Here is a 141,337-nt window from a genome sequence, read left to right as displayed (position 1 = left end):
AAGGAGAGGAGGAAAGGCTGAGTCGGGCCTCTGAGCTCCAGAATCTCATGGTTCCTATTGGACCTGGGGGCTGATGTTCCCCTCTGGAAGCTCTCAGGCCCCACACCCTTCCCTCATGAATCCGAGAGCCCTGCAAGGAAGAAAGGAAGGCAGAACTAGGCATGGGGCCAGGAGCAGCTGAGGGGGCAGGGTCCCCAGGTGGCACAGGAGGGAGTAGCGCTCCTTGTGGTAGCAGGAGGCGGCCACTCTTCTCAGCTGTTCCCATCCCAGGGATAAAAATACCAGCTTGCAAAATCAGCTGCTAATCTTGTTGCTAGGTAGAGTTCAGCTCCTGAATTGCCATTTTGTGCTAAGTTTGGCTGAACAGCTTTTCTTGGGAATCAAAGACTCTCTGCCTGCAGGCTCTGGGTCCCTGGAGGAAGCCCAGGGAGGCAGACATTCTGCTCATTGCCTTATTGGGTGAGGTGGGGGTAGCCTGGTTATTATTCCCCACCCCCATCCCACCCTTCAGCCAGCCAGCCATAAAAAACAGACAGGCACAAGTCCTACCTGAACTGTAGAGGGGCAGGTGTGGCCCCATGGAGAAGGCCTGTGTCCCAGGCTGGCCAGGCTGCTTTGACTCTCTGGGAAAGCCATGGCAGAGGTCCACACTTCACAGAGATTCGATGCAGACACAGCAAATAAGGTTGGGAGCTTCCTTCTGGGGAGGGACCAGGAACTGGCTGAGGTGGGCTGGGGCAGGGTGACATGGTGAACACCCTTATGTCTCTGGGGACTGCATATCCCAAGGATGTCAAAGAGGAACCCAAGGGATGGGGAGGCACCATTCTTGGGGTCAGGTCCTTAGGGGCCCTGCTGACATGGCCACAGATAGGGGCATCTTAATGACTATAAATAAAACCCTGAAGCAGGTCTGCAGTCAGTGATGGTTGCCAAATCCAGGCGAAGAGCTGCAAGTGCCTGAGATGGGGGGATGCAGAGCTTGCTTGGGCTAGGAGGGGCTGTATGTGCTTCAGCAACCTCCTGGGGGGTCATCATCCTTTTCCTTTGTGATTTTGCAGACCTCAGGAGTCCTGCACTTTGCTCCCTTGGCCCACCCTGGTGGGAAAGTACGAAGTCAGAGAGGTTTCAGGGCCTTGGGACCTTGGGAGAGGCCTGAGCTTTCCAGCAGCAGCCATACCGGGTCCACACAACAGTAGCACCAATCAGACTTCCCCCAGCCTTCAGCTCCACCCCAGAGTCTCATACACACCAAGGAGTCAGGGTGCCCCCTGGGGACCCATATGCAGATCTGCCAGCCACAATCTCCACCAGGGTCTGCTGTCTCCTCTTTTCTGGACCCTGTTATCAATGTCCCCTGCCCAGGAAGGCCAACAAGGTCCCCTCACCAGTGCCCCCGAGCAGTGCCTGCCAGAGGATGCTGACACCCCTGCCCCAAGCTCTTCCACCCTCCAAGTGCAGAAACATGGTAGGTTCCCTGCAGTTTTTGACATCCCAAAGCCATGCTGTTCTCTACAGAGACAGAACTTCTAATCCTTCCACCCTTCTAATACCCCCACCACCCCTCTCCATGAAGAGGCCTCTTGCAACCAGCCAATGAGATTTGGGCTCCTGAGGAGCTGTCCATGTGTCCAAATGTTCATATCCCAGTAGAAACTTAAGGTGAACCCATCAGCAAATGAGCCCCATGCCCAGCGCTAGTCTGGTCCAACCACAGGGGAGGTCAGAACAGCAAGTCACCTCGACAGCAGCTCCTCCTGTGCCAGGGGACAAGCTGAGTCCCACCACTCCCACCCTGGAGGAGACACCAGGGAGACCCCAGGCCAAATGTTGGTTCCTCATCCAGGATTTGTTGAGCTGCCAGTGCTCCTGCCCTTTCATCAGGGCTCCCATCTACTCTCAAGAGAAGTGGGTGTGAGAGCTGCCGTCTATGGCTTATTTCCCTCTTGTGATTGCCAGGATGAAGAGCCGGCAGCAACATCTGAACCTGAGCTGAAATTAGGGAAAAGTTCATGAAAGAAGACCCTTTATTATCTGAAACTTGGCACTGGGGAGGAGAAGGAATCCTGAGCTTGGGCTACTTGTTTAATTTAGAACATGACCCTGGCAGCGCAGGAGTCTGGCACACAGCCATGGCGGGTCCCTTTCCTAGAAGCAGGAGGTGAGGCTGCAAGGCCTGTCCCTCATCATAGAGCCTCCAGCTATTCTTTTTGTTTGTTTCAATAGCTTTATTGAGGCATAATTCACACAGCATAAAATTCACCTTTTCAAAGTGTACAATTTCAGCGGTTTTAGTATATTCACAGAGTTATGCAGACATCACTCTTTCTAAGTTTAGGACATTTTTATCACCCCCAAAGGAAACCTCATACCCATTAGCAGTCACTCCTCATTCCTGCTACACACCCCCAAGCCTAGTCAACCACTAATATACTTCCTGTCTTTATAGGTTTGCCTATTTCATGAAACAAAGTTGGATTCCTACCTCATACCATATACAAAAATTAACTCAAAAATTGATTAAAAACCTAGGCATAAGAGCTAAAATAACAAAACTCTTAGAGGAAAACATAGGGGTAAAATCTTCATGATTTTGGATTTGACGATGGCTTCTTAGATATGACACCAAGGCACAAACAACAAAAGAAAAAATAAAGTAAATGGACTTTATTAAAGTTAAAAACTTCAGTGCATCAAAAGACATTATCAAGAAAGTGAAAATACCCACCTACAGAGTAGAAAAAAAATTGCAAATAATATATCTAATAAAAGTTATCCAGAATACAGAAGGAGGACTCCTACAACTCAAACAACAAAAAGACAAACAGTCCAATCAAAATATGGGCAAAGGGTTCGAATAGACATTTACCTAAAGTAGATATACAAATTTCCAATAAGCACATAAAAATATACTTTGTATTGTTAGTTAATAGGAAATGCAAAAACCACAATGAGATACGCCTCTCACACAGTAGAATGGCTGTACTTGGGAAAGAAAAGAATGTAAGTATTGAGGAGGCCATGGAGAAACTGGAGACCTCATATGTCACTGCTGGGAATGTAAAATGGTGCGGCTGCTATGGAAAACAGTTTGGTGGTTCCTCAAAGGTTAAACATAGAATTACCACTCCTAGGTATATCCCCCAAAGAACTGAAAACAGGATTCAAACATATACTCGTGTGCCATTGTTCACTGCAGCATTATTTGCAATAGCCAAAAGTAGGAAAAAACCCCAATGTTCACCAGCTGATTAAGGAATAAACAAAATGTAATATTTACACAGACAATGGAATATCATTCAGCCGTTTAACAAGGCTTAAAGTTCTGATACATGCTACAATATGGAGGAACCTTGAAAACATTATGCTAAGAGAAATAAGCCAGACACAAAAGGACAAATAATGTCTGATTCCATTTATCTGAAATATCTAGAATAGTCCAGTTCATAGAAACAGAAAGAAAGGGGAGTTATTACTTAATGGCTATAGGTTATAGGGGATTATAGGGGAGTTATTACTTAATGGCTATAGAATATCTGGGATAATGAAGAAGTTTTGGAAATAGATAGTGGTGATGGTTGCACAACATTGTGTGAATGTACTTAATGCCACTGACTTGTACACTTAAAAATTGTTAAGATCATAAATCTCATTTTATATATGTATGTATACACACACATACACACAAACAATTCTCTGTGTATATATATATATATATATACACACACACACACACACGTATACACAATTTTTTTAAGTCAAAATTTTTTCTATGAATTTTGCCTCCAGGGGATAAAAAGATTGATTGGACAAGTTAATTAACCTCTTTAAGCCTCAGTTTCCACATCTGTAAAATGAGAATAGATATAGTACCTAGCCTATCAGCTTGCTGTAAAAATCAAATGACATAATACATGTAACCATTTAGCACAAAGTCTGGCACATAGTAAGAGCTCAATATGGGGGAGCTGTCATAATTATTTTCATGTGTTCACTTTACTCTGTCTAGAAACACATTCAATTTGGTGCCATCTATAAAATTACCCTTCCTTGAGTTTCCATTTCCAGCTATAATGGAGTGTTTGGAGCAGATCACTGACCCCATTGAGAACAACTAGAAAATCCAGATGAAAAAAACTGGTTTGAAGTATGCAACAATTTATAGAGGCTCTGGATTCCATTAACTTCCTCCAGAGACCATTCACCTTATCCTTGGGGCAGCACAGGACAGCTGCAGATAACCAAGGCTTAAGGAACCAAGTTTCCAAATAGAAGAGAATTGGAGAGAGATGAGCTGATATTCTGCACATCATTTACCCCTCCAGGTGATGACCAATTCTTAGAGAGGCTAGGAATCTGAGCATAGGAGTATTACTGCTAAGAGGCAGAGAAGCCAGCAGATCTTTTAGCAATTTCATGGCGAAGAGAATAAAAAATTAAATTATAGAGCTGACAGGATAGCCAGGACCCAAGAGGCTAGAAGCCCCAAACTCAGAGATTTCCCTTGAAGCATTTGCTCATACATTAAATACACATGGTGAGAAGCTAAGGAACTAATAAGAAAGTCAGTGAAAAGACGAAGTTTTTCAATGATCTCATGGTTATGAAGAGACAAAAATGGGAGTTCAGGATCCTAGCTGGGGTCTCAGGAGGGCAACACCCTGGGGGGTGGGAGGGCATGAGTCAAAGATAGAATGAGACGTAAAAGGGCTAGGCGCGGTGGCTCACGCCTGTAATCCCAGGACTTTGGGAGGCCTAGGCAGGCGGATCACGAGGTCAGGAGAGTGAGACCATCCTGGCTAACACGGTGAAACCCAGTCTGTACTAAAAATACAAAAAATTAGCTGAGCATCGTGGTGGGCGCCTGTAGTCCCAGCTACTAGGGAGGCTGAGGCAGGAGAATGGCGTGAACCCGGGTGGTGGAGCTTGCAGTGAGCCGAGATCGCACCACTGCACTCCAGCCTGGGCGACAGAGCGAGACTCTGCCTCAAAAAAAGAAAAAAAAAAAGGAGACTTAAAAGGACTGCAATCCTGCCTCATGCTGCTTTGAATGAAGGTAGTCTGCTCACACTCTAGCTGCCCCAAGGATAAGGTGAATGGTCTCTGGAGGAAGTTAATGGAATCCAGAGCCTCTATAAATTGTTGCACACTATGTCCAACATTCAATTAAAAATTAATAAGCATACCAAGAAAAAAATGGGCAAAATTCCCAGGTGATACAGATATTAGAGATATCAGACACAGACTTTAAAATAGCTATTAATATTTTAGAGAAAACAGATAATAAGAGAGTTTCACTAAAGAAAAAATATATAAATCTCAGAGTAGAAAACACAATAGCTGATATTTAGAATACAACAGATGGGGATAAGAATGGATGGAATACAACAGCAGAGAGGACTAATGGAAGTAGATTGGTAGGATTAGTAGAAGTAGAAGAGGATAGTAGAAGATAGGACAGCAGAAAATACAAGACTGGTACACAAAGATTTTTTAAAAGATGAAAAATAGGGAAATAGTATAAGAGATATGTGGAACATGTTGAAAAGTTCTAATATATGTACAACTGAAGACCCAGAAGGAGAAAAGAAAGGTGATGGAGCAGAAGCAATATTAGAGTATGATCATTTTAGAAACAAATTAATGCTGTCAACCCACAAACTGAAGATACCTCTCAGTAACCCCAACCAGGATAAATACAAAGACAATCTAAAATGTTAAAAGAAGCCAGAGGAAAATAGAGTAACCATAGGATTAACAATCAGACTGATGACGGATTTTTCAACACAAATTATTGGAGTCAGAAGGAAAGAAATAACATTTTTAGACTGCTGGAAAAAATCACTGCCAACCTGGAATTCTACAAAATTCTATAGCCACAATATTCTTCAAAAATAAAGATAAAATGAAGATATTTTTAGGGAAAAATTTTTTTAATGTGTACAGGTAGTTCTTCTGGAATCTTGTCATGAAGGATAACCCCTGAAATAATAAAATGATGTCAATAGTAAGTAATAACATAATAGTAAATAAATATATAACTAATAGAATGATAGGTGTGGAGAATGGAATAATAAAAAATATTTAATCCAAATAAAGGCAAAAAAGAAGAGGAAAAGGAATATAAGACAGGTGGGACAAAAAAAATTCACATAGTAGGTATAAACTAAAATATATCAGGAAATACATTTACATGTAAATGAACTAAATACTCCAAGTAAAAGACTAAGATAGACTGAATGAAAACAAAGTAAAACAAAAAAAAAATTAAACTATTTGTTGCTACAAGAGACACATCTTAAGTATAAGGATGCAGAAAAGTTGAAGGTAAAGGAATGAAGAAATGTAACCATGTGTATGTGGTGGGGCCACTCTCAGGCTTGACAACTCACTGGCCTCACAAGAGCTGTTATACTCATGATCACACAGTTGTTTTTTTTTGTTTTGTTTTGTTTTGTTTTTTGTTTTTTTTGAGGCAGAGTCTCGCTCTGTCGCCCAGGCTGGAGTGCAGTGGCGCGATCTCGGATCACTGCAACCTCCGCCTCCTGGGTTCAAGCAATTCTTCTGCCTCAGCTTCCCAAGTAGCTGGGACTACAGGCGCCCGCCACCACGCTCGGCTAATTTTTGTATTTTTAGTAGAGACAGGGTTTCACTATATTGGCCAGGCTGGTCTCGAACTCCTGACTTTGTGATCTGCCCACCTAGGCCTCTCAAAGTGCTGGGATTACAGGCATGAGCCACTGCACCTGGCCCACACAGTTTCTTAAAGCAGGAGGTTACAGATTAAAATCACCTAATGGAAAAGGGACATGAGCAAAGTCCAGGAGAAAGTGAGCACAAGCGTCCAAATATCCCCTCCTAGTGAAGCTGCCTGGAGTATGCTTAATTCTCCCAGCAACTATGTGCAATCACATATTAAGTACTGCCAATCAAGGTGGCTCATTTGAGCCTCGATGTCCAGAGTTTTTATGGAGTGTCAGTCACCTATGCAGGAATTGTCTGCATTACTGACCTTAGCTACTTAGCCCCTAAGAGGCCAAAGTGGTACAGCATAGCCCAGGACCTCAGACACACATCACAAAAGTCACATTGTTAGCATAAGCTATCTGGTTTTACTGGTTTCTAGTAAAACAAAACGCCAAAGACTGGGGGGCTTAAACAACAGGAATTTATTTTCTCACAGTTCTGGAGGCTGGAAGTCCAAGATCAAGTGCCAGCAGGGTTGGTTCCTCCTGAGGCCTCTCTCTTGGGTTGCAGGTGGCCGTCTTCTTGCTTTGTCTGCACGTGGTCTTTGCTCTGTGTGTCCTAGTCCCCTCTTCTTAGAAAGGACATCTGTCAGATTGGATTAAGGCTCACCCTAGGGCCTCATTTGACTTTACCTCTTTTTTTCTGAGACGGAGTCTTGCTCTGTCTCCCAGGCTGAGGTGCAATGGTGCCATCTTGGCTCACTGCAACCTCCACCTCTGAGGTTCAAGCAATTCTCCTGCCTCAGCCTCCAGAGTAGCTGGGATTACAGGCACCCACCACCATGCCCAGCTAATTTTTGTATTTTTAGTAGAGATGGGGTTTCACCTGTTGGTCAGGCTTGTCTCGAACTCCAGATCTCAGGGTGATCCACCCACCTTGGCCTCCCAAAGTGCTGGGGTTACAGGCATGATTAATTACCTGTGAGTTTTGGGGGAACAAAATTCAGTCTATAACACTGGTTTAATGGATACAGCATGGCCCAAGGTCTCAGGCAAACAAAAAGAAGCTTTCATGCAGGATATTCCAAGGGTTGCCTCTCTGGAGCCTACCAAGGGCAAGTCCATTCTTGGCATGTTCAGAGCTTGGACCAATCAAGCCTGATGAGTTAACCTTTTTCTGCACACCATGCAAGCACTAATAAAAAAAAAGTTAATGCAGCTGTACTATCACTAAATGAAATAGACATTAAGAAAATAGGACAACTATAGAGGAAGGGGGACATAAAGTGATAAGGTGGACTCACCAAAAATACACAATGTAAAATTCTGTATGAACTGCACATAACTTCATATTATATAAAGTAAAAACTGACAATGCTAAAAGGAGAAGGAAAAATTGGCAATCTCAGTGGAAGACTTTAACCCTCCTCCTATAATAAATAAGAGAACAAGCAGACAAAAAACTCAGCAAGTAGAATACCTGACTAACATGATGAACAAACTTGACATATTTGACAGCTGTAGAATGCCATACCCAATCATGACAGCACACGCACGCTTTTCTGATGCATATGGAACATTACAAGAATTGATCATATGGTTGAGCCATAAGTTTCAACACATTTTCAAAAGATTAGAATTATTCAGATCATGTCCTAGGAATAGAAGGGAGCTTTCTTATTCTGTTAAAAAGTATCTATAAAAAACCTTCTTAATGGTGAAATATTTAAAACCTTCCCCCTGAGATTTGGCATGAGCTGAGGATACCCACAATACTACTCGACATTATCCTGGAGGGCCCAGCAACCACAAAAGGCAAGGTGAGCAGACCTAAAGGGAGGAAAAGAAGACAGAAAAGTCATTATTTACAGATGACATCATTGTGTGCATCAAATATCCAAAAGAATTTCAGGCAACTTCTTATAATTAATACATGAAATTGGCAAGGTTGTTGGCTACAATGTTGCTGTGGATGGAATTGTGTCCTCCCAAAATTCCTATGTTGAAGCCCTAACCCACAATGTGATTCAGTTTGAAGATGGGGCCTTTAGGAAGTAATTGGGGTTAAATGAGGTCATACGGGTGGCATCCTAATCTGATAGGATTGGTGGCCTTCTAAGAAGAGGAAGAAAGATCTCTGTCTCCCCATACATAGACAATGGGTGGACATAGCCAGATGACAGCCCTCTGCAAGCCAGGAAGAGGGCCCTCGCCAGAACCCAACCATGTGGGCACACTGAACCTGAGCTTCCCGCCTCCAGAACTGTGAGAACACTAATCTCTGCTGTTTAAGCCACTCTGTCTGTGGTATTTTGTTACGGTAGCCCTAGCTGACTAGTACAATTGTCAATATTTTAAAAATTGTGCTTATATGTATCGGCAACAAACAATAAAAAAAATATAAAAAATTACCATTTATTAGCCAGTTGTGGTGGCTCATGCCTTTAATCCCAGCACTTTGGGAGGCCAAGGCAGGTGGAACGCCTGAGGTCAGGAGTTTAAAACCAGACTGGCCAGCATGGTGAAACGCCGTCTCTACTAAAAATACAAAAATTAGCCAGGCATGCTGGTGGGCACCTGTAATCCCAGCTACTTGGGAGGCTGAGGCACGAGAATCACTTGAACCTGGGAGGCAGAGGTTGCAGTGAGCTGAGATTGCGCCACTGCACTTCAGCCTGGGTGACAGAGCGAGACTCTGTCTCAAAAAAAAAAAAAAAAAAAAAAAAATCATTATAGTATCAAAACCAACAAATACCTAATAGTAAATCTAACAAAAGATATGCAAAACCTTTACACAGGAAATTATTTACTGAGATAAGTATATCTAAATAAGTGGAAGGATATATCCCATATTTGTGGATTGCAAGATGCAATATTAAATAATTTTGATTCTCTGGAATCTGAGCTACAGTTTTAGTGTACACACACCCCACCCCCAAATCCTAGAAGTGTTTTAATGGTGTGTGTGTGCACGCGCTTGTGTGCACGTGTGTGTATGTGTAAATGACATACTGATTCTAAAATTCACTTCAAATTGCAAAGAACCAAGAATAGGTAAGATAAATTTGAAGAAGGAGAAGGAAGAGGAGGTAAAGGAGGAGGAAGAGGACAAGGATGAGAAGGGGAGGAGGAGCAACATCAAAGCTGGAGGAATTATACTACCATGCATCTCGACTCAATGTAAAACTACAGGAATCATCCAGTGTGATCTTGGTCAAGGATAGACAAATAGAATAATGGAATGAATCAGAGTCCAGAAACACTTCATCATATAATGGGAAAATAATTTTTTATAACATTTTTCCTGGGTGAATTGAAAAACAAAATATATATATATATATAAAGAAAGAAAATCTTGATGCCTATTTTACAACACAAACACCCCCACTTAATTCATAAGGGTTGTGGAATTAAATCTAAGGAACAGACAATAAAGCTGTAGGAAAATAAACCACAGGTGATCGTCTTTATGACCTTGGAAGTAGATAGTAATTTCTTAAATGGGATATAAAAAGCACAAATGCCATGGAGCAAAAAAATTGATAAATTTGCTCAAATTGAAATTAAGAACTTATATTTGTCAAAAGACCCCACTAATAATGTGAAACAGTGAAAAGACAAGCCAGGCATAAAGATATTTGCAGTGCATGTATCTGATGAAGGAATCCTATCCAGAATATATAAAGAGCTTCCACAGGTTGGGTGTGATGGCTTATGCCTGTAATCCTAGCACTTTGGATGGCTGAGGTCTGAGGATCACTTGACCCCAGGAGCTTGAGACCAGCCTGGGCCACAGGGTAAGACCTCGTCTCTACAAAAAAAAAAAAAGAAAAGAAAAGAAAACCAGGAGTGGTGGTGCACACCTGTAGTCCCAGCTACTTGGGAGGCTGAGATGGGAGGATTGCTTGAGCCCAGGAGGTCGAGGTTGTAGTAAGCTGTGATGGCACCACTGCACCCTAGCCTGAGTGGCAGAATGAGACTGTCTCAAGAAAAAGAGAAAAGAAAGAAAGAAAGAAGAACTTCTACAAATCAATAAGGAAAAGACAATCCAATAGAAAAATATGTTAAAAACATGAACTACATTGTACAAAAAGGGATCTCCAGATGGTCCAAAAACCCATGAAAAGCCACTCACCCTCAAAAGCACCTCATGAGTCTTCAGGGAAATGAAAATTAAAAACCACAATGTAATACTCCCCCACCCCCATCACCACACTCACTGTAATGACTAAAAATCTTGCAATACCAGTTGTCTGCAAGCCTGTGGAGCAACCAGAACTCTCGTGTTGTGCTGGTGGGAATGTAAGTCAACAAACTTTGAAATCCTGTGGCAGTGTCCTTTTTTTTTTTTTTTTTTTTTATTGAGACGGAGTCTCGCTCTGTTGCCCAGGCTGGAGTGCAGTGGCCGGATCTCAGCTCACTGCAAGCTCCACCTCCCGGGTTTATGCCATTCTCCTGCCTCAGCCTGCGAGTAGCTGGGACTACAGGCGCCCGCCACCTCGCCCGGCTACGTTTTTTTTTTTTTTTTGTATTTTTTAGTAGAGACGGGGTTTCACCGTGTTAGCCAGGATGGTCTCGATCTCCTGACCTTGTGATCCGCCCGTCTCGGCCTCCCAAAGTGCTGGGATTACAGGCTTGAGCCACCGCGCCCGGCCGGCAGTGTCCATTAAAGCAAGCACACACATACCCAGTGAGCCAGAAATTCCATGCCTAGATATTTGCTGAACAGAAATGGATGCATTAAGTTCACCAGGACATGAACAAAGATGTTCATCATAGCTTTGTTCGTAACAGCTCAGAACTGAAAACCACCGTGGTGTTCATTATCAGTAGAATGGAGATTTAAATAATAAATGTATAATAGATAATAAATGTATAAATAGGCGTAAATAAATTCACACGATCGAGACTAGACAACAACAAAGAAGTTGCTATTGCTACATACAGAAACATGTTTGAATATCACAAACATAACATTTGGGGGTTTTCCCAGACACAAGAGAGGAACTACTTTATAATTCTACATATTTAAACCTCAAAACCAGGGCATACTAATCTGTGTCGGCAGAGGTTAAGATAGTAGCTACCACTGCGGGAGGGGAGAGGACACAAGGTATGCAGATATTGTTCCCTTTCTTAATTGAAGTGCTGAGTGAAGGTGGAAATTTACCGAATCTGTTTACGTGTAATCTGTGTACTTTTCTGTTTACGTTCCACCTCATTAAGAAACCATTATGGAAGTCATCTTCCTTCTGTACCCTTGCTCCATTCTGCTGCCCTCTTCCTTCTTCATGCCCTTATAGGGCTGCTGCTTTTTTGTTTGTTTTATTTTGAAGTAATCTTAAATTTACAGAAAAGCTGCAAAATATTAAAAAGAGCTCCTATACACTATTCAACCAAATTCTCCAGTTGTTAACACTTTACTACATTTGATTTATCAGTCTTTCTCTCTCTATATACTAATGTATTTTTTCCTGAATCATTTGATAACAAAATTGTAGATGTGATTCTTCATCATCCTGTTATGCCCTTGTGCAAAACAAGGGTCCTTTCCTATATGAACACAGTACAACCGTCAAAATCAGGAAATTGATCTTTATCTGATATTACCATTGAATCCACAGATCCATTCAAAGTTTGCTTATGACATTACTGCTTTAATAATGTCATCAACTGTGCAGAGGCAATGCTGTGTTCTTCCCACCGCATTTGTATCAGGGAGCTCACAATGCTGACTTGTCCCACTCTTGTATCGCATGGTTAAGATGGTGTCTGCTGGATCTCTCCATGTAGCACTCCTTAGTCACTCCTGTAGATCTGAGTTTCCATCTGGTATTATTTTCCTTGCCCTGGAGGATGTCCATAGCTTTGACTGTATTACAGGTCTTCTGTCAATGAATTCTCTCAGTCTTGTCTGTCTTCATTTCAACCTTGTTTTAAAAGGATATTTTTGCTAGATAAGTATCTTTTTGGTTGAAGATTTTTTGCTTTCAGCACTTTGATGATGCCATTCAGTTGTTTCTGCCTCCATTGTTCCTGGTGAGAAGTTGGTAATGATTCTTATACTTGTTCCCCTGTAAGTAATGTTATACCTCCCAGCAAACCCAGCTGCTTTCAGAATTTTCTTAGGTTTTCAGAACTGTGTGTCTGAGTGTTGTTATTCTTTCTGTTTATCATGATTTGAGTTGAGACTTCTGGATACATAAATTGATGTTTTTCATCAAATTTGGGATGTTTTGGCCATTATTGCTTCACATATTTGTTCTGCCTCAGTTTTACACCTTTTCATTTGAGACTCCGATTATGTATGTGTTAGATTATGTGATACCCACAAGGCTCTCAGGCTCTACTCACTTTCCTTCAGCCTTTTTTCCTTGTGATCTTCAGATAATGTTTATTGATCTGTCTTCATGTTTATCGACTCTTCTACTATCTCCAATCTGCTATTAAACCTTCCAGTGAATTTTTCATTTCAATTATTATACTTTTTAGTTTTAAAATTTGCATCTGGATACCATTTTGGGGCTGAGATTTCCTAGATACTCACTGATTAAGACTATTTCTTACTTTAATTATTTGGACATATTTATAATAGCTACATTAAAGTCTGCTAAACCCAACATCTGGGTCATTTTAGATTGAGTTACTGTTCTATAGTCTGCTTTGTTCTTGCCTGGGCATCACATTTTCCTATTTCCTTATATACCTGGTGATTTTTTTAAAAAATTGAATACTGGATTTTGTGGCTAATATATTGTGAAACTCAAAATTGTGTTAACTTCCTCTGAAGAATGTTGATTATTGTTTTAGTAGGCAATTTAATTATTGGCAGATGACTTTGAACTTCCTTACTTGGGGTTCATGTTTTGTTACTGCAGATGCACGGAACATCCAAAATGTTTCCTAAGCCTCTCTAATTTGGCATGACTCAGTTCTTCCCTATGACTGTGCAGCTTAGTTGTCAGCTGAGGACTTGCAGAGCTCCTGTGTGGGGTTCTGGGACCCCTGCGTGCACAGCTCCCTCTTCTCCGACGCTTGGCTCCACACATGCCCACTGCTCCCGCTGCTCCTCGCCATCATCTCCACCTCTTCAGCTCCACATGACCTCCATGCCCTGCCCAGAGTCCGGTGCTGTGTGCCACAGTCAGAAAACTCTGTCGGGGAGCACGGAGCAATTGTGGGGCTCACCTCCTAAGCATCCCTTCCCACAGGGATCTGAGTCTTGCACTCCCTGAAAACAGTTGCCTCATGTACTTTGTCCAGATTCATGGTTATTTCTGGTGGGAGGGCTAGTCTGGTAAAATGCCTAGAAGTGGAAGTCACAAGTGATTTTGGCTGGAGAAGGTGATGCTTGTTTCCACATCCAATTTGTCCACGCCCTCCTTGACCTACTCCAACCCAGCCTCTGGCGTTGCTCTGCCTGGAGACTTCTCGACCCAGCTTCCGTGACGCTCTTCTCTCCTGGATTTATCCCTGCCCCGTTACTTGCTTTTTCTTTGTCTCCTTAATCAACCCTTCCTCAAACCATCTCCTTGATGCCGCATCCCTCAGAGACTCCTTATGAGCCCTTGTCTCTCCTCCTGTGACACTCACTAGGCTGCAATTCAGTCCCTCCATCTACTGATCATTCTCCAGCCTGTGCCTTCAATTCTTCTCTTTTTCCTGGCCTCTAGGCCATATTTTCACTGATACTGCAGGTAGTGGATATTTAGGAGGCCCTTAAACATTACACTCCCTAATTGCAATTTAATATCTTTACCCCATACCTGTTACTCCTTTTCATTTTCCCTTTATCCTGCCACCTAAGCTAGAAAAGTAGGAGAGGCCCATGAAGCCCCAGCCCCTCCACACTCACTTCTCACTTGCAGTGGGCCACCAAGTCCTGATTCTGAAATATTATTCCAAATAGATCCCCTCTAGCCCCCAGCTAATACATGATAGCTCCTGTTAGCATGGATAGTGGCCACAAAGGTGAGGTTGCTACATACGGAGTTTCCAGGGTGTGGTAAAACAGTAGTTAGGCCTGGACCCCCAGCAATTTCTCTCTGGGGTCTGGGGGAAGTGTTAGGGAGGGGGAAGGTGAGGAGGGTTTAGAAGATCCCTTGGAGCTTGTGGAGGGGACCAGCACCTACCCAATTCCTGCAGAGGCCTACAGTCCTGGTAGGAGGCTCTGACGGAGAGCCACTGGGTAGAAACCTAACTGGGTGGGAGGCAGGAGCTGTCCATTGCCCTCCAGGCTCTAGGGGCTGTGGTAGCATGAGGGGCACCCCAGGCTGGAGGCTGACCCCATAATCAGGGCTACTTCAGGCTCTACCTGAGTCTGCTGGCTGTCATGCGGCTGGTCCCTGTGAGGGTCTGGGCCCACTGGCCAGCCTGCTGAGACCGCAGCCAACGTCCTCCCTCCAGGTGTGTGGCAGATGTCCTGGCCAGGCCAGAGACTGAGGGGGCATTTAGAGAGGGGCCACAGAAAAAAAAGACCAAGGCCACAGCCCAACCTGGCTGTGTTCACCTGAAGGGCACCATGTGCCCATACACTTCATGGGCCATTTGTCCTTGCCTCCCTGGGAGTCCCCTTTTGTGACCATTCTTTATCAGAGTCCCTAAGTCTCAGTGGCCTGCCAGGCTGGGGATGTGGAGGTGGGACATGGGGGCAGGGACTGGGAAAAGGAGTAGGAGGGCTGTGTTCATTGCGCCAAGCTTCTGTGGAGGCTACAGAGGAGGGCCAAGTGCAGGCAGGAGCCCAGTAGGGCAAACGTGCCCCCAGGCTGAGGCCCTGGCAGAAGCCTGGCCAGGCTGGGGCCACTCCACACTAGGGGCCTCAGGTTCTACCACCGTCCCCTCCTCCATCCACTGGCTTTCCAGGGTTACCAGGACTCCAGGAGCAAGGGAGCATCTAGCAACCAAGGGATGAGTGTCAGAGTGGGAGACTCTGCACTCCAGGCAGCTGGGGTCATCTCCGAGAAAGGGCCCCAAGGGCGGTGCCTGCTTCAGAGTCAACCAAGGGGAATCCCTGAAGGACAGAGGGAGTGCGTACGACACTCTCCAGGGGGAGAAAATGCAGCTTTAAGATGTGCTGCCTCCCACTCTTTTCTACCCACACCAACATTTCTGGTGGGGGAGGCAGTGGAACTCAGAGCGTAGGAGTCACCTCTCTGGGAGGAAGGCCCCATGAGCTGCAAGCGCTGTTTGCATCATCTTGACCCCTGTGCAATTAGAAGAGAGTTGCATTTGCAGGTGGTTTCTTGCCACCCCCAGGCCTGGCCAGAACCAGGGGTAGGGGGAGGCATGCTGGCATAGAGCTGGTGATAGCAGGCCTTGGATGCCAGCCAGCCTCCTACCTCCTTCCCTACTGCTGTTTGTCTTCAGGCAAGTTACTTAACCATTCAGGGCCCCAGTGTCCTCATTTGCAAAGTGCTGCTGGTAATAACATGTCTGGCATACAGGAAGCACTCAAGAAATGCTGGCTCTGACTGTAATCGCCCTGGCTATTTTCTGCTTGCTGTTGCCTGACACCTGTAAGTATGTCCATGCGTGTAGCTTTCCATAATTACGGTGGCTGTGTACAAACTGCATTATATTTGGCGTCCCCCACGCAGAAGGCTCTGTATCCACGGAGCTTTCTCCCTTCCCACTTGTCACGTGGCCCCACATCTCCATCCACTCGCTCCGTTGTTTCTGCCAGGCCAGTCCCCTGCGGGGGGCGATTTGGGTTGTTTCCAGTTTTCTCGGTTATAAATAGCACTGCTGTGCATATCTTTATTACAAATTCCTTCTTTCCTCTGAAACCCTGAATAACTGAGCCCACAGGGCATCCAGTACCCAGCGCAGGCTGTCTTACAAAACCCATGGCGCTTCCTGGCCTGCTCCACCGGCATTGCATTGGGTCCTGCAGATGTGCCTCGGGAGGGGAGAAATCTGAGTGGCCCTCGTTCTCCATTGCTCAGAGCTGCAGGGCAGCCTCAGCACTGGCCCTTCTTGAACCTGCACGGATGCTTGACATCATCTAAGTTCACAGACATGGGACAAAACTAAGCAAAAACAAAAGAGAAAAACACCCTACCAGTGTTTCTGAACTTGCTGTGCCTTTAAATGTAAAAAGATCTCCTTGGTATCTGGGGCCAGAGAGGCTGGGTCCCTGGGTGGCTGCAGAGCGGGCCCTGGCGGTGGAGAGGCCAAGCCTCATTTTCTTGTCAGGGTTTCCCCCTGCCGTTTTTGTTGTTGTTGTCGTCGTTGTTGTTGAGACGGAGTCTCATTCTGTCGCCCAGGCTGGAGTGGAGTGGCACCATCTCAGCTCACCGCAACCTCCGTCTCCCGGATTCAAACGATTCTCCTGCGTCAGCCTCCCGAGTAGCTGGGATTACAGGCGCCCACCACCATGCCTGACTAATTTTTGTATTTTTAGTAGAGACAGGGTTTCGCCATGTTGGCCAGGCTGGCCTCAAACACCTGACCTCAGGTGACCCACCCGCCTCGGCCTCCCAAAGTGCTGGGATTATAGGCGTGAACCACTGCGCCCGGCCAATCTTTATTTCTTTATTTTATGTTGCCTCTTTTATATCTATTTTTTGGCTTGTTTTTTATTGCTGACCAGACTTGTCAGGTTTGTCTATTTTACTCTCTAAAAATTTTTTTTAAAGATCTAGCGTTTGTACTACTGATTAGTTGTGGCACTGATGGTTTTTCTTTCATTAATTTCTGTTTGGCATTATCACACTCATCCCTTCACCTTTCTTGGGGTTGTTTTGCTCTTCATGTCTAGCTTCTTGAGTGGTAAGCTTTAGTTTATTTTCAGTCTTGTCTGCTTTGTGATAAGGGCACGATGGCCTGTGACATCTCCTCTGAGCGTGGCTTTGGCTAGGCTTGTAACACAGAGATCATGGCACTGCATTCCAGCCTGGGCCTGTTTGTTTCTAAGTTTCATTTCTGTAGTTCTCCACGTTCTGTCATGTAAATTTCCTTCTGAACGGATTTATTTGGCTTGCCTTTAGTTATTTCTTTTTAATTTTATTGCAGTGATTCCTGCTTTTGTAGAATTTTTTTTTTCCAATTTCCTTTGTCTCCTAGGTACTTGATCTATTGCTAAGGCTCTTCCATGTGACTGAAAAAAGTATATTCTCCATATGGCATATGAACATACATTTCATGTCATTTTAAAGTTGAGGTATACTTTGCATACATAATTACATGAAAGTTACATGTAAATTACATTTACATAAAACACACTGATTTTAAGGGAACAGTTTGCCAGGTTTTTGACAAATGTATACCCTTGTGTAGCCACAGAAAATATACAGAACATTTTAACATCCCAGAAAATTCCCTTGGGCTCCTCCAAGTCAATCCCGGCACCACCCCAACCCTCTGCCGAGACAGCCACTTTTCTGATTTCTAGAACCATAGATTAGTTCTAGAATGTGTAGAAATGGAATTATGCAGTGTGTATTCTTTGTGTCTGGCTTCTTTGGTTCAGCCTCATGTCTGAGCAATTCATCCATGTTGTTGAGTGTACTAGTAGTTATTCTTTTTAATTTATATATGCCAATTTGTTTACCTGCATTCCTGTTTATGGACATTAATACATTGCTTCCAGTTTCACCTACTGTGAATAAAGCTACTATAAATGCTCTTGTACAAGTTTCTTTCTTTGTTTTTCTTTTTTTTTGAGACAGAGTCTTGCTCTGTCACCCAGGCTGGAGTGCAGTGGTGCAATCTTGGTTCACTGCAACCTCTGCCTCCCAGGTTCAAGCGATTCTTGTGCCTTAGCGTCCTGGGTAGCTGAGATGACAGGTGTGTACCACCACACCAGGCTAATTTTTAAACTTTTAGTAGAGATGGGGTTTCACCATGTTGGCCAGGTTGGTCTTGAACACCTGACCTCAGGCGATCCGCCTGCCTCAGCCTCCCAAAGTGTTGAGATTACAGGCGTGAGCCACTGCACCCGGCCTCTTTTTCTTTTCCTGATGTGTGTTTTTACTTTTTTGGGGTAAAAGCCTAAGAGGAATTGCCGGGTCATAGGGAAGGTATTTGTTTAGCTTTATAATAACTGTCAAACAGTTCTCCAAAGTGGCTGTCCCATATTTATGCACATTCTCTTTTATAGTGTTTTGCATCTGTCAACAATAGTAACCTTAACAGCAGTTAGATATTAGCTCCTATCACAAGGCAGAACCCAGAAACAGCTGCCTTGTGCTCCCTGGACTTTGGTTCCTTAGCAGCGAGGGCCAGAGAATGAGTGAGGCACTGCATGGACGAGGCGGCAAAAACCACATTTTCCCCAGCGTCCTTCTCCACTTCTTCAGTCATAGACACCCCACAGCCCAGCCTCCCTTGCAGCTAAATGAAATCACGTGATTCAGCTGTCAGTGGGGTCATGTAGCAGAAAGTTGACCAGTGCGCACCATTCCCCCTCCCTTTCTCTATCCTGCTGCTGGGAACATGGATGTGACAGCTAAATCTCCATGTCAGAGCTCCAGGAAGAGGGCCAACGCCAGATGCAGGAGCAGAAAGCTGGAGGCAGCTTGGTTCCTGAGGGCTTTGTGATCACCCAAGGTGCCACCCCTGATGCTTAGGGGAAAGGCTGCCTTGCATTAGCCCTGGCTGGTGCACACAGACCTATGTCCATGCTGGGAACTCCAGGCTGGTAGCCAGGCTTCCTGCTTTAGCACAGCCTTTGTGCCTGCAGGTGGACACTACACAGGGTGGGATGGAAGGGGCCTGAGTGCAGAGTCTTCTGACACACGCTAGGAGGCCATTTCCATGATGACAAATCCCTGGTGTCCACTACAGGGAAGGAGGATCTGGGAGCCACTTACAGGCCATCTGGGACCTGCTTCTGTCAGCCTAACTACTCCTGGCTGCTAGATATACTTGGGGGCCTGGCTGGGCTGGGACAGTGCCTGGACTTCTGGCGCCTAGGGCCTGAGGCAACTCCAGGAGGATGGAGGTGACACCAATGAGAACAGCTAAGGTGGGGTCAGTCAGGAAGGGTTCACCTCACCTGGCAGCCAGAGAGTGCCAGGGGTGCTCCAGGGAACCCCAGCCAGCAGGAGGGTGGCCCAGAGCCTCAGCCTGGCAGCAGACTTAGCAGGGGTTGCTCTCGCTTCCCTCCCTTTGCCCAAGGGCACCGTATCTCCGGGACAGGTGTCGGTGTCCACCTTATGCTTGGATGCCTGGTGAAAAGGGAGGAAGTCTAGGGGGTTCTCACCCTGTGTTCTCGGGCTGTGCCTCTGAGCCAGGCCTGCAGACACTGCTTCCGGCCAGGGCCGCACTGGTTAGTTGGCTTTATCACTTTGCTTATTAGTCATCAAAGTGGTTCCAAATCCCTTGGAGGACTCAGGCGAATCTGCCAATAAGCCACTGACAAAATACCCTTGCTGGGTCTGACTGCTTCAGCCTCTTTCCCACCCTCTTCATTCCCTAAACACACCAGCTAGTGCCTGCCACAGGGCCTTTGCATGGCAGCCTGTTCTGCCAACACCCTGCCCTTTTCCTCTCAAGGGTAACCTCTCTGTGTCATTCAGACTTCAGCTTAGACATCACCTCCTCAGAAAGGTCTTCCGTGGACTTCCACTCTGAAGTTGCCACCCTATCACTCTGTAGCACACCACTTTGTTTTAATCTACATACAACATTAGTACTAGATCCATCCTTGTTGCTTGTTATCAAGCTTTGCAAAGGCAGAATCCTTGTCCTTCTCATTCCCTGATGTGACTGAGTGCCTGGGCAGAGACGGGCACACAGTAACCACACAAAGAAGGCTGGTGGACACCCTTGAGCAGAACACAGTGGTTAAAGGAACCAGCCACAAAGTCAGGCAGGTTGAGATGCCAATACTAAACTAGCTGTCTGACATGAGGCCAGTTAGAGTCTGTGTCTCGATTTCCTCATTTGTAAAAGGGAGGTAATGATAATGCTATGAAATTTATTCAAAATGGTGGATGTTGGACTTTTAGCATGGTTTCAGGCATGTGGTGAGTGAATTGTAAGTTGTAGCTATGGCCTTCATCATCACCATCACTATCACCACTGTCATCATTGTCACCAACACTATCATTATCACCACCACCATCACCATCCCCACCACCACCACCATCAGCATCACCATCACCACCACCACCATCATCGTCACCAACACCATCATTATCATTATTATCACCACCACCATTACCACCGCCATCGTCACCAACACCTTCATTATCATTACCATCACCACCACCCATTGACACCACCCCATTGACACCACAACTATCACCACCGCCATCACTACCAACCACCACCACCAGCACCATTACCATCATTATCATAACCACCACCACCATTGCCATCCCCACCACCATTACCATCATCACCATCACCACCACCATCATGGTCACCAACACCATCATTATCATTATCATCACCACCATCACCACCACCATTGACACCACCACCACTGACACCACAACTATCACCACCGCCATCACTACCAACCACCACCACCAGCACCATTACCATCATTATCATAACCACCACCACCATCGCCATCCCCACCACCATTACCATCAGCAGCAGCACCATTACCACCCTCCATTACCACCAGCACCATTACCACCACCACTACTATCAGCAGCACTACCATCACCACCACCACCATCATCACCACCACCACTATCACCACCACCATCACCAACACCATCATTATCATCACCACTATCACCACCACAACCACTGATACCACCATTGACACCACCACCATCATAATCACCACCACCACCACCATCACTATCATCATCACCACCATCACTACCACCACCACCATCATTACCATCATTATAATCACCATCACCACCATAGCCACGTATGTGCTTGCCACTGTGTCCTGTAAGGAGTGCCATGTCAAGGGCCAGATGATGGGAGATGGATGGACTAGGGTCTTCATGCTCTGGGAACCACAGCCTGCTCTCCCTGGTGGATGGCTGGGCCTGAGAGAGGAAGTGTGGTGACACCCTCCCACATGACAGCAGTCCCTGGAGGTGAAGGGGACAGGGAAGGCGTGGCTTTCTTTGGGATAATGAACCCCATGTGCAGCACTTTTGGCTCTGCAGATGTGATGCTTGTTGCCATGGTGACTGTCCTAACAATAACCTCCCAGAACTGATATTCCCCACACCCTCCCCAGCTGCCACCTGGGAGGGAGAGCCCTCCTCGCTTACGAAAGCAAGCTTGAAAGGACAAGGTGGGAGGCAGAGATGACACGGGGGTGGGGGTGAAAGTGGGCCCTTCCTGAAGGTAGGGGTGAGAAGAGGGGGAAGTCTGGGCCTCTCTGACCAGAGCCAAAACCAGATGAGAGGGCTTCTGGAGTCTGGGACCAGAGAGTCATGGCTGGAAGACTTTTCTCCCTTCTAGCCATTTCCCTCTGCTAGGGAGAAGCCCTCTGGGTCTGAGGGTGGGGAGTGGGCTGTTTTTTGAGTGTCTGTGTGGGGTCAAGCTGTCTGGGTAGGGACATTCTGGCTGTCTCTGATAGCCCAGTCCTTCCCCACTGTCTGGTGCCCAATCATGCCAACCTTCCTGTGCTCGCCAGGGTAGCTCCACTTCATACCTCTAATACTTCAGCTCGGAGGAGGGACTGCCTGGGGGTCCCAGGTGCTAACAGGTACAAAAGGCGGGGAGAAGTACAGGATACAATGAATCTCAAATTGCATCTCTTAGTGACCCCACATTCTTGTGTAACCCTGGTCCTGGGCAGCTTCTCAACTTTTGAAAGATGACCTCAGCCGGGTGCAGTGGCTCATGCCTGTAACCCCAGGACTCTGGGAGGCCGAGGTGGGTGGATCACCTGAGGTCAGGAATTTGAGACCAACCTGGCCCATACAGCAAAACCCCATCTCTACTAAAAATACAAAAATTAGGGTGGCGGGCGCCTGTAATCCCAGCTACTCGGGAGGCCGAGGCAGGAGAATTGCTTGAGCCTGGGAGATGGAGGTTGCAGTGAGCTGAGACTGTGCCACTGCACTCCAGCCTGGGCAACAGAGTGAGACTCCATGTCAAAAAACAAAACAAAAAACAAAAACCAAGAAAGATGACCTTATAAAAGACTACCGAGTGTGCTGCCGTGTCCACCACTCAGGGCTCCAGGAAGCCGTGTAAGTGTGGGTCTGTTTGTATGGATGTGTTTGTTGGTATGTGTGTGTTTGTGTGTGTATGTGTGTGTGGAAGGCAAAGAAGGTTTTATGGGACACTGGGGTTTGAGTCATAGTCATTCCATGGCTGTGTGACTGTGGGTAAATTACTGTACCTCTCTGTCTCTCCATTATCCCATCTAGTAAAATGGGGATAATAGTACATGCTTTATAGGATTGTTTCAGAATTAAATGAGATAGTACATGTAAACTGCACAATCAGTGTCAGCTGTCATTAGGATACCAGCACCATTTTATCATCTCCTGGACATGCCGGTAGGAGTGTGTGTGGTTTCACAGTAGCCTGGAAAGGGTCTGACTTACAGAGGGGTACAATTTTCTTGTGTTTGTCTTATTTGTATTCTTTTTTCTTGAGACAGGGTCTTGCTCTGTCACCCAGGCTGGAGTGCAGTGGCTTGATCTCCGCTAACTGCAACCTCTATCTCCCAGGTAGAAACGATTCTCATTTGGGATTATAGGCAATGGGCCACCACACCTGGCTAATTTTTGTATTTTTAGTAGAGACGGGGTTGCACCATGTTGGCCAGGCTGCTCTCAAACTCCTGACCTCAGGTGATCCACCCACCTTGGCCTCCCAAAGTGCTGGGATTACAGGCGTGAGCCACTGTGCTTGGCTTGTTATTTGTATTCTATTGTGTGGCCCTACCTCATCTTTCCAGAGCTCAGAAAGGGAAAGTGCGGATGCTTCCAGCAGGTGCTGGAAGAAACTCCTGTGGGGTTAAACACAATGCCAAGAACAAACCTCAGACTTGGCCTCCAGTCCTTTCCCGAGTCCATGCCAGTCTGTCTGTTAGGATGGCCCAGGGTTCTCTGAGTCCAAGTCTGACATGGATGGGGTCTCCCTTCCTGCTATGGTCCTGCTGAAGTACAAGGTCAGGATCCCTCTGCCTCCTCAGCTGGGGACTTCCCCAGGTGGCCCAGCATTTGCCTTTGGCCTGAGAGTTTCTCATCCTCTAGTGTCTTTTGGGTGCAGATGGGTCGATGGCAGGGACTTGTTGCCGTGTGGTCTACTAATTGCCCAGCAGTCCTATGCCAAATGCATCCTGGCCCAGAAGGGCCCTGGCTGCCGGCACTCAGAATCCCTTTATCCCCTCCCTTATCCACACAACATTTATTGTGGCTTCTGGGGCTTGCCCTGGGCTGGCCACGAGGTGAGAGGGATAAGCAGGATAGGCCCAGAATTGGTCCTTGGGGAGCAGTAAGGAGGTCATATCAGGGCAGCAGCATGACCCAAATCCAGAGCTGGCTGCTGGAAACCCCCTCCTCAGAGCCTACCCAGGATAGACTCTGTCAGAGGAGAGTGTGGGGATGCTGGAGCCCAGTGGTCTAAAGTCCTGGTTCTGGACAGCAGCCCTGGTGCCAGGCCTCAGGGAAGGTTGTTTTGTGGGAAACCGGGTCGGCCATGCCTCCTGCCTGCTTCCCTGCACTCTCCTCCTCCTTGGCCTCCAGGACTGCTTTCAAGAGGGGTTTGGGGTGTGTGGGCTCTCTTCCTCTAGGCAAAAGCAGGGGGCAGACAGGTGGACCGTGCTGGAAAAGGGGAGAATGTGTACTCTTACCTGAGCAGGGTGGCTATGAGCTCTCAGGCCCCCCAGATTGCTGATGGAGCAGCCACTGTTTCCCTGGCTCAGGGTCCCTTGGCCTGGACTCTGAATGTCGCCTCCTGGGACCTCCATTCCAGACACCCCAGCAACCGGTCTCTGGAGAAGTGAGGGGGAAGGGAGGGGTTGGGACCAAGGGGAGGGAGCAGGCCCCACCCCTTCACTTTCTCATGCTAGTGTCCCAGTGTGTATGTCCGGCCTTCTGGGCGGCTCCTCCTGGCCAGGCAGCCTTTGTGACATGTGTGGCTGATGGAGGCTGGGCAGGAGGGATCTGGCAGCATCTCTTCCTGAGGGTGTGAGGAATGAGTCCTGTGGAGGGCAGCACATGAGCCCTCGGCCTCCATGTGGGCCCCAGTCCCCTCCTGCTGTCAGGCTAGGTGGGCCTTCGAGGGAGAGAGGAGGCTGCGTTCATTATGTGCACTCTTCTGTGTTATGTGAGAGCGAGGGGTCGCCAGCAGCAAGTGGCCTGCGTGCGCGAGGTGCGGGCGTGGTGCGGGTACAGAATGAAGGCGTCAGTACAGGGCGCGGGTGTGTGTGCGGGGTGCGGGGGCGGGCGGAGGCGGGCGCGCTTGTGTGTGCAGGCGCAGGTGCAGGTGCAGGTGCAGGTGCGTTGCGTTGCGGGTGCGGGCCACGGGTGTGTGTGCAGGGCGCGTGTGCAGATGCAGGGCGCGGGTGCCGTGCGGGTGCGGGTGCAGGAGCAGCGTGTGCAGGGCGCGGGGAAGGCGCGTGCAGGGGGCGGCGGGCGGGCGGGGCGGGCGCGGCGGCTGCGGCGGTGACAGCGGCGCCCGCGCCTCCCCGCGCGTAGGTGTGCGGCGCGCTCCTGGCGAGGACGGAGCGAGCAGATCTCGCGTGCGCTCGCCGCCAGGCGCAGCCCAGCCCGGCCCCCGCCTGGCGCCGCGAGCCGAGGTGTCTCCCGCGCCCGCGCCCGTGTCGCCGCCGTGCCCGCGAGCGGGAGCCGGAGTCGCCGCCGCCCGAGCGCAGCCGAGCGCACGCCGAGCCCGTCCGCCGCCGCCATGGCCACCACGGTGACCTGCACCCGCTTCACCGACGAGTACCAGCTCTACGAGGATATTGGCAAGTAAGAGCCGCGGCACGCGCGGGCTGGGCCGGGGACCCCAGAGGGCCGGGACCTCCGGGACCCTCAGCGCCGCCGGTTCCGGGCGCACTGCGGCCCCGCGCGCTGCCGGCTTCTGTGGGCTCCGGGCCCAAGCGCACGGCCCCGCGTGGCCCCGACCCCCGAGCCCCAGGCCCCGGGCCCGGTCGCCGGACCTCAGCGCGCGCGGCCCTCTCCAGCTCTGCCCAGCGCAGCTGCCGGGCCGGGGCTCTGGGCTCGCGACTTGGCGCGGCGGGGGCGGCAGCAGGTGTCCCCGGAGCTCCCGGCAGACGTGACGCATTTGGCGGCGGGGAGGTCAGAGAGGAGGGGCGCGCGGGGGCGGCCGCCGGGCCTGGAGCGCCAGGAGGGGTCGGCTGCGGCCCCAGAGGGTCGTCCCCGACGCGGGCACACTGTCCCCACCCCCACCCAAGCGGCAGGCGACGGGGGTGGCGGGACCTGCTTGCGCCTGCTCCTGCGCGTGGCCCCATCCGCGCGGGGGGTGCCGGCGTGGGAGAGCCTCTGCTGTAGGTCTCCTGGGGAATCTGGGTTCTGGAGGATTTTCCCCCAGATTCTTCTGGAAACAGGAATTTGGAGGTGTGGGGAGGACGAGGTCAGGGAGCCTGAATCAGGTCATGGGGATAGGGGGGAGAGATTAAGATCCTGATTGGGTTGCAAATTTCAGGGTCATCGAGGTGGGTGGGGGCTGGATTTTGGACCATTGGCGGGGGCACTCTAAAGGGGAAGGGGCTTTGAAGGTTTGTTTGAAGTGGGACCTCACGGGGAACAGGTGCCGTGGCTCCCGTTCTCTGCTCAGCAGTATGAGCAGTGTGGGGCGAAGGTCTGGTTTGGGGTCCCCCAGACCCGGCTTTGCCCCTGGGGTCAGAGATGGGGAACGCCTCAGGGGCCTCCTGTCTGGCCTGGGGTCTCCCGTCTGAGAATCAAGGTGGCTGCACCTGGCATCCCCAGGGCTAGCTTCAGAACTCTCGAATCTCCAGCCTGACTGGGCCAGAGCCCCATCCTCCTCCGTCCTCCCCCATCCTCTTCCGTCCCTTCAGTGCAGGCGGTGGGGGCGCTGGCGGTGCTGGCGAGATTTCCTCTTACACATCCAGCACTGATCCTTTTTTTCCTTTACTAAATAAGTGTCTGGTGAAACCTTGTGGTGGGTGAGGGACGCTGATCATTGATAATTGTGGAGTGTGGAGCTGGAGGAGTGTGGGGGTGTGTTCATCCCCACTTCTCCCTGCACGTGTGGAGAGGATTTGGGTAGGGGGTGGGGATGTGGAGCTCAGCCCTGCACAAGAAGCCCATGCTGGATGGGTGGGGTGAGGGGCCAGGCCGGCTGGGGGACCCTTCCTTGGATGGGTCTGGAGAGCACCCCAGAGTGAGACCTCGAGGGAGGGGGCAGGCCCAGCCCCCCTCATGGGGATCCCTGAGGGGTGGCTGGCTCCCCCGTCTTCACCCCTCAAATGCACAGGTCTACCCCCACCTGTCCTCTTGGCCTCCAGAGGTGTCCTGGCCGCTGGAAGGGCAGGTGGGTGGCAGTTAATGTGCCTGGTTCTCCGAGGAAAAGAGCAGCAGTGGGAAGTCAGTCTTTCCTCAGGGGCCTTCTTGTCGTCTTCTCTGCTTGTGCCCAGAAGCACAGAGGCCCTCACAGCAGGTGTCCCTGGTCTTCCCCAAAGAAGCCACTTTCAAGACCTTCCCATGTACCCCAGTGTCCTCAGCCTGCAGCTCACTCTGGCTGTTCCTTCTCCCCTTTGCTGCGAGCCTCCCTGCATCCAGCGGCAGTGTCAGGGTGGCCAGCTCCCCACTGAGCCTCCAATTCCAGCACAGCTGGATGTCCTGGCCAGTGCCACCCACACTGGGGAGTGAAGGTCTTTGGGGCTGCCTGGGGGAGGTTGAGAGAGGTGGCTCCAGAGGTGGAGACCTAGGTGGGGCTAAGTCTGCTGGGCTTCGCTCTGAAGCCGGAGAATGAGCCGCTGCTGGAAGGGAGTGTGGCCTCCTGAGCGAAAGCACTGGGAGCCATGCAGTGCGAGGTGAGGAGTGGAGCCTGGCATCGAGGGGAACCCCGTGACCTGGGACAAGAGGAGATGCCCAAGCCAGGAGCTGGCAGCTCAGTGCAGTGCACCTTTGTGGAGCCCTGCTAGGCGCCGGGACTCTGGGGACGCCAAAGGCCTACCACTGCCCTGCTGTGGCGGCTCTGGGGTAGGGAAGGGACCGATTCCTAGGGTGTGCAGCCGTGCCATAGAGGTGGGTCAGGGAGCTGGGGAGGGCAGAGCAGGGCACCCAAGGGGGATGTCTGAGGCCAGGGCTCAGTTGTGGGCACTCAGCCCTTTTGCAGCGCTGGGGTCCCTTGGTTGATATGTTGGCTGGTTGTTGACAGTGCCTGCCCGGGGCACAGTTGGTGTTGCTTCCTGGCCTCAGGTGGACATGTCCAAGTTTATTTAAAGCTGCAGCCACTGGCACCCAGTCAGGTCTCACTGAGCTCCCTGCCCAAAGGAAGGACTTGGCCTCAGGCCCACAGCTGCTCATGTGTGACGAGGCCACTGGCCTTCCCCCTCCCTTGCCCCATCCTTTTCTGCTGTCTCTGCTCCCGAATCTTCCCCGGAGGCCTGGGCAGCAGGGTCAGCCAGCCAAGAGGAGCCACTTTCTGGCCCTGCCCTGCCTAGTTCTATAGGGAGTGTGTGCCCTTCCCTGCTCAGCCTGACACTTCTCACAGACACTAGCATGGTGGCCCATGTGGGAGCAGTTACAGAGCAAGGCAGGGAAGCCATCAGCCTGGCATGGCCCAGCCAACAGTGCAGTTTTAATTTTTTTATATTGGATAAACTTTAAAAATCCAGAAAAATCCCAGGAATAATAAAATGAACACAGTATCTCTCAGAATTGAAAATGGTTAATCTTTTGTCATTTTGGCTTTAAGTCCTTTTTTTAAAAAAATTATAAGAAGTATTACAAAGAAATATTAAGTAACCCATTTTCTTCCAACTACTGCTTTCGTATTTTTCCTCCCAGGCTCTTTTGGGTACATTTACACATGGATATAAGTATCCATAACTAATATAGAGGATTCTTTTGTGGGGGTGTTTTTCTTAACTTTACGTAAAAAACCTGGAACTTGTACTTTTCACTCAGCAGTCTTATTGACACCTGTGCTTGTCGATGTGTTTAATTGCGGGCTGCTGCGTGGCGACCTGTAGTGTGAACTCTGTCCTGCCTGCCCCTCTCCCAACGGAAATCTAGGTTGTCTCCTGTGTTCCACTGTCACCCAGCACACTGTGGCCAGCACCGTCACGGCCAGGGCCCTGAGTGCGTCTGGGGTGCAGGTGTGAGAGTTTCTTTAGGGTGTGTCCCTGGCAGTGGGGCTGCCGAGGAGGGTCCGCTTGTCTGTCTCTGTAGGTGCCGCCACTCTCCCTGCTGTGTCCACTCGCACAGCAGTGTGGGGGCCGCCCCTTCCGCTGGGTGCTGCCATTCCTAGGGTTGGTAGGTTGTCAGTGCTGACAGGTTGTGAGTGTTGACCGTTTGTTGGGTAGGAAGAGGTCTCACATTTTGTATTCATCCTCATGAATCTTCCATTTTTGGGGAGTTGTCTCTTTTCAAACATGGAGATCTCCCTAGAAGAAAGCATCTCCCACGAGGTTTTGGATATCATTTCAGGGGTTCATGGGCCCCTCCTTTTCTGGGAGAGATGGCAGCTAGGGCTTGTGGACCATGTTGTAACAACACCTAATGTGTACATTACTTTAAATGTTTGATTTTATTTGATTCGAATTGTCCAGAAAGGCCCTTCTCCCCAGCCCCATTTTACAGACAAAGAACTGAAGTTCAGGAAAGGTTGGCAACTTGCCCAAGCCCAGGAAGCGAGAAGAGCCCCTGAACTCCAGTCCAGGGCATCTCCTACCCCTTCCATCTCTCCCACTAAACCTCAGATAGGCCCAAAACTGACCTTGATATGTCCTTGACTCCATCCAGTGGTACCCCAGTCGCCAGAGAGCAGGCTGTATCCTGGGGCGTGTGTGGCCTGACCGCTGGCGGGGGCATCACTGTCAGCTGGCGGATGCCTTCTGCCGAGACGCACAGTGTGAACCAGCGAATGGCCTGCTAGGTAGTTAATAGATAAACTTAGGAAATTCAGAGCAAATCAATTTTTGAGTCTCCAAGCTCTGAGCCGGTTGCCAGGGAAGAGAGGAATGGAGGAGGAGGGATCATTGTATTTGCTTTCTCCTTCCCCAGAGCACACCAGGCACTCCCTGCCTCAGGGCCCTTGGCCAGGCTGCCTCTCTTCCCCTGACCCCTCATAGCTTACTCCCTTGGGCTGCTCAACAGGCTGTCCCAGACGCCCCCCACCCCTCCCCTATTGCTTCCCCACTCCTCCCTGCTCCTCCCCCGCAACTTGTCTTTTCCCTGGCACTTTGCCCCATCTGATGTGCTGGACAGCTTACCCACGGAGAGGCAGAGGTCCGGTCCCCTGCCCATGGCTGTGTCCCTAGTGCCTGGCCCGAGGTGGGGAAGGGGTGAGTTGGGTGGGCCTCTGCCTTCCGGCCTGGCTCCCAGGAGGCCAGCAAGAGTCCTCCTGGTCTTGATTCCTTAATGTAGGGTGGTTTAAAAAGAAGTCGCACATGCTGAGATTGCTGGCAAGATATGCATTAAGGTGATGCTAGTTTAGTTACTATTTAATGGTATTTTTATACCATAACCTACTTTGCTGAGAGCTAAGAATATATCTGCATGCTTGCTACCAGGACTCTTTTCTTTTCTGGTAACAGTTGCTAGTGCTTAAATGGTGCTTATTATATTAACGTGCTAGATCTGTGAAGTAGGTACTGTAATCATCCCAAGTTTACAGGAGAGGTAGCTGAGGCACAGAGAAGCCCCATTCCCCAGAAAAGGTCACACAGGGTCAGGATTTGAATCCACATTCTGCTCCTCTCGGAAGCTCATTACCCTACTCTACTCTGTGCTTTAAAAATGCTGTAACTCCACTGGCTGACTCATGGCCAGCTTGTGGTCTACTCTGACCTGAGGCTTTTGGGTACCTGTCCTTGGCCGGTTGCTCACTATGATGTATTTGTGCTTTTCCAAACCAAGGGCACTACCTCTAGGTTCCCCTTTGTGAAAACGTTATTTCCTTTCATCGTCAAAGACAACCAACACTCTGACTCCATATGACACCAGCAAGACTGGAAATTTTTATTTTATTAATTAAATTACCAGGGCAATATGATCTTGTAAAACACACACACACACCCCAAGTAATACGGAAGTACATGCAGTAAAATGTGACTTGTTTACACTCAAGTTCCCTCACTCTCCAGAGGTACCTGACCTCTTAATTTTAATGTCAGTATGAGGATATGCGTGTGTGCGTACATATATACACATCTACATATATAGCAGATATATATGATTTCAAAACACAGATGGAATCACCATATATGTAATTCTGCAATCTGTTTGCCCAACACTTTCATGACGACCCCCTGTGTCAGTAAGTCTTTTCTTAAAGCTAAGTACCTTCCAATTCTTAGCAGAGAAATGTCTGCATACCCGTTGGCCACATTTTTTAAACCAAAAATTGGGATCCATCCTCTAGCAAGTGTGATGGGGTATAATAGGATGCTATATTTGAAATCAGGGCCTGAAAGGTTATTAGGAGGGTCCAACTGTTGTGAAGGAAAGCTGTGTTCTCAGCACGACCAGCTGCAGGGGCTGGGCCCGTGGAGATGGGTGCAAGTGGACTCCTGCCAAGGTCAAAGGCCACAGGACTAAGGATGTCTCAGGTCTCACTTGAAAGAACTGAAGGACTTATTCCCATCTTTCCATCCCCCCTTTCTAGGAATCCCCAAGAGCAGAGGGGAGAGATATGCAATGTTTAGGTTTTGTGTCTTCTACTTAAAAATTCTAACAGGGATGTTTCCCTCATTTTTGCTCCATTGGCCTTTAAAGAGTCTATATTGAGCCACCCTAGAATTTAACAGTAATTTACTAGAAGAGACCAGGTAGAGATAAGTGTGCAACGTCTGTCCCTGGGAAGACCACTCCCACTTCCCTGTGTTCCGTGATGCCACCTCCCTGGTCCAGGCAAGCGATGTGGCCTTTCTGGAGATTTTAAATATATTTTCAAAAAATTTAATTCTCTCTTCCCCCACACAAATGGAATCTGATTTGATTATTTTTAAAGCATCTTTTACAGCTGCAAGTCACTTTGCTAGTGTAGAAACATAAAAATGCATTATGTATCAACTTGGTTTTTAAAAAATTATCATATTGGCATATTACACAGAAATGTATATTTTATTCATAGAAAAATTTGAATTTATTTAAAATGAAAACATCCTCTTATGTTCGAGAGAGGTGGTGTTGCTAGCTGCCAAACTTTTGGGTGGCTTTTGTCTCCTGGGTTAGAGGGTCACTTGTTGAGGGCTCAGTTCCTGGTGGACATAGTTCTTTTTGTATTGACATAATTATCCAAAAATAACTAAAGTTATGATTCTTTGTTAAGCCAGATAGAAGCTTTTGTTGAATTTCGAGAACAGATTGGCAACAACCAGGCAAAGATTTAAGAAGATTTTATGGGAGGAAGCATAATGGCACACTTGTACAGGGGCGGAATTTGGGACCCACAGTCCTTGTTTCCCCACTTTGTGAGCAGCCAGAGAAGCCTGGAGGGCAGGAGCTGCTGTCGCCCTGACAATGAAGTACAGCAGGTGTTATGCCTTCTGCTGTAATGCCCTCTGGGTGTCAAGCACATCCCAGTGAGTGCCGTTTCCAGCAAGGAGCTGAGGAGCCCTGCTTCTGTCACCCAACACACCCTGAATTCAAGTGCTGAGAACAGTGCCTGGCACACAGTAGGTGCTCCACAGTGGCTCAGCAATGGTCTAGGTCACTCAGGCCTTGCACCTGAGACTGCTTCCCAGAGCAGTGGCGCACCCACCCTATCAAAGATGAGGGCCTTACAAGAGGTATTAGGTGGCTCTGCAGGTAGGTCTTGGGGGTGTATTCTGAAGTCCAGTCTGGGTAGACAGTCTTGTCACCTGGTGAAATGCAGTAGCAGGGCTGTCAGCACTTATATGTCTGCCATGAGCTTGACTCCAAGAGGCTTGCAACCTTTAGCTCATTTCTTCATGAAGTTGTTCACATGACTTCTTGTTTGTTGAGGTGCTGTCTGATTTTCAGCATCTGTGGATTTGATCCAGGCCATTCATTAGGGGCTTTCTGGGCAAAGAGTATGAGTCTGGTTAGGAGCAGGCCCTCCCGAAGAAGATGACCAGGGGATGGTTCTCGGCCCCCACCACACATGGGAAGCCCCTGAGGAGTGTTCAGGCCCCATCGCATTTAACCAGACACTAGGGAAATGGGGTGTCAGCATTTTTTAAAAGCTCCCAGGTGGTTCCAATGGGCATTACATACCTAGACTCTGCAGAGGAGTCTGCACCTGAGGCCAGACACTTGCCTAAGCCCACACTCCTTCGTACAACCCTTGGTTCTTTCAGAGCCCACCTAAGCATGGATTTGAAGTTTACCTTCATTTTTTCTACATTCACAATGACGTTACTACCCCACCACCCACCCTACCCAAGTTGTCGAGAGCACCATGGTCCAGAAGAGATAAAATGTGATACAAAGGTGAGCCATGTGTGTGATTTAAAATTTTCTAGTACTTAAAGAAAAAAGAAACAGGTGAAAGGAACTTTAATAATGTATTTATTTAACCTTATATCCAAAATATCATTTCAGAGCCCTGGTGCAGTGGCTCACGCCTGTAATCCCAGCACTTTGGGAGGCCAAGGTGGGTGGATCACTTGAGCCCAGGAGTTAGGGACCATGGGCAACATGGCAAAACCCCATTTGTACAAAAAAAAAATTATTTCAACATGTAATCAAAACAAAAATTATTAAGCTATTTTGCATTCCTTTTTGTATTATGTCTTGAAACCTGGTGTGTATTTTACCCTTACGGCACATCTCAGTTTGGACCAGGTTCTTATCTCTACATGGTGATAGTAACCACAATATTGGACAACACAGGGCCAGAGCTTCAAAATCACTGTTTTTTGTTTGTTTGTTTTTCATTTTTCCTGGTTTCTTTTAAGGTAATAGTTACAGTCATAGTTGTCTTTGTCTGTTCCTGATTTCTTTTTTTTTTTTTTTTTTTTTTTGAGACGGCGTCTCGCTCTGTCACCCAAGCTGGAGTGCACTGGCCAGATCTCAGCTCACTGCAAGCTCCGCCTCCCGGGTTCACGCCATTCTCCTGCCTCAGCCTCCCGAGTAGCTGGGACTACAGGCGCCCGCCACCTCGCCCGGCTAGTTTTTTGTATTTTTTAGTAGAGACGGGGTTTCACCGTGTTAGCCAGGATGGTCTCGATCTCCTGACCTTGTGATCCGCCCGCCTCGGCCTCCCAAAGTGCTGGGATTACAGGCTTGAGCCACCGCGCCCGGCCTGTTCCTGATTTCTTTTGCTGTCCTGAAGACTTATTTATTCAGCAAGTCTGGTTGCCTGTACTTACCATGTGTCATGGGTGCTTGGAAAACAGTAGTGAACAAAGAAGTCAAGGATGCCTGCCCTTGGGGAGCTTATATACTGCTGGATAGAGGCAGGCAATAAACATAAATACTAAACAAATTATATGATAGGGTAGAAGGTGATTAATACCTCTGGGAATAATTAAGAAGACTCAGGAGTGCCAGTTGGGAGGAAGGTTACCATTATAAAAAGGATGGTAAAGCCAAGAAAAAAGAAGATTCCAATTGCTAAAATCAGGAATGACATAGGGGACCTTACTGCCAACCTTACAGAAAAAAATTATAAGGAAATAACTGTGAATAATTATGTGCCCTCAAGTTAGATAACCTGGATGAAATGGACGAATACTTAGAAAGACACAAACTACTGAAACTGACTCAAGAAGAAATAGAAAATCTGAATAGACCTATAACAAGTAGAGATTGACTTAGTAATTTAAAATTTTCCCACAAAGGAAAGCTCAGGCTCAGATAACTTCACTAGTAAATCCTACCAAACATTTAAAGAAGAATTAATACCAGTCTTTTACAAGCACTCCCAAAAAGTAGAAGAGGAGGAAATTCTTTCCAATTCATTATGTGAAGCCGGCAAATACCCTAATACCAAAACCAAAGATATCACAAAACTGCAGACTGTTGTCACTTATGAATGCAGATGAAATATCCTCAACAAAACACTAGCAAAATAAATCTAGCAACATATAAAAAGGATTATTTATACATTAGGAACAAGTAGGATGTATCCCAAGAATGAAAGGTTCATTCAGCATACAAAAATCAATCTATATAATGCATCATGTTGATAGAACAAACATAGAAACTGTATGAACCATTTCAATAGATGCAGAAAAAGCATTTAACAAAAACCAATACTCTTTCATGATAAAAACTCAACAAACGACAAGTAGAAAGGAACTTCCTTAACTTGATAAAAGACATTTGTAAAAAATCCACAGCTAACCTCATATTTAATGGTGGAAAACTGGAAAACTGAATGTATCTGCTCTTTCCGTTTCTAGGCAACATGATATAGGAGATTTTAGCCAGGGCAATTTGGCAAGAAAAAGAGATAAAAGTTGTAGCTACCTCTCTTTTCAGATTACATGCTTTTGTATACAGAAAATCCTAAGAAATCCATTTTAAAAACTATTAGAACTAAAAAATGAATTTAGCAAAGTTGCAAGACATAAGACCAATATACAAAACTCCATTGTATTTCACTATACTAGAAGTTTAAAATAACAAAATAAAATTAGGAAAAACAATTTACAATAGCATCTAAAAAATAAAATAATACTAAATTTAATAAAAGAAGTACAAGACTTGTACATTGAAAACCACAAACCACTGTTGAGAGAAAGTAAAGAAGACCTAAATTAATGGAAAGACATCCCATGTTCATGAATTGGAAGATTTAATATTGTTAAATAGTAGTATGCTCCAAATCGACCTACATTTTTGCTATGAAAATTGCAGCTGCGTATTTTGCAAAAATTGACAACCTGGCCCTAACATTCACATACGAATGCAAGAGACCCAAAATAACTAAAACAATCTTGAAAAAGAAGAACAAAGTTGGAGGACTCACAGGTTCTGATTTCAAAACTAACTACACAGTTACAGCAATCAAGACAGTGTGGTATTGGCATAAGGATAAATACATAGATCAGTGAAATAGGATTGAGAGTGTAGAATAAATCCATACATCTGTGGTCAGTTGATTTTTTACAAGGGTGCCAAGACAATTCCAGTGGAGAAGAATAATGGTCCATTCAACAAATGAACAATTGAGTATCCACATGCAGAAGAACAAAGTTGGAGCTGTACTTGACACCATATACAAAAATTATTTCAAAATAAATAATAGATCTAAATGTAGGAACTAAAATCATAAAACTCTTAGAAGAAAACGTAAGAGCAAATCTTTGCAACTTTGTATTAGGCAATGGTTTTTTAGATATGACACCAAAAGCATAAACACAAAAGAAAAATAGTTTTACTGTTGGGCTTCATTAACAGTGAAGACTTTTGTATTCAAAGGACACCATTGAGAAAGTGGAATAGAATAGCCCATAGAATGGGAGAAAATATTTGCAAATCATGTGTCTGGTAAGGAATTTGTATTCAGAATACTTTAAGAACTTTTACTACCTGACAGTAAGAAGAAATAACCTAATTAAAAAATGGGCAAAGGACTTAGACATTTCTCTAAAATAGGTAACAAATGGCCCACAGCACGTGAAAAGATTTTGGCATCATTATGGAAATGCAATTCAAAACCATCATGAGATGCCATTTCACTCTTACTAGGATGACTATTATCAAAAAGACAGATAATAGAAAGTGTTGGTGAGGACGTGAGGTTGGAATGTCCATTCCTTGCTGGTGAGGATGTAAAATGGCACAGCTACTATGGAAAATAGTGGGTCCTTAAAATGTTCTATTCCTAGGTATATACCCAAGAGATATGAAAACATATGTCCACACAAAAACTGGTTCGTAGCAGCATTATCCATAATAGCTAAAAAGTAGAAACAGCTCAGATGTCCACCAGCTAATGAATGGATGAGGAAAATGTGTTATATCCATACAGTGGAATATTATTCAGGCATAAAAAGCAATGAAATACTAATAAGCACTGACACATGCTAAAATGTGGATGAACCTTAAAAACATCATGCTCAGTGCAAGAAGCCAGTCACAAAAGGCCACATGTTGTTTAATTCCCTTTTTATGAAATGTCCAGAAAAGGCAAACCTGTAGGACAGAAACTGGAGGGAGGATGGATGGAAAGAGGGTGGGCAGTGACTGCTCATGGACAGAAATTTGGTTCTGATGTGATGAAAATGTTGTAAACTTAGATTGTGGTAATGGGTGTGCAACTCTCAATATATTTAAAACCACCTGAATTATATACTCTAAATTGGTGAATTGTTTGGTATATGAATTAAATCTCAATAAAGATGCCAAAGAAATACAACCTACTTAGAAAATAAAAGCTATCACATCTGGATCTCAACTTTCACATTACTGAGGAGTGAGCTTTGAAGTTAAAGTGATTGCCAATGCCCAGCTCATGGTTGGCGGCCTCCCCTAAACTTCAGGACCCCAGCAGAAATGCAGCTTTGGCCAGGCCACCTCCTTTGAACCAGCCTCTGCTGCGAAGTGTCTTCGCAAACAAAAAACAGTGAGAAGAAGCCTTGTCACTCGGGCATCTGACTTGTGCTGGATGACAGCATCTCTAAACTTAGCCAGCCCTCTGGGCCTGTGCCTGATGTGAGCTCAGGCCACAGGCACTGGGGAGGGCCAGGCTCCTGCTGGCCTGGGAGAATCCAGGAACCTGTGAGCCCTCACATGAGCCCAGCCTGGGGCGGGTTCTGACCTGGAGTTCAGGGACACATGACACATTGGGTGATCCTTTCCAGAGACCAGCACAGGGGAAGATGCCATCTGCACCACCTTTCAGGACTCTGTGACTGAGGGTTCCACTGCGACTAGGAACCCAGTAGGTGCCCTGTCTTCCGAACTTTGTCCCCATAGCCTCACCCCACATCTGGGCCCCACCTCACATTCTGGGACTCTATTTTGCTTGTTTCCTGAGTGGCCTTTGGGAATGTCCCATCAGAAACTCCAGGCCAGGCCTTTGTAGCAAGGCTGGGACTGTAGCCTCCCATTACTGCAGTGTGAGGTGGGCCTCAGGGGTCCCCTCCGCCTGTGCCCTCTTTCCTTCCTCAGAGAAAGCCTGGGCCCCTCAAGTCCTTGTGGGGGACTCATAGCAGCAGGATGACTTCCATTGCAGTGTGGGACTTCTGAGGCACAATGTGTGGTCACAAGGCCGCTGCTGAGGAAGCGCACCAGCCCCGAGGGTCCTGCTGTCTCCCTGGAAATTAATGTGGCCGAACCTGTGCTCCTCCTTCAACAGAGTTGGGGACCCAGCTGTCCTGATCCCACTGCCCACCACCACCCCATCCCCATCCTTTCATCATAACAGCCCCAGGGACTGACGGAGAACACCCCTCCCAGTCAAAAACCCTGAGAAAAGCTGTGATTTTGATGCTTTTCACAATTCCTCTGCATGCCTGAGGCCAGATTCATTCTATTCTTACATTTTTATTCTGTGATTGACATTCACAAATTCTTATCTTGACTAATTGTCCACATGACATCCAACCCAGGACGGCCTGTCTTGCGGGAGGTGTTACTCTTTCTGTCTTCTCTGTCTCTCTGTTTCTCTCTCTTTTTCTCACTTCATGTTTCCGCTTTTCCTCCTTCTTTTGCTTCCTGGTCTTTTCCAGGCTCTTCCTGGTGTGGTGACGATGGTTACTGGGCACTCCCCTCACTTTATGGGGCACCCCTCCCGGGCAGAACCTGGGGCTGTTTCTTTCTCCAGCCTCATTGTCCTCCCCTCCTTCCATCCCTCTTCCTCCCTCTCCTTTCTTTCACTTAAAGGATCCTGTCTTTTGGGGAGCCCTCCTTCTCCTGCCCTGCCAGGTCCTCAGTAGCTCCTCCCTAGCTCTGAAGGCTGTTCTGGGGCTCTGCAGCCCCTGAGAGTGTCATAGGCACTTCTAGGCTTCTGGGTCTTTGCCACCACCTCCCCCCACCACCACTGACCCCTGGCTGAGCTATTTCCCATACTGTGGGCTGAGGATGCTGGAATAGAGTTGTCATTTTAAATTCCACTCACCTCCACTTTCTGGCACCGAGGATGGAGGCTCTAAAGTGTGGATGGACCAGAGCACAGCCTTCCTGTGACTCCTGAGCTGTTTCTGTGGCCTCACTGCCCTGGGGTAAATGTGGGGCTCTTCCCAGCCTTGGTCACCCACGGGGGCATCACCAGCAGGAAGCACACACTGGGCGCTCAGTTTCCCCCTCTGGGCTGTGGGGACAGTGATGTGGCAAGGGAAAGTCTCCAGCAGGTATGACTCCATGGTGAGGATGGGCCTGTGCCTCATTTGGGCCCCGTTGTATGACCCTGGGCAGGAGACGGGTCACCTCTTGGAGCGTCGTGAGGGTCAGTCCATGGTGCAGGGAGCCAGCCATGCAGCTGCCCTTCCCTGTCCAGAGTGGGGGTAGGGCAGAGCCAGTCACACACCCTTTCCCCTTGTCCCATCTGCAGGTGGGAGCAGAGACACAGGCCCGAAGGCCTCTGGTTTCCCACTTTTGTCCCTGAGGCCCGGAGCTGGGGTGGTGGTGGGCCTGTGTGAAGGATGACACAGCTCAGAACTGCAGAGTCAGGCTGTGGTGCTCGCAGGGGCAGGACAGCCCCTTTGGGTACCTGGGGCTGGGGCTGGGAGAGACCTAAGTGAGGGTTGCAAGCGCCCGGGGCCAGCCTCAGGGGGACGTGCTGGGGCACAACAGTCCTGCCTGCCACCCGTCACAGCCATGCATTGCTTTTAGTTTATGGTTTACTGTCTGGAATCCTTAGGGATTCTTTTCTCTGAGTTTTTCTTGTTTGTTAAGAAATTTAGAGGTTAAGAATTTGATTTGCCACATGGTAATAAAGTAGTTCTTCTTAAAACCAGATTTTGGCTGAGTGTGGTGGCTCACTCCTATAATCCTAGCACTTAGGGAGGCTGAGGTGGGTGGATCACTTGAGGTCAGGAGTTCGAGACTAGCCTGGCCAACATGGTGAAACCCCATGACTACTAAAAATACAAAAATGAGCCAAGCGTGGTGGCATGTGCCTGTAATCCCTGCTACTCAGGAGGCTGAGGCAGGAGAATCACTTGAACCAGGGGGTTGTGGAGGTTGCAGCGAGCCGAGGTCGCATCATTGCACTCCAGCCTGGGCAATAGAATGAGACTGTCTCAAAAAAGTAAAAAAATAATAAAAATAAAAACCAGATTTTAAAGACAGCATTGCAAGTACCAGTTTCTGTCATTATTTCTTAATGATTCCTCAGAGATAATGACTACATACCATACCAGGACATTATTTTATTAAGGTAAAATATGCATAACAGAAAAATTTACTGTCTTAACCATTTTTAAGTGTACAGTTCAGTGGCAGTAAGTGTGTTTACATTGTTGTGCAACTATGACCACCATCCATCTCCAGAACGTTTTCATCTTCCCCAAGTGAAAATGTCCCCATTAAACACCGACTCCCCATTCCCCTCCCTCACCCTGGCACCCACCATTCTGCTGTCTGCCTCTACGAATTTGACAACTTTAGGGACTTCATATAAGTGGAATCAGACAGTGTTTGTCCTTGTTTCAATAAGCATAATGTCCTCAAGTTTTACCCATGTTATAGCCTGTGTCAGCATTTCCATCCTTTTTAAGGCTGAATAATATTCCATTGTGTGCATTTTGCTCATCTGTCGACAGACACAGGTTGCTCCTCCCTCTTGGCTGTTGTGAATAATGCTGCTATGAATGCGGGTGTACAAAGGACATTTTTAAAGGACATAATACATGGCCCCCTCCCACTGCGCATGACATAGCCACTGGGTTGTGCGGCCTTGGGCTGCCATATAACTCTCTGGGTTTCAGCCTCCCCACCTTATGAACCGGAAGGGTTGGGTCAGTTGACTCTCTCGGGTCCCTTCTGGCCCCAGAAACTGGTTCTGTGAAAGCCCCATTTCTTTCTTCTGAGACTTGCCCCACAGCTCACCTCTCCCATGTGCAGGTGCCGCACAGTCTGATTACGTGGACATTTCTAAGCTTCCAAAATCCTTTTGCATTCCTTGAGAATAAAACTTTCGAAGGATGAAATCTGATTGATCTGAAACCAAACAAAACCCTGAGTACTTTAATTGATGCGCAGCTTGCAAGAAAAAAGAAGCAAGCGGACACAAAGCTATCCTAAGTCCCAAAGCGCCCCCGCCCCGCTCCAGTCTCGGCTACCATGCGTGGACCCCGTGCGGTTCCGCGCGTGGCGTGGTGAGCCCGGAGTCCGTGACGGTGGCACCCACCGCTCAGCCGGCGGAAAGGCTCTTCCCGCGCGTCCTTCGCGAGCCGCGCGGCCTCGGCCTGGCTCTGGCGGGAGTCATTCCGGAGCCTGGGCTTATACTCTTGCTCCGGCGCGGTGACTTCCAGCGGGCCGCCGCTCCAGGAGGGGCGTGACCTGCTCTGAAGCGCCGCCTTTGAAGGGTCAGAGGCTGCGCCCACGCCGAGTGAGGCCCCTAGGGTGCTGGCGTCGGAATCTCTCTCGTCCCCAGTTTCTTCCGAATGGGCTGGTGTCGCTGACTTTTGTATCCACCCAGGTCCCACTACTGGGGCGAGGGACTGACTGCTCCTCCGCGGGCGCGCCTGCCTGGGCAAGGTCGCTGTGTCCCTTATACAGCTGGGGCGCCGCGGGCGCAGAGTCCCGACCCCACCGCACCCCAGCCCACGCCCGCGCCCTGGGGTCAGAGGACTCCTCAGATGGGGACCTCTTCTGTCCGTCCTTCCCGAGGGCCCTCCCCATGCCCTGTGCTTAGGGGCGCGACGGAGCTGGGGACCCCGATGTGGTCCAGGGCAGCCGCTGGACGTGCAGGAGGGAGATGGGGGCGCAGCAAGGGTGGGCCTAGGGGCTGGAGGCGCAGCCCAGCCCTCCTTCTCCTGCTGGCTCGGAGCTCCGGTGCTCGAGCAGTCCTGAGAGCTCAGTGGCCTTAAAGCGGCCGTCTGTGTCCCTTCTCCCGTCAGGCCAGGAGCGCAGATGGCCTGGACCCCAGGTGGGTGGGCTGACCCCGGCCCCAGAGCCCGGCTTCAGCTGGGCAGCTGTGAACTGCCCCTTGTCCCAGCCGCCTGCAGGGAGGAGCACCAGCCTGACTGTGGTGAGACCCCTCTCTCCTCTCTGGGGCCTGACCTGGTGTCTACCCATTCCTCCGAGACTGCACAGCACAGCTGCTGTGGTTTGTGGAATTTGCTTTGGTGGTGGGAGCCTACTGGGCCAGGCGGTCTGTGCTGGGCAGGGCTCTGGGGCACAGGTCTACCCCCCCAGACCTGAGGACACAACTCACCAGACAGGGCTAAGACAAGCCAGGCTGGTCACCACAACTCTGTTCCCTCAGTGCCTTTGCTGGACCCTTCTGGGCCTTCCGGCTGGCAGGCGGTAAAGGGCAGTCTGGCCATGGGCAGAGGCTCCGGAGAGGGATGGCAGGCGGTAAAGGGCAGGCTGGCCATGGGCAGAGGCCCCGGAGAGGGATGGTCTGCTCAGCCTCTGGTCTCGTGAGGAGAGAAAAGGGGCTCATACACAGCCTGATGTGTGAGACCTGCTGCTGGGCAAAGCGCCTTCTCTGTGCCTCATGGCTGGTCTTGGGGCTAGTGGTCACCTGCATTCCCTGAGCAGGATGGGGCCTTGCCCTCCAGACAAGGTGGGATCTGGAGGCCCCACACCTCCCCGTCTCTGTGGTGTCACTCCTGCCTTCATCCTCCCAAAGTAGACACGTTGGGGGAACCTTGCCCTGCCCTCTGGGTGTCCCTGTGGATCCAGCTCAGAGAGGGCAGCAGTGTGGTTCTGAAGGGGATGTCCAAGGAAGTGGGGGGATGCACAGGAGGGCCAGCAGCCCCCGAGCAGGGAAGGCAAGCTGTGAGGAGAGGAGGGGGACATGCGATGCGAGCCAGGGGCTAGGATTGGGGACCCAGGAGCAGGGGACCATGCTGGGTGCCACCCCACACGCAGGCATGGGGCAGGCCTTGTCTCTCCTCCCCCAGCCACCTGGGCCTTCCTATCTGGTATCCTGGCTCCACCTACCGTGGGCACTTCTTTCATCCTGCAGCTCAGCTTGTCCCTGGAATTTCTCAGGTGAGAGTCGGGATGGCAGCCCCAGCAATTAGCCCTCCGCACATCTGGATTCTAGGGGCAAAAGGGGAAGAGACATGCCCTGTGCTTAAAGTGTTCACATTCGTGTTAGGGGACAGAACAAGAACATGCCTGCCTCATGCCTCCTGGGCACATCCTGTGTGGGTGAGGCCACAGCAGGCCCTTCCAGCATTTGGGCTATGTGAGGTGAATGGGTGGTTTCCCTAATATGGAAAGAGCTCCTATAGGTCAATAAGGCCTGGAATCCCAGCGCTGTGAGAGGCCCAGGTGGGAGGATCACTTAGGCTAGGAGACTGAGGCTGCAGTGAGCTGCATTCACACCACTGTACTCCAGCCTGGGTGACAGAATGAGGCCCCCCAGTTTTAAAAAAGAAAACGGCCAAAACTCCAATTGAAGTATGAATGACAGATACAAGCATCAACAGCTCACTGAAAAAGAAATGAAAGCTTTAGTGGGTAAAAACAGGAAAATAAATTCAACAAGGGTCAGCTCTCAGAGTTCCCCTCAAAGTTCCCACAGGCTCCTTCCAGGCGGCCCTAGGCTAATGGGCCACCTCCTCCAGACTGTGGCTCTGATCCTCTCATGAGGACAGGACCAAGGCCCTAGGACACAGGAACCGTGGCCTCATCCCAGGGAGTGGGTTGGCCCTTGATGTGCATGATGGCCTCTCCATGTGGGCAGAGGAGGAATTCCAAAGATGCAGTGAGCCCTGGCAGACCATTCCCAGTGCCAGGGGCCAGATGGTGCCGATGACACGGGAGGCCCCATGCTGAGCCTCCTCAAACCCTCCTCTTCACACACCCTCCCCTGCTCACACCCTCCTTCTGCTCACACCCTCCTCCCCCTGCTCACCCTCTTCTCCCCCTGCTCACACCCTCCTCCCCCTGCTTGCACCTTCCTCCCCCTCCTCACACCCTCCTCTCTCTGTTCACACCCTCCTCCCCCATTCACACCTTTCTCCTCCTTCTCGCACCTTCCTACCCCTGTTCACACCTTCCTCCCCCACTCACACCCTCCTCCTGTTCACACCCTCCTCTCTCTGCTCACACCCTCCTCCTTCTGCTCACTCCTCCCTCTCCTTTCTCACATACTCCTCCGCCTGCTCACCCCTCCTCTTACTACTCACACCCTCCTCCCCCACTCACACCCTTCTCCCCCTTCTCACACCCTTCTCCCCCTACTCACACCCTACTCCCTCTGCTCACACCCTCTTCTCCCTGCTCATGCCTTCCTCCCCATTCTCAAACCCTCCTCCTACTCACACCCTCCTCCCCCTGCTCACACCCTCCTCCCCTGCTCACACCTTCCTCCCCCTACTCACCCCCTCCTCATCCTACTCACACCCTCCTCCCGCTGCCCACACACTCCTCCCCCTGCTTACACCCTCTCCTCCTCCTCACACTCTCCTCCCTCTGCCCATACCCTCCTCCCCCATCCACACCCTCCTCCCCCTACTCACACCCTCCTGCCCTTCCCGCACCCTCCTCCCCCTGCTCACACCCTCCTCCTCCTGCCCGCACCCTCCTCCCCCTGCTCACACCTCTTCCTCTTGCCCACACCCTCTTCCTGCTCACTGGACCCAGCGTGGCCAGATTGAGTGATAGTTCTCCAGCAACCCTTGTGCATTATCTGCAGAATCCACCACATGCTTCAAGGCCAGGTCCAGGGCTAAGAGACAGGCTAGACCTCTCCACCCTAGAGGCCAGGCCTGACCTGCAAGCCTCCCCTAGCCTGCTGGAAGAGCATGGGCACAGTGGGCTACAGGTGTTCCTGGGTGGTCCTCCCTCCTGTCTTCATCTCTGTATTTATTTTGCTCTTTGCTTAATGCAGACCCCCCCACTGGGGTCCTGGCCATTGCTCTGGGGCACATCTCCTGTGGGGTTGCTAAAGGAAGGCATCTGTTGCTGAAGATTTCTGGAGAATATGGTTCGCCTCAGAGAACAGAGAAGTGAAAGAGAGAGATGGATGCTGATACAGAATGAGCAGAAGTCCCAGACCCTCCCCGGAAGGGGGAACTTCGCACCGAGGCTGCACAGGACAGGCTGGATTTGCGGGGATCCCAGCCCAGCCCACCGTGGCGTTCAGAACCCCCAGTCAGACTGGCTTCCTTGTGGGCCCTCTCCACGGGAAGGCTGCTCACCCCCTCTCCTCTCTCGCTCCCATGGAGAGCGTATAATTTCAGCCCCTAGGTGGCCTCTGGCCTGTCAGGTTCTCCTCCCTCCCTGCCCCTCAGCCCCTCTCCCTCTGGGTATTTGGGGTATGTAGAGGGCAGCCACATCATCTCCCCTCTCAAGTGGTGCCCTGGCCAATGTTTAATGGGGGGTGGGGTCCCTGGTGGGTGGTGTTTGCCCATTTCTGTGGTGTGAAGATGCCCATCGTGGCCAGTGTCAAGCTAACAACATGACATCAGCTGGCTCGCAAGAATCCAGAAAATGTGAAAGTCTGTTCTCCAGCTGGAAGAGCTGTCTCTGACGCCCACTGCCTCTGCCTTGGCACAGCCAGCATGACCAAGTGATGGAGTGAGCCAAGACTGCACCCAAGGCCTCTCGCCCCTGTCTTGGTCCTGCTGCCAAATCCCAGCCCTGCTTCTTCCCATTCCCAGGGCTCTGCTTGGCTCAAGTTCTGTGATTCATTCTCCTCTTGCTCCCACCTCCCCCACCTTACAGGAGTGCACTGTCCATTTCCCCAGGAGACTTTTTGAGCCAGTGCAGGGCATCTCAGGGGACCTGTGCAGGGTGGCAAGAGGTTGGTGGGGGGGTTGGGGATTTTTGTTTCATTTTGTTTTTGTTTTTGAGACTGGATCTTGCTCTGCCACCCAGTCTGGAGTGCAGGGATGCATCGTAACTCACTGTAACCTTCAACTCCTGGGCTCAAGCAATCCTCCCACCTTGGCCTCCCAAAGTGCTGGGATTATAGGCATGAGCCACTGTGCCTGGCTAGGGGAGAGGGGTCTGGTTTGATCCCACCTCCACATCCATGCTGTCATGGTCTCAGCAAAGCATTTGCTGTCCCTGCCTGTGACATGGGGAACATAGCCCCATCTTTCACTGTGGCCTGAGAGCCCTGGAGGGAACCCTTGTACACTGAGAGGGCCATGTGTAAGTGGGTGTTACAGTCAGGGTGCCTCCCGGCGTGGTGACAGCTCCAGGGGACGACTTTAGAGTCCCTGAAACACCTTTTCCTAATGTTGTTCAGGGTCTCTGGTCACGGTGAAGTTTTGAAATGTCACTCTATGGCAAATATATAGGCATTTTCCTTGTGATATATGCTTTTCTGCCTGTGGTTTTAAAAAGTCCTTCTCTATCCTGGTGTTTTAAAGGTATATTTTTTTCTCTTTACAATGAAAAAGAAATTAATTTTTAGAGCAGTTTTACCTGTATGGAAAAACTGGATTGAAAGTATAGAGTTCTCATATTCCCCTTCACCGTTCCCCACCCCTGTTGTTAACATCTGGCATTAGTTTGGCACACTTATTACAGTGATGGACCAATATTAATATATTATTAACTAAAGCCCATAGCTTACATTAGGGTTTGCTCTTGCTATTGTACGTTATATGGGCTTGGACAAATGTAGAATGACGTGTATCTGTCATTACAGTATCACACAGAGTAGTTTCACCTGCCCCAGAATTTCTCTGTACTCCACCTATTTGTCTCTCCCTCCACCCACCCACTGCCAACCACTGGTCTTTTGACTGTCTTCGTTGTTCTGCCTTTTCCAGCATGTCATACAGTTGGACTCATACAGTATGTAGCCTTCTCAGACTGGCTGCTTTTATTCAGCAATGGCCACTTAGGTTTCCTCCTTAAGGGGGAGGAGGAAGCTGTCTTTGTGTAGCTTGATAGTAATATTTTTAGCTGAATAATATTCCATTGTCTGGATGTACCACAGTTTGTTCCTTTGCTTACTGAAGGACATCTTGGTTCCTTCAAAGTTTTCACAGTCATGAATAAAGGTACAATAAACATCAATTTGCAGGTTTTTGTGTGGACATAAGTACGAAGAAGTGTGATTGCTGGAGTGTAAGGTAAAGAATATGTTTAGCTTTGTAAGAAAGTACCAAACTCCCTTCCAAGGTGGGTGTATCATTTTGCATTCCTACCAACAATGAATGAGAATTCCTGTTGCTCCACATTCTTACCATCATCTGGTGGTGTCAGAGTTCTGGATTTTGGCCATTCTAATAGGTGTATAGTGATAGCTCTTTGTTGTTTTATTTGCAATACCCTAATGACTTATAATATCAAGCATATTTTCATATGCTTATTTTCCATCTATATATCTTCTTTGGGGAGTTATCTGTTCAGATCTTTTGCCCATTTTTAAACTGATTGTTTCTGTATTGTTGAATCTTAAGGGTTCCTTGTATATTTTGAAAACCAGTCTTATCAGATAGGTGTTTCGTAGATATTTTCTCCAAGTCTGTGGTGGTTTCCCTTTTAATTCTCATAAGTGTCTTCCACAGAACAGAACTTTTTACTTTTAAGTCAAATTTATCATTTTTCTTTCATGAATTGTGCTTTTGGCATTGTGTCTAAGAAATCATCACCAAACCCAAAGTCATCCAGATTTTCTATGTTATTTTTTAGAAGTGTTAAAGTTTTGCATTTTACATTTAGGTCTATGACCCATTTTAAGTTAATTATTATGAAAGATGTAAGATCCGTGTCTAGATTCATTTTTTTTCATCTGAATATCCAGTTGTTCTGGCAGCATTGTTGATAAGGCTATCCTTTCTCTATCTGGTGTTCACAAACCTCAGACTTTGCTCTTCTCCTTCAATATCGTGTTGGTTATTGTATTATGTATCTTCTGCCTCCACATATAAACTTTAGAATCAGTTTGTTGATATATGCAAAATAACTTGCTGGTATTTGATTGTGAGTGCATTGAATGGGTAAATTAATTTGGGAAAAACTGACATTTGACAATATTTCATCTTCCTATTGGTGAACATGGGCTGTTTCTGCATTTATTTAGTTCTTCTTTGATACTTTTCATCAGAGTTTTGTAAATGTCCTCATATAGATCTTGTACATCTTTTGTTAGATTTATACCTAAGTATTTCACTTTGGAGGATGAAATGTAAATGGTATTGTGTTTTAAAATTCCAATTCCAACCTTTCATTGCTGATATATGAGAAAGCAGATGACTTTTATACATTAACCTGGCATCCTGCAACCTTGCTATAATCCTTTATTAGTTCCAGGGATTTTTTGTTGATTCTTTGGGGTTTTCTGTATAGACATATCATTTATGAACAAAGGCAGTTTTATTTCTTCCTTTCCAATAAGTGTATCTTTTATTTCCCTTTCTTGCCTCATTATGTTAGCTAGGACTTCCAGTAAGATGTTGAATAGCAGTGGTGAAAGGGAACATACTTGCTTTGTTCCTAATCTTACTGGAAAGTATCCAGTTTCTCACCATGAAGTATGGTGTAAACTGTAGGTCTTTTGTAGATTTTTTAAAAATCAAGTTTAGAAAGCTCCACTGTATTCCTAGTTTGCTGAGAGTTTTTAATCATGAAACAGTGTTGGATTTTTGTCAGATGCTTTTTGTGCATGTATTGATATAGTCGTGTGGTTTTTCCTCTTTACCCTGTTGACGCATTGGATTATAGTAATTTTTGAATATTGAATGAGACTTGCATACTTGGGATAAATCCCGCATGATCATGATATATAATTCTTTTTATACATTGTTGGATTCAATTTGGTAATATTTTGTTGAAAATTTTTGCATCTGTGTTCATGTGAAATTTTGGTCTGTATATTTCTTTTCTTTAAATAATGTCTTTGTCTGGTTTTAGTATTAGGGTAATGCTAATACTCATGGAATGAATTAGCGAGTATTCTTGCCGCTTCTATTTCCTAAAAGAGATTTTAGAAAATTGATATGATTTCTTCTTTACATGTTTGGTAGAATTCACCAATGAACCAATCTGGGCCTGGTGCTTTCTGTTTTGGAAAATTATTAATCACTCATTCAATTTCTTTCAGAGATTCAATCCTATTTACATTATATTATCTATATCTCATTGTGTGAGTTTTAGAGGATTGTATCTTTCAAGGAGTTGGTTCATATTATCTAGGCTATCAAATTTATGGCTATAGAGTTTTTCATAGTATTTTTTTTTTTTTTTTTTTTTTTTGAGACGGAGTCTCACTCTGTCACCCAGGCTGGAATGCAGTGGCCAGATCTCAGCTCACTGCAAGCTCCACCTCCCGGGTTCACGCCGTTCTCCTGCCTCAGCCTCCTGAGTAGCTGGGACTACAGGCGCCGCCACCTCGCCCGGCTAGTTTTTTGTGTTTTTAGTAGAGATGGGGTTTCACCGTGTTAGCCAGGATGGTCTCGATCTCCTGACCTCGTGATCCGCCCGTCTCGGCCTCCCAAAGTGCTGGGATTACAGGTTTGAGCCACCGCGCCCGGCCCATAGTATTTCTTTATTAGTCTTTTAATACCCATGGGATCTGTGGTGGTGGCCCCACTTTTATTTCTGGTATTAGTAATTTGCCTCTTTTCTCTTTTTTTCTTAGTTAACCTGATTAGCAGGTTTCCAATTTTATTGATCTTCTCAAATAACTAGCTTTTGACTTTGTTGATTTTCTGTATCAATTTCTTGTTTGCACAATTCATTGATTTGTGCTCTAGTTTTTATTCTTTTTTTCGCTTACTTTGGATTTAATTTGCTTTTCTTTTTCTAGTTTCTTAAGGTGGAAGCTTAAATTACTGATTTTAGATTTTTCTTTTCTTCTTTTCTTTTTTTTTCTTTTTTTTCTTTTTTTTTTTTTGAGACGGGGTCTCTCTCTGTCACCAGGCTGGAATGCAGTGGCGCAATCTTGGCTCATTGCAACTTCCGACTTCCTGGTTCAAGCGATTCTCGTGCCTCAGTCTCCTAAGTAGCTGGGATTACAGGCATGCACCACCACGCCCAGCTAGATTTTGTATTTTTAGTAGAGACATGGTTTCACCACATTGGCCAGGCTGGTCTTGAACTCCTGACCTCAGGTCATCTGCCCGCCTCGGCCTCCCAAAGTGCTGGGATTACAGGTGTGAGCCACTGTGTCTGGCCTCTTCTTTACAAAATGTATGCACTTGATGCTATAAATTTTCCTCTAAAGATTACTTTTGGCCAGGTGCAATAGCTTACACCCATAATCTCAGTACTTTGGGAGGACAAGGTGGGAGTATCACCTGGTTCAAGACTGGCCTGGGAAACATAGCAAAATCCTGTTTCTAAACAAACAAACAAACAAACAAACAAATCGCAGGGCATGGTGGTGTGTGCCTGTAGTCCTATCTACTCAGGAGGCTGAGGCGGGAGGATCATTTGAGCCTAGGAGTTCAAGACTGCAGTGGGCTATGATTGTGTCACTGCACTCCAGCCTGCATGACAGAGTGAGACCTTGTCCCTAAAAAATAAATAAATAATAAAGACTACCTTTGCTGCATTCTATAAATTTTGATAAGTTGTATTTTCATTTAGTTCAAAATATTTTAAAATTTCCCTTGACATTTTTTCTTTTGTCTGTGTCATTTAGAAGTGTGGTGTTTCCATGTATTTTGGGCTTTTCCAGCTATCTTTCTGTTACTGATTTCTAATTTAATTCCGTTGCAGTCTGAGAGCATACTTTGTATGATTACTATTATTTTAAATGTATCAGGATGTGTTTATGGCCCAAAATGTGATCTGTCTTGGTGACTGTTCCATGTGAGCTTGAGAAGAAAATGTATTTTGCTGTTGTTGGATGCAGTAGTCTATAGATGTCCATTAGAGCCAGTTGATTGATGAAGCTGTTGAGTTCAATCATGTCCTTACTGATTTTCTGCCTGCTGGATCTGTCCATTTCTGATAGAGTTGTGTTGAAGTCACCAACAATGATAGTGGAATCATCTTTTTATCCTTACAGTTCCATCAGTTTTTGCCTCACATATTTTGATGCTCTGTGTTAGGTACGCACATGTTTAGGACTGCATATCATCTTAGAAAATTGACCCCTTTATTATTATGTAATGCTCTTCTTTGTTCCCAATGATTTTCCTTGTTGTAAAATCTGTTTTTTTTTTTTTTTCCTGATATCAATATAGTTACTCCTGGGTGGGTGCAGTGGCTCCCACGTGTAATCACAGCACTTTAGGAGGTCCAGGTGGGAGAATCACTTGAGCCCAGGAGTTCAAGACCAGCTTGGGCACCATAGCAACAACCTGTCTCTACTGTATATAGCTGGCGTGGTGGCTTACACCTGTAATCCCAGCACCTTAAGAGGCTAAAGTGGGAGGAATGCTTGAATCTAGGAGTTTGAGACCAGTCTAGGGAGCATAGCAAGACCCCATCTCTACAAAAAATTAAAAAAATTAGCCAGCCATGGTGGCACATGCCTGTAGTCCCATCCACTTGGGAGACTGAGGGAGGAGGATTTCTTGAGCCTGGAAGGTAGAGGCTACAGTGAGCCATGATTGTGACAGAGTGAGACCCTGTCTGAACAACTCCACACACACACACACACAAACACACACACACACAAACACACACACACACACAAACACACACACACAAACACACACACACACAAACACACACACACACACACAAACACACACACACACAAACACACACACACACACAAACACACACACACACACACACACACAAACACACACACACACACACACACAAACACACACACACACAAACACACACACACACACACACACACATAAAGTTACTCCAGCTTTATTTTAATTATTGTTAGCATGCTACACCTTTCTCCATCCATTTACTTTTTTAAATTATGGTAAAACAAAATTATACATAATGTGTAATTTACCAGTAAAGAATCCATTCTTTATCCATGAAAGAAATAATCATGGCTAACATTTATTGAGTATTTGACTATGCACGAGACTATGCATTGTTTTTGACTTTTCCAAAAGCTCCAAGGGATCCTATTATCATCTCCATTTACAGATGAGGAGTTTTCTCAGGATCACACAGTAAATGGTAGAGGCCAGAAATGGACAAAGAATGGTCAATTGCAAATTATTGATCCTAAAACAATTGTTTTCTCTAGTTCATGTAGACGGTTCACTTATATGTATTTTGATTTGGCTAATCAAAATTATTCTTTTTATTTATTTTTAATTTTTAAGTTGTGTCATATATACATAAAAATTTTACTATCTTAACCATTTCTAAGGATACAGTTCAGTGACATTAAGTATATTCACATTGTTGTGCTACCATCACCACAATCATTGTCCAGGATTTTTTCATCTTCCCCAACTGAAACTCTGTACCTACTAAAAACTGACTTCCCCTTCTCTCCTCACTCCAGCAACCACTGTTCTACTTTCTCTCTATGAATTTGCCTATTCTAGGTATCCCATATAAAGGGAATCATGTGGTATTTGTGTCTTTTGTGACTGGCTTATTTCATTTAGCGTAATGTCCTCAAGATATGTCTATGTTGTAGACATGATTTCCTTCCTTTTCAAGGCTGAATAATATTCATCGTATATATAGACCACACTTTATTTATCCATTCTTCTGTCAATGGACATTTAAGTTGCTTCTACTTTTGACTATTGTGAATAATGCTGCTATGAATATTGTATACAAGTATCTGTTTGAGTCCCTGCTTTACATTTTTTTTGGATCCACCTTGGAGTGGAATTGCTGGATCATATGGTAATTCTATGTTTAACTTTCTGAGGAGCTGCCAAACTGTTTTTCACAGTGGCTGCAACATTTTACATTCCCACCAGCAATGCACAAGGGTTCCAAGTCCTCTACACCCTCACCAACACTTGTTATTTTCAGGCTTTTCTTAATTAAAAAAAAATTTATAATAGTCATCTTAATGGATGTGAAGTGGTATCTCATTACGGTTTTGATTTGATTTCTCTCATGGCTAGTGATATTGAACATATTTTCAACATCTCTTATTTGCCATTTGCATATCTTCTTTGGAGAAATGTCTATTCAAGTTCTTTGCTCATTTTTTGAATTGGCTTGTTTGTTTCTTTGTTATTGACGTTTAGGAGTTCTCCTATATTTATCCGACGTCAGATAGATGAGTTGCAAATATTTTATCCAATTCTGTGGGTTGTCTTTGCACTCTCTTGATAGTGTCCTTTGATGCACAAAAATTTTGTATTTTGGTGAAGTCCAATTAATTTTTGTTGCCTGCACTTCTGATGTCATATCCGAGAAATCATTGCCAAATCCAATGTTATGAAGATTTCCACCTTTTCTTCTAAGTGTTTTATAATTTTAGCCTTAAATTTAGGTCTTTGATTCATTTTCAGTTACTGTTTGTATATTGTATAAGATAAGGATCCAACTTCATTGTTTTGCATGTAAGTATCCCAGTTTCCTCATCACCACTTGTTGAAAAGACTGTCCTTTCGCCATGGAATAACCAATATATTGGTTTGTTGAAAATCAATATATTGGAGAATTTATTTCTGGGCACTCTATTTTATTCCTTTGTTGAAAATCAATATATTGGAGAATTTATTTCTGGGCACTCTATTTTGTTCCATTGGTCTCTGTGTCTGTCCTTATGCCAGTGTCAGACCATTTTGATTATTATGGTTTTGTATTCAGGTTGGGTTTTTTGTTTTGTTTTGTTTTTGAGATGGAGTCTTACTCTGTCACCTAGGCTGGAATGCAGTGGCATGATCTCAGCTCACTTCAATCTCCACCTTCCGGGTTCAAGTGATTCTCCTGCCTCAGCCTCCCGAGTAGCTGGGATTAAAGGTGTGCACCACCGTGCCCGGCTAATTTTTGTATTTTTAATAGAGAACAGGGTTTGGCCATGTTGGCCAGGCTGGTCTTGAACTCCTGACCTCAAGTGACCCACCCTCCTCGGCCTCCCAAAGTACTGGGATTACAGGCATGAGGCACTGCATCCGGCCAGTTTTATATTAAGTTTCGAAATCAGGAAATGTGAGTCCCCCAACTTTGTTTTTCTTTTTCAAGATTATTTTGACCATTTTTTTTGTCCCTGGAGATTCCATATCAATTTTAAGATGGTTTTTTTTTTTCCCTGCAAAAAAGTCATTGGAATTTTGATAGGGATTTCACTTGAATCTGTAGATATAACTTTGAGTAGTATCTATGCCTTTACTCTTCGCTTATTTGTGTCTTCATATTTAAATAGGTTTCTTGTAGATGACATATAGTTTGGTCTTGTTTTTTGATCCAATAAGACAATCTCTGTCTTTTAATTTGCATATATAGACCCATTGACATTTAAAGTGATTATTGATATAGTTGGATTGATAGCTACCACATTTGTTTCTGTTTATTATTTTTCCTTCTTTTCTTTGTTTCTTTTTTTGTCTTCTACTCTTTTTCTGCTTTCTGTGGTTTAATTGAGCATTTTATATGATTCCATTTTCTCTCCTCTCTTGCTTCTCTTAGCATTCCTCCTCTTCCTCCTCCTCCTGCTCCTCCTCCTCCTTCTCCTTCTCCTCCTCCTCCTCTTTCACCTTCTCCTCCTCCTCCTCCTACTCTCCTTCTTCTTCTTTTCCCTTTCTTCCTCTTTCTCTTCTATGGTTGTCCTAGAGTTTGCAATATACCTATATACCTCTACAACTAACCCAAGTCCACTGTCAAATAACACTATACCATTTCACAGGTAGTGAAGTAATGCAAATACCTTGTAGGTTATAGCAGAGTATTTCTAATTCCTCTCTCCTATGCCTGATAATGTTGCTTTCTTTCACTTATCCATAAATGATAATTACCAAATACACTGTTGGTATCATTATTTTGAACAAATTGTTATCTATTAGATCAATGAATAATTAGAAAAAAGATTTCATATTACCTTCACTTATTTCTTCTCTAAGTCTCTTCCTTTCTTTATGTAGATTCAAGTTTCTGAGCTATGTCATTTTCCTTCTTTCTGAATAATTTCTTTTAACATTTCTTACAAGGCAGGTATACTGGTGACCAATTGCCTCAATTTTTGTTTGAGAACATCTTTGTTTCTCCTTTATTTTTGATGGATAATTTCTCTGGATACAGAGTTCTAGGTTGGTGGTTCATTTCTTTCAACACTTTAGATATTTTACTCCACTCTCTTCTTGTGAGCTTGAGAAGTCTGATGTAATGCTTCTTTGCCCCTTGACAAGGTAAGGCGTTTTTTGCTTCTGGGTTATTTAAAGATTTTCTCTTTGATTTTCTGCAGTTTGATGTGATACGACCAGATGTACACTTTGGGGTATTTCTTCTGCTAGGAATACTCTGAGCATCCTGGATTTGTGGTTTGGTGCCTGGCTTCAATTTTGGAAAGCCTCAGTCAACATTACTTCAAATATTTATTCTGCTTTTCCCCTTTCTTCTCCTTCTGATATTTCCATTGCATGCATTTATATCTTTTGTAATTTTTCCATAGTTCTTGGATTATTTTGTTTTATCTTTTTCATTCTGTTTTTGTCTTTGCATTTTAGTTTTAGAAGTTCCTATTGATATGTTTTCAAACTCACTGATTGGTTCTTTAGCTGTGTCTAGTCTGCATCAAAGAATTCTTTATTTCTGTTACAGCATTTTTGATTTCTAGCATTTTAACTTCCATCTCTTTACTTATATCACCCACCTGTTCTTATATGTTGCCCACTTCTCCCATTAGAGCCTTTAGCATGGGAATTACAGTTGTTTTAAGTTTCTGGTTTGATAGTTCCCAAAAGCTTTGGTTCTGGTGCATGCTCTGTATCTTCAGACTATTTTTTCTGCCTTTTTATATGCCTTGTCGTTTTTTATTGAAAGCTGGACATGATGTACTGGGTAAAAGGGATGTGGTGAACAGGCCTTCAGTAATGTGACAGCAGGATGTTGGGGGAAAGGAAGCATTCTGTACTCTTAAAATTAGGCCTCAGTATTTTAGTCAGCCTGTGCCTGCCCCTGTGCTGTGACCTTCACAGGTGCTTCTCAGTCTCTCCCTTCCACTGGCTTATGTACTACAGGGTGGCTGGAGGGGGCTGGAGTTGGGTATTTCCCTTCCCCAAGGTAGGTTTGGCTCTGATAAAGCCCCAGCAGGTTGGGCTGTAGTAAGATAATTTCTCCTGAGGGCAGGCTTTGTTAAGAAGAACAGAACGCTCTGGCATATTTCAAAATGAATACTTTTCTCCTCCCCCTGCCAGAAGCCCTGGGGAGTTTTCGGGCAGTCTTTGCTGTGAGAACCTGGTAGGGCTCCTGGAGGTAGAACTTACAAAAGTGTGGGTGTGCCCTGCTAGGACTGCGCACCCTGGAATTCTCAGACTTGTCCACACTGAGCATTTAGCAATTCGGCAATTACAGTTTAGGTTTTCCTGCCCCAGTACTGGTTCCATGGAGGTTTTTGCTCTGGTAAGTTGTGATTCTCCACACTTGATTTTAAAGAAAGGCTGAGAAGTGATGGTAAGTTGTAATTCTCTCTATCTGCCAGTTTTGGAGGCAGCAGTTTTCCTGCAACCTCAGTTCTCTGATGGATCTAAGAAGAGTTGTTGATTTTCAGTTTGTTTAGCTTTTTGTCTGTAAGAACGGGAGTGATGACTTCCAAGCTTCTCACATGCTAGACCAATGTTTTAAGCTTTGCTTTTTACATTTTTTAGGGTTTTGTTGTTGTTGTTGTTGTTGTTTGTTTGTTTACATTTAGGTATTTTAAAAAAATCTACCCAGAAGTTATTTTTCAGTGTCATTTGAGGTAGACACCTGTTATTCTAACACATCAACCCTGTGTAATATGTATCATCAAACCCATTTTGCAGACCAGCACTAAGTTATAAGTCCAGAATTCACCCCAGGTCTTCCTGATTCAAACCTCCCATCTTTCTAATCTCCCCTTGGCTTTTCTGAGTCCAGAATTGTGGGCCCTGATTGTCTTCCCTTGACTTTCCGCATCCCAGGTGGGACAGAAAGTGCAGCGCCTGCTGGGAAGGATACACCATCAGCATCTGCCAATCTCCATCTGTATCTGACTCTGCTGTTCCCTGGGACCTAGCTGACCTTTTGTTGGGAGGGGTGGGTGCACTGCCGTAGTGTCCTGGGAGGGTCCTGTTCGGTCTTAGAGAAGCCAGCACCCCCATAGAATTGTCATACAAACATACACCAGCCTATATATGGCCAAGCCATGGGCAGGGTACCAAGGTGGTGAGGGTGCTGGCCTGGGTGCACTTGGGGAGATGAGGAGCAGAGGGCCAGGAGATGACACTTATACAAATCAGGAGGGACTGATCCAGGGCCAGGAGGTAGCCTGTTGACTCATAGATCTTTCTAAATTACACATAGAGATCTCATGATGTGCATCCGTGGTCCCTTCTGGTGCTCAGTGCAGACATTGCCAATCAATCCCAGGGCACATGCAGCCAAGCCCCAGCGTTCCCACCATCCCTGGGCAAGCACAGCCCAGTGCCTTCTGCATGCCTGTCCTGGACTGGTCGCCGGGACAGAGAGGGAGCAATCAGTGCCTGGGGACCAACTGTCTGTTCCATAGCCCTTTTGCTACCTGTGCATGCCACACCTCAGGCCACCCATCACATCAGCAGCATGCATCCCAGGATGCCTGTGCCCTTGTCCTGCCTCTTGTTGCACCCCTTCCGTTGGCCCTGTGATACACAGACAGGGGCATCTGATGTGGTCCCTTGGTGTTGGGGACTTTGGTGAGAGCAGGAGGACCCGAGAAGAGAGGCAGAGACTGGGTGTTTCCTTCCTTGGGGAGGGGTCAGCCAGGCGTGCGGGGTGCTGGGTGGGAAGAGGGAGAATTAGCTTTCTGGGGATGTGTGGAGCCTTGAGAGCCAGTCGGACCTCACCCGACCGCAGATTGCTGCCCACTGCCTTGCTGTCATTGGCTTTCTTGCCTTGAGCTCTCCAGGATGACCCAGAGGGTCCTGGCTGTAGCAGATCCTGGCAGTGGGTCTGGGCAGTATAAGACGTGAGGCCCCTGAGGCCGAAATTGAAGACAGTGTCACAGAAACAAGTCAAAAATCACACTGTTCTCCTATCCTATACAGCCGGGTACCGTCAGGCCGCAGACCAGTACTGGGACCAGTACACGGACCAGGAACTGGGCTGCACAGCAGGAGATGTGCCGTGGGCAAGCCAGCATCACGGCCTGAGATCCGCCTCCTGTCAGATCGGCAGCGGTGTTAGATTCTCATAGGAGCACGAACCCTATTGTGAACTGCGCAAGCAAGGGATCTAGGTCGCGCGCTCCTTAAAAGAATCTAACTAATGCCTGATGATGTGAGGTGGAACGGTTTCATTCTATTCAAACTATTTTCCCCTAGCCCCCACCCCAGTCTGTGGGAAAATTGCCTTCCATAAAACCAGTCCCTGGTGCCAGAAAGGCTGGGGACCACTGCTCTACAGGATTGTCAACATACGGGAGGAAAACCTGTACAGACTCGATCTGGCTGTCTGGAAGTGACGACGACCACGTTGACCCATGTGAAAATGTGGAAGCGCTCCCATGCATCACCATTCACCTGTGAACCTCACCAGGGCATATGGGGGATTTTATCATGAGCTTATTTGGTTAAGAAATGGCCTGTGCTCTGCTCATAGCATTGTCAAAAATGTGAAGAAAATGGTGTCTCTGAATATACTTTCCTGGCTTGACCAGATGATGAGCCGGCATTCAGTATCTGGGAGGAAATTTAGCAGAACGGTGACCAGGGACCTGGCAGGTTTGAGACTTTGAAGCACCGAAGCGAGTGGCTTCCTGCACAGGTGGGTGGGAAGGGCCCAGCCCCTGAGAGAGGGGCTCTGATGGGAGGGGCGCCTGGTCCCCAGGAGGCCGAGAGGGGCAGCCACACCACTCTGCTGAGAGGCGCAGAGAGCAGAGAGTTCTGCTGGGGTTTTCTCGTTCTGAGATGCACCCACAAAGACCCCAGGGCAGGGGCTGCTGCTGTGGGGTGGAGCCGTCAAGTTTGGGTGTTCCTTGGATGAGCCTGTGAACATCAGGTGGATGGACAGGAGAGGTTTCTGCCCGGCTCTTGCCATGTGTTTCTTTGTTAATGTGTTCATTTCATCAGAAGTATCTGTTGTGGCTTCAGTGGATCACACAGGGTTTCAGAAACGGGCCAGTGTTGAGTCCTAAGAATAGAAGTTCCTTCTCCTTCCACTCCTGGCCCTCCAGAGCCTTTTTGAATAAAGATTTCTGTGGTCAAATAGGTTAAGAAAAGGATGAACCTCATACCCCCTTCTTGGAGTTTCACAGTACGGATGATCCCATTAAAGGCCCTGAGAAGTCCTGCAGTTAAAGAAGGGAAGGAAGGAAGCACTGTCTAACCTATTGGTTCCCAAACTCCTTTTCTCACAGAACCCCTTTTACACCTAGCATCTGTTAATGTCCTATGAAGCTTATGTTTGAGGGGTGTGATTTGGGAAGTGTTTGCCTGCTGTAGCTGCACACAGTGGCAGATTCCACAAGGCAGACCTGGGCTCAGCTTGCATCCTGGACTGAACTGCATCCCCTAGAATTCATGTATGTGGAAGCCCAGTCCTCAAAATGTGACTGTATTTGGAAATAGGATAGTAGCAGATGTAATTAGTCAAGTTAGGATGAGGTCATATTGGAGATATGACTGGCATTCTTATAAACGGGTGTTCTTGGACACAGAGACAAACGCAGAGAGAATACCATGTAACTGTGAAGGCAGAGACTGGGGTGACGCATCTAGAAGCCAACTAGCACCAAGAACTGCAGGCAGCACCGGAATCCAAGGAGAGAGGTAAGGAACAGATTCTCCCCCGAGCCCTAGGAAGGAACCAGCCCTAATCTCTGCCTTCTGGCCACCAGAACTGTAAGAAAATATATATCTGTTGTTTAAACCGCTTGGTTGGTGGTACTTTGTTGCAGCAGCCCGAGCAGACTCATAAAGCATGGATAAGTTAGGACTTTAGCTCTCGTTGGGCTCCGAAGCTGGCGTTGGGGAGCCCTTGGGCCAAAGCAGGAAAGAGCTTTGGGAACTCTCTCTGGGGCTGTATGAGCTACCCAGATTCCAAGTTTGGAAGAATGGTTTTCCATTGCTGCTGACGTGAATTGTGCTTTTGGAAGTGAACGCTACTGAAATAACTGAAACAGTCATGGCAGGCCATTTTTGAGAAGGGAAGTTAGAGACCTCCTAAACGCTTGCTAATTGAGGAAGCACCCAGCTATCAGTGGTGTGTCAACTTGAGGGAATGGTGTTTCCTATAAGTGAGTATGTGATCTCGGTCAAGATGTGGGACTCGTGTGTGAAGTCATGTTAAATACAAAAGTCAAATACAAAATAGGAACTCCCGTGCTGATAAGGCACGTGCTTGGGTGCCGGCCCAGGCCACAGCGAGTTTGGGTCTCACAAGCAGAAATGAGTGTGTCCAGCTGCTTGTCTCCAGTAGGGTCACCTCAGACCTAGTTTTTAGAACCCAGGATGCCTGGGGCCTGAGCAGAGCGGACAACACAGCCCGGGGGGCTCGGATTGCACCTGCCTGGGGAACGTCCTGCCAGTTGCAGGGAGGAATGCCCACCCCCCTCCCTGTGGGCTGTTGCACTGGGCCTGGGGACTCCAGCTCCTGCCTGGCGGGGCACATGCTTGTCCGAAACTCCTCAGGAGCCCAAACACTGTCCTCCCTTGCCCAAACCCTAGGGCCAGAGAGGCTGGGGATGGGTAAATACCGTGCAGGCATCCACAGGACGGTACCCACGAGCAAAGAAGTATGCAGCTGTCAGATCATGCTGTTGAGGCTTCATTAACAGTGCGGGGGACATAGTGAGGGGATAAAGTGGAAAGTGGCAGCAAGAGCCCCCTAACTGTGTAAGAAGACACCTCCCCATGGTGCAGAGCTGCACACTTGCACACATACAAACATCGGTGGGGCCCTACTGACCGTATTGTGGGTTATGGAGGCGACGTCAACACGTTCTGTAGACCCTCTTGTTTACTCCATAGCAAACATCATAAACGTAACAATAATACAAACATACATTCCATCTACTGTGAACGTGAGTTATGTTTTTGTATTGTCATAAGCAGAAAAATACACAAAAGAAAAAACCCACAACAACCTCAGCGTTCTGTTCCATATAAAAGTTACTGTTTCCACCAAATTGCTTAGGTCAAGATGAGAATATAAAAGGACCTCCCCCTCTGGCACTCCCAAGAGCTCATTTTAATCAAAGGTAGGAACTGTGTTTTTAAGCCAACACACAAATAAATACCAATTTGATTTAGTTTCACCCATACAAGAAAAACACGAAGGTCCGCGTGAGGTCAGTGGACTTGTGCCTTCTGGGTGTCCCCCGCCCCTAGCCCAGGCCTCCTCATGGAGCCCACCTGGGGCCAGCCAGGCAAGAAAGGATGTAGGTGGCCTGAGGCTGGTTTCAGAACAACCATTTATTAATTTACAGCAGGAAATAAAGCTGTCGGCCTGAGAGTGCTTCTGTGGCTGGCCCAGACTCTTCCAGAAGGACCTGCTCTGGAGGACCTGCGGGGGGAGGGAGCTGTGCTTGTTACTACGGAGACAGTGCCTGGCCCGCGTGGGGAGCATCACATGCAAAACCTGGATGGGAAATTTCGATTTACAAAACAGGTCAGCCAGACTTGGATCCTTTGCTTTTACTCAAGGCTCCTTAGCTTCTTCTAAAATTCTAAAATTTAAGAACTTCCTGGGATTGCGTGTGGCCTTGCTGTAGATAAAAGGGGTCCCATGGCCCTTGGCTGTCACTGTCGTTGGGAATCCGAGAGGCATTTCTAGCCCATTCTACAACGTCTGAGTGAGGAGAGTGCACGCATGTGTGTGCACACGCCTGTGAGCTGCAGCCAACCTGCGAGGCTCAGGGTTGAGGCAGGCAGCCCTGGCTCGGGTGGCACAGGCCCCAGTGCTCGGGGAGGAAACTGGACGCTGTGGACATGGGCTGCGGGAGGCAGAGAGAGGAACAGGGAGAGAAGCTGCTGCCTCCGAAATTTCCTCTAAGGGAACAGAATCCAAGTGTTGAGTGGGCTAACGCGGAGGCCGCTTTGATCCTGTGTGGCCCAGCGCTGCCCTGCGGGAGCTCAGCAGCCTGTCGTGGGGATCACATGCACAAGGCAGCCTCAAGAGCCCGGGTCCCCGCCCATGCCATCCTGAGAGCAGAATCACACTGCCAGCTCTTTCTGGATGCCGGATACTGTGTTGTGGCTGGTACATGTGTCACCTCATTCTGTGTAGGGGGACAATCACTGCTGTAGTACTGATGGAAGTCACCAGCCCTTGTGAGGTGGCTGGGGAGGGCGCCTGAGCAAGATCTGCGTGACCACACGGGATAGGCGGTGGGGACCCAGGGTCCAACCTTCCCTCCCTGGTGTCATTACCAAGTTTCTTAACTGGCACCCCAAGAGCTGGTAATCATGGTAACCCCCACTCTTCACCAGTGAAGGTGAGGCATGAGAGGGCCCTAGAGGGGCTGTTGTGTGGTCCTGCTGGGGGCAAGGCGAGTGAGACCCAGCACCTTACTGCTCTCTGGGCCCTCACACGAACTCTAGCCATGCTGCTCAGGGACACACCTCCTCCCAGCTCGCCGGGGAGAGGCGTAGGAAGCTGGGGAGGGCCACAGTGCGACCAGCTCCTAGTGGAGAGCAGGGCAGGCCACAGAGCCACCTGCAGTGGGGAGCTCCGTGGGGGTTGGTGGGAGCCATGGATAGTCAGCAACAGGTGGCCGGTTTCAAGTGGGGACTGGAGGGAAGAGGCAGGCATGGGGGTGGGGGGACAGCTCAGAGTTGGGAAAGCCAGGGCCTGGACCAGCAATCTGTTGTGGAGCCAGAGAAGCCATAGACTGGATGTGAGGAGGAGACGGAGGCGGATGGGGCATCCTGCAGACAATGATGCTTCTTGCCGCCTCTGCCCATGAAGCCCCGGGAGCCCACAGGATGCCCGTGAAACACCGACTGCCCTGGGTGGCTGCAATCAGGGCAGCTACACTCAGCACCTCTCCTCGCAGGTGGCCTTCACCCTATTATCGCGTGAGGAGGCTGAGCTCCCCTGCAATAAAGGAGGTGCCTGAGCAGGTGCAGTCATAGAAACAGGCCACGTAGTTCTGGGGCTCCATTCTCACCATTCTTCCCCTTCTCTTTCAGGACAGGTTACCCTGGTACTGTTGATCCCACTGTAAATGAGACAGCGTTCAGAGCCTTCCACAAAGCAAGGACTCAAAGAGTATTTTTTTTTTGTTTTAATTAGCTTTATTTGATTTTAAAAGCACCATAATATGCTAGGTGCCTGGGGGCCTCATGATCTGAATAGGTTATTCAAAATTGCTTTCAGCCTGGTTCAGTAGCATTCGTCCCACGCAGGCCGTCATGCAGGCAACCTTGATGTTCAGATGCAGTTCGCAGCCCACAGGAACATCGACCTGGGATCCCATAGGAGCACCTCTTCCAGCTACTTCCTGCCTTTGCCCCAACCCACTGTGCCCTTGCAGCTGCCTGGGGTGGGCCACACCCCAGGGGCAGGCGTATGGTCAGTCTGTGCACCTGCAGTGCCATCCAAGGTGTTCTTTGCTGAGCCTGAGGACCATGCTGCCACCTGCTAGGCCTGCCCGTGCTTCTGAACAAGAAGATGGGGTTTCGAGCCTGTCTGTGCGCTGGTGGGGAGGTAGGGAGCCTAAGCTCCAGGCCTTATTTACTTGGGGTACCCCCTGGCTCTGACCAGGGCCTTATGGCCTCGTTGTAGCACAGACCCATCTACCCACAGGCCCTGGAAACCTTGGTGGGTCTCCCCTCCTGCTGGGACTCTCTAGGGGCGGCTCTTCCTGTACTGCTGGGCTGGACAAGCCCTGAGGCCCAGCAGCTCCACGCTCCACAGCCCACTGTATGGCTTGCAGGTCAGTTCTTGCTCCTATATCACAGCCTAGGCACTGTGCCTGATACCTAGGTCCAGAGTATAGGGCACTCTGCCCATACAGAGCCACTGGAAGGGGGAGTGACAAAAGTGAACAGATAAATCATTAAGTAAACTAACCTAAGGAACATGCGAGGTGCAATATCTAAAGACCAAGCTGACTTTCTGTGCGAGCTGGGAAAGGGGGCAGCTGTTTGCATTGGATCTTGAAGGACACATAGGAGTTTGCCCTTGGTAGCAGGGACAGGCTTATGATGCAGATCTAGGCTCTTTGTCAGTGTTGTCTCTCAATGTTTATAAACTCTGGCGGGCAAGCACTGGGTCGCAAGGGAGGATGGTGATGGTGCTGGCTTCTTTGCTCTGGGGGAAGCCAGAGATGTTGGGGCCCCAGCCGTGGCCTGCATGGCTCATGCTAAACGTGTTTGTGGCCGCTTCTCAAGAGGGCTGACACTTCCAAGGGGGCTTCCTGTGACAGATTGCTGTCTGGCAAGTGGCAGAACCACCAGGAAGGGGAGGAGGCAGAGGTGGATCTGCAGCTGCCAGCCCAAGTCCCCTGGGGAGATGCAGGATGGGTGCGAGTGGACAGTCATTATGGGGAGGAGCTCCTTTCAGGGTGCTCTTTAGGGGAAGTGGTGGGTAAAGCAGGCAAATGACTGGGGTGGGAGACTTAAGCATGCATTCCTTAAGTCCCCCAGAGGAGAGAGGAGAGGGAGACATTGGGGGCGGCATTGACACTGGGGCTCAGAGAAGGTCTGGGGCTGCAGTGAGGGACAGAAGGCGTGGGAGAGGCAGAGCCCAGGAGCAGGGCGGAGGGGGCAGTGGTGTCTTTGGGAGCCGGCCCTCCTGCTCTTCCCCCAGCTGGCCACATTCTCCCTCTGGGGGCATCCGAGTCCCTGGGAAAGGGGACCCTGTCCTCTCTTCTTGAGGGTGCCTCCACCCCCCCTGCAGGCCTGTGTCTAAGAGCAGGGCCTTCCTCATCCCCGGGCCCTGCACCCCTGGGCCCTTTCTGCGAGTGTCTGCCAGGTGCCTGGCACTGTGCCTGCCACCTCCTATGTCACTGCAGCTGTGCAGCCTGGTGCTCCCACCCTACACTCATCCCGAGGCCCCCAGCCATGCCTTCCTCCTTCCTCTGTGGGCTGCCTGGCCTCGGCCCCCTGGTTCTGGCAGTCTTACCTGTGTTCCCTGCCCCGCCTTCGCCGATTGCTGACTGCTCCGACCCAGGCCAATGGTGCAGGGGTGGCTCTGGAGCTTTCTGCAGAGGAGAAAGGGGCTGCCTGACCCAGGGAGGGGAGAGGGACTGGAGGAATCCCTAGACCCACCCACCTGCTGCCAGACTCTTGGTGGTATGGTGCGTGGATGTCATGTGCTGGGAAGAGCTGTGGCCTGCCGCCCTCTGCTCCTGTACCTGAGTCCGGCCAGCAGCTGGGAGCCTGCTGTGCTGGTGGGAAGCTGCACTTGGGTCTCCTCCCGGCTCCCGGGATGGGCTCACCACAGCGGTGCCATACGGGCATCATCGACTTGGCATAGATGTGCAGTGTGTTGAACTTCCCACTGAGGGTCAGCCCTGCAGTGTGTGATCGGGTCCCAGCGCAGGGAGGCCCAGACTCCCGGCTCCCTTCAGGGCCTGGTCCAGAACACACAGTGGAGGCCTGCCAGGTCAGCCCTGCGGCCACGGAGGCCACTGAGCCTTCTAGGGGTCAGAGCGCAACAGATGGTAGCTCAGGACTCGTTTCGGGAAGCTCTCACCTCTCCTGATCAAGAAGTCTGGCAAACAGCCACACAGTAGTGGCCCCAGAAAGCCTTTCTGCTTGGTCATATGGATGGGGAAACTGAGGCTCAGAGAGCTATGTCACCCTGTCTAACCGGGATTGAAGCCAGACCAGGCAAAAAGCCCATGGCCTTTGCCCTCACCTCAGTCTCCCAAGTTAATGTCATATGTTAAAAACAATAATCCTTTCTTTATATTTTTCTTTAAAAACATTTTGAGAACATAATCAATGCACATGGTGAAAAAATCAAGCAGAGCAAGAGAATGCGGAGTGAACAGTGAGCTCCCCCGCAGCGTCTCCCCCCACTGCTCATCTCCCCCAGCCACGCCTCCCCCTGCCACGCCTCCCCCCCCCCCCCACCGCGTCTCCCCCCGCATCTCCTGAGGCAGCCCCTGTCCCTGTTCATGGGTTGACTTTAAAAAGCTAAGATGCAGCTCAGCGGCCGCCCAAGCACAGTCACTGTTCATAAGACCTGAGTCATTAAGAAAATGTTCAATTAGATTTAGTGTAATTATTTATCTTTCCGAGGAATTAAACAGTACTCTTTTACAAAGATTTATCTCCACGAAGGACTGTAGATAAAACGGTGTTCGTATGTAAGACGCTCCTCTTCCACCTCGCAGAGCCCTTGGCCTGAACTCCCGTGTGGGTTTCTCAGGCTGTCCAGGCTGAGGAAGCTGTCTGGGAGGGGAGGCTGTTCCTATAGCGGGGAGGCTGGGCACTTTGCAGGTGCAGACACAGGAGGGCCGTGCATGCTCAGGTTTGCACTGGTGGGTGCCTGCCTGGTAGTGGGCTTCCTCCAAGCCCCCCTTTCTCCCAGCGCTAGCCTGAGAGCATCCTCTGGCCCTTCTCTCTGGACTCAGGCCCTTCATGTGACATTTCTTGACCAGGCCCCTTGCCTTACATGTGCTGTTCTTAGAAAATAATCTGAAATCAAATTAAATCAACCGTGGTGACTAGTCAGATTCTTCGGTGCCTCCTGGTGGGCACCAGCCCCCTCCCCTCCTGCCTCATAGGCTCTGTGGCTCCCATTGGGTGGCACTGATTCCCTCAGGGTGCCCTGAAGCCGGGGCAGGAGGTCCTCCGCAGGCCAGGCTTTGTGGGGTACGTTCAGAGCCTCTTCTCGATGGCCTCAGCAGGCTTAACCGGATTCCTTCCGTGTGTCTCTTGGGCTCTGGACATTGGTTGGTGCTGGTCAGCTCCCTCTGTCCCCCATCCCTCCTCCCCTCTCCCTACCCTCAGGCTGCCAGTTCGTGAATATCCTTTTGCCCCTACCCTGGGCCTCCATGGCCTCTGCGATGACACCTGGACAGTGGAGGATCTCAGGACCCTCTCCTCCAGCTTTGCAGTTTAACGATGTGATGTTCCTCCCTCCCTACAAAACTTTCCGTGAATCTCCATGTCCGACCACACCAAATCCCAATATAACTGCCCTCTGGAGCTGGGCCTTCCAGACAAGACCAGCTTCATTTCCCTCTGGGGAGGACTCAGCAGGGCCTCATGGATGTGGTACAGAGCCCCTGAGGATGCCTGCTGAGAGACCTGTGGACGTAGACGCTTGGTCCAGCCAACCCACAAGGATACAGGCCTGTGGGTCACACAGAAGCTGAACAGGGCCCATCCACCGCCCCCTGGAGGGCCTGACCGATCCTCCTTCTCTGCACAGCCCCCCAGGGTGTGTCATCTGCCAGGGCTCTGCCAGCCGTCGGGAAGCCGGCCTCTGTTCTGCTGGTGTTGAGTGGGGCCAGCTGAGAGTGGCTTGTGAGGAGCACCCACTTCCTCACAGTTTCTGACTCACAGCCATCCACCCGAGGCCGGGCTGATGGCTGAATGCTTAATGGGGAGTGTTTATGGGGAGATTAATCCACTCTCTCTCTTTCTCCTTGTCTGTCTCTGTCTCTGTCTCTCGCTCCCCCATTTTCCTCCCCAGGGGGGCTTTCTCTGTGGTCCGACGCTGTGTCAAGCTCTGCACCGGCCATGAGTATGCAGCCAAGATCATCAACACCAAGAAGCTATCAGCCAGAGGTAGGGCATGGGGAGTGTCCTGTGCAGCTGCTGTCAGGCTGGGGCAGGGGCTTTGGAGGCCGTGCCCTGTGGACTGGGCAGCAGGTCCCTCCTGGGCTTGGCCAGCACTTGGCCCACGTGGCCTGTGACTCTACGCACAGATGCAGTGGGTTCCTGGAGTGGAGGCTGTGGCACAGGGAGGCACAGGAGTGCTGGGGACTTGAGGGCACCTCTGGCCTGGTGGGGCCCGGGCTGGTGGGGGTGCTGAGGGACCCTCAGACCCCTGGATTCACCTTTGTGCTCTGTGTTCTCAGGGCCCCCCTTCACCTCCCCTTCCCAAGTGTACTGGGGTCTCTGCCCCCAGAGCTGGAGGGCGAGAGGTTCAAGGTGGCCAGGCCGCCATGGTGGTTGGGTGATGTCATCTGCCCTGAGAGCCGTGGGCCGAATGAGAGCTCAGTGACAAAGTTTCGGGTGACCAGGCAGTGCTGCGGTTGGCCATCTGCTTTCTGACAGCAGAGTCCTGGCGTCATGGCCAACTGGGAGGTGACCCGGCAGTTTCTTAACTAACAGAGCCCAAGTCTTATACACAGTAGCAGGGCACTGGCGCCTGCCCTGGGAGGGCTTCTCAGACATGCGGGGTGTGTGCGAGGAAGGGCCTCGAGTGGTGCTGGCCCCAGGTGGCCCTCGGCATGTGGATGTGCCTCCCGAGCCCTGCTGGCGATGGTCAGCTCTGGGCGCTGCAGATGGTGATGGAGCAGACAGGCTCCTGCCCTCACGGGGTCTCCCTACCCTTGTGCTGTCCTTGTCCTGTGGGGCAGGTCAAGGACAAACAACACCCAAAGTCAGCACACAGCAAATCTGATGGTGATGGGCAGGGGCATCCTGAGGCAGCTGTTGTGGTTGGAGCACAGATCTGAGGAGGCGGTGGGGAGGGACTAGCACAGGGGTCCTGCTGGAGCCCCAAGGTGGGGTGTGCCAGAGCACCAGGTGAGGCTGTGGAGGTGGGTGCGGGGTGGGTGGGCTGCCTCACTCAGGTGGCAGCCCCATGTCGCTGCCCCGTACGGTGCAGGTCCATAGAGGAGGGACCAGCCGGATGATGCCCTGGTAGAGGGAGCCAAGTGAAGCCCCTGTCTGCTGCTCTCAGCCCCTCCCCTCCCAGGGCACTGCCAGCAGCCTTGATTAGCATCCAGGCACAAATCTGAGCTAATTGGGAGCTGGAGAGGCCCTGACCCATCTGGCCAGGCTGCCAGATGCTGAGGGCCTAATGTGGGCAGAGACGGGCCTCCTCTGGGTTGGTGGGAGAGCTGCCTACTGTCTGTGGCCTGCAGTTTACAGTGATCCAGCCACCTGTGGGGGCGGGCATGTGCGATTTGTGGAGCCATGTGTCGGCGTTGTTTGAGCGACTGCTGTATACTAGGCCATCAGTGTTTCCCCTTCTTGGGAGCATTCTCTGACACCAGGTTGTGGGGAGGTCCTTTAGGCTGCAGTAGCCCTTGTCTGCCTCCTTGTCACTGAGCCATGAAGGGGCTTGGGGGTGCCCGGGGCTGGGTCAGTCCCCCTGTGGGTGTCCCAGCCCACGAGGGGCCATGGGAGGGTGACACTGCAGAAGGTTCAGCAGGGACACTGAGGAGTGTGCTGGGGCAGGTCCAGAGGCATGCGCTGCCAGCCATTCCCCACACATTGTGGGGGCCTGGGTTTCCCTTCTGCCCTGTGACTCCACCTGCTGGTCAGCTCTGTTGGCCCCCCTGGGGCCCAGCCTGTGGTGGGGTGGGTGGGCCAGGCTGTGTTCCAGGACCTAGGACAGTCAGCTTGTTTTTTCTTGATCAAGACACAGAACTGGTCGTAAGTGGGCGGTGCTCAGTTGTGCCTGTGGCCAGTTCCTGTGGGTCTCTGAGGGACATCCCTGAGGCCTGGACACTCCCTGCCTGTCACAGGGCACCATGGAGAAGAGGTCTGTGTGTGCATGAGCATACCTATGCATGTTCACACATGTGTCTATGCACACATGCATGTGTAGGTGCACGTGTGGAACATGATGGAGCCTCTGGAATGGGACTCTCTGGCCCTCCGGCAGTTAGGCTGGGACCAGCCCAAGCTGAGCTGGGGGAATGAGAGGTCCTCCCAGGTCCTGCTTGGGAAGATGCATCAGGGAACCCAGGGGCCTGGAGCGAGGGAGGTGGGGGTCCTGGAAGTGGCCCCTGGCTGGCAGAGCAGTGGGCGGAGGTGAAGGCCACTTACTCCAAGGGTCAGCTTCGATGAGCTCCGGGGTGTTTGGACAAGCAGGTGGGAGGAGGAGGGAGTGACCTCTGTAGCCGGGATTTCAGTCCAGACTCAGGAGGGATGTCCAGGAAGCCTCCAGGTACTGAGCCATGTGGTTGAGGCAAGAGGGGACACCAGCCTGAGTGTGTCATTATGGGTGGGACCAAGGGTGATTGGGGTGCTGGGGGGCAGATGTCGCCGGGAGCAGAGGGCAGGAAGCTGCTGATGCCGAGAGGCCTGGCCAGGGTCCTGGGGTGTCTGCTGAGTGTACAGACCCTGAATGGGCGGCCATACCAGGACCACAGGATCCGAGCTGCCTCTGCTGTCCTCCAAACCTGTGCCGCTGGGAGTCGTGGGTCAGTGTGGTCATCTGCGGTGGCCACATTTTCCCCATGACCACCCAGGGACTGCTGCTGGCTTGAGCCTAGGCATGGGGATGATCGAGCGTGGGCCACAGCCTGCTGTCCTCCTGGCCCCAGGGAGCAGCTCATATGTTGCGTGACTGCCCCATCATGGATGAAGACCCACACGTGTCCGGTGGCCCCGCTGGACCCTCAGTCCTGGCACTGCCCAGTGCAGCCTTTCTCTAGCAGGCTTGAAACTGAGATGCCAGGCACGGCGCAGGTCGCACGGCCACCCTGCGATGACAGCAATCATGTTAAAGCCGGCGCCTCCCGCGTGCTTGCTGTGTGCCCTGCCTGGAGCCCAGGAGGCTTCTGTGTTCCCTGACGTTCTGTGGCTGGCACTAGTGTGAAATGTTCTGGAGGGGTGGGGGGAGTATCACCCGCACAAAGGTGGATCCCTAAGCCAGGAAGAGCAGGAACCTCAAACACGTCACGTTGGAGCCTCCCAGGCACCCCCTCTCCCTCATCCCTCTCCTGATTTTATGCTCATCCCTGCCTCGTTTCTCTGTTGTTTTGCCACATGGGCGTTTCACCCGCTTGTGTCTGAGCCTGAAAGTGGAGTTGTGCTGCCACTGCCACCTGCCTTGTGCTCGGGTGATGTTCTGGGGTGTGTCCGTGGGATGGATCCCTTCCCACTGCTGTGCGATGTTCTGTTGAACAAAGGCTGCTACTTTTCTGGCTCTAGTTAATTCCTGATGACGCTGGCAGACCCACTGAGACCCCACACTCGGGAGAGGCTCCGTGACATGTGTCAGTGAATTCAGTTTGGCAAAAATGTTGCTTGCTGGTCAACTTGGTGTTTTAACAGCCTGTGCAAATGTATTAGCCTGGGAAACCAGAACCCATAGCTGGCTGTTTCCCTCCTGCTTTTCCATCTGTCCCTGAAGGTCAGCAGCCACCCCCACCCACCTTGGGCCCTTCCTTATCAGGAACCTCCAAAGCCTTGTCCACCTAGACCTGCAGCCCTGATATGCACCTCCCAGGCCCACACGTGTGAGGCAGCATTGCCTTGTGCCCTGTGGCCTGGTGACATATGTGTGCAGTGTGGGCCCTCTCTCCACAGATTGAGTCCCGTGGGGCCTTCCCTCCCTCCTGAATGCCGGGCAGCACCGTGCTGCCAGCCTCTCCTTTGGGATCACTTTGTCCCTGCCTGCTTCTCCTCGGCCAGGGACCATGGGGCATGTCAGACCCAGGGCTTTCTGGCCACTCTACACATTCTGCTTCATTCCTCAATTGTGTGAGACCTTAGGAGGAGGAGAGAGGAACCCCTTTAGACACGCCCTAGGCATAGACTCTCACTCATCTAACAGGTTTACGCTGAGGACACGGAGATGAGCAGATACAGCCTGAAACCAGCAGCGACGACACTATGTGCTGGGTGGGGCCCGGGAGAGGCAGTCCTGAGGGGTCGGAGCAAGTCACTCCAAAAGTTGTGTTGCATGGGCGTTGAAGGATGAGTAGGAGTTTGTTAGGGTCAAGCAGAAAACCACCCGAGTATGTTTTTGTGGAATTACATAGCTCCTGTAAATTAACCTCACACCCCCTATTTATATTCTCAAAGTGCTCTATGAGTCAGAAGGATTTAGGGTAGCGGGAATCTGAGTGAGAGGATGGCTGCACCCTGGAGACCCTGCTGACCACACAGACTGCAGAGCTGAGCTGCTTTGTGTTGCCATGAACGCCCTGCGCCTCATCACAGGCCTTGCTCCCAGGTGCTTGCGCCTCTCAAGCTGCATGCCTGGCCTGTTTCCTCATTCGATGCAAGCTGGGTGGGGTGGTGGGAGGAAGGGGTAGCCAGCCAGGGGGTACTGCCTGGCATTCTCAGCAGCCAGCTCCCTGCTGTGACCTTCCCGCGGGATGCCTCTCTGGGCAGGGGCAGGGATGCCCAGCCATGTGCGGCTCCAGAGGGCAGGCTCCGCCCAGGACTGCACAGCCTCACCCTGCCATATTCTTGGGCATTTTTTTCCTGTTTAACTTTTTATGGTGGAAAATTTCAAACATTACCAAATACAGAGAAAATGATAGAACGAACCCAGCTTTAACAGTTATCAATTCTTAGCCAGTCTTGTTCCATCTGGGCCCAAGATCCTGGGACGTTTACCATTCAGTGCATAAATATCTCAGTATGCATCCCTAGCAGAAAAAGGTTCCAAAAACAGCCACAGGAGCTTTATCATTCTGAAAAACAGGCAGCAATTCCTTGATACTGTCTCTCATGCAGCCTGTGTTTGTGTTTCTACTGGTTCAGAGGTTTCCTCAGAATTGAACCTTTGGGTCACACAGCCCCTGCACAATTGGGTTGTCTGCCCTTGGTGCTTGAGTCCCGCTCCGGGGTAGCATCCCTGAGGTGTGCAGGTCACACCCCAGGGGCCCCACTGTAGCCACATAGCCTAGGTCACTGCGGAGCCTCAGAACTCTTGATGAGGGAGGTGGCCCCACCGCCCCGGCTTTGAGGGAAACATCCCCTTGCAGTTGAAATCTGGGGCTCCAGAAAATGACCCAGACAGCGCTGGCCTTGCCCAGATGTTGTGGGTGTTGCCTTGGTGTCCCCTCTCCTGCCCCTAGCCTGCCTCTTGGGGTGGGCAGTGACGGCACTGGACAGTCTGCTGAGACCGTAGGGGAAGGACGCTTGGCACTTCCTCCTGGCCCCCTTCCGCAGGCAGAATCCTGCGCTCACCACCCACCTCAGTCCGAGGACTCTGTCCTCTGCTGCCCTGGGCCGCCTTCCCCATGCAGGGACCTGAGGTTCCCCAACCCTCCCAGGCCCTTTGGGCTTCCTTTCCTAGCTGAGGAGGAATCGGGGAGGTGAGGATGAGGTGTTAGATGGAGCCCCAGAGCTTCACTGTGGGACACGCACCTCCAGGTGAATGCCACGCTTCAACCCTGACTGCCCCCAGCTGTCTGACCGTGGCCAGGTTACTCAGTCATCCTAGACCTCAGTTTCCCCAGCTGTAAAGTGTCTACCTCACAGGGACGTTGCAAGGCTCCGAGACCATCCCTCTCCACATTGCTGCCTCCTTTCCTGGCCAGACCCTGTGCGTCCTGCTGCGGAGGACCCCTCGTGAATACCCAGTAGCTTTCTGGTGTCGTCTGGCTCACCCAACCTGCAGGCCCCAGGGCCCCCTCCTCCATGAAGCTGTCCTGGATCCTCCCGCCGGCAGCCGGCCTGGAACTCCCCAGGCCCCATGGCAGGCGCCCCTGGCTATTTTTCAACTGTCCACGTGCTCCTTGAGGGCAGATGCAGCTGGTTCATCTGATGGCCTCCTGGCTCTCAGCCCAGAGCCTGTGAAAACATGGGAGAGCATAACACCCCTCCTAACCCAGGGCTAGGCCCAGGCTCTGCCTGGGTGTCTGGCTTTCTCCTTCCCATCGTGGTGGGGCAGGGGCTTCCCCAAAATGGCCTTCCCCACTGCTATTCAGGGAGGTGGGGGATGGAGAGGGGACCCAGAGAGCAAGGGTTGGATGGAGAGAAGGATGTTGGGCCCTCGGGCCTTGTGGGGGAGGCTCCAACAGCCTCCTTGGCTGCATTTTACCCCTGATTTGGGTCTAGCGCCAGTGGAGGGGCCTCACTCACTCCTTGAGAGTGACTAGGAGGGCTGTGTCCCCACACCCGCTCATGTCCAGGCCCGAGCGGAGCAGCTTTGGTCCTTCAAGGCTCCTGGGGATGAGAAGCGGCTGGCAGCACGCAGCTCCAGGAAGGAGGACGCCACTCCAGAAACACTCGGGCCCCCAGTTACTGAAATACTTGGCCACGTGGACACTGCAGAACTGCACCAGCTGGTGCTAAAGCTGTAACAGTTCGATGTTTTAATATTCAATACTTAATTAAATAGAGGATTGTGAGACTTTCAAAGTTGGTGAATGTACTGAATAACGAGAGATTATTAAACTACTGTTAACAAAAGCCGTTAGAGGAAAATTAATTGACTGGGGGTAAAGAGATCATTAGGCACACAAGTCTTAAAACATGTCTTCTTGTTATCTGCCCCCTGCACCCCCATCCCCTGCCCACTTGCCCAGCCCCTGCTGCTCATTGTCGACACTGAACGGCTGTTCTTCTGGGGGCAGTTTTGTTGTGCCTTGTTGGATGCCCTGTGTGGAGGGGAGCGCGCTGAGGAAGCAGTGCAGCGGGGTGACCCTGGTTAGCGTGGAGAGCCTGGTGCAGGGCCCATGCCCTGGAATGGCCCTTCAGCTCAAGGTGGAGCTCCTGTGTGCCTGGCATCATCAACGCTATCTCGCATCCTCCTACCCTCTGAACTCAGCGTGGGCTCCCCTCTCACACCGCGGAGAGAGCTGAGTCCCACAGAAGCTGAGAGGGAGACAGGGTCCCCTAGCTGGTGGTTAGCAGAGCCTGGGTGTGGAGGACTCTAGATTTCATCCAGCTGGGGCAGACTGAGGGTTGGGCCAGCGTGGGGTTCCCAGGTGGGGCTGACCTCACAAGTGGGGCTCACCTCCCAGGCCCCAAGCTCACCCCGCAGAGAGGACATGAGTATCACCACTGTCCTCTTCCTGCCTGCAGGCCTGTGCAGCTCACCCCAGCTCCCTTTCTGGGGCACCTGGTCTCCCCAGGGACCCTTCTGTCTTGGGAGGACACTCCTTGCCCAAAGGCGTGATGGATAGGGACCATCTTGAGGTCTCTGTGGTCATTGGGGCTGGGGGTGAGCCTGCACCCCAGGGAAGCCTGCACGCCCCCGCTTCCCCAGCCCGAACCCTGCCTGCCTGGGACCCCTTTGTGCAGTGGGTCAGGGGCTGCCTCCTGGGCTTTCCTGCTACAGCCGGTACTGCAGCTTTCTTGTGGCTCCCGCACAATCCACAGACAGAAAAAGACCCCTGCTCAGGGGGATAATGAGTGCCTGGTCGGCAGAATCCGTGGAACTGGGTTAATAGAGGACGAGGCGCCGCATTGCAGGGACAGCTGAGCAGCTGAGCATGCGCCTGTGGCAGCAGCACCCCTCCCAGCCCAGGGACCCTCCCCTCCCAGCCTGGGGACCCGCCCCTTTCCCTCCTCCCCGGCTCAGGAGCCCTCCCCTCCTCTCCTCTCCCCTCCTCTCCTCTCACCTCCTCTCCTCTCCCCTCTCCCTCCCCCTCTTTCCCCTCCAGCTTCTCTCCCCACCTCCTCCCTGCTGGGAGACCTCCTCTGCTTCCCTACCCCACCCTCCCTGGGTGGCTGAGGGAACAGCTTCAGAGCTTGGATCCCCACCCAACTCTTGGCCCACTCTGCCTTCCAGTTTGCTCTCTAGGAACTTGGAGGGTGGCCAGGAGTTGGGGGAATCCCTGGGAAACGCCCCCTCCCCTACCCCAGGGTCAGCCTTCAACAGGATGGGGATTGTCCCTGAACTGGGATTGTGGGGAAGGGACCATGCATCCAGGTGCAGGAGGAGTTAGGGGAGCTGGGAGGCAGGCCTTCTGGGGGCTTAGTGGGGGCACCACATGCCTGACCCTCTCAGGGGGAGGGCCACCTAGGAGCAATGAAGGAACTAGGCTAGGCTGCTGGGTTTAGCAATTAAGTATGATTTACAATCATAAGATGTAAAATAAGCACCGTGTGTCCCAAATTGCGTGGAACACACTTACTTAAACTAAAAATTATTTGTTGCGTATCTGAAATTGAGACAGACTTATACCAAAAACAAATTTTGTCCTTTGTCTGAAATTCAAATTTAACTGGGCACCCTGTGTTTTATCTGGCAATGCTAAGCTAGACTGTTGAGAGACAGGACTTTGTCATTAGTTTGGAAACCGAATTGGTTTAGTCGAAGGCTTCTGGAAAGTGGCCCCGAAGAGGACCAAAAGAAGAACAGGGAGCCAGGCTGTGCGGAGGGTCCTGGCCCTTGCTGGCCCCATCTGTCAGGTGGAGAGAGGGTGGCAGCATCATGGCCTCCTGCTCTCTGGTTCTGGGTGTGGCCCTGTGTAGACAGCAAGTCCCAAGACCTGCTGGTCAGGGTCCAATACCAGGTTCCTGAGCCTCCATGACCCCTGGGGAAGGCAAATGCATCCTGAACTGGATGCGGGAGCAGGGCCCACCCTGTTGGCATTTGGAGGGGATGAGGGAGGAATCCCTGAGTCAGGGAAGGGAGGGAGGGGAGGGGAGGAGTTGACACGGAGGACCCCTCTGCGTGCTTCCGCATTTCCAGCCACTCATCTTGCAGAGTCAGGGGCTTGTCAGTGGTGGAAAAGGCTCCCGGCAGAGGGGAGATTTGGGAGCTGGGTTCTGGGCGCTAATGACCATTCCCTCCCTGCCTCACTTCTCTTTTCTGTAAAATGGGAGGAGGATTGGCCTCCACGCTGCCTGGCTCTTCTAGCACTGACGGTTCCCACATCTGGAGGGATCCTTACTCCCAGGCCCTGCCGGTTCCAGGAGGTGAGTGAGGACCAGGGAGATGGCTGAACCCACAGCCTGTGGGCCCAAGGTTTGAAGACCTGCTTCTGCCAGTGTGGGCACAGCTCCCTCCCCCAGTCCTTCCTGCTCACCACCCCTTGCTCCCTCCAGGCTACCTGCCAGTGGACTGTAGGCCCAGCAAGGGCAGGCCTCCTACTTTGCACATAGTACCTGCTTACTAAACAGAGTTGAACGGGTGGGAGGAGAAGAGTGTTTTGAAGATTCCACTTAAGGACTGAGCTGGGTGGGGAGTGGTAGTGACTGCCGATGGAAGGAGAGGGGGATTCGGAGTGCCCAGGTCCCCGGGACCACTTGGGCAGGAGTGGGGAAGCCCGCAAGGTGTGGGTTTGAGGCCTGGGTGGGAACAGAGCTTGGGAATGGTAGAGCTTTGGTCTCTGTTGTGCTGGTCTGGCTGCTGATGGGAAAGTCTGGAGAGCTGGAGATCCAGGGCAAAGCTCAAGGGAGAACAGCTGCAGGGAGCCCTGGAAGGTGCTGGGGGCCCTGGGTGTGTGTCTCCCCTGTGGGCAGCCACTGTCCTCTGTCCCCAGGGCCAGGAGCTGCAGTCCTGTGACAGGTCTGCGCAGTGGCTCTGAGGTCATGATGTTTCCATTGTCTGCATGTCACCTGGGGGAGCCCCGACTCCAGCTGGATGTGGAGTGATTAGCCTACAGAAGGTCATGGAGGGTTTATTGAGGTTAGTGGGGGTTAGAAGAGCCCCGCGGGTGAATGTGAGGGCCTCAGCCTCCCCTGCTGGGGAGGGCGGATGTGTGCAGATGCTCTCATCCGGAGGCCGCTGGCGGGGGGGGCATTCTGGAAAGGCGCTACCAAGGGGCTGTCGGCCACTCGCTTCTGTTGCATGGTCTTCTCTGTTGTTCTTTTTCCTCAATCCCTTAAAAAATGTGACCGTGCCGCCGGGCGTGGTGGCTCAAGCCTGTAATCCCAGCACTTTGGGAGGCCGAGACGGGCGGATCATGAGGTCAGGAGTTCGAGACCATCCTGGCTAACACGGTGAAACCCCGTCTCTACTAAAAAATACAAAAAGCTAGCCGGGCGAGGTGGTGGGCGCCTGTAGTCCCAGCTACTTGGGAGGCTGAGGCAGGAGAATGGCATAAACCTGGGAGGCGGAGCTTGCAGTGAGCTGAGATCCGGCCACTGCACTCCAGTCTGGGCGACAGAGCCAGACTCCCTCTCAAAAAAAAAAAAAAAAAAAAAAAAAATGTGACCGTGCTTGCCCTGGGCTGTGCTCCCTGGCCTTGGGCCTTGGGCTGTGTTGGGCCCCCAGGCATCTGCTCCGGGATGAGTGGAAACCTCCGGGCAGCTGTCTGCTCTTTGAAAAGGACAAGAGGGACATGGACAGAGTTAAGGGCAGAGGATGAGGCTGGACATAAGGCCACAGTGGTCAAGACTGCAGCCCTGGAGTCTGGGCCTCATTTTTGAGAGTAGGACCCTGACAGGGTGGGCCCTGCACCCCCAGGGGCTGGCCTGAGCCAGTGTCCCTGCTGTCTCTGGAGGAAGCCAAGGTGGTGTCTATGGAGAGATGGGCTTTGGTGGGAGATGTATGTGTCGGGGGTGGGGGGACCCCAGGTGGAGGACCCATCACACCAGGGCTGGGAGGAGTGGCCTAGCAAGCCCCTCCTGTCACCGTGCCTGCCCTGAGTAGGGCCACCATTGTTTTCCTAGACTGGAGAGTCTAGGCACCTTGGTTTAAATCTCCTCCTACTCACTCCATTTGTGAGCATGGGAGTCCTGTCCTGGGGTTACGGGGATGACTGAACACATGACACCCAGCACTGGATAGATGAGTGGATGGCATTTTATTGTCACATATACTCAGAACCCAGAGAGAAGGACGCTGCGCTCAGGACACAGTGAACAGGCAGGGGCTGGGGAGGCAGGATTTGGAGTAACAACGGGGTGAGGTGGCCCCTGGTTCCCACCAGAGGCGGTTTTGGCTGGTTTGAATAATTCCATGGGTTGGCAGAGAGCTGCATCTTGCTACTCAGGCATGAGTAGGATCTGTGCCCAGTTACCTGGGTGGGGACTTAGCCACAGAAGCAGAGTCCGGAGGGGGACATGAAGCTAGGTCATTCAGGGCCTTCCTGGTTTCACTGGGTGTCAAGGTAGCACGTAATGTTGGCTTTAACCTTAGACCTTACACCATAGCCCTGCACAAAATGCCACAGCTTGGCAGTGACAGGGAAGGAATTCCAAGCCACAGCTCTGTTTCAAAGCTGAGCTGCACCCCACAAGCTCGAGGATGGTTCTGATCCTGAAGAGGGCCCTGGGAATGGGGCCCCAGCTGAAAGGCCAAGTGGACCCCATGGAGGGGAGATGCTGTGGACCCCCAGTGTGTAGCCCAGGAGCGGCCCTACCGCAGCCACTGGCCTGGCCTGGGCTCCCAGAATGGCTGTGTTCATCCCCATATGGCTGGCAAATAGCTACGAGACCCTCAGCTCCAGCTCTGTCATGCACGTTCATGCAGAGGGGCAGAGTGCTGCTGACGTGGTTGCCAGGGTCCCTGGGAGCCCTGACCTTGAGGTGGCAGGCAGCTGCAGGACGTGCCCACAGGTGCTTATTGAGGGTGGTGGAGCTGCTGGCGGGTTAATTGCCGGTTGTCCTGTTGCCTTTTAAAAACAAAACATGCACAGAAAGCCACAGCGAGAGCCTCCCTCTTGCATCTTCATCACAGGGCTCAGCCTCCTGGGGCTGCACAGGCCTGACTGGACCACTTGGGACCCCAAGAGGTGCTGGGTGCCCAGGAGGAGGGGGTGTCTGCCTCCACAGCCTACCCCCTTCGACACCACCTCACCTTTTCTGGTAGACTCGTGCTGCCCTCAGAGGATCCTGACCCGGCCCCCAGACCTTGAGCCGGGGTTATTCTTGCCTCAGACCTACCACTGAGCTCCCCAAGTCCTCGCAGCCCGACCCCCACAACCCCCCGCCCCAGATCTCCAGAGGAGAGCAGGCTTGTCCATCCCACTATGGCAGCATCTGAAGGGCTCTGAGAAGTCCCACCGGAAAGAAAATGAGGAGGGGGCGGCTTCCAAGGCCCCAAGTGGGGCCTCCTGTGACGGAGTCCAGCTCCACTTCTACCTGGTCTCCTTGCCCCCATGCCCCCATCTGAAAGCTGGGGTGATGCAGCAACAACCCTGCTTCATGGGTGCCATGAGCAGCTCACAGGCCTGCCCAGAGCCAGTCCTCAGCACACAAAAGTCACTACCCTGAAGGACTCACATGGACCTCTGCTCATTCTCAAGGAGCAGTTTTCCTTTTAGGAGGAATGGCCAGGATCTGTCCATGGCCTCCTTTCAGCCCCTAAACCGGCCTGCACCCCGAGACTGGATGGGCAGTCCCTGCCGCATGGTCCAAGCTGACTCGGGTCAGGACTGGTTTTACTTCACATTTACTAGCCAGGGAGGAGAGTCAGAGGAGAGGGGCTGCTGGAAGCCCCTCCCTCGTACCCACCCAGCTACCCTTTCTGTTCTCAAAGAAATCCAAGGTCAGTGCTACCAAGGGACTTGCTGGCAGCCCAGGTTGGCAAGTGCTGGCCCCGAGATGTGAGCTGGCCTCTGCCTGCCCCATTCCTGCCCCACCCCACAGCCAATCCCCACTTTTCTGTTACCAGAGTCTGTAGGAGCCGGCCAGGACGTGGCCAAATATAATTAAAGATCAGACCCCACTGGCCTAGTGTGAAGGCCCAGGATATCCTATCAGGTTCTGCTGGCCCAGCCACTCAGTACCACACAGGGCTGCGCTTGGCTCCTGAGCACTCTGTCACTAGTGTGCGAGCACAGTCAAGTTTAGCCTCGAAGTGAATTGGGACGCTTAAGTGTGTTGGTATCAGGCAGGGTGTAGAATATGCCTGGCTGGTGTTTGATGTGGATGCTGGCGAGCCATTTAAGAATCTAGAGGGCCAGGCATGGTGGCTCCTGCCTGTAATCCCAGCACTGTAGGAGGCTGAGGCGGGTGGATCAACTGAGGTCAAGGGTTCGAGACCAGCCTGGCCAACATGCCAAAACCCTGTCTACTAAAAATACAAAAATTAGCCAGGTGTGATGGCACGTACCTGTAATCCCAGGTACTGGGGAGGCTGACATGGGAGAATCACTTGAACCCGGGAGGCGGAGGTTGCAGTGAACCAAGGTCACGCCACTGCACTCTAGCCTGGGTGACAGAGAAAGACGCCGTTAAAAAAAAAAAAAAAAAAAAAAAAAAGAAAGGAAAAGAAAAAATGTCTAGAAAGCTCTCTCATGCCTATGGTGGTGCAGGTCGTTGAGACAGGTGTGCAGGTCACCTGAGGCCGATGGGTCTTGCCAGCGTGCTGACAGTGCAGGAAGGGGCTGCTGAGCCCCAGCAAGGTCCGGAGTATTGGACAGATGTGTGCCCAGCTCCGTGGGGATGGAGGGCGGATTTGGGGGCCCCTCTCTGCTGTGGCCCTCAAAGTCTCCTCTGGACAGGAACAGCACTACTTGACAGGGCATCTCCTGAATCCATTTTGTGGGAAGAAACTGAGGCCCCCAAGTGGGATTTGGACGCAGCCAGTTTCCTGGCCCAGGCCTTGGCTGGGGGATGTGCAGGGCCTGAGTTCTGGAGCGTGGCACTGGCTTCATAGTACCGTTAGCCAGACAGCCTCAGGCTTGGGTCAGAGCCCTGAGTCTGGTATCCTTGCCACCCTAGTCCAGCGCACAGGTGGACCACCTGTCTTGATGTTGGTCTGTGCTTGCAGCTGCTGGTTTAGCCTGGAGGAGCAGAGCCCCAGGTAGCCCCAGCCCTGCGGAACCAGAAGCTGGCGGGACGGTGGGAGCTGGCACAGGATGCAGCTTCTGGCCCATCCCTCCCCAGCCACTACTTCCAGGACAGGGCAGCTGGAGCAGAGCCCTTCTGCCATGCCCACCATCCCCATGTCCGCCCCAGCAGGCCTGTGTGGCAGACAAGCAGAAGGGGTTGTCCTTGAGGATCTCCTCCCAGGCATGAGGAAATGGGTGGAGAGCGCTGATGCTGGTGGGGGGCGCCCAGTGATGGGCCCGTGGTGGGGTCTGGCAACCTCCCTCGGGGTGAGGCAGGGCTGCCTGGAATGGGGGGATACGTTCTTGAGCACCCACCCTGTGCTAGGCCCATGTGGATTTTCACACACGATTCCATTTTCAGTCCAGCACAGTCCTGGAGCCAGATACCATTATTACAGCCATCTTCCAGATGAGGCCCAGGGAGGTGCCATCCCTTGTCCCAGGCCACACAGTGGGAAGCACTCATGGCACCTAGGGAGCCCCACCCCCCAGCCCTTAGACCCTGGTGGCAGTGGTCCCAGGTGGCCCTAACTGCATCCCCCAGCCAGCACAGAGCATACCCGGCAGGCCTCCTCCAGGTCTCTCGGTCTGACAACTCCAGAGGCCCTGGGGTGAGAGGGAAGCAGCGCCTCCTGACACAGGTGGGCCTCATGCCTCCCCCTCCTGCCCCTCCGCCGCCCCCGCCCAGTGCCCTGCGGTGTCCTCCTGGAGGTGCCAGCTCTGCTATTTCTCCTGGTAGCTGGCAGGGGGCCTGGTGCCCACCCACGCCCTCCTGTTCCCCTTCTCCCTGGTTCCTCTCACTCACCACCCCCCACCCCTGCTGTGAGTCACCCACTGCCGGGGATGAGGAGGGGCGGGGAGGGTGGAGGATGGCATAGGGGGACTGGGTGGGCAGGGAAGCCTCTGCCAGCTCCATCCCGGACCCCTTCTTGGAGCTGGAGAAAGAAAGGAAATTATGGGAGCAAACATCAATGATTTACCAAACCATGTAACCTTGTCCTGTAAGACCCTCCCTCCCCCTTGGGGGGCACTGGTCACACCATGGCTTCTGGGTGCGTCCACTTGGGACACGAGAGGTCCCCAGAGTCATGCACAAGTGTGCCTTGGGGATACTGAAGGCCACCCCGCCCACCCCACCAGTCACCCAGCCTTGGTCTTTCAGCCCTGGCAGCTTTGAGCTCCTCTCTGTGCCTCAGTTTCCTCATCTTTGCCCTGTGCCTCACCCTGCAGATGCAGCAGGGTTGGTGTGAATGTCCTTCCCCGTCATCTCCACCTCTCCCATTGCCCTCAGCTGGCTTCTCTTTGTTCTTAGCTCAGGGGACCCGACGACTCCTGCACTGATGAGGGTGGCGTGGCAGGAGGGGAGGAGCTCCCACACCATGAGAGGTTTGCAGTCTCTCCCGTGCCACTCCTGGTCTTTCAGGGCATTTTTGGAATGAAATAGGTTAATGCCTGTAATGTGCACAGAACAGACGGTGCCTGGCATGTGGCAGGTGCTCCAGGATGGGTCACGTGGCTGTGCCCATGTCCTGGTCCTGTCTCTTCCTGCACTTGGCCATGGGCACCTTGAGGTGGCCCCTGTCCCTGTCACCTTCATGGTGGTGGGTGCCAGCTGCCAACCCGTCAGCGTAGTAACAGCTGAGAGGAGCCCCCACTCCCCTACCCCGCCCCTCGGAGCTCCACACTGAGGCTTCCGGGGGGTCCTGTGGATCTGGGAATGGCTGCTGGTGGAGGGTCTATGGTCCCTGCTCCTGAGAGGCTGGACATCTAGGCAAGCGTAACCCTACCTTGTCTTTCCCCACGAGCATGAGTGGTTTGCTTTGGTCCGGCCTCAGCAGGCAGGTAACCCAGACTGGCTGGGCTCTCAGTATTTTGGAGAAGGCTGTGGGGTGAGGGAGGAGGGGAGCCTTGTCTCCTGGGCCCTTGAGCGCCCTCCTGGTGCCAGTTGTCTCCCTTTCCTCTGTGATGTCGGCCTTGCTGCCCCCACAGCCAGCATCTGCAGGCTGTAAATATCAGATTCTGCATTGAGCAGAGACTGCAGCCACCAGGCAGGCACCACCCACCAGTCTAGAGAGCAGCAGGAAATGCAGACCAAGTGGCATATCACAGAGAGCCCCTGCACTTCGGCGAGAGGCCTTGGCTGTGAGTCCCAGCCCAGCAGCCTGCCCCGCGCGGTCCGGGTGTCTTCGGCGTCCTGGGATGTGTGCGGGAGCGGGTGAGAAGCCTGCCGTGAGATGAGCCCAGCGAGGCTGTACAGGGCTTGGCTGGGGGTGCTTCTCTTCCCGGTCTTTCGGTGGCCCCAGCCTGCCTGTGCCCCAGCACTTGGCCCCGCCTGTCGTGCAGACCTCGGGGGACACCCAGGGTGCAGGTTTGGCGGGATGAGTGGCCGGCAGTCCAGGGCTCTCTGCAGAATTGTAGCTAAATCACCTAGAAAAGGTCCCTGCGCTCGGCATTCCCCGAGGGCTGGAATCGGAGGATGTTGCACTATCACTATCATTAGAATTCAAGCAGGCAGGCGGATAATTATAGGCTCTGGTTTAGCCTGATCTTTTTGAGGACAATTGTTTATGGGGTTTATTGTTGTTGTTGTTTGGGGGGTTTTTTGATAAATGCTTTTATGGGGGTATAAATGAATGCTGTATTTGATCTGTGAGATGTTTCTCTGGTAGGAGAAATAAATAGCAATGCTTTTGCCAGTGTCTCTGAGCCACCCCCTTGGGAGCCGGTGTGTAAATGTGTACACACGTGTGCGCATGTGTAGAATTGCATCCACACTGATGGGTCAGTCACCTTCTGGCTTAAATACAGGCCCACACACATACGCCCTTGCCTCCATTTAGGGTGCAGATTTGCAAGATGCCCAAGCGTTTAGGAGCTGGTTGAACTCGAGTTCCCTCTCCAAGCTTCACATCAGAGGGGGTGTGAGAACCAAGTCTTTTTCCAGCATGAGTAGGCAAACTCCTACTCATCCTCTAAAACCCCACTGAAGCATCACCTGTTGAGTCTCCACAGGCAGAATCAGGGTCTAAGAACACTCTGCTCATCACTCTGCTATAACAAGAGGCACAGGCACTGCTGTCATTGGCTTTTTGTGCCCCAGAGACTGTCTGCCCTGGACCCCCAAGACCTTGGCCAGGGGTCTTGGGATGGGAGAAGAAGAGGGAGGGCAGGAGGGCAAAGGGGTCTCGTTTTGATAGGGTGAGGTCCCCTGGAGGTTGGGAGGGGCTCAGCCTGTGTCCTCACTCCCCAGCCGCTGCTTTCTGTCCCATGGTCTATGTCAGAGGCTGTTCTTAGACTCCTTTAGGAAAACTCTGCATCGCAGGGAACTGCAGTTCTGGGAGCCAGTGCGCACGCATGTAGAAGTGCCATGAGCCTGAGCCTGACATTGGCTGATGGGGAGAGGGGATCCAGCACCTTCTGAGGAGTTGACCAGGCACCAGCTGTCGGGTGGAGTGGGCTCTTGGGGTTTCCTTGTCGTTGGATTCACAACCTACAGAGGTGTGGCACCTCTTCTGTGACTTGCATCAATACTACCTAATAAAATGTTAACCACACGGACATCCCTGCCCAGCTGTGAGACGTGGCAATGAGGATGAAGAGCATCAGGGGTCTTGGGTGACCCTGAGCGTCCCAACTCCAGGCCCCTCAGAGAACCTAGCACAGCCCTGGGGCCTGGCCACTCAGCCCCCACAGCCCGCACACCTGGTGAGCCCCTCTTACTGGGTCACCTAGATGAACTACGTGACCCACTGCCTGGCCCTGACCAGGACGTCACTGTAGTGTGCATAGCCAGGGCTGGCCACTCAGGAGGCCTCTTGGGACCTCCTTCAGGAAGGGGTACCCTGCTGGGGTCCCGGGGGCACTGACAGGGCCCTGGACAGGTAGGGAGCCGCCGCTAGCAGACTTCCGGCTGTGTTCTCGCCACAGGCCTGGTGGCCTCGGGACCTGCTCAGTGGCCACTGCTCTGGTCTCCTGAGTCCAGCAGATTCCCTGGGGACCAAAGCCCCCCAGAATGAGGCTGGCAGGCAGGGATGAGCAAGATGTGGTTGCTCCACTGTCTGGGGCAGGGAACAGGACTGAGCTGGGGCTTGCCCCAGATTCCTCTGTACTGTTGAGGGCCAGGTTCTGCTATACTGTTTAGGGCCAGGGCACATTTCTTATGCACTGGATTGGGTTCAGTTTAACTTACTTAACCTTGTTCATGACAAGGGGTTTACGATGTTAATGTGAAAGCTGAGAATAATGTCCCTGGTTTTGTAGAAAGGAAATCATAGTATGTGCACAGAGTTAAGAAGTTGGAATCTGGCCTGCCCTGAGATGGGGCTGTCTGAGCCAGGTCCAGAGAGAATGCCGCCTCCTCCTGCCCCCTCCTTCTTGTGGCTTCTCAGTCCCATCCAGAGTCACCTTATATTCGCGTAGATTTATTTTTTGCCTGATTTTTTAAAATTTAAGGGCAAATGTTACCATAGTAGATTTTATGAAACATCCTTGTCATATTCAATCAGTAGCTTGCTCACTGGAGACAGGATCAAAATCTTTTTTAAAAACAATGCTTTGCTAAACTATGGAAGTAACACATGATCACTGTCAAAACTGGGGGAGGGGAAGTTAACGAATAAAACAACATTAGCCATAAACCTGGCACCGACAGTGAAGCACGCTATACGACGTGTGTGTCTGGATGTTACCAGCTTAGATCTTGTGTCATGGTTTATGGTTTCCAAGCGGCTCTCTGAGCGCTAACCTACTGCAGCTGCTGGGAGGAGGTGGTCGAGGTGCTGTTGTGGGTGTTACAGAAAGAGGACCAGTCAGCAATCTGTATGGCCACCATGAGTGACACCTGGTGCCAGGACTGGGCAGCCAGGTGCCCTTTCTTCACCCCACACAAATAATTATCTCCCTAAACACGTGCTCAGGAATACGTATCATCTTCGGGCTGGGGCTCAGCTCTTGGCGATGTTTCAGTAATAAAACACAGGCATGTAAATTATCTGTGTCCCAGGAGAGTGCGTTCATAATTGCATCTTTCTCCTGATTTGGATTTATGATTTTATTGATTTAACTCTAATCAGGCAATTTTTCGAAAGGAAACTATGTGCCATGGTTCCACCGCCTCTCTCCCAGGTCCTCCTTTCCCTCAGCCTGGCTCTGGCCCACATGTCCCGTAGCGATGTGTGGTCCGGGGCTTGGATCCTGTCCTGGGGAAAGATTAACCATCAACTTTATTGGGACAGGTTGGAAAGGTGGAACGTGGATTGTAGCTTAGAGACATGAGTGTCATATCTGTATTCGATTTACTGAATCTGGGACCTGCATTGAGATTATAGAAGGGACACCCTGTCCTTATGAGACACGCCTGAGTGCTGCCTGGTGTTACACACGCGTCAGAAAAAGTGAGTGTGTCATATGGAAGCAGGGGCGGGGCAGGGAGATTGTACAGAAGTGCTGTACACGATTGCTCTGTACTATTGTTGCAGTTTTTCTCTATGTCTGAAAAATGTTCAGAATCAGTTTAAGAAAGACACTAGGAAATAAAACAATAACCCCATGAACTCACCACCCTGCACACTGAGAGCCCTCCCTCCTCCCACCCCAGAGGGATGGGGGTTGAGGGTGTTGCAAGAATCCATCCCCTGCTTTCCACTGGAGCCAGGCCTCGTGCGTGGACCCTTCCCCTCCCCAGGTGTGTCAAGTGTTGCTGGGTTTTGAGCTCCATGCAGATAGGAAAACGGAGCCCACACCGTGTGTATTCTATTGTGACTATGTTTGATTTTTCCATTCTGATGCTGACAGACACTTGGGCTGGTTCCAGTTCCGCCATCACAAATCCCTGAGGCTCCTGGCACCTCAGCTCCCACTTCAGTGGGAGGGGAGAGGAGAGGGAGAGGGAGCAGGGACTGGGGTATTCTGGAAGACTGTGCAGTGCTTGCTGAGGTGGGTGTGCAGGTGGGGGAGGGAGCAGGTATGCCCTGGGCTTCCAGCAAAACAGCGGGGTGGGGTCTGACTCCCTCTGTGCCACCTGGAGGCTCTGTCAGATCCCTCTGAATCCCTCTCGTGGGATGCCAGGCGGCTGGGCTTGAAGCAGAGGCAGCCAGGTGGCCAGGGCAGGGAGACGAATGCCTGTCCTGGGCGGGGGAAGTCGGGGATGCGGCTCCCAGAGGCCTTGCCATCTGCAGGCGTGGCTTTCTCACTCAAGGCCTATACGTGTTTGCAGGCATATCCTCTACCCCAGGCCACCACCGCCACACCTGCTCCAGGGGAACTGACCCCAAACATGACTCGGCCAGGCCTCCCTTCCTGCAGGCAGACAAGTTTCTGCCAAGCCCAGGGATCAGAGGTTTTAATGCTTCCCGAGGAAGATCGTGAAGTTGCAGCCTCATTCTTTCCCTGCTCCTGGGCGCTACTGGACATTCCTGGCGAAGGAGGCATCCCCAAGGTCTTGTCTTGTGTATTAATTAAGTGCCCCCTGGCCCTGCTCACCTTTCCTGTGGTGGGACTCAGCACTGGGCAGGTGGAGGGGGCTCCAGACACCGATGCGCCCTCCCCAGTCACGTCCTGAACTCTGAAATGCACTGTCCTTTCCTCGCAGCTCCCCGTGTGCGGCTGTGCCCACCGACTGTCTAGTTTTGACCTTTGTGTAAATAAGTGCACACCGTGAGTCCTCCTTTGCTGCTCGTTCCCTACACACTATTAGGATGTGGGTGCTACCTGCACGTGGGGGTTGGTGGAGGACTGTTGCATTGCAGTATGGGACCCTGTGTGACTGCAGCGCACGGAGTCCTCCTTCTGTCAGAGGAAGTGTGGGGTTTTGGGTTTTGCTATTACACTCTCCATCAGTTTTTAAAAGCCTCCTGTCTCTATTTGAAATGTAAAATTTCTGGCAGATAAGTTGCTCCATCCTTTGGGGGCCAGTGGAGGGGTCACCCAAGGAGCACCAGTCACCTCCACGCCTCCGGTGTCCGGGGATCTGGGCCCTGCACCTTGTGGGGTGGGAGGAGAGTGGCGAGGGAAGGAGGGGCCACCTCCTGCTTCACCACCAGTTCACTTCTATCCCCCAGGCGAGGCCTCTCTGAGGCTTTCCCCTCCTCCTCCTGCCAGCCGGCTCTGGGACACACCCTCACCCCCTCCCGGCCCCATTCTGACAGCCCCTCCCCTGCCTCGGAAGAACAAATTTGGCTTCAGCCAAAAGCTCCAAAGAGTATGGAATTAGGACAAATAAGTGGAGGATTAAATCAGTGCACTGCTGACTTTGAATCATCCAGGGAAACTTTTAGCCCCGAGTTAGTAGCGCTCACCACCGGAATGGGCCTCTCCACCCCAAACACAAGCCAGCTGGTCCCTGCCCCAGCCTTGCCACCAGTGGCCCAGGGGGTGCCCACGAAGAGTGTTCCCTTGGTGGGGGCACGACTACTCACTGTGGGGGCACAACCACTCCTCTCTTCGTCAGAGGCCCTGGCACACCCTGGTGGGCCTCTCCTGACATGGACAATCCGTGGGCCACCAGTTGCTGGGGCAGGAGGTGACGCCTTGTTCTTTTCTGTCCCCCAGATCACCAGAAGTTGGAGAGAGAGGCTCGGATCTGCCGCCTTCTGAAGCATTCCAATATCGGTGAGCGGCCCTGGGGTGGGGCGGGGGGATGGGTCCCGTTCCGGTTTCTCTATCAGACTTTCAAAGAGATGCAGAAAGACTTCCTTTTCTTCTCAGTTGAAATATCCCACCAGAAGCCCCTGAGGACGCCCCCTTTCCTCTCCTGACCTTGAGGACTTTGTCCTGTGTGACATGATTCCAGGGAGTGCTCAGAGCCAGGGCAGCACCAAGGCGGGGCTCTGGGTGCCCAGCTCCACCCAGCTGGACAGGTCGCCTCCCCACCCCACTCTGTCCTTTGGGTCTTGTCTGTGGCATTGGTGACAGTGGCTGCAGAGGAAGGTAAAGGACACATTCCTCCCAGAGCCTTCCGCTGAGCCAGTGCCCAGCGCGTAACCCCCATAACTCTGAGCCACCATAACACTGAGCCACCATTCTGCTGAGAACACACAGGGGCCTCAACATTCTGTGGCCTCAAAAAACCACAAGATGGCCCAATTACAAGGAAAACAGACTGACCAAAGACCCCAGCGTATGCCGTTCTCGGGCTGAGAGCCCCGACTGTTTTCTTTTGCTGGCCCAGGGCTTCTGGAACTACGGTCTGAGGTCAAGTGACCCTGGCCCAGAGTCAGCTGCTCCACCGGAGCATCTGGAGCCTGAAGCCCAGGCCTTACCCATGATGGGGAGCAGCCAGGAAACGCCCTGGGGATGGCAGCCGCTCTTGGCCTCAGAGGCACCCGGGGAGCTGTCAGGTGGATTTTGGGCCCTTTCCTCCAAAGCTCGGACTCACTTATGCCAGGAGGACCCCAGGTGTGCTTGTTCCAAAGGAACAGCTGGGGACTGGGAGCCTGTTTAGGAGCCTGGGGCATCCACACACTCACCTGGGCCTGGCTCCGAAGGTCGCTGAACCCTCATCGCCTGGTTTAGGGGACTGGAACCACCTTGCCTCATCCGATGCTTCACCAATGAGCTGGGCAGAGGGGCAGGTGCCCCAGTGGACCCAGCAGGACCCCAGCATGGAAAGCGGCAGCCCCAACTCCAGGGCACGGGCCAGGCTGCAGCCCCAGGTGGGCTCTCAGGGTCCCACTGCTGCAGCTTAGCCCCTGGCGAGATTCGCCGCTGCCCACCGTCCCACTGCATCCAGACTGGACTCTTCACCCTGGTTCCTCTTAGTAATCCGGGACTTTATTTATTTACCACCTCTGTATGCTGCCCACAGTGTTATTTGCTTATTGTTTTTATTTAAATAGATTTTCTGACAATTCACTTTTTTACTTAGCCTTGTCTGTGAATTCGCCGTCTGATGTGCCAGTTAGGTTTTCTTTTAAACCACTAAAATAAGTATATAACTATTTTTAACATGTTAAAAATGTTTTTTTAAAAAGTGTCCACATGCACATGGCCCAGACTCCCCACACAGACCCCCAGTGCTCCATCTGGCCTAAGCAACCTGCTTCCTGCTGAGGAAGTGGGATCCCCCCTCCCACTGCCACCCCAGAGCCCATCTGCCTCTGCCCCACCCTACCAGGCCTGCATGGGGACGTGGGTGCCTGAGGGCAGGGGCAGCCCCCACCATGAGGATGGCCCTGCAGCACCCCCAGGGAGCGGTGAGGTACCTTCATGGATGACAGGGCCTCCCTTGGAGCTTCCCGTGGGGTTCTGTGGGGGGCATCCCCTCCGTGGCCCCTGAGATCACCTCTGCTCTGAGTGTGTGATTTTCATGAAGCATGTCCCAGGTGGGGCAGCTCAGAGGGGCCAGCCTGCTGGGCCCCCAGCTGGGCTTATTGGGCAGCCCCCACTAGAAGGGAGTGGGGAGGGGTGAGTTTTTTAACTCCAGAGGTTTCACAGGCAAGTGCTAGAAGCGGGATGTTGGTGGGCCTCCAGGATCCGCCATGTCTTAGGGACACACAGGCCAGCCTGCGTAGAATGGGAGCCTAGGAGTCAAGAGAGGGTCCAAGGGACCTAGTGAGAGGGCATCCTTGCTGTTGGGACAGAAGTCAGCCAGAGGTGGGTGAGAGGGAAAGGGGACATTGGTTTTAGATAAGTGCCTTAGCTGGTGGAGTCCCTGCTTGGCAGAGGTCAGCATCAGCTCCCAGACAGCCCTGGTGGGCAAGATTTGCCCTCCGCCCAGGGAGCTGCCCCAGGACATGGTCTGGGGAAGACCTTGCTCTTTGAGAATGGGGCTTGGTGGGGGTAGAGAGGAGAAGGCTGGGCTGCTGGGCCTGAGGCAGAGAAGTAGAGCAGGTCTTTTTGCACTGGGCTTGCAAAAACTCCAGGACTCTAAGTGGGCCCCAGGCTCTGGTGCTGAGCGTTGGTCACCTGGGATTCTTCACACTCAGGTGATGATGGTGACAGTGATGGTCACAGAGCTGTGGTCCACCTAGTGCTCACTGTCTCAGACCACCACAAAGGTTACATAATTGATCTTCACGGCCACCCCGTGAAGAGGTGCTATTTATACTATTTCACAGAGGGGCAGATTGAGGCTTAGATGGGCTGAGCAACCTGCCCCAGGTCACACAGCCAGAGCAAGTGGCAGGGGCAGGGCTCACACTATATTTTCTGACTCTGTGGAGGCTTCTGGGGCCTGGCCTGCCCTTGGTGGAGGGCATTTTGTCTGAGGTTTAGGGGCTAAGGAGGGCCATCGGTGTGGGGCTGCTGGAGTCCAGCAGTCTGTAGGGTGAGTCCTAGGCCCCAGAGGCCACATGGAGTTCCCGGATGTAAGGACATTATCAGGCCGGGCCCCTGGGAGAACCAGAGCCAGAGGAGGGAGGGCACTGGCAGCTAGTTAGAAACTGGAACAGCGTTGGAGCATGCAAGGAAGGGGCTGCCTGAGGCCCAGGGGCCTGTGAACCTAGGGGAAGGCAGCTGCGCCTTACCTGTTCAGTGTCTGTGGCCCAGTCTCAAGTGGTGGAGGAGAGCCACACCTCAGGGGTTCGTCTTCCCAGGACTTGAAGACTGGAGGGAATGAGGCTGGTGCAGGCCCTCAAACCAGACTGTCCCCTGAGTCTACAGCCCTATTCTGCCTTTGTGAGCTGTGTGACTGTCAGCTGCTTACCTAACCTCTCTGTGCTTCAGCTTCCTCATCTGTAACTTCTCGGGGTGGTCGGGAAGGTTAAATGAAATAACACACACAGAGTGCTTAGAACAGCCCTAGTGTGTTGGCTGTCATTGTCCTCGTTGTTCTAGCAATCATCAGAATCGGCACGTGGGAGAGTGTCCAAAATGAGTCATTCCTAGAAAATATTTGCTGCTTAGTACAGGGCACATCTCCAGCTCAAGGAAAAGCAGGCCTTGAGGTTGCTTGCTTTGTGCTGAAATCACTCACTGTTCCCTTGCCTCTTCATCCATCCACTCGTTCATTCATCACATCCTGACTAGCTCCTGCCCTGCGCCAGGCAGAGTTCCAGGGCCAGGCATGCTGCACATAGATTGTCATGGGAAGCTGTGCAGGGAGGAAGGAGGGAATGATGGTGGTCCATCCTGCTGACCATGCCAGCTCTGGAATCGGAGCTCAGGGCCCAACCTTTGGATGATGTTGCATCGGGCGGGGACCCTGCCCGCCAGCCTGTGCCGGCAGCACACAGCAAAGACCCAGAGCCTGAAGGCTGAGGGCAGCCCTGGGAAGACCCAGGGCGGATAATGAGTGGTTTTTGTCCCAGCTTCTCCTCATGTGGAGCTTTGTGGCGGCTCCTTTCTGGGGTTTGGCGGTGTGAGCTCCTTCTGCTCATCTCCATGGTGTTTGGGAGCAACTGAGGCCCAGGCTGGGACCAAAAGGGCCTGGTCTCTCTCTGGCAGAAGGAGACAGGTGACCAGACTGGCAGCTGAGGGCAAGGAAAGCACAGGGGCCCAGAGGCCCTGTGGGTGCTCGCTGGGTGGTCAGCTAGCCCCCAGGGCCCAAAGCACTCTGCTCAGCCCTGCCCTCTGGCCTGCCCACCTAGGCCCTCCCCAGCCCGATCCTGTGGGCAGCCCTAGGGCTTACACAGCTCGTGGTGTGCCTGGATAGGTATGGAGGCAGGCAGGGGGTGTGTCCTGGGCTACTGCCAGCCCCTCATGGCTTCTCTGTCCCCACAGTGCGTCTCCACGACAGCATCTCCGAGGAGGGCTTCCACTACCTGGTCTTCGATCTGTAAGTTCCAGAGCTGGGGACTCTCGCCACACTCACTCCCAGCCTTGGCTCAGGGTGGGATCTGCACCCTCCCCAGCCCCAGGGAATAGTCCCCACCCGTGGGCTGGCCACTCCCTTGAGTGTGCTTCTGCTGCTGGTCCCCTTGCTCCAAGTTGTGCCCGGCCCAGCCTCCCTCGCTTCTCCTCATTTGCTTTGCACTAGGGTTACTGAGGCCCACGGAGGCAGGGCTGACATCCTGGGCTCCCCCCTCCTCCACACAGAACAGGGCACACTGGAGGCAGTGGGTGGGTGGACCCCAGAGGAATAGTCACTCAGAAGCTGCATTCACCTTCCTTTCCTTGGTGCCCTCGTCCCAAGGACTGGGGCACCGCTGGCTGGCATGAGCACACGTGTGTGTTTATGAGTGTGGCTGTGAGATGTGAGCATGTGCACATGCATGCATGTGTGTGGGTGTTGGCACATGGGGGCGTGTGAGCACATGAAATCAGGGTACATATGGGTGGAGATGTGCATACATGTGCAAGTGTATTGTGTGAATGTGTGAGCGTGTGGAGGTGTGTGCATGTGGGTGCGCTGGCACCAGTGTATGCATGTGTGTTTGCATGTGTGTGCATGCATGTGTGCGTGTGTGTGTTCATGAATGTGCATGTGTGAGTGTTTTATGAGTGTGTGTGCGGTAGCTCAGTGAGAAGGTGTCTGGGGCCGCTGCCGCCTCTCACTTCCTGCCGGATTTAGAAGCAGTGATCTCATCTCCCTCACTTTTGACAGTTCCTGCTAAGCAGCGCTATATTTAGCTGTCTGTGAGTCAGTGCTGCTCCAGGACCCTGACCTGGGCAAGGGCCCATAGGCCTTAGCCTGGCCCTGTGGCCCCCAGGCAGCCGCACAGCCAGGGAAGCCCAACCTTGGTGCTATTGCCATGGTTACCCCAGGCCCTCCCCATGGCTGCTGTGATCGTGCAGGCCAAGCAGAGATAGGACGCGCCTGCATGGGGACTGCCCTCTCAGCTCCTCCTTCCTCAAGTGACAGACGACAGGCCATGGCACATGTAGGCCTGAGGAGGCCTCTGTCCACGTGAGGTTCTCTGGCCTAGAGAAGCTGAGACTGTCCCTGCAGCGGCTTGGCCACCTCTCAGGTTCCCCTGCATGTCCCACAAGACACCAACTGCAATCACCAGCCAGGTGACTGGGGCTGACCTGGACACAGTCGCCACTGCCTGGCTGGGGCTATGTCCTGAAACGTCTGTCTTGTGGCCCTGGGGAGCTGGCAGGCTTGCTGCACACCTGTGGGCCCCACCACACCTCCATCAGCCTCTTTTCCCAGGAAATGGAGAGATTGTGGGATTGGGGGTGGTCCTGTCCAGGGGCCCTGGTGGTCAACAGATGGCTGCATGTGTCACAGGAGCTGAGGAGAAGAAAGGGTGGTGTGTTCGTGCATGTGTGTGCCCATTTGAGAGACTCTCATGTCTCCCGCCTTGCCAAGCACATGCCAGGCAGGTGTCAGTGGAGGCCCTGAGGCAGACTGGGAAGAAGACATTGGCTGGCGAGTCAAGAAAGACCCTCCATGTCTTCCCCACAAACCTCCATGGCCCCTGTGCCTCAGCCAGCCTCAGGCCAGCAGAGGGCCAGGACAGTGGTTTCTGGAGTTGGCTGGCATCGCCCTCAGGAGGCCCTGAGGCCCCACAGTAGTTTGGGGACTCTGTAGATTCTGGGGGATTGACAGATATCCCCATTCCCCTTGCTTGGGAATGTCACAGGGCTTGAGAACCAGGCTTGAGAACCAGGCTTGGGAATAGAGGGTCTCACACACACCTGCACACCCAGAGGACAGAAGCTCCCATAGGTGCCATGGCTGAAGCCTAGAATCGGCCATGTGTCCCCCACAGCCTAAGGAAAGGGGACCATGAAATCATATGTGTGCCTTCCCAGACTATGTTCCTCCTGGGCCAGTATTGAGTCTCCCAAACTTCCCACAGCAACCAACGTGGAGAAGCAAACTCTCTTCCCTGAAACTGAACCACTAGATGGCCCTGGCCAGGGAGTCTCAGGTGCAGCTTCCTGAGCACACAGAGCACCCCAGAGGGCCTGGCATCAGCCCTAGTGAGGCACCCCTTGGAGGGACTCTGGGTTGCAGCCCTGGCTCAAGACCTTAAGACCTTTTAGCCGCTGTTCTGTGCCTGGACTCAGCATCTACAGAACCTAATCTGTGTTTAATGTGTGCTAAGACCTGGACAGTTATAGCACAACACTGGGGCATGCCAGACCCTTGCTGGGCTAGATGTGGGATTTGATCCTCCTGCCCAATGCACATGTATGCACACAAGCACACATATGTACAAACATGCACACTGACACACATGCACACACTGCTCTACAAGTACACAAGGGCACACACAGGCACACAGCTGTACACACGTGCACACAGGCACACATGCACACATGCAAAACAATATACATGAACATGAGTGCACGCATGGGCACACATAGGTACAGACGGACACGGAGACACGCATGCACATGTGCTCACATGCACAAGCCAGTATACATGTACACAAGGGCACACACAGGCACCCACACATGTGAACACACGCACACACCCCCTCACGGACAGGCCAAGCTCAGGAGCCAGGCCAGATGACCCTGGGAAGGCCCCCGTCAACACTGTTTCGTTTCCTTGTGGTTGGTCTGGTGGTTGATTGGCTGTATAAATGTGCTGGCCCATGAGGAGTGAGAGGAGAGGCATGCAGGGGAGTGAGCAAGGGTGTGCAGAGCTCCAGGCCTCATGTCAGGTGCAGGCTGGGGACACAGAACAGCAGAGCCGGTCAGGCAACAGAGGCAGAGCCCCTGCCCCCAGCCCTCAGCCCCCAGCCCCCAGCCCAGACAGAAAAACGGGGAAAGGAAAGGGAACACCCAGTCCTTTAATGCCCTGCTAGGTGCCAGGGACTTGGGTGTCTTCCCAGTGCATTTCACCCTCACATTGGTCGAAGGATTTTGAGGGGATTCAGTGGGATCATCATGTGTTTAGCTGGAGCAGGGGGGAGCCAACATTCAACACATGCTCACTTTTCTTTTTCTCCAGTGCTGAGAGAGCACCCACATGTGCCAAGGTCACATGTTAAACAGACCCACTCCCTGGGTCTTCCCTGCCATGGACCAGCCCAGCCCCAAGTGCTGGGCCCAAAAATGAGGCAGACCTAAGCCCTACTTTCCAGGACCAACGGGGAGAACTGCCAGGCAGATAGAGAAGCCGCAGCGCCTAGGCAGTGCAGTGGAGCAGGTGGGGGGATGGGGAAGAGGGTGCGGAGGCAGAGGAGGGGTTCGGGCCCCACAGGCCTGCCCCACACATAGGGTCACAGGAGGTGGTGTGGGAGCAGAGACCCTAACCTTCTCAGGGGTGGGAACTTCTAGGGGAGTCTTCCAGCTGACTCAAGCAGGCTGAGTGTGTGAGGGGCTTGGGCAGACCTGCAGAGGGCTCCATCCTACTCCCCTGCCATGCGTCCAGCCCCTCCACCTTTTTGTTCCATGCCCACATTACCCAGCTCCCAGAGGCCCTTCAGGGTCTATCCTGACCGTAGGGCCCAATGACTACTCACTGGGTGGAGACACAGGGCAGGAGAGTGGGCAGAGACCTCCCTTCTGCCTGTCATCTCTGTTCTCCTCCTAGAGATGGGACCTTGAACACCTCAAGACCCCGGGCCACCAAGGAGGCCAGATTTAGGCACCGTGTCTTTGGGCCTCTGATCCTGTGCAAGGGCCACCACTCTGGCCCTAAGTGGGGGTGGGAGAGTATTGAGGAAGGGAGACCAGATCTTCTCAGACTTGGCATTTGAGTCACAAGGCCTGGGTGTAACAATGCAGACCCCGAGACAAAGCTCCTGTGCTGCCCACTCTGTGCAAGTCACCAAATCTTTGAAACTTGTTTTCTCATCCATAAAAATGGAGTATAGATCAAAGTCATAGAGTGGTTTTGAGGACTGAAAAGTTAAATGTCATTATAGATAAGTAAGCACTAGTAAGCTGTCAGTCCCAAGTGATGATGGTGATGGTGGTGGTGGTGATGATAATGGTAATGGTGTGATGGTGGTGACAGTGATAGTGATGATGGTGATGGTGGTAGTGATGGTGATGGTGGTGGTGGTGGTGTAGGTGATGGTGATGGTGGTAGTGATAGTGGTGATGATGGTGATGGTGGTGATGGTGTTGGTGTTGGTGATGGTGATAGTGGTGTTAGTGATGGTGATGGTGGTGATGGTGATAATGGTGGTGGTGATGGTGGTGATGGTGGTGGTAATGGTGGTGGTGGGGTGGTGATGATGGTGGTGGTAGTGGTGATGGTGATGGTGGTGGTGGTGGTGATGGTGGTGGTGGTGTTGGTGATGTGATGGTGGTGGTGGTGATGGTGGTGATGGTGATGGTGATGGTAATGATGGTGATGGTGATAGTGGTGGTGGTGATGGTGGTGGTGATGGTGGTGGTGGTGGTGATGGTGGTGGTGGTGATGGTGGTGATGGTGTTGGTGATGTGATGGTGGTGGTGGTGATGGTGGTGATGGTGATGGTGATGGTAATGATGGTGATGGTGGTGGTGATGGTGGTGATGGTGTTGGTGATGTGATGGTGGTGGTGATGGTGGTGATGGTGATGGTGATGGTAATGATGGTGATGGTGATGGTGGTGGTGATGGTGATGGTGGCGGTGATGGTGATGATGGTGATGGTGTTGGTGATGGTGGTGGTGATGGTGATGGTGGTGGTGATGGTGGTGATGGTGATAGTGATGGTAATGATGGTGATGGTGATAGTGGTGGTGGTGATGGTGGTGGTGGTGGTGATGGTGGTGATGATGGTGGTGGTAATGGTGATGATGGTGATGGTGTTGGTGATGGTGGTGGTGATGGTGATGGTGGTGGTGATGGTGATAGTGGTGGTGGTGGTGATGTTGGTTGGTGGTGATGGTGATGGTTGGTGGTGATGGTGATAGTGATGGTGATGTTGGTTGGTGGTGATGGTGGTAATGATGGTGATGGTGGTTGGTGATGATGGTAGTTGGTGGTGGTAATGATCGTGATGATGCTGGTGATGGTGACATTAGTGATGATGGGAGTGATGGCGATGATAGCAGTGATGGTGGTGGTGGTAGTAATGGAGGTGACAGTGTGACAGGGGTCTCCAGAATCTGTGACCCCTTCATGCTTCTCCCATAGGGTCACTGGTGGGGAGCTCTTTGAAGACATTGTGGCGAGAGAATACTACAGCGAGGCTGATGCCAGGTGGGTGCAGAGCCCTCATGCTGTCCTTACACCTTCCTCTTCCCTTATACCCTTACCATCCCTCCTTCACCCTCTCCTGCTGCTCTTTCTAACCCACTTCTGGTCCTGAGCATCCTTGCTCACCCACACCCCAGGGCGATGGGCATGAAGCCAAAGGAAACTTATAACCTCAGTGCAGAGCCAAGAGGCCACCTCCCCTCCACGCCCAAGGGCCCTGTTCAGAGGGCTTGGCCCTGGGTCTGTGGGCCTCCCACTGTGGGGATGGAATGGAGGAACTTGGGCTCCATCCAGGCGGGGCTTCCTGTGGACCCTCAGGCAGCCCTTCCCACAAGGCCAGCCCTCCCCTGGGGGAATGAAGAGGGACAGATGGTCTCAGAGATGGCTGTTGGTGGCCTGGCTGCTGGAGACCAGATTGAGGGATGGCAGATGTCAGCTGGGGAGGTGACAGGGCCAGTCCCTGGAAGCATAGGCCACTGGTAGCCTGCTGTGGCCCAGGCCAGATGCCACCCTGACACCTGACAAGGATGTCTCTCGTAATAGTGCATCTCACCTCAGGGACAGCTGACAGCATTACTACCTGCCCATTGGGCTCTGGCCACCCTGCTCTGCCACAGAGATGTGTATTTAAAAACAAACAAACAAAAAACCTGAGGCCAGGCATGGTAGCCCACACCTGTAATCCTAACATTTTGGGAGGCCAAGACAGGAGGATTGCTTGAGACCAGGAGTTTGAGACTAGCCTGGGCAGTATAATGAGACCCCCTCTCTACCAAAAACTTAAAAGAAATTAGCCAGGCATGGTGGCACACATGCACATCAGCTACTTGGGAAGCTGAGGTAGGAGGATAATTTGAACCCAGGAGTTCAAAGTTGCAGTGAGCCGAGATCGTGCCACTGCACTCCAGCCTGGGTGACAGAGCAAGACCCTGTCTTCAAAAAATAAATACATAAATAAGGCTAATGGAGGACCTCGCTAGGTGGTGAAATTGTGGATGATTTTAAATTTGTATCTTCTTTGTCTATTTAAAAACTCTTTTTAGTCCAGGCCGGTGGCTCACGCCTGTAATTCCAGCACTTTGGGAGGCCAAGGTGGGCGGATCACCTGAGGTCGGGAGTTCGAGACCAACCTGACCAACATGGAGAAACCCTTAAAAATACAAAATTAGCTGGGCGTGCTGGCGCATGCCTGTAATCCCAGCTACTCGGGAGGCTGAGGCAGGAGAATCGCTTGAACCCAGGAGACGGAGTTTGTGGTGAGCTGAGATTGCGCCACTGCACTCCAGCCTGGGTGGACAACGAGAGCAAAACTCTGTCTCAAAAAAAAAAAAAAAAAAAAAAAACCTCTTTTTAAAATGAGTATGTATTACTCTTCTGATCCAGAAAAATGAATTTTTTTTAAAGTAGCAGGAGTAGTTTGATGTGACTTGCCTCTGCACCAATAGGAAACTGCCCATGGTGACATGGCCCGCGTCCCTGATGGGCAGTGTGAGCAGTTCTGCTGCCACTGGGCCTCCCCTAGAGCCGGGCAGAGAGAGGGACAGAACTGGCGAGTCTCTTGGCCCCAGACTTCTGTGGGGTTCGGGGCACTGGCTTCTTTTCTAAGGATCCTTGAGGAGGAACTTTGTAGTTTGCAGAACAGCCTGGAGAGGCCTGTGCCCTTGGAGCGGAGGAAGACGAGGTTTTCCTTTATATTCTACTTAGAAGAAAAGTAGAAAGTGGAACGGAGCCCTGTGCCCCTGCTCTGAGCTTCTGGGGTGAGATATGTCACAGAGCGTGCTGCTGCCTGCCTGCTGGCCAGGTAGACTCGAGGGTCCCTGGTGGCCCATCTAGACACCTGCCGGGGCAGGTGGGATCCTAGGGTGGGTGGAGTGCCCTGAGGGGTGGGCAGATGCTGGGCAAGGGTGGGGGCATGTGGCCTCTGAGAGCCTCCCATCAGCAGATCAGACCCCACAGCTAGGGCTCAGGAGTACCTTAGACCACAGCCCCACCCTCCCCGACCCCCACCCCCTGCCCATGCCCCATCACAGGCTCCTCACTCCCACCCTCCTCCTCACCTGCCACCTCCAGCCCTCTCCCCTGCCCCCCTGCACCCCACCGTCTCCTATGCTCCCTCTGCCTCCTTAGCGATGTCCTGCACCACCCAGAGCCCCTCAGTTCCCGTGGATCCCTTTTGGCCCTGCTGTGTGGTTCAGGCGTTGTTGTGTTCATCAGGTTTGGGGAAGGAGGCACAGCCTGTTGTCCCCCGCTCTGGGGGCAGGCAGCTTGAGAGTCAGGCTGCCCAGAATGCTGCACCCCTTGCCGTCCCAGGTGGAGGCCGGAATGGGGCAGCCCCAGCCATGGGGACGAAGGGGTCACCTGTGACTTCCTCATCACACCAGGCCAGTTCCCTCTGGAGCGCCAGTCCCTCTGCCCAATCCACAGGCACGGGCTTGCTCGGCATCTCCCTCCTCAGTCTGAGTCTCTGATGGCCACACAGCACCCCCCACACACACCCACAGCCCCTCCCTGTGGCGGGCCCTGGGGTGCCTGACCTGGCAGCAGGAGTCCCACCTGCTTGAACCCCAGATTTTCTGCTGTGGGCCGGGGGACCGCAGAACTGGCCTGGCGAGGTCTGGAGCAGCCTCAGGGTAGGCTCGGGAAGGGAGAAGTGAGGGATTTCTAGGGTCCTCAGGAAATGCTTGGGCTGTTCAGGTCCCAGGAACCATTGCCAGAGCAAACTGTAGTGTTCCCTGCTCTGACCCAGGTCTCCCCACCTCCTCTCACAGGACACCCGATGCAGAGGGCACCCCTGGTGTATGGGGTCCCTTGGAACCAGCCAGAAGAGATGTTCTCTTAGAAACTCCACTGCCTCCGCTGAGGGTTTGGAGCTCAAATGGAGGGCATTCCGTAGCCAGACTGTGGGGAGCGAGGGGGTGCACGGCCTGTGTCCTATAGAGGGTGCCAGGATCTGGGCAGTGATTTTGGAGGCTGAGCGGGAGAGGGGACATGGAGAGGGAAGGAGTCTCCTGGAGAACCCCTCCTGGGTTGGCCCCGCTAGTGCAACAGCCTCGGCATGGGGCCCCTCCTCAGGCTTCAGCAGCCTTGGGCTCCTTTCTTTCTGGGTGAGCCTCGTGCCTGCCTGGGGCCGCAGCGGCTTTGCTCTCTGTGGATGAACTTCAGCCTTCAAGCAGTGGATCTTGGTGGAGAGTCTGACAGAGGTTCTCGTGGGCCCCTACTCCACAGGCATTGCCACAGACTCGGGGCAGGACTGGAGCAAAGGAGGGGGCTTAACTTATCCCCGGGCGGAGCCCCACGTCTGAACAGTCAGGGTTGTGCTGAGACAGAGGTAGAGAAGGACAGGCATGGGAGAGGATGGGCCGAGGCCTCCTGGCCAGACCTGGGCAGGGAGGTGCTTTCTGAACCACACAGACGCAGCCAGGGCAAGTGTACTAATGCCCTGCCTGGTACCTGCCAAGGGCCAGGAGCTACTGCCGCGGAGCAGCTGACAGATTTCTGAATGCGCCCCATCTAAGGAACAAGAAGAAAGAGAACAGTCATTGCTTTTCTGAACTCATTTCTAACCAACAAAGCTGGAAATTCATCTTAGGAGGAAGCAGGGTCTTATTTTGGAGTTTATGGGGGAACTAAAGGGTGCCCATGTCTTCTTCAAACAGGGAAAGCAAAGTTCAAAACATTTAGAACCTATTTTTTTTTTTTTTTTTGAGGCGGAGTCTTGCTCTGTCGCCCAGGCTGGAGTGCAGTGGCCGGATCTCAGCTCACTGCAAGCTCCGCCTCCCGGGTTTACGCCATTCTCCTGCCTCAGCCTCCCAAGTAGCTGGGACCACAGGCGCCCGCCACCTCGCCCGGCTAGTTTTTGTATTTTTAGTAGAGACGGGGTTTCACCGTGTTAGCCAGGATGGTCTCGATCTCCTGACCTCATGATCCGCCCATCTCGGCCTCCCAAAGTGCTGGGATTACAGGCTTGAGCCACCACGCCCGGCCTAGAACCTATTTTTTTAAAAGCAAAGTGGCGGCCAGGCATGGTGGCTCACGCCTGTAATCCCAGCACTCTGGGAGCCCGAGGCGGGTGGATCACAAGGTCAGGAGATCGAGAGCACCCTGGCCAACATGGTGAAACCCCATCTCTATTAAAAATACAAAAATTAGCCTGGTGAGGTGGTGCATGCCTATAATCCCAGCTACTCTGGAAGTTGAGGCAGGAGAATCGCTTGAACCCAGGATGTGGAGGTTGTAGTAAGCTGAGATCACGCTACTGCGCTCCAGCCTAGGTGACAGAGAGAGACTCTGTCTCAGAACAAAAAAAAAGCAATGTTGCTTCTGAAAGATGGGTGAAGGGACCATGTGCGATGCTGACTGTCCCCGGAGGGGGAGGACCTCAGAGCCCAGGCTGAGAATAACGTCCCAAATGCTGCTTGGGAACAGTTCTAATCACAAGAGTGACATCTTAAACTGTTCAAAACATGTAAAAAACAAAAACAAACCTAGAAGAGGTCTGCCCTTCCTAGAGGAGACAGCGATGTTAACAGAAGGTGAGGGCAGATAGATGGCGTGACGATGAGGTCTCACATCCTCCAAGGGCCGTGGTCTCAGATGATACCAGGACAAGGGCAATATGAGGACAGATCCCTAAAGTGCAGGGGACTGCCCTGAATGAGCTGTCGGAGGCAGTTGGTTGTCCCATCCCACCTACCCTGCTGGGTGCAGCCTTGTCTTGGGAACCCCTGGCTTGCTCAGCCAACTCGATCCTGAGCATGCGTTTGCAGGGCCTGGAGCCTGTGTGACAATGGACGGGATGGACTTGATCTCACCAACACATGCCAAGTCCCCATCATACCCTCAAGGACACCATGGAGAGGTGCAGACCCAATGCTGGCCCCATAGTTCCCCTGTCTCTGGCATGGGTTTGGGGCCCTGCACCACCAGCAGGGGAGGCCAAGGAGGACTGGGTGAGCCAAGTGTGGAGTCATGGGGCGATGACATCTGGGGAGGAAGGAGGATACAGAGTATGGCCAGAGCTGCAGCCAGGACTTAGTAAGTCTGAGGCTGAAAGAAAGTCGACAAGGAAGGTTCAACTCTCACCTTCAGCAGTAGTCTGTGGGGTGCATGCGGTGCAGGCTGAGCCCCTGTTGGTGTCCAGGGAGGTATCACTTCCTGGTGGCCACAACTTCTGCACACATCACTCCACCAGGATAGTGCCTAAGGGCAGAGGAAAGTCCAGCCCTCAGGGAAGTGATGGACCATGGGGATGGGCTGGAGGAAAGTGCACACAGTTGGACAGGAGGAGCCCAAGATTTATGCTCTTCCCAGGACAAACCAGGGCCAAGACTGACCACAGAATCTGGCCAGCGCTGCTACCGTCCACACCACACAGCAGTGTATGAAGGGGCCGGCTGGCCCCTGGGAGGGCCACACTGAGCTCACTTTGCATCTAGACCCATCTGGATGGCTCTGGATATCTGACCCCACAGCCTCACCCCAGACTGCCCAGGCTTCCCGTCCCGCAGGGAGGCTGAGTCTGCCCACCAGAGGGAAGCCCCCGCAGCCAGCTCGCCATGCTTAGGCTCACAGGCCTTGCCAGGACACAGTTGGCCATTCAAAGGAACAGATGCCGGGCCCCCTCAGGAACAAGGAGGAGGGGCTGGTCCAGGCAGATGAGAGCGTCATGGGAAGTAGATGGCCCTCATAGTGGCTTGTCATGGGCTGACTTCAGGGACACAGCCCCATACGGGAGTTGCAGGAGCAGAAGAGAGGCCAGGAAGAAGTCTCTAGGTGTAGGCCAGGGAGAAGGGAGGATGTTTCAACAAAGGGGCAGGACACCCCAGGGCACATGGGGAGGAGGGAAGGCAGGACACCCCAGGGCACATGGAGCATGGAGATAGGATTGTGGCTCCCACTCTTGGTGACATTGAAGTGACACCACCAAGGGCTGTCTCCCATGAGTTTGGGCCTGGTTTCTCCTGACCCCACACACCTCAGGAGTCCTTTACCCATTAGGACTCTGAGGGCTGGATTTCTTCAGAAGGAAACTCAGATTCACTTTTAAATGCAATGGCTGACGCTGTGCAGATGGGACCAGGAGGGGTGGGAGCTATTTGAGGAAGAGGGCTGGCCTCCCGTGTCCTCTCTGAATTTGCTGTTAGGAAAACAAAGCCCACTCATCCTGCTGACTGTGGTCACCCTCCTGTCCCCAAGGATCTGGCTGCGATAGAAGGGTCTTGAGGGGGGTCTTCCTGTCCCTCCCTTGACCCTGCCCAGTGGGGCGGTGACTGAGACCCCAGGCAGGTGGGCATTGGCAGCCTGTGGCAAATGCCTCCAGGCCCAGCAGGGCAGCCTCAGAGTTGGTGGCTGCTATCACCCTGCATGGTGGAGCTGTCCCCAGGGAGGGGCTTGTGTTGGGCTCCAGGGGCACCTGGGCAGAAGCAGATTCAAGCCACAGGCTCTCAATGTGTGCAGGGGCTCCGTGGCCCTGGGTCTGATGTGCTCTAGGACAGGTGTCAGGGAGGTGGCCTCAGAGCAGCTTGGACCTCTCCTCCCAGCCAGTCACGGCCTGGAAGAGCCCAGGACTTCTGCCAACAGCCCTCCCTGACTATGAGAGGAAAGGTTGAAGGGGAAGCTCCGTGTGCTCAGTGCTGCACACACACGGCACTCAGATCCCTGGGAGCTGAGCTAGATGCCCCTAGTGCTGCTGGAACTGAGCTGCCCAACACGGTAGCCACCAGCCAGTGTGGAAGCTTGGGTTTCACTTTTTTTTTTTTTTTTTGAGACGGAGTCTCACTCGGTCGCCCAGGCTGGAGTGCAGTGGAGCCATCTCCCTGCCTCAGCTTCCAGAGTAGCTGGGATTACAGGCATGCGCCACCACACCCGGCTAGTTTTTGTGTTTTTAGTAGAGACGGGGTTTCGCCATGTTGACCAGGCTGGTCTTGAACTCCTGACCTCAGGTGATCCGTCCACCTCGGCCTCCCAAAGTGCTGGGATTACAGTTGTGAACCACCACGCCCAGGCGGGTTTCACTTTTTATTAAAATGAAATAACTTGTGCCTGAGCACATTATTTCTGCTCCAGCACAGAGCAGCGTCCTGGTGCCTGGGGCTTTCTCACACCGGGCAGCCCCCTCTGCCCCCACCCCCAGCCGTCTTGGCCCTTCCCTGTCTTGGTTTTCCAGCCCTCTCACCCGGCCCACTCACCTCAGCCCGCCTTGCAGGGTACAGGCTCAGCCTGGCCTCCCTCCTGAGGGTGCCCAGCTTAGGGTCAGGCTTGCCCAGCAGGAGCCTAGGGACAGGGGTGTTTCCTTTGAAAGTCACTTCTGTGTGCCTGGCTGTGCCCTCTGAGCAGATACGGACCCAGAGGGGAAGGCAGGGCCAGGGCCAGGGTTGCTGGCCTTGGAGGTGAGGAAGGAGCCCCAGAGGCCCCTCCTGGCCAGCATCTCCTACCCCCTTGACTCGCTTTGTCCCCCTGGTACCCCAGGCCACACAGCACCATTGCCCCTGCCCCCAGTGCCTCCTCTTGCTGCTCCCCGGGGCCACTCGCACTAACCCACCTGCTGTTTGCCACAGTCACTGCATCCAGCAGATCCTGGAGGCCGTTCTCCATTGTCACCAAATGGGGGTCGTCCACAGAGACCTCAAGGTGAGTCCCCACCCCACTCTGTGCCAAGTGTCTGTTGTCTGTACCTGCATGCTGTGTACAAGGAAGTGTGAGGGGCTGGACAGTGTGGGGCACTGTGGAGCTCGGAGGGGGTGAGGTATATGTGTGTGTGTGTCCTTGTGTGCATGCATGGAGTGTGTGCATGCATGTGCATGTGTATGTGTGTGCACCTCCTGTGTGGAGGGTGTGCATATGTGTGTGCATGTGTGGAGGCATGTGTGCATGCTTATGTGTGTGCACCTGTAAGTGTGCATGTGTCATGTGCATAGAAGTATGTGTGTGTGTGTGCATACATGTGTGTACATAGAGGTTCGTGTATACATATGTGCATGCCTGGGTGGAGGCATTGTGTGTATATGCACATGTGTGTATACATGCTCGTGTGTGCATCTTGCACCTGTGTGGGGATGTGCATGTACCTCCACACAGAGGTGTGAGTGCATATGTCTGCATGAGTGGTCGCGTGTCTGTGTGCCTGTGTGCATGTGTGTATACATATGGCATCTGTGCATGCACATGTGTGTGGGGACTGTGTGCATGCATGTGTGTACAAGTGTGTATGTGTGTGCAAACGTGTGTGGGCATGTTTGTGTGAATGCATATGTGAATGTGTATGGGTACATGTGTGCATGTATGCATGTGTGTGCATGTCTTGTGGGCATGTGTGTACATGTGCATGTGTGTGCACTTGTGTGTTGGGGGGTGTCTGCACATGGCCCTCCCTTCCCCTCCAGACCTTCAGGGCTGGGAGGGGTTAGTCTTCAGAAATCAGCCTGTTGCACCGCACTCCAGCCTGGGCGATAGAGAAAGCTAGTAACAAATGTCCACTCAGGGTCTCACTGTGAGCCCCCGCCAAGACTCCACTCTGGCAGGTGGGGACACAGGTAACAGAGGGCTGACGCTGCTGGGAGCAGGGTGGTGACATCAGGACTCGCCAGGGTCTGCCAAGTCCTCCCAGCCCTTTCTCCAAGTTTCTGCTGCCCCCAGCTTAGGTCTGGGCAAAACAGTTCTAGGCTCTCTTCAGAAGAAGGTTGGTCACCCCCCAGGGCACAGGGTGGCCTCTCAGAAGCTTAGCTGTCTCTGCTCCTCCCTCTCTCCCTTCCTCCCTCTCTTTCCTTCCTTCCAATCTCCTTTCCTCCTTCTTCAACCCCACCTTTCCCAAGGCTTGGTTTAGCCTGCTGCTTCTCTGTAGACAGGCAAGCAGTGTGGACCCTGGGACCATCACCCTGAAGGTATTTAAGACCAACCTCCCCACTGGTTTTCATGCTGGATGGGGGTCACACCGTTCCTTAGGCCATCGATGATCTTTGCACTGCTCTGGGGAGAGCGCCACACCAAGAGCACATCTGGGACCCTCTCCTATGCCCTTTACACGCCACCATGCCCCCTGCTCCTTCTCATCTCTGCATCCCAAGCATGTCCTGCTGTGTCTCACCTGCGTCAGCCTCACCTGCGTCAGGTGCTCCTCTTGGGGCCACATGGGTTGGTGCTAGGATTCATTGGTTCTCCTGTGAGGGGTCACAGACATTTTGTTACCAGACCCCATGATTTATCTGGTTAACTTTGGGGCCAAGGCATAGAAGTGGAGGTCAATGGTACCTCCTCCCCAATCTGAGGGACAAACAGAATTCTTGGTGTCTCAACCTCCTGTTGAGGGGGACAGGATGTCCTTTTCTCCTGGACAGAAATCCACCGTCTTGATCGTGACAGCCCAGGAAGCAGCAGAGTGATGGGGTGCTCTTACCCCACGGGGGAGGGTGGCAGAGAGCAGAGGGCAGTTGATGTCATCCCAGGGAACTGCAAAAGAGCCAGGATGGAGCTGTAGGTGGGAGCATCACTAGGTGGCCTAGCAGGGGTGGGCACAGCCTCAGAGCTACCCTGGAGCCTCCAGGCCTTCTCGCCCAGTGCCTCCTACAGCCCATGTTCACTTAATGCTCCTTCTCTTCAGAAGAACTGCTGGTCTGTTTCCTCCGGGAAGGGGGCACATGTGGCAAGTCTGCTCTGGGCTGGATGGAGAAATGCAGCCCCTGCCCCTCCTCTGTCCGACTTCTCCATGTGGCTGCACAGGGAGCTTAGGGCCTCCACCCACTCACGTTGGCAAAATCATCATGTCCAGAGGCCTGTGGGTTGGTGCTCGGTAGACAGGGATGCATGTGCCCCAGTAGACTGGGACCCCCACGGTGACGAGGAGGTGGAGGTGGGGGACAGAAGCCCCCAATGCTGCCCTGTCAAGGGGGCAAACGGCCTCATCCCGCCTGCTCCATAGGGCATGGCGTGAGCTTTCAAGGAAGCTCTGGGTTTCTGCTGGGGGCCCTCAGCGCTCGGGGCTGTGCCAGTCTTTCCACATGGGGATAGCGTATGTCATTCATTCTGGGGGCCACTTTTTCACATGTCAAGATCTCTGAGGTTTACAACCAGTGTTAAAAGTGGGTGGAGTGACTCTGTTTTGTCTTTTTTGGCGGCTCATCAAGCAGCAGTGTGATCCCGAGGGTAGTGTGTCAGATGGAAGCAGTGCCAGGACAACGGGGCACTCACCAGGGCGAAGGGGTGGCTTGGGAGGCTGGCCAAGGGGACCTGAGAGCTCCAGGGACCCCCCCCCTGCTGGTCACGGACAAGGAAGGCCTGCAGCTGAGAGACCCCACTGCTGGGATGTGGTGAGGCTGATGGGTAGACCAGGGCCTGGTGGGTTTGAAAGCTGGGACAGGAAGGCCCCACAGGATGCAGTGGCCCTGGGACCCCCTCAGGCCCTCAGTGCCAAGTGTCCCCAGTCTGGGAACAGCAGCCTCCTTGGCCGTTGCTGCGGGACAGGGAGCAGATGTCCTTCTGTCTTGAGCAAGGGCACTGCTCCCTGTGTCAGAGCCTGAGTACCCCCCTGACCTGTGGATACCCAGCGGGCAGGGGCTCATTGCAGGGGCCTCCTTCCTGCCCCATGTAGTGGAGATGACCAGAGCCAGGGGCACTTGGTGGGTGGATGTCCTGGGCTGCCCCTAGTGCTGAGGCCCCTAGGCGCTTCTCCTTGCCCTTGGAGGTCACCATCTCAGCAGGAAATACTTGAACCTCCCCTCAAGCAGCCCCTGACATCACGTGTCTCTGGGGAGTGGGAAACAGGGAGGAGAGGGAGGGCCATTGCAGTCCCTCAGCCAGTGGGAGTCCCAGGGCCACGGGAGCCCTCAGGCACTGCACAGTCTGCCCCAGAGCTGTGGGGAACATTCAGTTTGCTTGTAAGGATGAGCTTGAGGTTTTGGTCTAACTGGCCCCCAGGTTGCTATTTCAGGGTATGGGGATCCAAGCTCAGGCTGAGAGCCAGCTTTCCTCTGAAAGGCCAGAGCTGCTGTGTCTCTGTCCCCAGGGGCAGAGGGGCTGTGGGGTTGCAGGCTCAGCATCTGGGACTCTGGGGTGAAGGCTCAGCTGTGCCTTGCAGACACCATGGGGCAGGGCTCAGACCTATGCGCCTGTCTCTTGCAAACCACTGTTTTCTCTGTTTTGTAACCTCCCACCCCTCCCTGCATAACACCTCTGGATTTAAACAATGTGCATCCTTGTGCCGGTCACCTCCCTGCAGCCGGAGAACCTGCTCCTGGCCAGCAAGTGCAAAGGGGCTGCTGTGAAGCTGGCAGACTTCGGCCTGGCTATCGAGGTGCAGGGGGACCAGCAGGCATGGTTTGGTGAGTGCCAGGGGCAGGGTGTGTTGGCTGGCAGTCGGCAGGGCAGTAGGTGGTGTGACAGCCCCTCGTGGCCTCTTCCCCTCTCTCTAGGGTTCGCTGGCACACCAGGCTACCTGTCCCCTGAGGTCCTTCGCAAAGAGGCGTATGGCAAGCCCGTGGACATCTGGGCATGTGGTGAGGCCTGGCCTGAGTTGGTGCAGGGCAGGGCCTCGGGTGTTTTAGGACTTCCCACCTACATCCTGGAGTGTGCAGTGACCAGCACGTGTTGCTCTCATCTGGATTTATCTGTGTCAGACCTGCCCTTGAGCTGCCCTGGCAGGGGTCTGCCCACGCAGCCAGGAGCTCCCTTTCCAGCCAGATTAGCGTCACTCACATGACCCTGGCGCACTCCAGTGCTTGCCCGCGCTCAGCAGAGGTCTGGTCCAGAAGTGTGGTGGGTGGACGGGAGTGGAGAGGAGAGGTCAGAGACTGTTGGGCCATGGGCAGGGCCCCTTCTTGGGTAGGGGTATCCTCCCACAGAGGTGGGTAGCAGCAGAGGGGCTTCACGCCACCCGCATCCCCGTGATAGTTTGGGTGTGGGGCAGAGTGTGGAGGGGTTGGCTGTGCCCTTCTGCCCCAGTGTCTACTGCACAGGTGGGGGCAAAGGAATGCTGGGGACCCCAGTGCCCTCCTAGGGCCACAGGAGCTGGGCAGTGAGGGTGCAGGGCATGGGCTCCATGGATGGTGGCACCTACGAGTGGCTGTGGTGCTCACAGGCCCCATCCGCAGGGGTGATCCTGTACATCCTGCTCGTGGGCTACCCACCCTTCTGGGACGAGGACCAGCACAAGCTGTACCAGCAGATCAAGGCCGGCGCCTACGACGTGAGTGCACTGGCCCCTCTCTGATGTGCTCCCTTCCTCCAGGTGTGGCCGGGTGAGGGCAGCCTGGGAAGAGGCCAGGAGTGGGGTGAAGCCACCTGTGGCCAGGTCCTGGGTCGTGCTGTCCCAGATTGGTGGCCAGAGATGAAGCTCCTTGGAGAATTCTGGCCCCTGCCCGAGACGGAGCTTCAGGCCCGGCTGGGGCACTGTTTCCTTCTGCAGTTCCCGTCCCCCGAGTGGGACACCGTCACTCCTGAAGCCAAAAACCTAATCAACCAGATGCTGACCATCAACCCTGCCAAGCGCATCACAGCCCATGAGGCCCTGAAGCACCCGTGGGTCTGCGTGAGTCGCCCTCGGTGCCCGTGGTGGGGAGGGGGCTCCTGGTGGAGGTGGCCTCAGACCACTCCCCTGGCGAGGGCCCCAAGAGGGTCCTGTTCCTGACATTCAAGAGCTCCCTTGGGTCCCCTGGGTGCTCCTTGTGGCCTCTGGCTTGGGACACACCAGCACGTTTGTGAGGCCTGGGGCTTGGAGGGCATTGGAGGGTAGAAGCAGTCCCTTCCTCCCAACTGCAGTCCTGTCTGTGAGGGACAGAGTGGGTGAGGCAAGGGGGAGACGAGTCTTAAATCCCAGGCAGGTGGGGACAGACAACCCTTGCGACAACCCTTGCTGCAATGGTGGCTGATGGCTCTTGGCATGTGGGGACCCTGGGGTGCTGCAAGCCTTGCCGCCCTGGCCTCTCCCCTGTGCCTTGGGCTCCTGGCTGCCATATGACCACCCCTTTCCCCACAGCAACGTTCCACGGTAGCCTCCATGATGCACAGACAGGAGACTGTGGAGTGTCTGAAAAAGTTCAATGCCAGGAGAAAGCTCAAGGTGAGGCCCTGGCCCCTAGTCCCAGGCATGGCCATGCTTCCCTGCGTCCCTCTGGGCTGGAGCAGAGGGGCCTTGGAGGGGTCTGGGTAGACCTAGGGGTTGCTGCTGCCCCCAGGACTGAGTGTTAGCAAGTCCCAGACTGGATGCATCAGGTGAACTCAGGCCAGCTTGGGAACGAGTCCAGAGGGGCCCTGGGCCAGGTGTGGCCCCTCCTAGTTGTCTGTGCCACCTCCGAGCAGCCCTTGGAGGGGCCGTCCTGAAGTGCTGGCTGCAGGCTCCTCACCTGGGCTCTGCAGGCAGTACGCACCATCTGGCAGTCACACTCTTAGTATAAGCAAGTCTGAAGCTTTCGGCTCAGACAGGTTTGGTAAGGAGAGCAGAGCCACACACACTGGTCTTGGGTGGGCCGGGGGAGGTCAGGGAGGGAGGTGGGCACCAGTAGGGTATCCGACCTGCTTGCTTTGGCCAGGGCTGGCTCCAGTGACCGCACTCAACTCGGGGGTTCCAGGCTGGGGACTTGTTGCCTGACTGCCCTCTGCTGGTCTCTGAGCGGTTCTCCCCGGAAGCCCCAGGACTGGTGCCCTGTCTGAGCCTGTCAGGAAAAGAAGGGGCTGTCAGGGAGCTGGACCCCAGAGGAGCTGCCAAGGTGACCAGCTGTTCTGGCGACCACTGAGGCGTGAGGAGTCTTGAAGCAGTTAGAAACTGTAGTTGGTCAACAGGTTTAGGCCCAGGGTGTGTGTAATTCTGGAAATAGGTGATCTGTCTCAGTGCGGCTGTTGGGTTCCTGGAGCTCTTGCCTCTCTGGAAGGCTGAGGTCATGTCAGCCTCATGACCGTGAGTCTGAGCATCTGGGCAGGAGGACAGAGGTCTTATCCTGGCCAGAAGCCAGCAGGGAACACTGATGGGACAGCTCTGGTTTTATCTGTGTCTCTCCCCAGGGAGCCATCCTCACCACCATGCTGGCCACACGGAATTTCTCAGGTGAGCCTTTCTTCTCCAGAGAGACAGGCACTGCCCCATCCCTGCTGGCCCATGCAGGATAGCGCCTCCTTCCTCATCAGCCTCTCCACTCCTCCTCTGCAGCAGGCCCTCCCTCGGCGTCTGCCTCACTCAGCTCTGAGACCCACTGCCCACCTGGCCCCTCTGGGCTCCCACCTTGGGTGATACCACAGGGTCCAGTCCCCTGAGGCCATCACCTTTGTGCTGGGTCTGTGTCCCTCCACCCCCTGAACACGAGCGTCTGTGCTGCCCCACTGGGGCTCACAGCATCGTGTGTGTCTGTCCAGGCGTTTGTCGGGCATCTGTGTGGCCTCCTTGTCATTTTGAGTGCTCTGAGCAATGTGTTTTGTGCGGGAGGAGGGCAGAAGGGATGCGGGGTGATGCGGGAGGCTCAGGGGCCTCCTTCCGAGTTCTGGATGAGCTGCAGCCTCCTGCCCCGGCCGCTCAGAGTGGGTGGTTGGGAAGCAAGTTCTCTTGGTGGGGTGTGGGGTGTGGTGGAGGGGTGGGGTCTGTTATAGACCCCTGAGGCCCAGGGAGCTGGCAGACCCATCTGGGGCATGACGTTAGCCCCAGAGTGGAGCCAGCAGCCCAGGTCTGGACAAGCTGTGCCCGTGGCTTCTCCGTCGTCCGACACTCCGTGTGCGAGCGTCTGTGATCCGTCTCTCTCGTTGTCCGTTTGCATCTGGCGCCCCCCACCCGCCATCCTGTTACTTTTGCTGTGATGCTGTACTGCTGGGAACGCGTGCACACGGTCACACCAACACTAATAGGACTGTCCTGTCTGCTGTGTGCTCACCACACCCTTCGGGCACGAGAAGCCCCCACTGGGGTTTTCTAAGGAGAAAGGAGGCAAATGCTTTTCCGTGTCAATCAGTCCAATCTTGTTTTCACTCTCTTGAGCAAAGGATTCTGGAACCATCTGTCACCTAAACTTTAACTCTAATCTTCTTCTGCTTCCTTTGTCTCTTTTCTTCCCTTACCTCGCCCACCCCTCGTCTGTGTCCGCCCACCCCTCCCTTCCCCTCGTCTCTAACCCGGTGCTAACAGTGGGCAGACAGACCACCGCTCCGGCCACAATGTCCACCGCGGCCTCCGGCACCACCATGGGGCTGGTGGAACAAGGTAGATGTGTCTCGACCAGCGTCCCGTCCGCTCCCGCCCATCCCTCCTGCCAGCATGCAGCCCCCTGCTGCACGCAGCCGCTGGCTGGGCTCCAGAGCCGCCCCAGAGGCCGCCAGGCCCCCGGGAGCACCTGCTCCCGTGTGGTCACATCCCAGCAGAGCCCACCGCAAGGGCAGGGAGGCAGCCCCCAAGGCTCCTTGCCTGTAAGAGGAGGGGCTGGGCTAGGTGACTCATGGGCCACACCAAGCCCTTCTGGTCCTGGCCCCTGAGGTCTGGGGGTCTGAAGACCCCCATTAAGAATGGCCTGGGCCCCACAGGGAGCCACTGGGCCTGCTGCTGGGGAGTCTGAGTCCTGAAAGGAGAGCCTTGGGGAGCAGGGCCAGAGAGGCAGAGGCCCTTGGGGCAGACCCACACCCTGCCCCTTGGGGGCCGCACGGAGACGGTGGTCTGTGCTGCTGAGTCCCACACATGCATGTCTGCCCCGAGCATCCCCCAGGACAGGCCGCTCTGGAACGGGGTGGGGGTTTTAGGCCCCCAGAGGAGACTTTCAGGGTTTCCTCTTGCGTTGTTTCTGCAACGTCCTCCTCCCCTGGCACCAAACGCTGTGAGGAAGAAGGCCGGCACTGCCCACCTGCTCCTCTGGGCTGTGCAGGGCCAGAGCCCAGGGGCCCAGGTTGGCTTCTACCCACCTGCTGGCTTATGACCATGGACAGACCCCATGAGGGCTAAGTGACCCCAAGACCTCCTTGCAGCTCCAGCCTGAGCTGAGGGCTGGTGAGAGCTTAGGTTAGGCCAAGCTGGCAATGCCTGGCCACAGAACACAGAGGGACCCCAGGTCCTCCCTGGGCTGAGCTACTGAGTTCCCTGTCAGTGCCTCCAACATGGGCTGGGGACCGGGCAGAGGTTCCAGGGTGCTGGGGACTGCCTTCCCCAGGCCTCCTCATGACCCCACAGGGTGAGCAGCCTGGCCTTCCCAGCCAGAGAACCCTCCTCCTGGGGAGGCCCAGGCCGTCCTCAGGGAGGGCAGTCTGTTCTCCTCCCATGAGCCCAGTGGACGTGTCTAGCAGGCAGCACCCCGGGACGGCCCTCCTGCGTCTGCTTCATTTGACAGGCCTTTCCAGAGCACAGGCGGAAGGGGGCTGTGATTAGAAAAGGGTGAGGCTAGTGGCTTCTGGGGAGGTGCTGCTGCCCAGGTGACAGTGCTGAGAGACAGCTGCCTCTACGCTGCCCTGTGCCCGGAGCTCCCGCTGCAATGCCCGCCTGCCTGCAAGTGAACGTGGGGCGACGGTGCATGAGGCCCTGCATGTGTGGCTCCACCCTGGGCGCCGAGAGCGGCTCTGTCCTGGAGGGTGGTCAGTGCATGTGGACAGAGCCCAGCATGGCTGTCCTGGGTGACCAGCTAGGGGGACAAGGCAGAGGCGGGGCTGAGAGGACCGCCCATCCTGTTAGGTCAGCCCAGCTCAGCCATACCACACGACAGTGAGCAGGGAGCTCAGTTCTCTGCCCATGGCAGCTGAGTCTGGTACCATCCAGTCAGATTCTGGTACCAGCCCATGTGGCATAGCCCCCTCGACCCGCAGAGAGACCCTGTCTGTCGAGTGTGCTTCAGTTTGGCCTCTGTGGTCTCTCCTGCACTGATCGGGTGTAAGGGCACAGGAGACCCAGTGTCCGGCCAGCTGCAGGGTGGCAGCAGTTGCCCCGGCCTGGAGACCTGGGAATGGGCAGTGCCTTCCCAGGATGGAGGGCAGAGGGTCTCTCCTTGTCCCACAGAGGCCTGCGGAACCCCCAGCCCAGGTGTCTGGGATGCCTGTGACTGCTCCACCTACCCTGGGCTCCTGCGGCACCTAACGCATGCTTTGAACTTGAGACACAGAAAGGCAGTTCCTGTGCCCTTGAACGCTAGTGTAGATGGGTGTCGACAGGACTCTGGCCACGGTGAATCTGGAGTTAGTCCCAGGCAGAGATAAGAAATGAGCAGCCCCCCAAAAAATGGGTGGCCAGGAGCCATGCGCTCGGGAGGGCCGGGCCTGTGCAGCCCACACTCGCCCAAGGCATGCACAAGCGATTGTTGTAAAAGCGGGCTCACAAGGAAGGATGTTTGGGAACTGACTGAGACCACAGTGGCGTCTGCTGCCGGGCTTCCCAGAGCGCTGATGGCAGCATCGGCATGAGTCCTTCAACGAGGGCTGGTTTGTACGCAGCATTTGCCGCCCACTGGACTGTGAACTTCTGTCTTTTTATTTCCCACTGCTGCTGTGGTACATCTCCAGCAGCACAGTTTGGAAATGCGGGTTTTGATAGGCTCAAGGATCTAAATGGAACCTTCTTAGTACCAAGGACTGTCCCGGGTCTCTGTCAACCCCGCCGATGGGCCTAACTGTGTTGCCTCCTTTCCTGTGAGGATTTTCTGAGGACATGCCCGGGGAAAGGGCTCAGTTCCGCTGCTGACTGGGGCGCCGTGCTGGCCCCAGTTCCAACGCAGAGCCTGGCTGGAAGTGCCGCTGGGTTGGCAGAGGCTGCGTGCCTGGCTGTCCCCTCGGGGGTGGGGTAGAACCAGCCTTCTGCACACCGCCTGCTTCAGTTGGCCACAGCTTTTTAAAATGTGTGTTTCTGGAAGGGACTGGGTTCCTTCCTTGCCTGTTCAGCTCCCCACGACAAATGTCCTTAAGGCGAGGCTGGATGCCTCCTTCCTCGGGCTCCTAAGAGGAGCCTGTCCCCCAGCCGTGTCGGGCAGCTGGTCACCAGCAAGGACAGTATCCCCCAGCTGCAGCCTCAGGCTGGCTGGCGCTGGGCAGATGTTTCTGGGATGAATTGTGTGTGCTGGAGATGGGAGGGGAGCAGAGAGGGCAGGATACAAAGACAGGTGAGGGGGCTGTGGGGGCCTTGGAACCCTGAGTTCTGAGTCTTCAAGACTCTCCCTCCACAGCAAGTTACAGGGAAGCAGATCTGAGCCACAGCGAAGGGGAGAGTTGTCAGTTTGCGCTGTAAGGAAGTGGGCAGTCGGCATTTCTGGTCCTGGGAACTCACTGGGCAGGGCTGCCTTGGGGCATGAGGGAGGTGGTCCTGTGCGCGGCTTCACCAGGTGGGGCCTTAGGCCTGGGGACGGGAGAGTGGATGCCTGAGGCCCCTCTACTTCTCCATGGATCCTGGGAGGGACTCCTGGGCTTGATACAAAATTGTTGAGCATTAAGAGATCTGTGAAGAAAGGGAGGCTGGGAATAGAAACTGTGCCCACTGCACATGGGGTCCCCGGGGCCACGTGCAGCCACTGGTCAGGCACGACCGCAGTCCCTACAGAGCCCAGGAGGGGCCAGGGCCATGGAGGAGGCAGTACTGGGCATCTGAACAGGGAGGGGATGGTCAGCAGGGAGCAGGCCCAGGCCTGTCTATGCCCTGCGGGGTGCAACCTCCTGATCTCCATGGCAACCTGGAGCACCCAGCGTCAGAACCACCGGGAGGGCTTGTGAGGGATTGTGGAACAGATGCCCCGCCCTGGAGAGGTTCTGGCTCAGGAGGGTGGGGTGGACCTGGGAATTTGCATTTCTGACTGTACAGGGCACTTCTGCTGCTGCTGCTGCTGGGGTGGGGGGATGATCCCATTTGTGAAGCGCTGCAGTCCTAGGTTGAAAGGTGCCTGCCTGTCCCCACCAAGGCCTGTATGGGCAGCCCGGGGTCCCCAGGCAGGCGAGCCCAATTTCATGGCCTGGCCAGCCAGGATCCTCGAGCCAGGAGGTGGGGGAGGGGTGGGGGGTTGCTGTGCCACCTTCCTTCCCGGCTTGGCCCGGGGGTAAGCATCCCCACACTTCCCACATCGTCATCCCCTGGGCTCCAGCCTGGCTGCCTCTCTAACCCTGCTGCACCAGCTGGCCGCATGGCCCTGGCTCTTTTTGGTGAGCGTGGTCCAGGACAGGTCACCTGTGAGTCCTGGGCCCGCAGGCTTGCGCCCCTTCCCGAACCAACACAAATCTTGTTTTCTCTCTCTCTCTCTTCCTTCCTCACTCCCTCCCCTTCTCACCTTTCCTTTTCTGTAAGGTAAGCTGACTTCCTCTTTTGGTTTATTTTTTATTTTTTTATTTATTAATTCTGTAATTAAAATCCTAACAGCCATGGAGAGTGTGGGCACCAGGGGCTGGGGCCAGGCCCCCCGACCTCTGTGGGGGAGTGTTGGGTGAGGCAGAGGCCCTGCTGCTGGGACCAAGTGTCCTTGGGGGCTTGTGGGCAGAAAGGCCTGTGTTGACCCCAGTCAGTGCACAGAAGCGGCCCCAAGGCCAGGGCTGCCGGGCAGCTTGGAATGAGGGCAAGCAGGGCTGCCCTCGGTGCCTGAGCCGGGAGGCCCATTGGGCAGAGCTCTGAGGCCTGGGTGCCAAGGTATGGGAGTCTGAGAGCAAGGTGAGCGCCTGGGCTGGGACAAGGCCCCTGAGTGGGTGGCCAGCTGCAGCCCACCCACCCCTACCCCAGGATGGCGTGGCCCGGGAGGGCATGACCTCTGGGGTGCTGGCTCAGCTGCCCCCACCCCAACCTGGCACGGCTAGTCCTGAGCCCATCATGGAGGAGGCGGCATCCTGCCTTCCTCTAGGAAGAGCTTGCATGTGGCCCAGAAGCCAATGGGACTCCCCAGCACCCACGCGCATCTCTGGGTCTAGTCAGAGGAGAAATCCGGATGCCTGTAGGAGCCCCAGGGTCATGGAGGAGGCTGGAGACAGGGCTGTCCTGGGGTGACGGGACGGCCCCCCACCTGCTCAGAGCCAGCTTGGATGCTGGAGCCACACTTGCCTCAGGACCCTGGGCTTGCTCCTGGGGAAAGAGTGGGGTCAGGGAAAGGGGTGGGGGTGCGCTGCAGCGAGACCCAGGCCCATCACTCACCATACCTTCTTCCTCCCCATGCAGCAGCCAAGAGTTTACTCAACAAGAAAGCAGATGGAGTCAAGGTGAGGCTCCGGCCGGGCCCTGGGGTGCCGGGGGGCCCAGAGCCTGCAGTTTCACCCCCACTCCCTGGGGCTCCTACTCTGGTGTCCCCCTCCCCCCATGCCCTGGCAGACACGGGATGGGGAATTGGCGAGTGAGGGGCTTCTCCCGCCTAAGGGTTCCTCTTCCCTCTCTCCACAGCCCCAGACGAATAGCACCAAAAACAGTGCAGCCGCCACCAGCCCCAAAGGGACGCTTCCTCCTGCCGCCCTGGTACTGAGCTCCTCAAACTCTGCCTCTCAGCCCCTCCTACGCCCCTGGCTGTGTGATTGCTGCTGGTCAGAGGGGGCCTGGTGAAGGTGGGGTCTGGCCCCGCCTGGCCTGTCTGACAGCACTCGCATGGCCCCCGCCCCTCATCCCTCACCAGTGGTGAAGTGGAGAGAAGAGGCCACTGTTGCAGGAGGCTCCACTTCAGACAGTTTTAGGGCTGCTCTGGGGAGCCCCTGACTGAGACCCACAGATGTTGGGGTACAGGGGAGAGGCCCAGCCTCCCACCCATGTTGACTTGTGGATGTCTCTCCAGGAGTGTTCAGGATGTCACTGAGGCAGAGGACACCCTCTCCCCGCCAGGACCCCACCCTTAGCTTCTCCACCATCCTCAACAGGCTGACCCACAGACCACTCCCAGGGTCTGGCTTGGTGGGGCTGGGCCAGGCTCTGCAGGGGGAACAGCCCGTAGTGGCACATTCCATGGCCCGTGGGGAGACGGGGCCACAGTGGTGCAGTAGAGAGGTGTCTAGGCCAGGGGCATCCAAGGAGGGGGCTTGCCGTCACGTCTGTGTTCCCTCAGGAGCTAGCATACCCGTGCTGCTCTGTGGCTGCCTGAGAGGCAGGACTTAGGGGCTCCCTGCTGGGGAGGGGAGGGGTCCCCACCATGCTCCGCTCTGACTGCGCCTCTCAGTGCCCCTTGCCCTGGGGGCTCCTACAGGTGAACCCTACAGCAGTACTCCCGAGGATGTAAAGTTGTGGCTGGTGGGTGCCGGCCTTCCTGCTGGGGCACTGTGCTGTGTCCCCTCAGCTGTCCTAAGAGCTTTGGGGCTTGCTGGCCCATAGGTCCCCACATTTGCTGGAAGCAGGTTTGGTGTCCCCTGAGAACCCCAGGCCAGGCTTCGGGAGCCAGCCCCAGACCACCCACGGGAATACTGCGTTTGCCAAATGGCCACCCTGAGACCCAGGAGAGGAGAGCGGTCCTGGGAGGGGCGAGCTGCTCAGAGCAGCCAGGCCATGGCTGGAGGGTGGCCTGGTGCCAGCCTACCTAAGGCCTTCGAGCGGCCAGGGTGGCCCACGTGCCAGCCTCACAGCCAGCCCCATCTCGGACCCTGTCCATCCCATGTGCCACCCCCACCCCCATGACATCTTCAGACCTGTGCCCCCCACCACGCTGGGGCACGGGTTCAAGCAGCAAAGGGTGGGGAGACCTCCCCAAGGCCGAGCCTGGCTTCTCTGGCTCCCACACACATTGTGCAGCTTGTCGGGGCCCCACGCAGTCCATCTCCTGCCCTGGACAGCAGCACCTCCGCCAGCCTGGACAAAGCTCCTGTCCATTCCATCCCTGCCGTCTGACCCAGGCTCCTCCCGCAGCTGCTCCACGCCGCCTCCATCCCTGTCCCCCACTCTGCTCTGCACTTCTTTCTCGCGGGCTCTGGCCACCCGTGCCTCCTCTGCCTCCCTGTTCCCCTCCTGGTGGTCTCTGCTTCCTCCTCTTCTCACTTCCCTCTCTTTCCTTCTTCTGTGTCTTCCTTCTTCTGTAGGAGCCTCAAACCACCGTCATCCATAACCCAGTGGACGGGATTAAGGTACTGCCCCCCTTTCCTCCTCCCACTTTCCCCAGGCAGGAGGCTCCAGGCCAGGAAAGAAGTCTGGGGCAGCATCTGTGCCCGAGTGGAGGGCAGATGTCCCATGGCCCTGGCCGCCCCTCCCCACAGCACAGCAGGGCCCCAGTCCATCTTTGTGGGCAACAACAGGACAGACTGGTTCAGGCCCCAGGCTTGCCACTGGAGGTGCTTGGCACAGTTGCGCCCAGTCCCCATGTGGCCGACACTCTCAGACCGGGGCTCCGCGTGTCCCACCTACCGCAGGCGGTAGGGCTTCCTGAGGTCTGGAGCGGGGCCTGCATCTCAGGAGCTGTGTCCTGGACCCTCCTGGCTGTCCTCCACCCCACCTCCCTCATGCGGCCCCCAGTGCTTCCTGCTGAGCAGACCCTCCCTCCTCTGCTCCCCTCTCTGCTCTGGCCATCAGCTCCCATCACATTGACATCATCACTCTGGGGCCAGGGAAGGGGCTGGCTCTCTGGGGTGGTGGGAGGGATGGGGCCAGCAGCCAAGCCATTTCCAGGACTTCCAAAACAGCGCCGCTACACCCAACACAGCCCTCCAGCCCAGCTGCCACCTAGGCCTGGGCTCCTTACAGAGCCCCCAGAGTGCCTCTGTGGGGACCCCCACTTCCTTCTGGCCAGTGCCACCACCCAGCCCATCATCAGAAGACATCTTTCTCCATGGCAGGGACCAAGGGGCACCCATGGTGCTAGGCCAGGACCTGGGTGTTCTCCCCACCTGGCAGCTGGGGATGGGTGCCCCATGTGTGTCTGGGGTGGGTCATGTTCTCTGCAGGACCCCTAAACAACCTTCTGGGCTGTGGTGAACTCTGACCCTGCACCTAAAGACCCGTAGTTCTGGTCTAGGGCCCCCGAGCAGTGTCCAGGCAGTGTCCAGACCAGGGGGCGGACCCCCAGGGACCTCGTGAGATGTTTCCTCTGAGGAGCAGAGCAGGCCTCCTGGGGAGCTGGGGGATGGTCTTTTGAAGGGCAGCAGCCCTGGAGCAGGGTGGGAGAGACTGGGCCACCTCTGCCCTCTAAGGCCACCTGAGAGGTGAGGCCGGGGCCTGGCTGTACATCCAGTCCCGGATGGGCAGGTGCCCTGAGGGAATGTGGGTGGCAGGAGTGCTCTGCCTGGGGCCAGGCCAAGGTTCCTGGAGCCCTGTGCGGATCTGCAGAGCTACTGGGAACTCCTCACCCTGTATTTTGGATGACAGCGGCTGCTGCTTCATCGGAACCAGCCAGTCCCATTGTGTTTTACGTCTTGGAATTTCAAAAAGCCCGTTTTCCTCTCTTGTTAAAGAGTCGGCTGAGCATACCAGTCTATGTGCCAGGCTCATCTTGCTGGGAGAATTGGAGCCCTCATGTGTTGGGGATGCAGGGTGGCCACAGCACTAGGGTGGCAGGGCCAGCCTCGGACTCCGTGCCAGCCTGTGCCGGCTGCCATGAGAATGCGCCCTGGTGAGGGGCACCCTCCCAGGGACCAGCACAGAACTGGGTGTCTTCTCCGGTCACTGCCGCATGAGGTCCACAGAGCTGGGGCACTGCAGCCGCCAGAGGGCATGTCCCCTGAGCCCCTGACCTTTAAGCCCGGTCAAAGCAGCTGGGGCAGAGGTCAGCCTCAGAGCCTAGGCTGGTCCTGATGCAGGCCCAGCCCTGTCCACCTGCCCTCGGCCACGTCCCACCTGTGCTTGGCTGCATCCTGACCTACTGCCTCCCGTGTTTCCTCAGGAGTCTTCTGACAGTGCCAACACCACCATAGAGGATGAAGACGCTAAAGGTACCTGCACTTGCGTCCTTGTCCCACAGCGGCCTTGGCACTGCTGGGCTGCTCTTTGAGGCGGGTGGGACTTGTGCAGGGTCAGCTCTCCTGCGATGCCTGGTGTGTGCATGTGTTGGGGGGCTCGGGGGCCGTGTAGCTGCAATCCCACCCCAAGCTTGGGTGTCAGGCCTGCCCAGAGAGTGGGAAGTGTGGCAGAGATGACTGGCAGCCGGGCAGTCTCAGTCACCGCATCCAAGTGAGGAAGCCACGGCTTTGCGCAGAGGCAGGTTCTCCACACCAGGACCCTCACGGGGAAATAGGTTCATGGGTAGAACTTTTTCCAAGATTCTGTCTTTGTCTTAAAGCTCCTTAAGCTTGCATTTCTGTCCAGCGTGCACTTGCCAAGTGGCCGGGCAGCTGGGTGGGTGCTTCCGTGTTTGCCTTTGCTGAACCAGGAGTGGCCTCCTGCGGTGGGTTTCTGCACCACAGATTCCAGGGCCCCCTTCCTTGCTCACCCAGGCCAATGTCTTGTGTGTTCCCCAAGAGGTCCCCAGGGCACCCGGCACTGGGGCAAGTTCCATGGAGTCCGCTGCCTCCAGACCACCCATGTGGGGCCTCCTGACCCTCATCACTCACACGGTCACCTAATAAGCCCTACGCTGTTCTTAGGGCTGCCCCAGTGCCCGACAAGGGTCAGCCACTCTGCCAGTTTAGGGGAGAAAACTTCTCACCTGTCCAAAGCGTAGCCTTGCTCCTGCCCACGCTGTCCAGCTGTGACACTGTCCCTGAGCAGAGATGAGCACAGGACCTTGGGCCCTGGATGCCACAGAGTGGGTGTGTGATTCCCTGCAGTCTGGAACAGGCCCCAAAGGCAACAGCATGGAAGCTGTCCAGAGGTTCTGCCATCACCCTCAGCCCGGTGGGGCACTGAGCAGTGAGGGAGGGGACCTGGGAGGGGGGCCCAGCCTGGATCCTGCAGGGGAGAAGAGAAGACACCCCGAAGCAGCAGTCGTGGCTCAGATCTGAACCCAAGCAGCCTCTTGAGGTGGAGGCAGACACCCCCCACCCCACCTGGTGCAGAAAGAAGCCTTGCCAGGCTGCCCTGAGGCTGGTACAGAGTCCAGGCAGGCCCAGTGGCCATCATGCCCCTATGATAATTGTCACTCTCCCTCCGTGGGCCTGGCCTCTGCTGGCTCTGGCCAGGAGTGGTCACAGCACTAGGGTGGCCTCTGACTCCACGCCAGCCTGCACTGGCCTGTGCTGCCCTGGCCTCTGCTGGCTCTGGCACTGGCCCCGTGTTGGCTCCTTCAGCCTTCACATAACTGCTGCAGCCACCACAGGCTCAGGACCCCCATAGGGTGGCCACCCCACCTCCACCCCAGGAGCCCCAGGTATCCAGCTGTCACCCCCTTCCTCCCTCCTGGCCTCCCCCGTCCTTCTCCAGTTGCATTCTTTGCCTGCGGGCGCCCCACCCACCTGCCTGCCTCACCTGTTCCGCCTCAGCCCCCAGGGTCCCTGACATCCTGAGCTCAGTGAGGAGGGGCTCGGGAGCCCCAGAAGCCGAGGGGCCCCTGCCCTGCCCATCTCCAGCTCCCTTTAGCCCCCTGCCAGCCCCATGTAAGTAGCCTGGGCCCTGCTGCTGTGGGGGTCATGTTGGAGGGCTGGTAACCCCCTAGAGGGGCCGCTCCAGAGCCAAGGGCAAGCTGAGCATGGACCCTGGCTCCAGCCTCATCACCCCACAACCCCTCACTGGGGCTTCCCAGGGCGGCCGAAGCCCGTCGAGCCTCACCTCTTTGTGAGGTAGGCCCTGGACCCCTTTCCTGCTCAAAGCCACTGGGCAGGATAGGAGGCCCCGCAGGCTCAGGCCTCAATTCCAGTCTTCAGGGTTGGCACAGGCCTCACTCCACCTCAGCTTGCGGGAGCGGGGAGGTCCTTGCTATTGAGGCAGGCTCTGATTCGGGGCCTGACCCCAAGGCCCAAGGGGTCTGGAACATGGGACCCCTACCACTGACCTCCTCCGCCTTGCCGCCTCCTCGTATGTCTGTCTGCCTCATGTTCACATCTCATCTGTTCCACCCCAGCCCCCAGGATCTCTGACATCCTGAACTCTGTGAGAAGGGGCTCAGGAACCCCAGAAGCCGAGGGCCCTCTCTCAGCGGGGCCCCTACCCTGCCTGTCTCCGGCTCTCCTAGGCCCCCTACCCTCCCCGTGTAAGTAGTGGCCCCAGGCCTGCCGCCTCTGCTGCCGGACAGCTCCCTGCGAATGGCTGGCACTCAGCAGCTTCCCACCTGCGTGCACGGCCCAGCTACCCTGCCCCGGCGCCGCAGCCTGGCGTCCTGCCCTGGTGGGGCTTCCCGTGGGCTCCCACCCTAACCAGCAGGGCAGCTCCTGGCTTCTCCCTTAAGGGCCCAGCCCCCTACACGGTTCCTGCTCCCACTGCTATTCCCCGCTCGCTGTCCAGCCCCAGGCCCCTCCCAAAAGGGTCTGTCTGGCCCCTCTGAGGCCCCCCATGTCCCTAGACTCTCTCTGCTCATCACTGTCCCAGCTGCAGACTTCACACCCACCCAGGGGCCCTGCCCATGGTGCCCAGGAGCTGCACTCAGGGCCACCCTGGTTCCTGATGTGACCCCAACCCCTGAGTGCCCTTCCTCAGTCTAGGGGGCTGAGGAAGGTGCCAGAACTAAAACCCCGGCCAGGGTCCCTGGAGCTCACCAATAAGGGGATATTATGGAGAATCATAAGCCTGGACTCCGCTGACCTGGGCTGTCCTCATGGGGCCAGGCCAGGCCAGGCCTTCTCTGTACCGCCCGTGACTCCCGCCTCTCCCTGTAACCCTGTCCAGTGTTCCTCAAGGGCCACTTACCTGACAGCTTCTTGCTGGCCAGCAGCCTCTCCCTGGAGTGTGCCCTCTGCCCACAGCAGCTTCAGCCCATGCCACCCGACAGCCAGAGCATCTACCCTTCACTCCTGCAGCCTCCTCTTCACGCACCACGCTGTCCCCAGCAGCACCCTCTGTCCTGTCTCCCTCTGTCCCCCCATATCCCCCTTGGTCACCCTACAACCTCTCTACCCGCTTTGGTCCCCCTAAGTTCACCCTCTATCCCTACACCCCCCTCTGTCCCCCAAATTCCCCTGTTTCCCTCATGTTTCTGTATTCCTCCCCAAACTCTGCTCTGTCCCTCACATTCTCCCTCTCTCCCCCACACCCGCTTCTGTCTGCCACACCCCTTTCTGTCCCCCACATCCCCCACTGTCCCCACACACCCTCCTCTGTCACCCACACACCCCTCTGTCCCCCACACCCTTCTGTGTCCCCCACATACCCCTCTGTCCCCCACAACCCTTCTGTCCCCCACACCTTCCTCTGTCCCCCACATCCCCGTGTCCCCCACACTCTCCCTCTGTCCCCCATATCCCCTCTGTCTCCCATACCCCCGTCTGTCCCCCACATCCTCCTCTGCCCCCACACTCTCCCTGTGTCCCCCACACCCCCTTCTGTCCCCCACATCCCCCTCTGTCCTCCACATCCCCCTCTGTCCTCCACACTCTCCGTCCCACACCTTCCTCTGTCCCCCACACCCACCTTGGTCCCCTCACACACACCCGTACCCCACACCCCCTTCTGTCCCCCACACCCTTCTGTCTTCCACACCCCCCTCTGTCCCCCACACCCCCTCTGTCCCCCATACCCACCTTGGTCCCTTCATGCACCCCCATCCCCAGCACCCCCCTCTGTCCCCCCACGTTCCCCTTTGTCCCCCAAGTCTCCTCCATTTCCCTCTCTGTCCCCCAAGCTCCCCTCTGTCCCCCACATCCCCTTCTGTCCCCTGTATCCGCTCTGTTGGCCCAGGTCCACCCTCTTCCCCCCACATCTCCCCATCCTCCCTCCGTCCCCTCTCCCCTCATGCCCCACCCCCACGTCTCACTCTGTGCCCCTCAATCTCTGGCTTGGCTGATTGCCCATGGTTTCTGTCCTGCGTGCCCCCCGTGCCTGCCTTGTGTTCACGTCTTGTCTGTTCCGCCCCAGCCCCGAGGATCTCTGACATCCTGAACTCTGTGAGGAGGGGCTCAGGGACCCCAGAAGCCGAGGGCCCCTTACCAGTGGGGCCCCCGCCCTGCCCATCTCCGACTATCCCTGGCCCCCTGCCCACCCCGTGTAAGTAGCACCTTGAGTGGCCCTGGCAGCGGCTGCCCGGAGGGGCTCGGGGAGTGCGAGCCTGGCAGTGGTGCTCTGGGAAGGGCCAGCTTACGGGGGAGGGCGGGGGCACAGGATCCCTCTGCTGGGCCCCCGGGAATTGCTTTGACGCACATGCAGGTGCCGTTGGGTCTGAGAAAATGGAGGTTATGGTTATGAAGTGTGTATGACACAAGTGTGTAGGAAGAGCGTCTGAAAGAGCAGGTTTGTCACCGACCCCAAAACTTGTGACCCTGAGTTCCACAGCCTTCTCCTGATGGGAGGGGAATGGGCAGCAGAGGGTCTGTGCGTGTGGCAAGGGCTGGCACACCAGGAGCTGCTGGCTTGGGTCGAGGCAGACCTGCTGGGCAGGGACAGAAAAGTGTCACTGAGATGCTCTAGCATTAGAGCTGTCCAAGTCCAGACAGCAGGGAGCAGGTGGGGATCGGGAGGCGCGGATCTGGGGGGCAGCTGGGGCCAGGCTGAAACAGAGTGGGCGGGACGGGAAGCCCAGGCTGGGCCACCTCCCGGTCTGTCTGCCGACTGCCCACAGTATCGCTTACAGGGATGGATGACATCCCAGGGCTGCCGCCACCCCCACCTGTGGGGAGACACCAGGCTGGGGGTGGTGTGGAGATGCTCTTAGAGAAGAGGCTGCTGGGCCAAGGGCTCGGCATGGCAGGGCAGTGGCTAGGTAAGTACTTGAGGGACAGGTGGGGTCTGAGTGCCCTCATCCCCTCTGCAGGCCGGGCGTGGGGGCTGCTGCAGGTGGCCAGGGGAGAGGGGTGTGGGGAGAGTGAACCCACAAGAGCAGCGGCACGAGGAGGGGGATGCAGCCTGCAGGCTCAAAGGGACACTGGATCCACCCTGGGTGCCCGAGAGGGCAGGGGGCAGCCCCTGGAGGGGCACTCACCCTCAGAGCGTTCTGTGGTCAGGTGAGGACTCCCAGTGGGGGTTGATGGAGGGGATCAGAGGCAAGCAGCTGAGGGGAAAGACTAGGTTCTTGATGGTGATAGGGTCGGGGTGCCTGGGCGACCGAACTCAAGGAGGGAGGCATGGGGAAGGGCCGCCGTGCAGCTGGGGCGGGTGCACAGCAGAGCCTCTTGGAGTGGTCAGAATCCCCCCCACACCCGCCACTTCTACAGCAGCTCATCTGATTTAAGGGGCTTGCTGCCCTTGCAGAAGTGGAGGGGTGTGCCCAGAGGAGCCTGCCTGGAAGGTCACCCCATCAGGTTAGCATGACCCCAGCCCAGGGCTGCAGCCTGCTCTCAAGGTCTGTGCAGTAGCTGGAGTGAGTCCTCTGAGGACAGGGCCCAGGGTGGGTACGAAGTGGCCAACTCGGGGCTTGGTGCCCAGGCTCACCTTCAGAGGCCACAGCACAGACCTGCCCCTCCAGAGTCTGCCCTGAGCTTGGCTGAGGAGGTGGGGGTTGCAGGAAGGAGCTGTGAGCAGGGTAGGATGGAGATTCGTGTGGCCCTCCTGGGAGGGGCTGGGCAGGGCTGGGAGAGGGGTGGGTGAGACGTTCCGGGAACTCAGGGAGGGGAAGAGCCTGGGTACCACCCTGAGGGCACCTGGGCCCAGGCAGCAGGTGGCCAGCTTTGGGCCATCCTACAGGCCAATCGTGAGCCCCCTCCCTTCTCCGGAAGGCACCCACCAGCTGTGTAAATAGGGCAGCTGCCCACGGCCCGCCTCAGACCCTGTCTCCTCCCGACCCATGCTCTCTAATCGTGGATTATACGCAATCCAGCCTGATCCCTGGGCAGCTGCCCTCCCTCCTGCAGCCACCTCTGGCTCTGAGAGATGGGACTTGGGGCCAGCCTGGGGTCCCAGGAGTCCAGGCCAGGATGAGAACCTGCTCTGACCCCACCTGGATGCACTGGGCCTGCCTGGACCTGTCGCATCACCCCAAGAGAGCCACAGGCAATGCAAGGCTCCTGTTTGCATCAGGGCACCTGGAAGGCCTGACTTGCAGAGGCTCGTGGCTCAGGCAGACCCCTCCAAGCCCAGACCCTGCCCACCGCCTCCCCTTTGTCCCTGGAACTGCCAGGGCAGATTGTCCTCAGCCAGCAGGCTTCCTCACCTAGGCACCCCTTTATGTTGGGCACCCCTCCCTCCCCTCCATCAGGGATCATGCCCTTTTTCAGGGGCCCGGGTATCAAGGACACAAAAGCACCCATGTGCTATGTGGGGAGGCGGAGTGGGGGCTGGGTCAAGCTGGGGTCTGGGCAGCACCATTCCGCAGGGCAGGGTCAACTTATTCTTCCCGTCTGTGGAATGGATGGGTGGGTCTCACACAGACCTGCTTCCCATACTTCCTCATGGTTACCACTCTTGAATGGAACTCTGACCATGCATATCCTCTTCTGTTTACTTTATGCTTTCTCTTCCCACCAACTCCCACTTTAATTACAATTTGTTTAAAAGCACTGCATATTACTTCATTAAATGGAAGATTAGTTTCACTTACCACTAGTGTAAGGTGACTGTAGAACCAAAGCACACTGGAAACCAAATGAGATAATGTCACTCTCTTCTCCATTCCAGCTGCGTGCTGCTATGCCTGAGAACCGCTGTGGAGTGGGAGGGGCAGCTCTCTCTGTCCATTAGAAAGGGGAGTTAACTAAGTGACAGGAGGTGTTTGGGACCTGTGGACACCAGATTTCTCTCTTGATGCAAGGAGGGCAGAGCCACGCAACCTGGTGGGGTCTGACTTAGGGGCTGCTGGAAGGACTGGCTACAGGTGAAAGAGAGGTCAGACCTGAAGCTTGGGGCCATCTCCAGGAAAGGACAGGTGAAAGTGGGAGCATGAGGCAGGGGAGAGGCAGGTGCCAGGTAGAGGGTGGAGAGGAGGCAGGAACATAGCAGCTGGGGTGGGGACGGGCCCTCAAGTGTCATATGCTACTGTCCTGGGGCCCAGGGGCAAGGACAGGAACAGCCACAGCATGTGTTAGGACAGAGCCCTGTGCCTTCCTAGAGTTGGGCAGGTGGAATGGGGCCAGGAATGGGACTCGTGGTGGCTGCAGCAGGAGCTGGAGGGGAAGGGGCTTCTGGATCCTGCAGCCCACCTTCCTAGAGGCCAGCTTTCCAGGGTCTGCCAGGTGGGTGGGCTTCTATAGCAAGACTGCCCTGAGGACCATCCATGACATGGTGTAGATGAAAGTTAGGCAAGAAAGGGAGACAGGCTGGCAGCAGAAGTGCAGCTGGGTCAGGAGCAAGGGACTTTCCAGATAGGGACAACCCACGAGTGCACATGTGCCCATGCCACACAACACAGGCACACATGACACGTGCACACTCACAAGCACTGTGCACACATGCACACACAGGTGCTCGTGCATATGTATGAGCTTCACCTATACACATTCACACACACACCGTCCTGCTCATGTGCATGTTTCCATACATGCACGTGAATGCACAATCAAATGTGTACACACATGCATGTGACCACATGCATGTGACCACATGCATGAACATGTGTGCACCCCACTCCTCAGGTGCCATCGGGCTCCTCCTGCTGTCACTGTGCAGCAGGGGACATGAGGCCCCAGCGTAGACAGGTGCAGCACAGGTGTTCCCAGGCAGCGCCACACGCACATGCATGAGCACACCTGGGCATGCCGCGCCTTCGTGGACTCAGTCCACCTGCCAGGTGGGCTCCCTGGTGGGGTGAGCTCCCAGAGGCCTGGCGGGAGAGATAAAGGCAACCCCATCACAGGGCATGCCTAGAATTCCCTCTTCTGGCTGGGCACGGTGGCTCACACCTGTAATCCCAGCACTTTGGGAGGCCGAGATGGGCGGATCACTTGAGGTCAGGAGTTTGAGACCAGCCTGGCAAACATGGTGAAACCTCATCTCTACTAAAAATACACACACAAAACAAATTAGCCGGGCATGGTGGTGCACACCTGTAGTCCCAGCTACTCAGGAGGCTGAGGCAGGAGAATCGCTTGAACCTGGGAGGCAGAGACTGCAGTGAGCCAAGATCACACCACTGCACTCCAGCCTGGGTGACAGAGTGAGACTCCATCTCAAAAAAAAAAAAAAAAAAAAGAATTCCCTCCTCTGAGAGTTTAGACCACAGACAGGTCGCATGTATGTGGCCGTTGGAGGCAGCACTCACAGCTGAAGGGTGGAAACGTCACCACAGGGCCTGCCTTCTTGGTGAAAATGGTGTCCTGCAGGGCGGGCAGCAGTTTGAGGGCAGGTGTCCCAGGTACGGCTTGCAGCAGCCTGAGGGTCACAGAGCGCAGCGCTGGGAGTCCAGAGACTTCCCGCACAGGGAGAGTTCCCAGGAACCTGCTTCCGGTGCACTTCTGGGGGTTTGAGGTTTTCCGTGGACAAATTACTTTGAGAAACCAGTGTTACTCGTGTGTATAGGTGAGCGTGCATGTGCATGCGTGTTCTGTGTGTGAGTGTGCATGTACGTGCGTGCCTGTGTATATATCCTCGCAGATATGGCTAGGGACCTCACTGAGGACAGTAGTTCTGTCTGAGGAGAGTGAATGAGACAAGATTGAGGAGAACACAGGCATCTTCAAGCTACATGTGCAGTGCTTTATTTCTTTAAAATGTGTCTAAAGTGAATAGGAAAATGTTAAGATGTGAATCCGTAGAGTGTGGGTTCTATTATTCTCTCCACATCCTCCATACATTTAAAATCTTTTACAATGAAAATAAGCTGTAGTTAAAGCAGCAACGGGGGCTGCCAGTGAGCGCCCCAGAGGCCAGTGAGGACCAGCATGGCTGGGGGGCCTGTTGGAATCCAAGGGGAGTGGGCAGGAACTGCAGGCAGGCATCCGGAAGAAGCCTGGGCATGGGGGTGTGGGGCAACGGGGGTGTGGGCAGGGGTAGCATGTGGGCCTCAGACTGCAAGCAGGTGAAGCCAGCAGGATGCGGCTCCTATGAGAAAAGCGGGGAAGAAGAGACCATGCCTGCTCTTCCTGCTGCTGGGACAACCCGGGTCATCGCCCCCCCGGGGAACCCTGTAACCCGCGCCACTGCCTGGCCGCCCCCTGCTGCTTCCTCCTCCCCGGCCTCCACGTGGCCTTGCTGATGGCTCCTTCTTCCAGGCAGGTCTCTGCCTTCTCGCCTGGTGCCTGCACTCGGTAGCCCCCTCACCAGAGCTGCTGGGTGAAGGAGGCACTAAGAACCCAAGGCTCGGGAGGAGGGTGGGGCCGGGAAGCTGCAGGGAAGCACAGGGCCAGGCCTGGTGGGCCCCGGGCCTGGCTCACTGGAGGGCAGGAGGGAGACTGGCAGACAGCTCGTGGGGCCAGGAGGTGACCTCCAAGTGGATTGTGGAAGGGTTTTTTTTTTTCCTCTTTCTGCATTTTCCAGACATTTTGTAATGTGGATAGAATATTTCTGTCCTTCAAAAATATTTTAGTTAAGAAAAATAAGATGGAAGCTGTTGCACTTGGAAATGAGGAAGCCACTGGTGATAGAGGGGGGCGGGCGAGAGGATCGCTTCTGCGAGTAGCGGCAGAAACACGGTGTGGATGCAGCTCGTGCTCCCCCAGGCCCTCCCCTGGGCTGTGTGGAGGGGTCTGGGGGGAATGGGCCAGCGCCCAGTGGTCACCTGGCCGTGTCTCCCCACAGCCCGGAAGCAAGAGATCATTAAGACCACGGAGCAGCTCATCGAGGCGGTCAACAACGGTGACTTTGAGGCCTACGCGTGAGTCCCCGGGGCTGGGGGGGGGCTGTGCAGGACAAGGATGTGGGACCCTTGGGGGGGGCCTGCTCAGAGTCGGGGGTCCATGGGGCCCCTCCTCACTTGGATTTGGCCCCCAGGAAAATCTGTGACCCAGGACTGACCTCATTTGAGCCTGAAGCACTGGGCAACCTGGTTGAAGGGATGGACTTCCACAGATTCTACTTCGAGAACCGTGAGTGAGGGAGCCCGGGTGGGCATGAGGGTGCGGTGCCCCCAGGAGAGCCTCTCGGCCCCTCCCAGGGACAGCATGGTGGCTGCCTATGGAAGCCCTGTCCTCCCTATGTCCAGGGTTGGCCAGCCACCCCTCCCCCACCAGATACCCAGCCCCCAGAATCCCACTCTTGGAGGGGCCCATGCTGCTCCCAGGAGAGCTGAGCCTCCCCAGTAAGGGGAGCTGAGAGAGGGAAAGGGTTAGGGTGGTGGGGTGGAAGGCGGGCACCAGGGTAGCCACAGTAACCCGAGACCTCCCTCCACCTGCTGTCCACAGTGCTGGCCAAGAACAGCAAGCCGATCCACACGACCATCCTGAACCCGCACGTGCACGTCATCGGAGAGGACGCCGCCTGCATTGCTTACATCCGGCTCACGCAGTACATTGACGGGCAGGGCCGGCCCCGCACCAGCCAGTCTGAGGAGACCCGTGTGTGGCACCGCCGCGACGGCAAGTGGCAGAACGTGCACTTCCACTGCTCGGGCGCGCCTGTGGCCCCGCTGCAGTGAAGGTGAGTGCTCTGTGCTAAGTGACAGCCGGGGCAGAGGGGTGGCAGTGGTGTGAATGTCTGCAGCCCGGGGAGGCAATGGGGAGCAGTGGGGCCTATGGCAGAGCCCATGCCTGGGAAGTCCATCAGCTTTCTTGGTGAGGCCACAGGAATGATGTCGAATTAGGGACCACAGCAGGCTGGGTGTGGCGGGCCTCCCCAGACGACTGGGGAGCTGATGAGGGCCTGAGCAGTCCACACTGGCCAGAGCTGGGTGGGATGCAGGTGGATGGGCCCCAGGCAACACAATCCTGGGCACCATGCCCTGTTTGTGAGGACTGTTAGAACTCCAGATGGGAGTTCTCCAGGTGACGGGTGTGGCGGGCCCAGAGCCCAGAGCCCAGTTTTACAGGGATACTAGTAATTGGGTTGGGCACCTTGAACCCCTCTCCTGAGTGGGCCCTTTTCCGGACTTTAACCCTCTCTGCTGTGCCGCGTGGCAGACAGCAGAGCCTGGGGGTGGACGGGAGAGGGGGCTGCTGAGGAGCTGACCCACCCGCCCCATTTCAGAGCTGCGCCCTGGTTTCGCCGGACAGAGTTGGTGTTTGGAGCCCGACTGCCCTCGGGCACACGGCCCGCCTGTCGCATGTTTGTGTCTGCCTCGTTCCCTCCCCTGGTGCCTGTGTCTGCAGAAAAACAAGACCAGATGTGATTTGTTTAAAAACAAAACAAAACAAAAAAACAAGATGACGACGACAACCACAAAAAAATTGACATCAGATGAAATGAAAAAAAAAAAAAAACTAAAGGAAGGAAAAAGCTGTAAAAATCACTGGCATTCGTGGGGCCGCTCCCCACCCAAGCTCCACGTGTGTCCATCTGTGCTCCTGGCCTCTGGGGGACCAGCTGGGACATGAACTTGTCTGCCAGGCCCCTGTCACGTGCTGAACGGTGTTAGTTTGTAGGTAACGCACACACCCCACACCTAAGGTGTCTGCATCCTCCCGCCAACGCATGGGCTCCACATGGTGTGCTCGCTGGCTGTCGTGACTGTCAGCTGTCTCTTGGGAGGGGCTGTGGGGGCCCGCTGGGCTGCCTCCTTTCCCGCTAGTTGTGCCTGAGAGTTGCTGTTGTTCCTGCTTTCCCTTCCCTTCCTTTCATCCCCTGAAGGGCTAGGTGTGGGTTTTCCGTGCCCGGTATCCCCACACACCCAGCACGGACAACCCTTCGGCAGAGCCCAGGCCAGCCCCTCACCCCCTGGAGTATTGAGACCGGAGTCCCGTCCCCAAGGCCATCAGAGATGCCCCCACACACCCAGGACTCCAGCTCTGGTCCTTCTGGGGGAATAAAGTGCAAAGAGGGGCACAGCTTAGCTTCGGGCCTCTCGCCGAGCAAGAGACAGCACTGCTGGCTCCAACACAGCCAGCTGTGGCAAGATGACTCTGCCTGGGCTGGCCTCCCTCCTGTGTGAGGTGTCTGTCTCTTCTCTGCCAGCCAGCAGCAGATGCACTGGCAGCTCCCAACCCTGTTTCTGCCCCTTGGCCCTCCCCCAGCCTGTTCGGCTTCTCCGCGCCCCGCAAGTGGGAACAGACTTTTGACAAAGGACTGCGGGCCTTACTCAAGTCCCTGAGCCCCCAGCTGAAGCTAGGAGGGGAGGCCAGGCTTTGAGTCTGGGCATATTTGTCTGCTGATGGAGTTTGGGAAAGCGTGGGGCTTGGGGTTTGGTCGGGTGGTACAGCAAGTGGCAGAGTGGGGTCAGAGGTGGTGGCTGCCCAGCTTCTGGGCTGAGATGAGGGTCTGTGCAGCGGTTTGCTGAAGTGGGAGTGCCTTTGGAATCTGGGCTGGGAGCAGAAGGGAGCAAAAGCTACAGTGGGAGCCAGCCTAGGGCACGTGGGAGGCGTGAGGGCAGTGCTGCCTGTGCAGTGTCAGGTGTGCGAGTACCTTGGTGGGCTGCAGTGCGTGTGAGGGCACCTTCTAGGTGGGCCAGGGATGCAGCTATAGAGATAAGGCGGGCTGGGGACAGAAACAGGTGGGCACAGGGCCCAGGACACCAGCGGATGGAGGGCAGGGTCCATCCCTGTGCTCCTGAGTGTCAGCTGCCTGGGTTTGAGGCGGTAGGTCCCCAGCCCCTTGTGATGGTGTGTACCACGGGGGAGCTCGGGGACAGGGCAAGCCCAAGCACGGTGGGGCTGCAGGGTGGGTCTGAAGCCAGGTTGGGTGGGAGTGGTCAGAAGCCCTGACTGCCGAGGGTCAGGGGCTCCTGCCCCAGTGCCTGCCCACATTCAATTCACATCGTTTTCAACAAGGATTTTCTTTATCTTCCCCTACAAATCAAGCCAAGGGAGGGGCACAGAATGGGGAACAGGACACAGGATCCTAAACTCCAAGGGGACTGTCCACCGATGAACACTCAGAGTGGACACCATCTTCCGTCCACGCTGTGCCCAGGACAGCTGTCCCCATCCATGAACACAGGGTAAACATCTGCCGGGCTCCGCACCAGTGGCTCCCTGGGCCATGGGACAGCGGCAGGGCTCACCACGGACAGCGCGTGGCCCAGCGGCCGGCCACCTTGGCGTCCTGGGGCCTCCTTCCCTCCTCTCCCTCTCACCTTGTCACCTCCACGGAGCTGCCTGTCTGGGATAATTTGGGGATTTTTTTTCTGGGGGATAATTCTTTTGCATGACCCCTAAAGAGCAAGCCACACCGCTCTGCTAGCTAGGTGTCCACGGTGTGGTGGCGGCGGCCGCTGGCCAGCGCTGCCAGGGGTCGGCTGCCCACGGTGCTGGCTGGCCTCCCCTCCTCTCTCTTTTTGCTGAGTTTCATTGTCTTTTCTTTCTGAGCCTTGTAAGTGTACAAAAATTATTCTTATTTTGTTCTGTCTCGGGAAACTGCAAATAAAAGAAAAACAGGACAAACTGCTTCAAGTGCAGCTGGGTGCTTTAGCTGGAATCCTGCCAACCTCCTGCGCCAAAATACAGACTCAAGCCCGGTCCCTGGCCAAGACCCTACTTGGGCCCCTCCTCCAACAGAAAGTAGTGCTATGGAGCCCTGAGCTGGCCCTGACATGCCTGAGCTGCTCTAGGGTGAACAGCTCACCCCAGGTAGGGCACTAGTCATAGATCATAGCTCCACCAGCCGTCCCCACCTCTTCCTCTGGTCCTCTGAGCCCAGGGCTGTCCACCCTGGATGCTGGAACTGAAACTGGATCCCAGCCCCCAACACCCCTGAACTCTCCATTCACCCCCAGTGGCTGCTAAAGATGTGGCCGGGGCAGCCTCTGGGCAGGAAGGAGCCCAGGACCAAGGCCTCTGGCTGTCTGCTGCCTCCTTTCGCCCTGCTACATGTATTGGTTGTTCTGGACGCTGAGGACACACAGTGACCACAGAGCCAGGCTCCACCCCAGTGGATAATGCAGACAGATGGCACACAGGCCTGTGTGGATATCAGCCTCCGACACCAGACGTAGGCAAGGCGCAAGGTGATACAGTAGACAGCCATCGTGGGGGCTAGGAGGCTCCAGCACAGGCCATACAACCAGAATCCAGGACAGAGAGCTGGAATGGAGACAGGGAAGCCAGATGCCAGGCCAGATTGACAGGTGCTATAGGCCTGTGGGCCAGGCCAGGCTTGGGGACTTTGTCCTGGGTGTGAAGGAGACAGGCACCCCTCAGTCCTTCCCTCTGCATCTCCAGCCCAAGCTAAAAGCAAACCCTTAGGTTGGAGTAAGGAGTAACCCCCTGCCAAGTTTCTCCTGTCCTCAGGCTCCACCCACCACCCATGCTGCCTGGCCCCATAGGGCACACGCTCAGGCCCAGCCCGGGAAAGCAACTGCAACTGCCTGTGCTATGCTGGCCCTTCTCAGCCTCAATGCCCTCCTCCCTCCCCGATGCAGCCTCATGGCCCCTGCTGGGCCCCCTGATGCACTCTCATATCTCCATGGCAACCTGCTGAGAGTGTGGCCTTGCCCTTGGCTCCCCTCCACACCTGTGTCCCAGGCAGTGCCATGGTACTTTCCTGAAACAGAAGGATGGGCTTCAAAACACTCCCAGACACTAAACACGCCTGCATTTTGGGTCCAAGTAACTTCTGACGAGTGCCCCTACACACTCTCGGTCCTATCCACTATGGGCAGGGAGCCTGAAGGATCCCCCAGAACTGGCTAAAGCCCTCAGTCTCCTCCTCCACCCTGAGCATCTGGTTAAACACCTTCATGTGGCAGAGCGGCCCTGGATGTCAGCTTCTTGCTCCCCATGGTCTGCACCTGGACAGGTGCTCTCAGGTGTGTGGGTGGCCAGGTGGCAGGTCCTAAAAGCCAGTTGCAAAGAATCTAGGCCAGTGCCCATGAGTGCTGCAGTGTCTGTCCCCAATATGGTATCTAGGGCTCCACTCACCTATCAGCTGTAATCGGAGGAGGATTTCCAGGCCAGGCCTCCCCCAGGAAGGCTGCAGGCACTGCGGATCGTGCGCCCTCACATGCATTATTCCTGAGGCCTTTCTGCAGATGCCATCAGGGCAGCAACTCTGATGAGGTTTTAGGGCACAGCACACAGCACACAGGACTAAGCCACCCTGTACTGGGCCAAGCGCTACAGGCAAAAGGGACACCACTGATGAGCATTTCATTCATCATTTTTATTTTTACATTTTTTTGAGACGAAGCCTCACCCTGTCACCCAGGCTGGAATGCAATGGTACGATCTTGGCTCACTGCAACCTCTCCCTCCAGGGTTCAAGTGATTCTCCTGCCTCAGCCTCCCGAGTAGCTGAGATTATAGGTGTCTGCCACCATGCCTGGCTAATTTTTGCATTTTAATAGACATGGGGTTTCACCATGTTGGTCAGGCTGTTCTCAAACTCCTGACTTCAAATGATCTGCCCACCTCGGCCTCCCAAAGTGCTGGGATTACAGGCATGAGCCACCATGCCTGGCCCATTCATCACTTTTAAATAGCACCCTCTGAACAAAGCTCCCTGGGCCTTGTGACCCCAAGGGTTACTCCATCCCACCCCACCCAGGTCTGGCAGGTCCTCAGAACAGGAAAAGCTGAGCAATGCTCAAGGCTGCTTGCTGGGCCAGACAGAGGTCTCTGCCTTCCAGGCTCACAAGTACAGGCTGAAAGCAGCCTTGGGTCCACCTCCCTGGGAGGCTGCAGAGGCTTCAGAGGGCTCCCTGAACTCAAAACCTGATGCAAGACTTGAATTTGACTTACCCCTGGTTCACCTCCCAACCTGCAGGGGTCAGCGTTGGCTCTTCCAGGAAGCAGGAAGCTTCCAGGCACCCTGTGGAGCCCCCTCTGCTCCTGAAAAGTTGCCACCTGTGCTTGGTGGGATGCCAGGTGGTCTCAGATTGACCCTGGGGTCAGCTCAGCTGTGAGGGACAGGAAGCCTACAGCAGGATCAGGATGGGGCCTCCTGTCCCATGGCTCTGTAGCCATGAGGCAGCTTTCCCAGGGGGGTCTCCTGGTTGCAGCTAAGACCAGGCAACAGGATTCAGCAATGACAGGGCTGCTTCTACTCCAGGGCTCCCTCATCTGGTTAACAGCAAAAAAGAAAATACAGTTCCTGCTAGCAACGTCTAGAGAAAGGAGGTGAAGGAGTCAGGCCTGCAGCTATCACTCCTGGACAGGGGCCAGCCAGGATAACTTGGACCCTTGCGTGCAGCAGGCACGCAGGCATACAGTACGAGGCCGCTCTCTCGCCGCTCTCTCCCCGCTCTCTCCCCGGGGCTGGTGAGGAAAGGGTTCCCCTGAAGCACAAAGAAAGCACAGGACTATTGTGGAATTTCAAGACAACTTTATCCAGACAGGCACCTCTCAAACAGAACACAGGGAAGTTAGGCAGCAGTTCCTAAAATACAGTCTTGCCAAGTGATTTACAACAGAACACAAAAGGAACAGGGGATCTGTGGGCGGGGCCGGGCTGGGCCCTCTATCTCACATGGCCTGAGTCAAGCCAGCCTGCCCTGCTTGGCAGGGGCTGACCTGCAAGCGGAGATTTCACTTCCTCTTACCCCAAATTCACACCTCCATTTTCCCCGCCCCATCTCTCCCCAGGGTCCTCAAGTGGGGAGGGAGAGGTAGCATCCCTCAGATCCAGGCCCACTCCACTCTGTCTCTGGCACCAGTGGGCAGGCTGGGTCTGGGCCTCAAGGGGCCCTCGGCTTAGGGTGTCTATGGCAGTAGGAAAATGGCATGGACAGGCTCTTCAGGGGTAGGCCAAAGTCCTCTGGCTAGCAGTACCCAGAGAAAATGGGCAGCAGCAGGTAAACCATCCAGGAGGTAGGGTCCTCTGAATCCATGGCAGACACCACCCTCCTGCCCAGCCCCTGCCCACACTGGGGGTCAGGACCACTGAGACTCTGGTCAAGACAGTGGGTGCTCTCAGCAGTGTGGCAAGCTCAGAGCAGGGCTCCCAAGGACTATACCACACTGGTTCAAAACTCTTAGGTGACACCATCCCAGCAGGAGCTTTCATGGGGGCTGGATCCCAGGGGTGCATCCTGAGCACAGGTGGGCACCTGGAACATAACACTAGGACCCAAGGGATCCAGAACATCCTGGGCCCATCTCCTGGGCTGCTCCAGTCTGTTTCCATGACTTGGGCCATGAGTGGGCCTCCTGCCAGGTGGCAGGGCACAGCTTAGACCAACCCCTTGGCCTCCATCCCCCATGCAGTTGCCTCTGACCAAGAAGGAACTAGCAAGTCTATGCTGGCCAGACCACAGGTGGGGTGCTGGGAGTCCTCAGGTTGGCTGGCACCCACTCCTGGTGCCCATGGGAGAGACCCACTTGTTCAGATGCATAGGCCTCAGGCGGTTCAAGGCAGTCTTGCAGCCAGAGAGGCAAATAAAAACCAGTTTTGAGAGACCACAGCACCTGCTGCTTTGATCGTGATGTTCAAGGCAAGTTGCAAGTCAAGGCAAGTGTCCCAGAGGCTCTGGGAAGCTGAGTGCACCTGTGTTTGATCTTCCCCGGACGACGGACACTCCCAGCTGACCATCCAAACACCAGGAGAACATCCCCCTTTCTGGGCTCAGTTCCTAGTCTACTTGCTGGTACGACCTCAACCCACACACTCCCCGCTCACAATGCAGCTCCTTCTAAACCCTCCCACAAGCTATCTTTGTGGGACTTGGAAGCTGCTTAAGATGGGCCCTGCCCTCCGTGGGAAGCCAATCCTAGCAGAAAGGTAAGCTAAACAACAGTCTCAGAATCTGAGACCCACTGACTGTTCCCCCAGCCCCAGGCCTTGGGCCTGAAGTGGGGGCCTGCCTGTGGCCACTGTGGTGGGTTCACTCCCACCCCCAACAGTGGCCCCAGGAGAGGCTTTCCCAAGAGTCTTCAAACTCCACCCACCCCAGCCCTAGCATCAGGGACTCCCCACCCCCCCCCACTGGAGTGTTAATATCATTAATGTACAAATAAAATCCAAAGATATACCAAAGATCAAGAAACAGCTGGCTCTGACCTCCCTCCCAGAGAGCCTTCCCAGGGTTAGCTGAAAAAGAGCCCTTTGGCATCTACAGAAGCCAGTTGGAGTTTATGGTTTCATTTGCCCAAAAATACACCTTTGGGGACCTCAAATTCTTTCCAAGAGTCACTACCACACATATGAATTTGAACATTCGCCACCCTTCCACCATCCTTTCCTCCCAGGAACTTCAAAATAAAAATGGCCAGTCTGCCGTCACTCTGGCTCCTCGTCTATGGCTGTCTCTTCTTTTCCAGGGGCTGCAGTTCTGATGTGAATGATGGTGCCATTCCAGCGCTGGGCCTCTGGCAGGCTGCATCACATGATGGCACAGCATGAGTTTTGTTTCCGGGCCTTGGAAAAAAAACAAAGAGAAGCTGAGAAGGAGGACTGAGGAAGTCAGGAAAGCCCCAGTCCTGGCAGTGGTAGAGGGAGCACCACAGGACACAGCCAGCCAGATGAACTAGCACTGGAACCGGGTGGGGGAGGCCTCGAGGGAAGTTGTCCACAACCGATTCCCATCACCAAGCACAAGGCAGGCCCCAGTTTCCAAAACTAGTCTAGGATCCTTTTTTCCCTTCTTTTCTTACACCCCATTAATGCTATCAAAAAGTGAGTAAAATTCCTACAGTTAGGCCGGGTGCAAGCAAAGGACCAATAATACAAATAGGATTGGCAGAATATCTTAACTTTGCCCTACTCTTGTCTTCAAACAATGCTATCTGACCACCACGGTGGTGTTTCTTCCTAGAAGATGGTCCTGAGAACAACAGATGTGGTTCCCACTTGGGATGTGGTTTGTGGGGACCACTGTTGCCACCTTCTCTCTTGCTTTCTGGTCACAGACTATCTTCCTAATCCCACCTAGCCATCTCCCTCCAATGTGCACATGAAAACAAATGTGTGTGGACAGACCAAGTGTGGACAGACAGACTGTCCAACCATGGGCCATCTCCACACAGGAAGACATGAGCACTGACCTGAGAGAAAGCGGCAGTCAGCAGCACCCATACTTGTCAATGAAATATTTCTGTCAAAGGGAAATTAACTAAAAGCTTAAGAACCTCTTCAGGAAGGCTGAACTGCTTGAATCCTGAAGACTTAAGTCTAACTACTCAGCAGAAAGAGGAGTAAGATTCAATAGTAAATCTCTGGTGATCAGAACTTGAACCAGCCTTCCTGGACTGGGGGTAGGAGTTCAGAAATAAGCCAGAGCAGCAGAGGGCAGATCAGAGGCAGGGGTGGAACAAGGCCTCGGCCTGCATTGACTCCATTGGCACCCAAGTGAACTGCCTCCAACCACCTGGGTCTGAGGCGC

The 141,337-nt window shown here is 53.6% G+C and overlaps 2 protein-coding genes across 12 annotated transcripts in view; one reads left to right on the top strand and one right to left on the bottom strand.

Moving 5' to 3' along the window:
* The first annotated feature begins 25,267 nt into the window (after positions 1 to 25,267).
* CAMK2B (calcium/calmodulin dependent protein kinase II beta) lies at positions 25,268 to 133,346 on the top strand. Of its 11 annotated transcripts, XM_030932104.1 has the most exons (25): positions 25,503 to 25,540; positions 61,209 to 61,390; positions 67,376 to 67,470; positions 88,827 to 88,886; positions 92,937 to 92,991; positions 98,190 to 98,255; positions 105,809 to 105,881; positions 109,462 to 109,564; positions 109,655 to 109,738; positions 110,333 to 110,427; positions 110,647 to 110,769; positions 111,217 to 111,300; positions 112,239 to 112,281; positions 113,347 to 113,421; positions 118,309 to 118,349; positions 118,528 to 118,599; positions 120,138 to 120,182; positions 121,931 to 121,979; positions 123,465 to 123,578; positions 124,043 to 124,171; positions 125,989 to 126,117; positions 131,734 to 131,809; positions 131,926 to 132,020; positions 132,336 to 132,570; positions 133,117 to 133,346. In XM_030932104.1, the coding sequence occupies exons 2-24, from the start codon at positions 61,365 to 61,367 to the stop codon at positions 132,566 to 132,568; spliced, it is 1,965 nt and encodes a 654-aa protein (XP_030787964.1). In that variant the 5' UTR covers positions 25,503 to 25,540; positions 61,209 to 61,364; the 3' UTR covers positions 132,569 to 132,570; positions 133,117 to 133,346. The 11 variants fall into 11 exon arrangements, with proteins under 11 accessions (XP_030787963.1, XP_030787962.1, XP_030787966.1 ...); XM_030932103.1 differs by lacking the exon at positions 61,209 to 61,390 and having other exon boundaries at positions 25,268 to 25,540; positions 118,312 to 118,349; XM_030932102.1 differs by lacking the exon at positions 61,209 to 61,390 and having other exon boundaries at positions 25,268 to 25,540.
* Positions 133,347 to 138,328: 4,982 nt separating this feature from the next.
* Positions 138,329 to 141,337, bottom strand: part of YKT6 (YKT6 v-SNARE homolog) — a 13,917-nt gene continuing 10,908 nt past the window's right edge. The window contains exon 7 of the mRNA XM_010374562.2: positions 138,329 to 140,373. Within this exon, the coding sequence (XP_010372864.1) occupies positions 140,338 to 140,373 (36 nt within the window). The 3' untranslated portion in view covers positions 138,329 to 140,337. The remainder of the gene's footprint in view (positions 140,374 to 141,337) is intronic.

This window comes from Rhinopithecus roxellana, chromosome 6 (genome assembly GCF_007565055.1).
Source record: "Rhinopithecus roxellana isolate Shanxi Qingling chromosome 6, ASM756505v1, whole genome shotgun sequence".
Taxonomy (NCBI): domain Eukaryota; kingdom Metazoa; phylum Chordata; class Mammalia; order Primates; family Cercopithecidae; genus Rhinopithecus; species Rhinopithecus roxellana.
Note: the sequence above shows the minus strand (reverse complement) of the source record. Positions and strands in the feature narration are given on the sequence as shown.

What these genes read in the sequence shown, in the direction of transcription:
- CAMK2B (XM_030932102.1), top strand. Translation starts at nt 25,476, where the DNA reads ATGGCCACCACGGTGACCTGCACCCGCTTCACCGACGAGTACCAGCTC. An exon ending in CGTGGACATCTGGGCATGTG is followed by an intron (nt 109,739 to 110,332) that starts GTGAGGCCTGGC and finishes CCCCATCCGCAG; the next exon opens with GGGTGATCCTGTACATCCTG. An exon ending in ATGCCAGGAGAAAGCTCAAG is followed by an intron (nt 111,301 to 112,238) that starts GTGAGGCCCTGG and finishes GTCTCTCCCCAG; the next exon opens with GGAGCCATCCTCACCACCAT.